This window comes from Phyllobates terribilis, unplaced genomic scaffold, assembly GCF_046119375.1.
Source record: "Phyllobates terribilis strain yellow unplaced genomic scaffold, ASM4611937v1 Scaffold_85__1_contigs__length_6476398, whole genome shotgun sequence".
Classification (NCBI taxonomy): Eukaryota; Metazoa; Chordata; class Amphibia; order Anura; family Dendrobatidae; genus Phyllobates; species Phyllobates terribilis.
This window is the reverse complement of record NW_027362845.1, coordinates 5,115,236-5,238,216: the sequence shown is the minus strand read 5'-3', so window position 1 is coordinate 5,238,216 and position 122,981 is coordinate 5,115,236. Positions and strand designations below refer to the sequence as shown.

At 44.9% G+C, this 122,981-nt stretch overlaps 2 protein-coding genes across 2 annotated transcripts; one reads left to right on the top strand and one right to left on the bottom strand.

Moving 5' to 3' along the window:
* Nucleotides 1-10,402: 10,402 nt before the first annotated feature.
* LOC141197638 (uncharacterized) lies at nucleotides 10,403-98,143 on the bottom strand. Its single transcript, XM_073662721.1, is given in 13 exon segments — nucleotides 10,403-15,178; nucleotides 27,677-28,503; nucleotides 30,170-30,293; nucleotides 30,367-30,546; nucleotides 30,676-30,820; nucleotides 51,985-52,043; nucleotides 90,046-91,106; nucleotides 93,911-94,001; nucleotides 94,148-94,245; nucleotides 94,329-94,428; nucleotides 94,502-94,681; nucleotides 94,811-94,956; nucleotides 97,651-98,143. Coding segments are annotated over 12 exon segments (3,396 nt in total). The 5' UTR covers nucleotides 94,889-94,956; nucleotides 97,651-98,143; the 3' UTR covers nucleotides 10,403-14,725.
* Nucleotides 98,144-98,168: 25 nt separating this feature from the next.
* Nucleotides 98,169-114,557, top strand: LOC141197671 (uncharacterized). The gene is made up of 2 exons (XM_073662758.1): nucleotides 98,169-98,396; nucleotides 112,074-114,557. The coding sequence occupies exon 2, from the start codon at nucleotides 112,973-112,975 to the stop codon at nucleotides 114,107-114,109; it is 1,137 nt and encodes a 378-aa protein (XP_073518859.1). The 5' UTR covers nucleotides 98,169-98,396; nucleotides 112,074-112,972; the 3' UTR covers nucleotides 114,110-114,557.
* Nucleotides 114,558-122,981: the final 8,424 nt, after the last annotated feature.

Here is a 122,981-nt window from a genome sequence, read left to right as displayed (position 1 = left end):
GCTGAATGTTGGTTCCTGGGCAGTTCACTCTGCTAGTGTCCAGTTTGTTGCTCCTGTTATACCTCGGACTCGTGTCTCTGACTCTTCCACTAGCTGCTGTGGTCCTGGGGACTACCATTGAGTAGTACCCGATGTCTACCAGCAGCCCATCCTATCCTCTCCACCAGAGGCTCTAGTGAAGACCTGGTAGACACCTGGTTATGCCCCTCCAGGGTAAGCCCGGCCCGTGGCCCTGTGGGTCAACATCCACCAGCGTTACACCAAGTAACCGTGTGTACAATTACGGTGGCACAGCCTAATCATAGGTATAGGGAAACCTCCGCAGATGACCGCGCTGTTACTGAAAATCCCTATACAAAGATTAAGGCCACATTCACATGTTCAGTATTTGGTCAGTATTTTACAATAAAAATTTGTAAGCTAAAACCTATTCTTTATAGTTCATCTCTCTTTGCAAATCCCTTCACTGGCTCCCAATTGCTCAGCGTATCCAGTTCAATCTACTATCACTGACCTACAAAGCCATTCATAACCTTTCTCCTCCGTTCATCTCTGAACTAATCTCCGAATATATTCCCTCACGTAATCTCCGGTCCTCCCAAGACCTCCTTTTCTCCTCCACACTTACTCGTTCCTCACCCAATCGCCTCCAAGACTTCTCCCGAATATCCCCCATCTTCTGGAATTCTGTGCCTCGACACGTCCGATTATCTGCCACATTCGGATCCTTCAGATGGAACCTGAAGACCCATCTCTTCAAGAAATCTTACAACCTGCAATGACCACGCTGCTGCCTCACCACCACTAGAGCTGCTGCAACCCCCCAACCTACTGCCTCCTTCCCCACCATCCTATAAATGTAAGCCCGCAAGGGCAGGGTCCTCTTCCCTCTGTACCAGTCTATCATTGTTAGATCATTTACTGTAAGTGATATCTGTATTTTGTGTGTAACCCTTTCTCATGTACAGCACCTTGGAATCAATGGTGCTATATAAATAAATAATATTTCAGTCTGATTTTCCTGGATATTTAAGACCACTGAAGCGGACCCGTATACACATTAATCTACTTATCCCTCTTATTCTATTGTTTTTTATGCATATAAGAATTGTTCTTGGGTACACACTTAATATATGTTTGCATGTGTAACTTTAGGTACATATTCTATATATATGTGTACAGTTATTATATTTCACATTGCACTTTATTTTTCATGCACCTTATTCATAGACAACTAATTCTGTCATATGTGCTTTTGTGTATATATGTACATTTGTATTCTATATAGAGACAATTCTGAATGCATTTTATTTGTATAGGTATTTCATGTATGTACACTAATCATGTTTTCCATACATTTACACATTCACTCACAAAATTATAACCTTTCACATAACTTTAACACTTTTTTGTTTTACGATTCACTTTCTACACAACGTATGTGTTATTGTATATGTGTATATGGGAATTCTTGTATTTATAATTTTCATAACCTCTGTAAAACAATTGTTCTTAATTCATTATGTCTCCATGTATATATTTGTTGGTTTATTTACCATCCTTTTTCTGACCCCGGACCTTTCTTTATATTATCTGCACGTTCCTGGGACTGTGCGCAGGAGTCTTTCGGACCCACTGGCGGTGTCACTTGCATCTATCTGAGCCTGGAGCGGATCACGTGACTGGCTCCCGATCATGTGACTCATCATGAGGTCGTGAACACACTCACGTCATCTACACCAGCCCCTCGGATGACTTGGCCTCGGGGTTTTGGATTGGCTACATGGACCGCTCATGTTCCGGGTTCAATTTAATATATCACTGTCCCCACCTTCACACTAATCGAACATCCCGAGTAAGTCAGAAAGCAGCCGCAGCCCTGGCTTCCTGTTGATGTTCAATCAATTCAAAGATGGGGAGAGTGAAGCTGATTGGGCACAGGGCTCGTGTGATGTAACAAGCCTATGTGATCCCCGGGAACGTAAGTGCTGACACCACTGGAACAGCAGAGGCATGGAACGTGAGATTGAGTGCTTTTATTTATTTTTTTTAATTTAATTTGTTTTATTAAACAATTTTATAAACAATTACACATTGCATTTGGTAATAGAAAACATCCAGAGACATCACATCAACACAGATTTACATCTCTTACATCGATGAGAACACATTAAAATAAACTGGTCGGATGGGTTATCGCATGCATATAAATAATTTCTTTGCCCTGTGGATGTCGCATCTTCTGGATTTATATAAAAAGGAGAAAAAAAAGGGTATTTTCCTAATTAGGACACAATCCAAACTTTGAACCCTCAACCACAACTTATCAAACTTGTGCTGTCTTTATCCTTTCCCTGCTCAAATTGACTCTCATCATAATATATATGGATCTAAATGTCTGCCCCTATAAGCAACCTCTTTGTCACTTATAACTTGTAGTTTTCTATTTGTTCTCACATCCATTTCAAATTTACTCTCCCAGCTCAAACCCTTTGCCTAAGTAGAGACCGTAAGACATGAAGAATTCCAATAGTCCCATATTTTGGAAAATTTTAATGGACAACCTCTGTTTTGGTATACTATCTTTTCGAATGGGATGATGGAGTTAACCAGTGCGATCCAAGATGGCGATGTTGGCTGTGTATTGCCCATCCATCTCAGTGCCAAAAATAAGGCTTCTCTCAAAAAAATCTTACTATAATGATCCCAGGCATCATCCTCCATTACACCCAAAAGGCAAATCAATCAATCACATGGAATTGGGATGGATACTAAGGAAGATAATAAAGAGGTTACTTCCTGCCAGAAGGACCTAATAATGGAGCAATCCCAAATTAAATGAACAAAGTCAGCATCTATGATATGACATCGTAAACATTCTGAATAAGAGGAACGCCCCATTTGATATAGTCTGAGGGGTGTGAGGTATGACTGATGAGTAATATACAGCTGAATCAGCTTCTTATTGACGGGAGACAAAGGACAGGAACTCCAAAACTACCTCCTATTCCTCCTCCCCCATATTCGGAATTAGAAGTCTCCACTTATTTTTTGTAAAGGGTTCTGATCTAAGCCTGTTGATAGCAAGTATGTATACAAGCTGGATATAAGACCTTGTGGACCTTGAGATTTAAGTATTACTATTAAGGGAAATGAGGAAATAGTTTGATTTCTAAATTTTGTAAGTGAGATCTGAGCCCAGTTCTAAGTTATTGGTACCTGAAGAATTGAGATCTTGGAACCTTGAATTTATTTTGCACCTGTTCAAATGACATCAGACCCCACTAGCTTTCCAAAAGGGGGCAGATGGATGTTCCACTAATGTCGCAAAGTACGGATTCACCCATATAGGTATTTCAGCTATAACATGTGTAAAGTCAATTCTTTTCTTTGCCTGTTTCCATACCGTTCTCGCCAATGTATGTGTAACGGGTCTGGGAGGCGGAACCTCTGAGCTACTATACAAGGAGGCGGACCTTGTAAGGGAGCGGGTGGCAACCAGGGATGACGGGCAGGCAGTCACAGCAGGTGACCGGGACAGTCTCTGCGAGAACGGGCTGGAGGTCACGGCAAGTGACCGGGCAGTCTCTAGATGAACGGGCAGGGGGTCACGGCAAGTGATCGGGGCAGTCTCTGGAAGAACGGGCAGGGAGTTACGGCAAGTCTCTGGGTAAAGGGTAGGTACGACCTGTGATGGCAGAGCCTCCGGGTAGGCTAGCAGGCAGGTGGTAGATGTGTGCTCCCAGGTGAGCAAGCGAGAGTCTCTGGAATGGTAGGTGGTCACAACACGTGACGGCGAAGCCTCCAGGTAGGCTAGCAGGCAGGTAACAGGTGGGCGCTCCCAGGTGAGCGGGCAGGAGTCTCTGGAAAGGCAGATGGTCACAGCACGTGACGGCGGAGCCTCCAGGTAGGCAAGCAGGCAGGTAACTGATGTGCGCTCCCAGGTGAGCGGGCAAGCTGGTCCATAGACAGACTGACAGGAGTTGGAAGGCAGACCGTCGGACCTCAGGCTAGCAGGCAGGTAGCAGACGTGCGCTCCCGGGTGAGCGGGCAAGCTGGTCCTTAGACAGACTGACTGGAGTTGGAAGGCAGACCGTCGGACCTCAGGCTGGCAGGCAGGTGACTGGATCTCAGGCAGGACAAAGACAGCAAGCTGGCAGGAATCTGGCAGGTAACTGGCAACGGGACCTGAGGGCTGAAGCACAGGTGAGACACAGTGCAAACAACATTGCTCGGGCACCTCCATTTTGGAGGAGGTACCTTTTATATGGGAGGTCCTCCGGCAATTGGCCGGGGACTCCTTAGGACGGCGCGCGCGGTCCCTTTAAGAGAGGGGGAGCGCGCGCGCGCCCTAAGCACACTGCCGGGAAAGGAGCGCGCGCCGGAAGCAGCGGGGAGAGCGGCGCTGGAGGACGCCGTGCCAGGAGCGGGGAGGTGAGAGGCCCCGTTCTAGGCAGAGACGCCGATGCTACAGTACCCCCCCCTTTAGGCCCCCTCTTTTTTTGGCCAGAAAGAAATTTTTCAAGGAGAAGCGGGGCGTTGATGTTCTCCCTGGGTTCCCAAGTTCTCTCCTCAGGACCAAACCCCCTCCAATCTACCAGAAAAAAGGTTTTTCCTCTTACCCTCTTGGAGGCCAGAATACTCTCTACCTCAAAGATGTCATCAGCGGAAACCGGAGCAGGAGGGACACCTGGATTTTTGGAAAAAGAGTTAAAGACAACGGGTTTGAGGAGAGACACGTGGAAGGAGTTGGGGATCCGTAGGGTGGCCGGGAGTTTTAATTTGTAGGCCACAGGGTTAATTTGCCTGAGGACTTCGAAGGGACCGATGAATCGAGGACCCAACTTGTAGGAGGGTATTTTGAGCCGCACATGTTTGGATGAGAGCCAAACCTTGTCTCCCGGACGGAATTGGGGCGGATCCAGACGTCTCTTATCAGCATATCTTTTCATCCGCTCAGAGGAGAGAAGAAGAGCGGACCTGGTGCTCTCCCAAATAGTAGAAAATTCGCTGACTAGAGACTCCGCAGCAGGGTTGTCCACAGAAACGGAGACAGGAAGTGGAATCCGGGGATGTTGGCCACCAACTATAAAGAACGGGGATTTGGAAGAGGACTCGCTCTCATGGTTGTTATAAGAGAACTCGGCCCACGGTAGGAGATCCACCCAGTCCGAGTGGTGAGCATCCACGAAGTGCCGGAGGTAGCTGGACAAGATCTGATTGATCCGCTCCACTTGACCATTGGACTGAGGGTGGTAAGCGGAGGAGAAATCCAGGGTAATGTCCAGCAGCTTACAAGTGGCTCTCCAGAAACGAGAGGTGAACTGAACCCCACGATCCGACACGATGTGGAGGGGCAGACCATGGAGACGGAAGATGTGGCGGATAAAGTCTTTAGCCAACTCGGGTGCAGACGGAAGACCAGGCAGGGGAATAAAGTGGGCCATCTTAGAAAAACGGTCAGCGACAACCCAAATGACGGTACAACCGGCATAAACTGGAAGATCGGTGATAAAGTCCATAGCGATGTGTTGCCAAGGAGCAGCAGGTACGGGAAGGGGCAGGAGATGGCCGGCAGGTAGATGTCGGGGAACTTTGTTACGGGCACAGGATGAACAGGCCGCGACGAAGTCTACCACGTCCTTACGTAGGGTAGGCCACCAGTAATGCCGGGCAATAAGTTGAAAGGTCTTCTTTTGGCCAGCATGGCCAGCTAGTTTAGAAGAATGTCCCCAGCGAAGAACCCTCTCCCGATCTGGCACAGCTATGAACGTCTTACCGGGTGGAAGACGAGTTAGATCCAAGGGGGCCACATTCATCACCTTGGAGGAGTCGATGATGTGCGTAGGTTCCTCCTCTTGATCGGAGGACAGGAAGGACCGAGACAAGGCATCAGCTTTGACGTTCTTGTCCGCCGGACAGAAATGAAGAGTGAAGTCGAAGCGGGCAAAAAACAACAACCACCGGGCCTGGCGAGGATTGAGCCTCTGGGCATTTTGGAGATATGCCAGGTTTTTGTGATCCGTGTAGATAATTACCGGGTAAAGAGCCCCTTCAAGCAGATAGCGCCACTCTCCTAGTGCCAATTTGATGGCTAGCAATTCCCGGTCTCCAATGGAGTAGTTGCGCTCCGACGAGGAGAAGATTTTGGAGAAGAAGCCGCACGTTACCATTCTCCCGGTAGAAGACTTCTGGGTGAGCACCGCTCCGGCTCCGGAGGAGGAAGCATCAACCTCCAGGTAGAATTGTTTATTACAGTCCGGACGGTGCAGGACGGGAGCAGAGGCGAAGGCTTTTTTTAGGGAAAGGAAGGCCTCCTCGGCTTCAGGCGACCATATCCTGGGGTTAGCCCCCTTACGGGTAAGTGCAGATATGGGAGCAGTCCGAGACAAGAAGTGTGGGATGAAAAGACGATAATAATTAGCGAAGCCCAGGAATCGCTGTATCGCCTTCAAACCTTCAGGACGAGGCCATTTTAGAACGGAAGAGAGCTTCTCGGGATCCATTTGCAGACCTGTTTGGGAGATGACATAGCCCAAGAACGGAAGGGAGGTCTGATCGAAGAGGCACTTCTCGTATTTGGCGTAAAGGTGGTTCTGCCGAAGCCTAAGCAGGACCTGACGAACATCCCTCCGGTGTGTGGGGAGATCCGGAGAGAAGACCAAGATATCGTCCAGGTATACCACTACGCAGGAGTACAGGAGGTCACGGAAGATGTCATTGACTAGTTCCTGAAAGACCGCGGGAGCATTACAGAGACCGAAGGGCATCACAAGGTACTCGTAGTGACCGTCCCGGGTATTGAATGCCGTCTTCCACTCGTCTCCTTGACGGATACGGACCAGATTATACGCTCCTCGAAGATCCAGCTTGGAGAAGATCCTGGCGCCCTTGAGCCGGTCAAACAATTCGGAGATGAGTGGCAGGGGATATTTGTTTTTTACCGTGATGAGATTGAGTCCTCTGTAGTCAATACAGGGACGTAGCGAGCCGTCTTTCTTTTTGACAAAGAAGAATCCGGCTCCAGCCGGGGAGGTAGATTTTCGGATAAATCCCCTAGCCAGATTCTCTTCAATGTACTCAGACATGGCTCGGGTCTCGGCTGCAGATAACGGGTAGATACGCCCACGGGGAGGAGTGGTGCCAGGTACCAGGTCGATCGGGCAATCGTATGGCCTATGGGGTGGCAACGTCTCAGCTTCCTTCTTACCGAAGACATCCGCATAGGGCCAGTAGGGAGCCGGGAGACCAGGTAAGTTACCTGGAGTAGGCTGAGGGCGAAGTGGACGGACTGGAACCAGGCAGGTCCTATGGCAGTCAGGGCCCCATCGGAGTACTTCACCGGACCGCCAGTTCAATACGGGTTCATGTGTCTGGAGCCAAGGTAGACCTAGCAACAAGGAGTGAGAAAGTCCGGACAGCACATGGAATGAGATCTCCTCAGAGTGCAGCATTCCCACCTGTAGGGTTATAGGTTCGGTGACGAGCAGGATGGTCTCCGAGAGAAGTCTTCCATCCACGGAGGCAACTGACAATGGCTCAGCCAGGGACTTGGTGGGAATATGGTATCTCTCTACCAGAGACTGGGCGATGAGGTTTCCAGCAGCTCCAGAATCCAGATGGGCGAGTTCAAAGAGACGGTTTTCTCCCCAAGCAATAGAGACCGGTAAGGTCAGAGACGGAGAGGACTTACTTTTGTCTAGGACGACCTCTCCGAGTGGTCCTAGACACTGGCGTTTCCCGGCTTTTCCGGGCAGGAACGGATGAAGTGCTTCTTACTGCCACAATAGAAACAGCTTCCCTCGGCTCGGCGAGATTCTTGGCGAGAACCGACCATCTTGGTCTGGTCGACCTGCATAGGCTCAGGAGAGACGGAGGGAGCGACGGGTTGCTGAAAAGTAGGAGCTAGGCGTGGAAACCTCCTCTCACGGGTGACCTCATGGGCACGCTCCTGGAACCGCAGGTCAATCCGGGTGGCAAGAGTTATCAGGTCATCGAGGGTGGTAGGAATGTCCCGACCGGCAAGTTCATCTTTAATACGGCCGGACAGACCCTCCCAGAAGACGGAAACCAGAGCGTCATTATCCCAGGCCAGCTCCGAGGCAAGGGTACGGAACCGTATGGCATATTGGCCCACGGTGAGGCTTCCCTGACGGAGGCGTAGCAGTGACGATGCGGATGAGGTCTTCCGTCCGGGTTCGTCGAAGACTTTCCGGAAAGCCGTGAGAAAAGCAGGCAAGTTGGACACCAGGGGGTCTCCTCTCTCCCATAGAGGATTTAGCCAGGCCAGGGCCTCCCCGGTGAGATGGGACATGATGAATGCAATTTTGGCTCGGTCGGAGTTAAACTGGTGGGACAATAGTTCAAAGTGCAGGGTGCACTGATTTATGAAGCCCCGAGCCTGGGCGGAGTCGCCTCCGAAGCGAGGAGGTGCAGAAAGCCGGGGTCCGGGGTAGGATATCATGGTATTAGTGGGCAGCGGAGCTGCCGGATTGCGAGACATGGCACTGGCGGAGGTTGCTGGTGGAGCAGTCAGAGTGTCCAGGCGAGTATTGACATTCCGCAGGTGACTCCTGTTGGGACCTTTGACGGGACAGTTCATGACACAGGTCCGAGAGCGAGGGGGTTTGGGTGCCACCGGGTTCCATGGCCCGAGCAAACTGTAACGGGTCTGGGAGGCGGAACCTCTGAGCTACTATACAAGGGGGCGGACCTTGTAAGGGAGCGGGTGGCAACCAGGGATGACGGGCAGGCAGTCACAGCAGGTGACTGGGACAGTCTCTGCGAGAACGGGCTGGAGGTCACGGCAAGTGACCGGGCAGTCTCTAGATGAACGGGCAGGGGGTCACGGCAAGTGATCGGGGCAGTCTCTGGAAGAACGGGCAGGGAGTTACGGCAAGCGACCGGGGCAGTCTCTGGGTAAAGGGTAGGTACGACCTGTGATGGCAGAGCCTCCGGGTAGGCTAGCAGGCAGGTGGTAGATGTGTGCTCCCAGGTGAGCAAGCGAGAGTCTCTGGAATGGTAGGTGGTCACAACACGTGACGGCAAAGCCTCCAGGTAGGCTAGCAGGCAGGTAACAGGTGGGCGCTCCCAGGTGAGCGGGCAGGAGTCTCTGGAAAGGCAGATGGTCACAGCACGTGACGGCGGAGCCTCCAGGTAGGCAAGCAGGCAGGTAACTGATGTGCGCTCCCAGGTGAGCGGGCAAGCTGGTCCATAGACAGACTGACAGGAGTTGGAAGGCAGACCGTCGGACCTCAGGCTAGCAGGCAGGTAGCAGACGTGCGCTCCCGGGTGAGCGGGCAAGCTGGTCCTTAGACAGACTGACTGGAGTTGGAAGGCAGACCGTCGGACCTCAGGCTGGCAGGCAGGTGACTGGATCTCAGGCAGGACAAAGACAGCAAGCTGGCAGGAATCTGGCAGGTAACTGGCAACGGGACCTGAGGGCTGAAGCACAGGTGAGACACAGTGCAAACAACATTGCTCGGGCACCTCCATTTTGGAGGAGGTGCCTTTTATATGGGAGGTCCTCCGGCAATTGGCCGGGGACTCCTTAGGACGGCGCGCGCGGTCCCTTTAAGAGAGGGGGAGCGCGCGCGCGCGCGCCCTAAGCACACTGCCGGGGAAGGAGCGCGCGCCGGAAGCAGCGGGGAGAGCGGCGCTGGAGGACGCCGTGCCAGGAGCGGGGAGGTGAGAGGGACGGCGTCTCTGCCTAGAACGGGGCAGAGACGCCGATGCTACAGTATGTAGGGGTAACAACTTAATGGTAGTCGATTTATTAAATTCTAAAAAACCCAGTAAACAACCTGTGCCTAAAACATGTGGCAAGTGGTTCTCAGAATTCGGTAACTGGGAGTCAGGCATCCAACTACGCATCGCTTTTACTTGACCTGCTAAATAATATAGATGGAAGTCAGGCAGAGCTGCACCTCCCATATCTTTAGGCCTTTGAAGGGTAGATAACCTGAGTTTAGGTCTGGAGTTCCCCCAAATAAATGTGGACATCAAAGAGTTAAGAGATGTGAAGAATTTTTTAGGGACCGGTACTGCACTATGTTGTAATATATAATTAAATTTAGGGAGGAAGATCATCTTAATTAAGTTAATCCTTCCTGACACTTATAGAGGTAATCTCCCCCACAAGGAAAATTTACATTTAGCGTATTCTAATAAAGGGAGAGTATTACTCGCGAGGTCCTCTCTATCATTTCTAACAATCATAATTCCCAAGTATTTGAAACATGACACTACAGGTAAAGGAGATAACACTTCCAAATCAGTATTCAGAGTGGGCAACAGAGACATAACAGAAGACTTATCCCAATTTATAAAGAGACCCGAATATTTACTAAATTTATCAATAGTAGATATAACATATGGAAGAGTATCTTTAACCTTGTCCATAAAAATTATCATGTCATCTGCATATAAACCAATTTTATCAGTTCTGTCTGCAATTGTAATTCCACTAATATCTTCAGATGATCGTATTCTAATTGCCAATGCTTCAGTTGCCTGAGCGAATAGAGCCGGAGACAAAGGGCATCCCTGGCGGGTTCCCCTTTCCAATGAAAAAGATGTGGAGGATAAATTATTTATCACTATTTTAGCTTTGGGGGCCGCATACAATATTTGAATCCAGGCCCGAAATTTAGGGCCAAAACCAAATTTCTCTAGACAAGCAATTAAAAATGGCCACTCCAACAAGTCAAAAGCCTTGGTGGCATCCAGTGAAGCCAAGGCCCAATCATTTCCTGGTATCAGAGAGCTATATTGAGTTATTGATTGTACCCTTCTAATGTTAATAGAAGTATTTTTTCCTGGCATAAAGCCTGTTTGGTCTGGGTGGACAACTGATAGTATCACCTTATTAAGTCTCAAAGCTAGAATTTTTGTAAGAATTTTGTAATCCACATTTAATAGTGAAATAGGGCGATATGATCCACACATCAGAGGATCCTTCCCCTCCTTTTTAAGAACAATAATATTGGCATCATAAAAGGATTCAGGCAAGGAACCACGTTGCATCGCCTCTGAGAAAGTCTTTAAAAGGTGCGGCATCAAGACCTTTTGGTATCTATGGTAGAGTTCTAGTGGTAGGCCATCAGGACCCGGAGCTTTACTCAAAGCCATATCTGCCAGGGCTGCATTTATTTCATCTAAAGTGATATCTGGATCTAAAAGGGATTGCTGTGTGACACTTAATTTGGGAAAATCAAGATCTGCCAAATAAGTGAGACATTCCAATTTATTATGGGCACTTTGGGATTTATATAATGATTTATAAAAGTTATGAAAGCCACTTAGAATATCTTCTGCCGCAGTGACTATCTGGCCCCCTAATGTTCAAATCCTAAGAATAGCGCTAGAGTCTTTATGTTTGCGGACCATAAAGGCCAACAACTTACTTGATTGGTTCCCCAATTCAAAATATGATTGTCTAGTGAAGAATAGTTTACATTTAGATTTAGTGTCAACGTTTTGTGTATCCAACCTATAGGAGTGTAGCCAGTTTACTCTATTCACATCAGACAGGTCTGAAACATAAGTCTTTTCAGCTTCCTTTAACCTATGTTCAAACTCGGTATCAACCTGTGAAGTCGTTCTCTTGATGTAAGAGATAGCGGAGGAGAGGCATCCTCTAAGGTATGCCTTCAGTGTATCCCAAAAAATCTTAATGTTCCTTGGCAAAGGATGTACTTCCACCAAACAGTCTATTTGATCCGGTATTCTATCATCAGGACCAATTAATTTTAACCAAAAGGGATTAAGTGCCCATGTGGGTCTGTCTCGTACCTGGTCAAATTTAAGCGTTAGTATCACCAGACTATGGTCTGAGATCCCTTTTACCCCATGCTCAATACTATGTACCCACATTGCGGTATTACTAGAACTGAAAATATAATCTAATCGTGATAACATAGATTTGGTTGAGGAATGACATGTGTATTCTTTAGTTCCGGGGTGATGTAATCTCCACAAGTCTATCCAACCAATACTCTCCATATAGGTTGAAAACAAATTAGAAGATGGTGTTATTGTCGTTCTGGTGTTGTCACCAATTCTCAATCTATGTAAATTTTCGTCCATAATCAGGTTGAAATCCCCCATACACAATACCTGAGCATCCGGGTAGTTTAGTGCGAAGCTTACTGACTTTTGGACAACTATTAGACTAGCAAGAGGTGTGTTTCATATACATAGTATTACATACTCTCTGGAATCAATTATAGGATTTATAAAAACTAATCATCCCTCTGAATCTCTGCGGGCCTCCCTAACCTCCCAACTAATGGCCTTGTGGATTAAAAGCGAAACTCCTTTTGAATAGCTTGTATGGTAAGAGTGTATTGACCATTGCAGCCAGGGTTTATTTAGCCAACTAGCTGACTCTCTAGTGAGGTCTGTTTCGACTAAAGCCAGTATATGTGGCTGGTAATTTTTAATTTGCGAGAATACTTTAACCCTCTTCTTAAGGGATTTAAGACCTCTTATATTCCATGTCATACATTTCAGTTGTGATGCCATGTATCTAATATAAGAAAGATGAAAATAGTTATGAGAGGTAGAAACAAGAGGCCATTGAATTATTACTGCTCATAATCATTATTTCCCTTATGACGTATCTAATCATTTCCACCCAATTTAAATATTTATGGGGCTCACCAGGTTGATTTATCGCCTCTGTAAGAGCCAACAGATCATATTGCATGGAGACAAAGCAAAAAGAACTGATCACTTTGACAGCATTCAACTTGTAAACAACAATCCTAAACACAACCAAAACAAGAAGTAAACTTAAACATTTCTTATGCCGCTTCCTTTCCAGGAATACCAACACTGATCCCAGTGTGAGGTATTATGTTGTCTTTGATGATGCAAAGTCTGAACTCCCTCATATGTAAAAGGTGTATCAAATTACATCAAACCCAATATTCAATATAGGAACAGCGGCACAAAGGGTGTCGGTCACCCTTTTCCAGGCTCTGGGTGCAATTGGAGCCACTCCAACGCTTCCTCCGGGGTAGCAAAGAAAGTAGTAGAGTTTCCAGAAACAATTCGGAGATGAGCAGGATAAGCCATTGCATAGATAATTCCTTTGTCTTTAAAAGTTTCTTCTTTACATCCATAAATTGGGCTCTCTGTTTTTGTAGTTCCACAGAAAATTCAGGGAAAATAGAAATTGCAGAATTGTTGTATTTAATAGAGCCTTTTTGTTATGCTAATCTCAGGATGGTATCTCTGTCCTTAGAATTCAACAGTCTAGCAACAAGGGGTCTAGGAGGGGGAGGGGGGGGTTGCTGGAACTCTGTGGGCCCTTTCCACAGCAAAGACCGGGGAGTATTCATCTCCTAGGGTAGATTTTCCAAATAGATTTCAGGATGCTGACCCTCTGTTCGTTCTGGTAGGCCAATAATTTGTATATTATTTCTTCGCATTCGATTTTCTAGGTCATCAGCTTTTTGGCGCCAGGCGTTTATGGATCCAGCCACTTTGGTCAACTTACTAACAATAGGTGGCAGTTTATCTTTCAGTTCTGATACCCTTGTCCCAGCCTCAGTGACACGTTTCTTCATAGTTTGCATGTCTTGGCGGAGTAGGCCCAGATCTGAAAGAACCTCCTCTATCTTTCCGGTCAGAGAGTTCTTGCAAGTGGATATAGCTTCTAAAAGTTGGTCAGCAACTTGCTTCAAAGTCATTTCTTCGTGTCACTCCCTCTCCTCCTCATCAAATACATGACTCTTACGTTGATCCGTTGTTTTATTTGACAAGGATGTTGGCCCCTTCCTCAATCGAGAATTTTCCTGGGGGTCACCTCTGGCAAAGTCTTTCAATTTATCTGCTATACCAGAGTTTTTCCCTCGGATCATTTTGTAACGTTATAGGCAGAATATATTGTATTATGTTTACTCCAGTTGTATATTATGCAGATTTATTATGTAGAGGTCAGCGTCTGGACAATGCTGCCACCTGGTATCTTTACTGCAGCGGGGCCTCAGTAATATCTTTTATAAATTATATGCCGGTTTCAGTAGAAAACATATGTTCTTTCCAATAATAAAAGTTGGAGGAAATAGTGGTTTCTGGTTGCTTTGTATATTGTTTCAGTCACTCTGTGTACCATATATGAATGCAAGGGACTAAATATAGGCTGAGTGTCTCATGCCCCAGGGCTTACGCTTCCCCTTGCAGAGTTACGATGTGGCTGCTGTGTTTCCCTCCTTCAGATATTCCAATGGCCCCTAGACAGGCCGCGGGATCGGGGGTTGTCTGGTACACTCACCGCTGCACCTCTCCAGAAGCCCGTCGCTCCTCAGGCCTTTCAGAGGGAGACCGACTGCCAGCATATATTTTCAGTGGCGCCTGTGAGCTGCACCACGTGCAGAACCCTCAAGATGGCTGCCGCTCCTCAGAGAGTTTACTCTGTCGGGGTCCACAGAGCACGCCGGACCGGAGCCCTCTCTGTAGCAGTTCCTCAGAAGCCCAGCCGCTCCCCGCTTCTCCGGAGCTATGCTGCAGGGCACAGAAATGAAAATCAGGGTCTGGTGAGTATAGGATTATGAGCCGGATAGCGGGAGCTCAGATCTCCTGCGTCCTCTCAGCTCCTCAGCATCGCCACGCCCCGAGTGCTTTTATTTTTAATAAGGACAAACATGAGAAATGACAAGGGGTTGTCCTAGTAGTGCTCAACCTCTTTAACAAGAAAAAAATTTCAACTAAAACATTTCTAACATTCTGAACAAGAAAGAGGCTTCTTCCCTTTGTGAGTTCTCTGATGTTTATTAAGAGTTGATTTCCATGTAAAACATTTCCCACATTCTGAACAGGAAAAAGGCATCTCCTGTGTGTGAGTTCTCTGGTGCTTAACCAAATCTGATTTCTGGTTAAAACATTTCCCACATTCTAAACAGGAAAAAGGCTTCTCCCCTGTGTGAATTCTCTGGTGCTTAACCAGAGCTGATTTCTGGTTAAAACATTTCTCACATTCTGAACATGAAAAAGGCTTCTCCCCTGTGTGAGTTCTTTGGTGACTAACAAGATTCCATTTCAGGCTAAAACTTTTCCCACATTCGGAACAGGGAAAAGGTTTCTCCCCTGTGTGGCTTCTCTGGTGGATAACCAAATCTGATTTCTGGCTAAAACATTTCTCACATTCCAAACAGGAAAAAAGGCTTCTCCCCTGTGTGAATTCTCTGGTGCTTAACAAAACTTGATTTCTGTGTGAAATATTTCCCACATTCTGAACAGGAAAATGGCTTCTCCCCTGTGTGAAGTCTCTGGTGACCATCAAGATTAGATTTCTGGTTAGAATATTTCCCACACTTGGAACAAGAAAATCCATTCTCTGCTGCGTGAATTTTTTGATATTTAAAAAAAGACTTTTCAAGGGAAAAACTATCTCCATATTCTGAAAGTGAAAATGGCTTCTTTGCTTTAACATCAGTGTGTTTTTTAACGCTTATTTTGTGACTTTGACTTTCCTTAGTAGTCAGTAATGAATCAGAAGACAGGACCTGTTTCAAAGGATCAGATGATAGCTCTTTGCTGTGAAGGGATGATGGTAAATCTGGAGTAATGGCATTCATTTCAATTGTATCCTGTGGGATCTCAAGATCATCTGATTTAAAAATTGAAGATGTCAGCTGTCCCTCTGATCTCCTGGTACAGGCATCTGTCAAGAATAAAACAAATTATTAGTTTTGAATAAAATATCCTTGAATTTAATTTTTTTTAATTTCTACTTAAACTGTCCGTAAAAATGGAAAGTTATGTAAAATATTGAATTATTCACCAGGACAATGACAGTTCGCAGTCTAATAGTAAACTTAATAGCATGAACCAGTAAAGCGTTTTGTTCAACTGTTTGTTCATTCTGCCTCCGAAATATGGAATAAAAAGCCACAAAACAATGTTATGTAGGCAAAAATAATACCAATAAACACTTCTACTCATCTCACAAAAAGCAAGTCCCTACTCAGGTCCATCATCTGTCAGTGGAAAAACAGAGGTTTCCACATCATTAGTGGCTCCAAGGCTCTTGAAAAGCAACATGGCTTCCATAAACTAATCCAGCACTATCCGCTCTCCCAAAGTTAAATCTCCCCCTCGCTTCTGAGCCTTGCAGTGTGCCGAGACCACATTTAGCATCCATGTGTTTAGCATTACTATAGTGAGAAGACACCACTTAATTTACAGAGTGTGTCTCCTGGAGCACAATCTGGGCACTATGTGTTGGGGAATAAAATGGCAAATGTGCAATTTTCACTCTCCAACATCCATTGCGTGATAATTTCTGGAAAGTGGCTGTGGAGCCGAAATAGTCACTACTCCCATAGATAAATTCACTGTGTCCCATATCCTCTGGGATCTGCTCCTGCGACGTCTGCTTCTGTCACCAGGAGCCACCTTATTCATTCTGCAGGCAGCGCTGGTGATGGAGGAGATGTCAGAACCAGAAGCCCTGGACAGTGCAGGCTCTGTCCAGCCACTAAGATTAGGGTGCCTGGAACCAGTAGTACCATCCAGTCTGGCAGTATGGGTGTTTGTGCTGTCCAGCTGGAGTAATCTGCTCCCTACTTCAGCCAACTGGAGAGCACCGCACCCTACTAAAGGTGGAAGCATATTGACGGGAGCTGGCAGATGCAGCCTTGTTCTCCTCTGGTTCAGTCCTCTGTGCTCAGCTTGAGTATTTGTTTTCTGTTGTGACCGCGGCCTGTTTACTGACTACTTTTGTGTCTTCTGATTTTGTATTTTCTCTCCCCTCCTGGTTCTGGCCCGGCTACCTGACTATTCTTGTTCTCATCTCACACCACTGAACAGCAAGTAACACCGTGGCCCAAAGGTCTCTGTGTAAGTCCAGATCCATGTAGAGGGGTTAAAGGGTGATGAGCAAGGGAATCCCTGGGATCTGGAAAACAGAGTAGATAGTGCCAAGCCTGTTCGTGGTAGCCATCTTTTGAGCTGCCAGGTGACCACGAACAGTGCCCCAATACATTGTGTCTGCCAACTATTTCAGCAAGATCTGCATTCAGATAGTTAAATGTCGCTCCTTCCCTTCTTAACCTGCCATGTGCCCAGACAGTAGTGTATAACCGTATATAGGGTATTGTCAGATTCAAGAGAAGTTAGAAAATAATCTGTAAGGTCCATTTGTTTCATATTATCCTTTGTGAAGTTATCACCTCATAAAAGAGACACAAGTCAGATCTGAAAAATGGGCTGATTAGGAACACAAAATTGGCTGTGGGAAGTGATTAAATCAGAGTATTTTGGGCACTAACCGCTGTAGTCAAAAACTGTGGAGTATAGTCAATAACACATCTACTGAAATAATCAAAATCAACAGTCTTTATCAGTAAAAAATTAGTAACTAGTGGAGAAACCTCTCTGGGGTAATTAGAGTATGTGGCTCGGTGGCTCTTGGCAATCTAAACTATCGTAAGGGCCAATATTTTCTGTCAGCTGAGATTGAAGAAGAAATATTAGAAATTCAAAGAGAACTTTTTCTAATAGTGCAGAGATGAGGTGTCTTAAATTTAGATTTTGAGCATTTGGAAGAGGCAATGGAGACCAGACCTTCTTTTAAATACCAAAAGGGAGTTACAGACTCACAAAAGGGAGGGCGGTCGATCCCAAAACAATCAACCTATCATACAGAATAAACCTGTAAAAAAGACATAGAATAAAAAAAATATGTTACATCCTCAACAACAACGTATATATAAGGGAGAGCTCCAACACTAAACCGAAGTTGCATTCGTTTATGGTGGACCATGAGAGCTACTATGAGTCCTGACCAGAAGAGTAGAGAAAGTATTAGTGCTCCCCATTTCAGGAGAGATTGTGCAGTAATCTGAATTCCTTAGGATTGAAAACATAATGTAATTTATGACGTGGAGTGAATCCATGAAACCAGGGCTTGAAAGCTTGTTTGTAAGAACACCAACACAAGAGGTATTTGATGCCAATGTCTCCATTTGCAGTGTTTTTTTCCCTCTGGATATGTTTTTTTTGGGGCCTTTTCCCTTAGGCTTCCATATATTACATGAAAAACACCAAAAAAAACAGATGATAGAATGTTACAAAAACAAAATTGAGGATGGCGGTACTTTGGGAACATTTTACAGTGTGTGGGGGCCAAAAAAAGGGCAGCATACTATGTGGGCAATACGTTTTTCATAGTTGGGTCGTATGTATCTATCAGTGGAACAAAAACAAAACCATTGTGATTCTTATAAAGGTGGCAACACAAAAACACCCTAAATATAAGATTTTTAAAACAACCTCACAATTTGTGAATCTTAAGGGTAAATCGCTATCTAACCATTTGATTATAGCAGATACTATTAAGCTAAAGTATCTAAACAGACTTTCTTTCAAATCCATAAAGGGACACTTTTTCATGTTTGTCATGCCAGAACTGTTCAAGGATTAAAGGTAATAGTTTTCCCACCAATTAGAAGGGATACCTGTGGATATTGGTGTTTTTTTACCTGCTAAGGTATATGCCCACGATCAGGAAATAGCAGTGTTTTGGAAGTAGCGTATACTCGCTCCATCCAAAACACTGTTGTACTCATGCAGTTAAATCCGCATGTGTTCAGTGAACCATGTGGATTTAACACATCCAATACATTCTGTTGTGAAAATTTCTGTTGCGGAGATGAGCGTTTCTGCAACAGAAATTGACATGCTGATGCTTGTAAACCGGCGCCGTGGGTGAGCTTATGCAGCGTCAAATACATGTAGAACGCAGAGTTTTGGACGCAGCGCAGGTGAGCTGCATCCAAAACGCTGCTATTCCTGATCGTGGGCACATACCTTTACAGTTCTGGTGTGATTTACTCGATAAAGTGCCTTGTGGTAAAGTGGATGTTGGGCAAACAGAACTATTAATTAAAATCAGACTGAACGAACATCGCTCCTCTATTCGGCTCTATGAATCTTGGATGAAATCCACTGTGGCCCCTGCAAGAAAAAGAATGAAGAAGAGCAGAAGTTTCGTGAGACCACTGTGGCCAGACATTTCTCGGAGATGGTGATAAAAGTTCTGATCTCCAATGGTCGGTGTTAGAAGAAATGACCGCAGCAGATTCACAGTCACAACACAGTAAACTTCTACAGAGACGTGTCCTGAATTTACTCCCTGGAATCACTTTCTCCCAAAGGGTTAAATGACATCTGTAACTTCATGGTCTTTCTATGAAGCTTCTTCTCTGAACTTTATTCCTCTGTTCTCTGCTGTATTTATATTACTCTCCGGAATTAGGAATGTATTAAGTCCTATAGAAACTGCTGAGACACAATCATCTCTAATTCTGTGTTCCCAGGATTATTCTTGTGGGAATCGGCTGCGATATCTCCTGTGCAATATATTTCTAGTATTAACAGGTTAGAATCCTGTAAATCAATGGACGGTGGTGGTTGTTTGTTTCTTGTGTCATGTATTATCTTTATGGAACATATGTGTATTGGTTCTGACATTCGGGATCTTCTTGTAATGAGACAATCACTATATAAGGAACACCCAAGGGATAGGACGCCAGCTTTTAAAAGGCGTCCAACCCCGAAACATTGCAACAGGTGCGTTTTCCCACAACTTTCTTTCCATGATGTCTCTATGAAACGTTGCTTATGCCTACAGCTGATGTACAGCTCCCGGTCAGGCTGCACTCAGCGAGACATACGAGACGTCAGTAATTTAACCAAAATCACCGCTCCCACAGAGCGCAGCCTGACCGGGAGCGACCTCTGAAACTTCGTTCTATGATGAGGCTCCATAGCTTGTACTATAGAATCGGTGGACATCGTGGACTACATCGAAACTGCGGGGATAATAATAATAATAACTGGTGAATGAGGGACTGGCTCTTGTCTTTATTGAATTCTCTCTTTTTATGTCGTTCAGGTTGCCATTTGTGGACTATGTCGGAATCCTTGGACTACCTCGGACCAGCAAGGCTTTTTTTTAATTAATAAATTGGTGAACCAGGCAGTGTTTTTCGTGTGTTTTTTTTTTTTTTTAGCTTACTGGGTTAGTAATGGGGGTGTCGGATAGATGTCTCTCCAATACTAACCCCTGGGATTGAGGCCAGCTGACATAAACCCCCAAAAATATTATGCCAAATGCCAATGCACCAGGATAATCGGCAAGAGCCTGGCAAAGTGCTGGGAAGGGCCATCATATTCATGGACCTTCCTAGCCAGATAATATCAGCTCCCAGGTGTCTGTTTTACCTTGGCCGGTTATCAAAAATATGTTTCTAAATTCATTATTTATTTAATAGGTTTAAAAAAAAAAGGTTAAAGGGGTTTTCCCACGAACAAAAGCTCATTTAAAAAATTGTCTGTGTCTGACCTTGTACGGAGCATACCACATCTCCTGGGCGGGGGAGGAAGGAAAGACTATACAGACATTATAACAGGGGATCGCAGAGGATTCATTTTGGAAGGTAAAACATTTCACTGCCTGTTTTTAAACAATATTTTACCTCACAAAATGAATCCTCTGCGATCCCCTGCTGTAATGTCTGTATAGTCTTTTCCTTCCTCCCCCGCCCAGGAGATGTGGTATGCTCCATACACGGTCAGACACAGACAATTTTTTAAATGAACTTTCGCTTGTGGGAAAACCCCTTTAAATTCACATGAAAGGCACTAAATGTTACAACTCTATAATATTTAGGGCTGGGGGCCATTAATCTAAGCTCTCCCTCCTATAACAACCGCGCCCCCGGGTCTTCTATAAGATCCAATGCGGCCGGCCAGTCACAGTAATGCCAGTAGCCAACATGGCTACCACATTACCGTGTATGGCGGCCAATCCTTGTGTTTAGTGGCTGACAGCTGTGAAACATATGAGGCTCGAGCACCGGCGATACTCGATCCAGTAATGGAGAGATAATCACTACTATCTACATTACTGTGCTGGGGCTAGGAGATGAATAATGGCGTTGTGTGAGGACTTCTCTGGGCTTCTGTCCTTCATCCTGCAGTCGTCTGAATGGATCTAATGTGGACGGGAACCAGCTAAGCTGCATTGTCCTCAGCCGTTACCTCACTGTTCACACCACACAGAGACCCCAAAAGAGTCTCCGTGCTGAAGGGGTTAATGCCCCCTGTGCCCAGTAATGGGGGATCTCCACATACCTCCACCTGCAGAGCCGCCACCACATATATGGCTGCTCTGTGCGCACAGGAGCTGTGATGAGGTCACAGGAGGGGAGGAGTCAGGGGTCACATGATCAGGGGCCTCAGTGGATGCAGGACTCTGCTGTGCTGGTTGTCATGGTGCTGGATGAGCTGAAGTTTATGTGTGGGGTCAGGAGGGGTTTACAGTGTGGATGTAGCAGAGCCGCGTGTGTACGAGGTGTACGGAGCGGAGCCGCGTGTGTACGAGGTGTACGGAGCGGAGCCGCGTGTGTACGAGGTGTACGGAGCGGAGCCGCGTGTGTACGAGGTGTACGGAGCAGAGCCGTGTGTGTACGAGGTGTACGGAGCAGAGCCGCGTGTGTACGAGGTGTACGGAGCAGAGCCGCGTGTGTACGAGGTGTACGGAGCACAGCCGCGTGTGTACGAGGTGTGCGGAGCGGAGCCGCATGTGTACGAGGTGTACGGAGCGGAGCCGCGTGTGTACGAGGTGTACGGAGCGGAGCCGCGTGTGTACGAGGTGTGCGGAGCGGAGCCGCGTGTGTACGAGGTGTACAAAGCAGAGCCGCGTGTGTACGAGGTGTACGGAGCAGAGCCGCGTGTGTACGAGGTGTACGGAGCAGAGCCGCGTGTGTACGAGGTGTACGGAGCAGAGCCGCGTGTGTACGAGGTGTACGGAGCAGAGCCGCGTGTGTACGAGGTGTACGGAGCAGAGCTGCGTGTGTACGAGGTGTGCGGAGCAGAGCCGCGTGTGTACGAGGTGTGCGGAGCAGAGCCGCGTGTGTACGAGGTGTGCGGAGCAGAGCCACGTGTGCAAGAGGAGCTCTGGAGCGGAGCTGTGTGTGTATACCTGGATGGGGGACCATATATACCAACATGGGAATCATATATATCAGGATGGGGGATATTAGTATAGAATTGGGGTACATTAACCCTATAACAGTGTCAGCAGCAGACCTCCCCCATAACAGGGCATCATATGGTATATCTCAGAGGCACACAGACAATTAATGGATGACTCCACATATGTTCCTTTGCCGGATGATCCTACTAATAAATATAAAATTCAACTCCGTATGTTTTTCAGAAAAAGGTTGAAAAATACTGGTACTATATACTCAAAGTGCACAAATCCTTAACCTCACCTCCTGGCAGTCCGATAATCTCTGGGATTGGTTCTGTAATGGAACCACTGTCAAAATATCTCGACTGGCTGCTGAGACCATTGTTAACAAATATTCCACCATATCTAAAAGACTCTGGTGAATTCCTGAAGACTTTATATGACACTGAATGACAGGAGAATTTTATTTTAACATTGATAGAATTCCCCCCAAAAAAAGGCAATTGAATGTACATTAAAACCCCTCTCTAACATTGTCAGCAATAGTACGTCCCTGTGTCCTGAGCCTATTGGACTACTGCTATTACGCACCATGTGATCACGCACGCACACAAGCTGTGCAGGGCGATCGCTGCCGGTGCTGTGTGCCAGGAGCGGTGCCAACCCGCTCTTGGCACATTAACCCCCGAAATGCTGCGATTGAAGTCGATTACGGCATTCCAGGAGCAAGGGGAGGTAAGCACGTCCCTCTTATCTTCTCTCCGGCATCTCGCGCTGTCTGTGCTGGCTCCCGGTAGTTGCCATGGTGACTTGATGTCTGAGTCACCAGGCATCAGGAACGTACTTTGATCATGCGCAGTGCTCAATCAAAGTAACTTCTGCATGCAGGCTGAGAGCCTGTATAGCATAGAGATGCAGCTGCAGCATCTCTATGTTATACTAGTGATCAGCCTGCAAAAAAGTGAAAGTCCCATAGTGGGACAAAGTGTAAAAGAAAAAGAGTGTCAAAAAGTGGGGAAAAAATAAGTAAAAAAAAATTGTAAAAATATATATGAAAAAATAATCCAAAAATATATATATATACACTGTACCCTTAAATTAAATATTATTATGAAAAAAAGAAAAGCAACAATATAAGCACACGTATTTGGAATTGCCGCGTCCGGAACAACCTGAGCTATAAAACTGTCCCACAAGTTAACCCCTTTAGTGAACACGGGAAAAAAAATAAAATAAAATGAAGCAAAAAACAATGCTTTATCATCATTCCGCCAAACAAAAAATAGAATAAAGCGTGGTCAAAAAGACAAATGTAAATAAAAATGGTACCGCTGACAACTTCATCTTGTCCCACAAAAAAACAAGCTGCCATACAGCTCCATCAGGTGAAAAATAAAAAAGTTATAGCTCTCAGAATAAAGCGATGCAAAAAAAAATATTTTTCTATAAAATTATGTAAAGGCGCCAAAACATAAAAAAATATATATAAATGTAGTATCACTGTAAATGTACTGACCCGAAGAATAAAGCTACCTTATCAATCTTACCACACGCAGAACGGCATAAAAAAAAATCCTGAATTGTTGGTTTCTGTTTATTCTGCCTCCAAAAAATCGGAATAGAAAGTGAACAAAAAAGGTCATTTAATAAAAACGTCAACTCGTCCTGCAAAAAACAAGCCCTTACATGACTGTCAGCCGAAATATGGAAAAATGATTGCAAAAACTAGTCTTTGCAATAAAAGCTTCTTTTAGTGTGTGACCGCTGCCAAACATAAAAACCCGATATGAATCTGGTATCGCTGTAATCGCACCGACCCATAAAATAAAGTAGTCTAATTACTTAGACGACTAAATACCGCATGAGAAACAGCATAAAAAATAAACTTTAGGGTTGTACTTGGGTAAAGCTTATATTAGGGTTGGGATTTTTTCAAAAGTAAAGAAAAAAAAATGACGATATGTCGACTAGTGTTGTGCACAAGTGCTCGCTACTTGAGTTTGCATCGGGTGCTCGGGTATGCTCCGAGTATGGTGGGTGCTCGAGTGAGATGCTCCGCAGCTGTTATACAGCCAAAAAAACACGCGGGGATTGCCTGCCATGCACGAGTGATCCTTGCATGTTTTTTTTGGGTGTCCAATAACCGTGAAACATGCGGGGCAGGGACTCGAGCATATCACTTGAGCACCAGCGATACATGGTGCATACCCGATTACCCTATGCAAACTCAAGTAGCAAGCACTTGCACTCAAGACTAATGACAACTAATTCAATATGATGACCTAATGTTATCAAATTCTGTGTCATACCTCTGGGTTCAAAATGTTCACTATACCCCTTAATAAAAATCCATGAGGGGTGTAGTTTCCAAAATGGGGTCACTTTTGGGGGGTTTCCACTGTTTAGGCATATCAGTGGTTCCCCCAACACGACATGGCGCCTGCTCTTGATTTCAGCCAATTTTGCGTTCAAAAAGTCACACAGTGCTCCTTCCATACTGAACCCTGCCAAGTGCCCAAACACTGTATTTTCCCCACATATGGAGTATCGGCATACTCAGGAGAAATTGCACAACAGTGTTTGGGGTCCATTTTCTCCTCTTACCCTTGTAAAAATAAAAAAATTGTGGCTAAAAGATCATTTTTGTGGAAAAAGTTAGATTTTTTTATTTTCAAGGCTTTACGTTATAAACTTCGGTGAAGCACCTGGGGGTTCAGGGTGCTCACCACACATCTAGAGAAGTTCCCTGAGGTGTCTAGTTTTCAAAATGGGGTCAGTTATTTAGGCACATCAGTGGCTCCCAGGACGCGACATGGCGTCTGCTAATTATTCAAACAAATTTTACATTCAAAAAGTCAAATAGCGCTCCTTCCCTACCGAACCCTGCTGTGTGCCCAAACATTTTTTTTTCCCCACATATGGGGTATCTGCGTGCTCAGGAGAAATTGAACAACAAACTTTGGGGTCCATTTTTGCCTGTTACCGTTGCGAAAAAAAAAATAAATTGGAGTCTAAAGTAACATTTTTGCGAAAAAAGTTATATGTTCATATTTCTTCCACATTCCAAAAACTCTTGTGAGGCACCTGAAGGGTTAATAAACTTCTTGAATGTGGTTTTGAGCACCTTGAGGGGTGCAGTTTTTAGAATGGTGGCACTTTTGGGTATTTTCTGTCATAAAAGCCCCTTAAAGTCGCTTCAAAAATGATGTGGTCCCTAAAAAAAATGGTTTTGTAAATTTTGCTGCAAAAATGAGAAATCGCTGGTGAAATTTTAACCCTTATAACTTCTTAACAAAAAAAAGTAGACAGTATAAAGTAGACATGTGGGAAATGTTATGTCAAACAAAATAGTTAATAAATATCTCTCTCTAACTTAAGGCCATGATAATTCAAATTTTGAAAATTGCAAAAATTTTTGCCAAAATTCAATTTTTTCACAAATAAAGCAAGAAATTTTAACACTATCATGAAGTACAATATGTCACGAAAAAATAAATCTCAGAATCAGTGAGATCCGTTGAAGCGTTACAGAGCTATTACATCATAAAGTGACAGTGGTCAGAATTGTAAAAATTGGCCTGGTCATTAACGTGCAAACTGCCCTCGGGGGTAAAGGGGTTAAACAATGCAGGTGAAAATAAGGAATATAGTGACTTTGTAAGTGAAGCTTTGGGTTTTGTTTTATCCCATAAAACGTTTAAATTTCTGGACAAGTGGTTCCTTCAGCAGGTTGGAACCGCAATGGGTACCCCTGTGGCATGTGTTTTTGCCAACTTATTCTTGGCTTTTTTTGAAGATAAATATGTCACCACTACCTCAAACCCATATATTAGACCAGTGTTTCCCAAACCCCATCCTCACGGACCCCCACAGGTCATGTTTTCAGGATCTCCTTAGTATTGCACAGGTGAGAGAATTCCTGATGCCTTGATGATACTTCAATCACCTGTGTAATACTAAGGAGATCCTGAAAACATGACCTGTGGGGGGACGTGAGGATTGGGTTTGGGAAACACTGTATTAGACACATTCGTGCGTATCTCCAGTATGTAGATGATGTGTTTATTGGATGGGTGGGCACTAATGCAGGTTTTTTTTCTTTTGTTCCCTATCTGAATTAAAATTAATGTTCAAAACATGAAATTTGCTGCAAATTGTGGGGGAACTCATTAGAATATTTCAATATCAAAATAAACATACAGGAAGGAAAAATAGTTACAGAAATGTATAAAAAAAACACTGCAACAAATTTGCTGTTACATTATAACTGTGCACATCCACAGCACACAAAGAGATGGCTCCTTACAGTCAATTCCTGAGATTAAGAAAGATCAATAACAATGATGACACATTTTCCAGACAAGCAAATGAACTCAAAAATAAATTTTCTTAGTCGATGATATCCATTACCCCTACTAAATGAACAGACAGAGTCAGTAAAAAAAAATCAAAAAGATTTATTAAAACAGAAAGATAAGAAAAAGCAGAGTACCGTAGAGAGGTTAACTTTAACTGTCAAACACAAAGCAATGGATAAGGTGATCCATACAGCTATAAGACAAAACGGACACCTGATAGAAAGCGACAAAGAGCTAAACGAGAAGCCAATAATAAACTCCTATTTTCATGTAGAAGTAGTAAATTGGGAGATTTAATAGTCAGAAACAGAACTGAACACAATACAGGTAACTGGCTAGAGACCCTTCAGATGCGGCAGCTGCTCGTTCTGCCACCTGCAGATCAGATAAAAGCTTCTGCTTAGGACCATTGACCTGACATGTGAAGGACTTTGTGTCATGTAGAACTAAGCATGTGGTATACGTCATCTCCCCATGTAAATTCTATAACAAAGGTAAAACTATATGACCTTTTTCCGATTTAGAGAACATTATCGCTCTATAATCACTGGAAAGGGAGCTTCTCCACTTAGAAGACACATGCATGATTATCATAATGCTGATCCGAAGTGTTTTGCTGGAATAAAAAAGGTCAAGTTCCCTCCACAATTTGGAAATCTTCATGTGTTATTATTAAAACAAGAAGCAAGGTTGATTCTTAATTCTGCAGCCCAGGGTAAGGTAATAGGACCCCTAACACATCCCCCCACCTAGGTTGGTCAGGTATCACGTTCTGATGACCACTTCCATTAAAATTGTTACCTTTTTCCCCAAAAAATACCAGAACTTAAATATGTGGTGTACTTTAGGGCTGAGGCTTAATAGTGATTGCAATTTCAGAGTTAGAGTCCCTGGGTTACCGCAACAGAGAGGGGCCAGAAGACTGCGGTGCCTGGTTTCATGTACTTCTGCACTGGTTAAAAGTACTTCACCATCATATTCAAAAGTGCAGTTTTTTTCCTTGCTAGCAGTGCAAGGGTTAATCTGTTCAGTTGAAGCACCTGGAGCTTTCCTACCTGGATTGTCTCAGCTGTTCAGTGTTGGCCACTGCTATATAAACTCACCTGTGACACTTAGGTAATGCCAATGTTAGTTCTTACTGCCTGGTTCCGGAGTTGTCAGTAGTAGTGGATAACTGCTTTAAGAAGATACAATTTTCAGTTAAAACATTTCCAACATTCTGAACATGAAAAAGGCTTCTCCCCTGTGTGAGTTCTCTGATGTTTATTAAAAGTTGATTCCGTGTAAAACATTTCCCACATTAATTACATGAAAAAGGCCTCTTCACTGTGTGGGTTGTCTGGTGACTAAGAAGGCTTGTTTTCTTCACAAAACATTTTCCACATTCTGAACATGAAAATGGCTTCTCCCCTGTGTGAATTCTCTGGTGTCTATTAAGATGCGCTTTCAGTTTAAAACATTTTCCACATTCCAAACATGAAAATGGCTTCTCCCCTGTGTGACTTTTCTGGTGCGTAACAAGATCTGATTTATGGTTAAAACATTTCCCACATTCTGAACATGAAAATGGCTTCTCCCCTGTGTGAATTATTTGGTGACTTAAAAGATATGATTTTCTCACAAAACTTTTTCCACATTCTAAACAGGAAAATGGTTTCTCCCCTGTGTGAAGTCTCTGGTGTGTAACAAGACTTGATTTATGGTTAAAATATTTCCCACATTCTGAACAGGAAAAAGGCTTCTCCCCTGTGTGAGTTCTCTGGTGCTTAACGAAATCTGATTTCTGGTTAAAACATTTCCCACACTTGGAACATGCAAAGCTATTCTCTGTCGTATGAATTTTTTGATGTTTAAGAATACATTTTTTGAGGGGAAAATTATTTCCACATTCTGAATGTGAAAATGGCTTCTTTGCTTTAGGAGCAGTTTGTTTTTTAATGCTTATTTTGTGACTTTGATTTTCCTTAGTAGTCGGTAATGAATCAGAAGACAGGACATGTTTCAAATGATCAGATGACAGATCTTTGCTGTGAAGGGATGATGGTATATCTGGAGTAATGGCATTCACTTCAATTGTATCCTGTGGGATCTCAAGATCATCTGATTTAAAAATTGAAGATGTCAGCTGTCCCTCTGATCTCCTGGTACAGTCATCTGCCAAGAAAAAAACCAATTATTATTTTAGAATAAAATATCCTTGAATTGTATATTTTTGAACATTTCTACTTAAACTGTCTGTAAAAATGGCAAGTTATGTAAAATATTGAATTATTCATCAAGACAATGACAGTTCACAGTCTAATAGAAAACCTCATAGGATGAACCAGTAGAGCGAGGTGTTCAACTGTTTGTTCATTTTGCCTCCCAAATATGGAATAAAAAGCCATCAAACAATGTTATGTAGGCGAAAATAATACCAATAAAAACTTCTACTCATCTCAAAAAAAAACAAGCCCCCACTCAGGTCCATCATGTGTCAGTGGAAAACCAAAAGGTTTCTACACCATTAGTGGCTCAAAGGCTTTTGAAAGGTAACATGGCTTCCATAACCCAATCCAGCAATATCCGCTCTCCCAAATTGAAATCTCCCCCTCGCTTCTGAGCCTTGCAGTGCGCCCAAACCACATTTATCATCCATGTATTCGGCATTACTATAGTGAGAAGAACCCACTTAATTTACGGTGTGTGTCTCCTGGAGCACAATCTGGGCACTATGTGTTGGGTAATAAAATGGTATATTTGCAATTTTCTTTCTCCAACATCCACTGCGTGCTAATTTCAGGAAAGTGCCTGTGGAGTCAAAATAGTCACTACTCCTATAGATTAATTCACTGAGAGTTATAATTTCCAAAATGGAGTCACTTATGTGGATTTCTACTGCTCTCGTTTTCAGCAATTTTGTTATTTTAGGGCTTCTGCAAAAGGCATCTCCCATTTTCTCTGGGATCTGCTCCTGCGACATCTGCCTCTGTCACCTTATTCATTCTGCAGGCGGCGCTGGTAATGGAGGAGACATCAGAACCAGAAGCTCTGGGAGATCGAGGTTCTCTCCAGCCCTTGGCTCTGACCCGGCTACATGACTATTCTTCTTCCCATCTCACACCAAAGAACAGCAGGTAACACCATGGCCCAAGCCTAGGGGTGCAAGTCCAGATCTATGTAGAGGGGTAAAGGGTGATGGGCAAGGCAATCCCTATTTTGGACACTAACTAGTGGAGTCAAAAAGTGTGAGTATAGACAATGACACATCTATTGAAATGATCAAACTCAACAGTCTTCATCAGTAAATAGTAACTAGTGGTGAAACCTCTCAGGGGTAATTAGAGTATGGGGCTTGGTGGCTCTTAGCTATCTAAAGTATCGTAAGGGCATTTGGAAGAGAAAATGGAGACCTTTTTTTTTTTTTAAAGACTACCAGGGAGTTACAGACTCACATAAGTGAGGCAGGCCGATCCCACCACAATCAAACTATCACACAGAATTAAGCTGTAAAGAAAGATATGGAATAAAAAAATGTTACATCTCCAACAAAATTTTATGTATGGGGGGAGAACACCAACACTAAACCGGACTTTATTCATTTATGGTGGACCACTGGAGCTACTATGAGTCCTGACCAGAAGAAAAGAGAAAGTATTAGCGCCCCCATTTCAGGAGAGATTGTGCACTAATCTGAATTCCTTAGGATTGAAAACATAATGGAATTTATGACGTGGAGTGTTGTCCTCTTACTGGATAGATCTGGAGGAAACACATACAGGGACTGAATTCATTCTTTACATACAGATAATTATAGGCCGTGTGTATTTAGTCCTATTACCTGGTGATGTGAGGGGCTGGGGAACCTCCATCTTGATGTCCTTGTACAGATATTTGTGTTCTTCTATATACTCCCACTCCTCCATGGAGAAATAAACAGCGACATCCTGACACCTTATAGGAACCTGACACATACAATGATACCGTCATCCCCCAATCCCTTCATAGCGTTACTGTATAATGTCCCAGCAGTGTCACCTCTCCAGACAGCAGCTCAATCATCTTGTAGGTGAGTTCTAGGATCTTCTGGTCATTGATGTCCTTATGTATCAGGGAGTGTGGTGGAGGCCCCGTGATTGGGCTCAGGGGTCTTCCCCATCCCTCAGACACAGGGTCCTGACAGCGCTCACTAGAGGTCTTCTTCACTACTGTATAATCCTGATTATGGAGAGACACATTAATAAATCTCACTACAGACATTTCCAGAGTCCTCACCTCTCCAGTTCTGTCCATCTGTTATTCCCATAGATAAGAATGATGTAATGTGATGTCATCAGAATCTCTCACCTCTCCAGTAAGCCGGAAGAGGATCTCTAGGGTGAGGTGTAATATCCTCTCCGCCATCTTGTCTCTGTCCATCTCGATCTTTGATGGGAGAATCAGGAAAATTCTCTTACATAGAAGATATTCACTGAGAAGATCTGATATTGACCTGACAAGAAGAAAATGAGCCGATGGAACATCATAAAAATCCTGTGTAATATTACAATTACTGGAGATAATAAGGGAAACATGAGGAGATTTATTATTTTACAGTATTTAGTTTTCTGCTTTACATCTAGTAATAAAACCTATATATTTTAGGCCACAGACAACAAGTAGTTTCTTCCTCAGAGTCTGCAGCTGAACACGTTTCTCATAAACTCATCTTCCATAAAGCTAATTCTCGTCCCATTTACCGACACTGGAATCAGCATTAGTAATACTGCAGGAGATATTCATAACATGTAACATAAGAAATAACTACTTCATGAGGAGGACAACAGGTTCATCATCTACTACGGCTCTAGAAAAATATTCGGCCAGAGTCCATCATTGACTACATCTCCACCGGCCGTCTATATGAATGTTTCCCGTCTTCCCCGGACTGTAATCTTATGTCACGTTAGATCTCATGTCTGATTCACACACAGAAGTTTGATGCTTTTATATATAATTTCACAAGCCCCTACATATAATAAACTTGCACCCTTTAGTGCCTTTCATGTGGCACTAAAGGGTGTTTACCCTAATAAATAAATGAAAAAAAACCCACGTGGGGTCCCCCACTATTTTTCGCAACCAGGCAAGGTGAAGCAGACAGCTGCGGGCTGATATCAGGCTCAGAACGATCCTGGTTATTGACCCTATCCAGCCTGAAAATACGCACTTTGCCCACCTCTTCTCTATTGCCCTGGTGCGGTGGCAATTGGGGTAATGATAGTTGAGGTTGATGTCAGCTGTGAATTGTCAAAAAACACATTTGGCATCAAGCCCTGGGGTTAGTAATGGAGAAAAAAATACACAGACATAAAAAAAAATTATTTGAAGAAAGACTCCCCGACACTCTTCCTGGTTCACCAATTTATTTTTGAAAAAAAAAAAAAAAAAACAATGCAGGTCCGACGTAGTCCATGGCGTTCCCACGCTGATCCCTGAATCCAACATCCAAAGGCTATGGAGCCTTGTTCAGAGGACGACGCTCCATAGGCCGTAGCAGCAGCCACTCTGGGGCCCACTGCGTTCCACAAGACCTGGCGGCTCTGATGAGCAGTGACCTCAGTAACTACACCGCTCTTCAGAGTCACCGAGTCCTCAGTATAATGGCGCCATACAGTGTCCCACACTATAATGTGCCCCACAGTCTAATGGCCCCCCGATACAGTGCCCCACAGTGTAATGGCCCCCCGATACAGTGCTCCACACTATAATGTGCCCCACAGTATCATGACCCCATACAGTGCCCCAGTGTCTAATGGCCCCCCATACAGTGCCCCAGTGTCTAATGGCCCCCCATACAGTGCCCCCGTGTCTAATGCCCCCCCATACAGTGCCCCACTGTCTAATGCCCCCCCATACAGTGCCCCACAGTCTAATGGCCCCATATAATGCCCCACAGTATAATGCCCCCCCATATAGTGCAGCAACCCAGCATAATGGTCCCATATAGTGCACCACAGTATAATGGCCACATACAGTACCCACAGTATAATGGTCCCATATAGTGCATCCTGGTATATGGCCCGTGACATTACAAATATATGGGGGCACACAGGGGACATTACTAATATATGGGGACACACAGGGGACATTACTAATATATGGAGGCACACAGGGAACATTACTATTATATGGGGGCACACAGGGAACATTACTAATATATGGGGGCACACAGGCGACATTACTAATATATGGGGCACACAGGGGACAATAATATATGGGGGCACACAGGCAACATTATTAATATATGGGGGCACACAGGCTACATTACTAATATATGGGGGCTCACAGGGGACATTACTAATATATGGGGGCACACAGGCGACATTACTAATATATGGGGGCACACAGGGGGCAGTAATACTATTTCGGACACATAGAAGGAGTTCTGGCCGCTGCAGGTGAATAGGGGAATATTATCTTGTGGGGTCACAGGGGGAGAAGGGAGAATTATTACAGTGGCCGGTACAGAGGGGAGGACATTACTGTCTGGAGGCAAAGAGGAAACAGCAATCACTGGACAGACACAGATAGGAATCGCAGGTGTGAATAAGGACTATAGTGAGAGCGATAATAATGTGTACAGCGCTGTGGAGTATGGCGGCGATATAGAAGGAAGAGGAATAATCCACAGAGAATAGCGCAGAGTCTGCACAGACCTGCACCTGCTGAGCCGCACACCGGAACAGAAGGAGCCACCTGGGAAACAGGCAGGATAGACAGTAAAGCCAAGTCGGCTAAAGGACCTCTGCTGACGTCATACCCATGTGAGCATGCAATCTGATGATGTCACCAGAAGGGGCGGGGCCTCATGCTCCATTGTAGGAGGATTTTGTAGGTTTGGATCTGCCTGGGAAAGGAGGGGATCCTTTTATTTGCATGGGGCTGCGTGCTGGGGGTCTGTGTGGGGAAGGAGGAAGCGCTGTTACTTGCTTGGTGCTCGGGGTCCCGTGTCTTCCCCCTCCCCCTTTGCCGTGTCTCCCCCCCCCTTCTTTGCCATATTTCCACCCCTTCTTTGCCGTGTCTCCCCCCCCTTCTTTGCTGTGTCTACCCCCCTTCTCTGCCGTGTCTGCCCCCCTTGTTTGCCGAGTCTTCCCCCCCTTCTTTGCCGTGTCTCCCCCCCTTCTTTGCCGTGTCTTCCTCCCCTTCTTTTCTGTGTCTCTCCCCCCTTCTTTGCCGTGTCTCCCCCCCTTCTTTGCTGTGTCTTCCCCCCTCTTCTTTGCCGTGTCTTCCCCCCTCTTCTTTGCCGTGTCCCCCCCTTCTTTGCCGTGTCCCCCCCCCTTCTTTGCCGTGTCTCCCCCCCTTCTTTGCCATGTCTCCCCCCCTCTCTTTCTGTACTCTCTTGATGCTTTTCTATTGATTTTTTCTGCGCCATCCTAGGAGGCGTTATCTGTGTTATGGGGCCCACTCACGTTCCCTTACTTCTGACCAGTTGCCTTTTTTTTTCTAGGCTCTGATCAACCTCCACTGGCTTCTGCTCCAGGGGTGCAGGTAGTTTCCAGGTAGTCTCTCACAATAAGGCTTTTATCGCAACTACAGAGTGGGCCATTTATAGGGATACACCTAAATTAAATGGGAATGGTTGGTTATATCAACTTCATGTTGTGTTGGATTGTCAATGCAACCCTCTTCTCCCACTCTTGACACAATGATAGCAACACTGCAGAAGAAATGCTACCACAGGCTTCCAGTATCTGTTGTTTCAGATGCTGCACATCTCGTATCTTGATGGTATGGTGTGGTATATGGGGTACAAAGATAGTGGGACCATTCTTCATCAATGTAAACCTCAATGCCATTGGATATCTGAAATTGCTACTTGATGATGTGTTGCCCTCTTTATGCACTGAAGATGGCACGTTCCCTAAGTTTTTCCAACAAGATGGTGCACCACCACATTATGGGTGTCAGGTCCGAGCATTCCTAGATGAACAGTTTCCTAGAAAGTGGATTGGTCATCGTGGGCCAGTTGAATGGCCACCAAGGTCTCCTGATCTGACCCCCTTAGACTTATCTTTGGGGTCATCTGAGGGCAACTGTCTATGCTGTGAGGATACAATATGCAACGGATACTGGAAGCCTGTGCTAGCATTTCTTCTGCGCTGTTGCTAGCAGTGTGTCAAGAGTGGGAGAAGAGGGTTGCATTGACAATCCAACACAATGGGCAGCACTTTGAACACATTTTATAAGTGGTCATAAACTTGTAAAAAAAATTAAGGAAAGCCAAGCACACCATTGTTGTTCTTATGAAATTCTCAATAAGTTTTATGTGTCACATGACCCTCTTCCCATTAAAAAAAATAAAGTTGGATCCAAAATGGCCTACTTCAAAATGGCCACCATGGTCACCACCCATCTGGAACAGTTTTCCCCCTCCCATATACTAATGTGCCACAAACAGGAAGTTGATATCACCAACCATTCCCATCTAATTTAGGTGTATCCATATAAATGGCCCACCCTGTAGATTGCAAATTTTGTTCTGCCTATAGGGTGCCATGATACTCCAACCTACCCCACCCAGCTTGGGGTCAGTGGGTGATGGGGGTTGGAGAGTGGGATTTATCTCCCCTCAAGCAGTTTTCACAGTGTTTATTTTCCTGGGCTCCTGCCGGTGCTGGCATTGCTGCGGGCTCTCTTGCAGTCTCTTGTCTCCTATCCTTGCACTATTCCTTTCCTCTGCAAACATCCAGACAGAAGACCCAGGTGCCTTCTGTCGCCATTGCCATTTGGGGACACCGTGTGGTTTCACAGCTCCAGAATCTTTTCTGGTTAGCAATATGCGCCCTCCTGGGCCTATTTTCAGTTTTTCCAGGCACCCTGTCATCTTGCAGAGAGCCCCACAGGCAGCCTCCTGTGGTCATTTCAGCTTAGGGGGGGGGGGGCGTCTCTCCTTCAGGGAGATCTGGATGGCTCATATGGACACCACCGCCCTGATCCTGGTATATCTCGGGGTTACAAGATGGAATGCCCTCTAGTGGCCGGGTGTATACTCACGCTCTTGTGTCGGCTAATATATCCAAACAGAAAGGAATTTTATGGTAAATACAGAAAACACATTTTTCAACAATTTTTACAACTAAAGTGCTGTGGACTCGGGCACAAAAGGTTTTTGTTTTCATTGGCCCTAATGTACAACTTGGCTTTATTCTACGTATTGTTTAGTAAAGTTCATTGTTCTACATTTGTTTGTATAAATATATTTATATCTGTCTCCTTTTTGTTAGAATTATTTATACAAGTGTTTTAATAAAACAGTTTGAAAACGTCCGCGGGCAAAACATGGGGGGCGAAATGTACGGGGGCGAATATTCCTGGGGGCGAAATGTGCGAGGGCGAAATGTACCTGGGGTGAACAGATGGGGCGAACTGCTGGGGGCGAAACTTCCTATAACCGACTTAAATATGAGTGCCTGAGGAAAGGGTCTGAATACTTATAATAATGTGATATTTCAGTTTTCCTTTTTTAATATATTTGCAAAAATTTCTACATTTCTGTTTTCTTTCAGTCAAGATGGGGTGCAGAGTGGACTTTAATGAGAAAAAAATTAACTTTTTAGAATTTACCAACTGGCTGCAATGAAACAAAGAGTGAAAAATTTAAAGGGGTCTGAATACTTTCCGTACCCACTGTAAATACGATTCAGCAGAGGCAGGGGAACACCGTCGAAGGTCTGGAAGAGTTTTCTCAGACCCACTCATCTCACAGGCCTTGATGCGCGGAGTACTCTCACAATGAGGGATAATTTTTCGAAGATGCTGAAGGAGTAACTTGACAACCGTACCAACGTCCTCCGTTATTCCTCCGTGCCTTATAATTATAATTATTATCCAAGCTGGACACGTGGTATGAACTGGCTCTCTACGCCTTGGAGGTCCTGGCCTGCCCTGCCGCTAGCGTTTTTGTCACGCTTCCTAATAATGGGAACATTTTTTTTTACTGAGGCCCTCCTCTATGACTCTTCAAATGGGTATTGGGATGCGTTCAAATTTTTTTTCAGCTCTTGCAGTCACTGCATACGCAATAACTTTAGAGCAGAACCGCTCCTTTGTAATGGGAACATTTTGTTACTGAGGTCTTCCTCTATGTCTTTTCAAAGGGGTATTGGAGTGTGTCTTAATTTTTGGCAGCCCTTGAAGTCACTGCATTTGCCATAACAGTATAGGAGAACCGCTCCTTAATAATGGGAACAACAAAGCATAGGCAGATGCTGGCCCTCTAACATTAGTGAGGGCTGACTGCTGGCCCTTTAACAATAGTAAGGGCCGCCTGATGGCCCTATAAAAAATAGGCTTTGTGACTTTCAGAATCCCTCCTTCATAAATGAAACAGGATGTGTCTGATCATGTGTCACAAACCACAAGGCCAGATAAGGTAGTAAAATGTTAAAATGACTGAAGATATTCAAGGTAATCCCATGTCAATCACTGTGCACTGTTGGCAGGATTACAGAGATCTCCATGTACAGTGAAATTTGAAACTGCAGCTTGCAAAGGAGGGGGCCGACAAGCGTGAGAAATCCCCCAGCAACTGCAGGAGGCGGGCCCTTCCCCCCACGCCATGTGATTCTTTGTTCAAGAAACATAAATCAACAGCGAATTATGGGAAGACGATACATCCGAGTGATACACAAAATGGATTTTTGGAAACCTAAAAGAATGGAGAATCTCACCATTCCTTTCTTCACCGCCCAGCAAGCAAGGAAAGGGAGATATGCAGCACAGCCTTTCAGAAGCCCCTAGGACCACTTTGTTTGGTCTCCACGAGTAGCAGAAGCGATTCCTTAAGACCATCCAGTAAAGAGGTTTTGGGAGTCTCTTCGCTAAGAGCAACCAGGGGAGGAGATTTGGGCGTAGCCACAAAGCCGGATTGGGAGTCAGCCAGAGGGGTTAAGTACTCCAGGAACCCTGACATGACATGTGGGAAAAGTCCATCCACTAAGCGAGGGCACACAGCCTTCCATGTGGCAGCCCTCCCACACAAGCCAGGCCATTCCATCTAAACTGGTAATTGACTCAAGTTCTGCTTATACTTGTTGTACCATACTTTTGTACTTGGGCTGTTCTTTTATCTCGATCCACGAACCTTACGTCTGTTGTTCGGTCCAATGAACATGCTACCGGGCTGGTTTCTAGACAGATATAAGTCCGTTACAGAATATCAAATAGAAACTTGTGGCAGCTCTACCAGGCCGACAAGGCTCTACTTCACTGGAGTAGTGAAAGAGCCTCTCAGGGGCTTGAGCGAGTGTGGTGCCATGTCAGTGGCTGAGTGGAACACCTTTTCTCACTCCCTGGTGCCTCTCTGTACCCATGTGTACAGGGGGTGACTGTATAGAACTGTACCAATCTGACCTTAAGCATCCTTGAGGGGGGTGCAGAACGTCATGTAGGTGCAACGGGTAGATCCGTATGACGTGCTCCATCTGGCGTAGTGTGACATCAGGCGGGTGGCGGATCCATTATAAGTGGTGGCAACAGCGAGATTCTGTGGGGTCTCCCTGCTGCCGTTTCTTCACAATAACATTTACCAGTAAATGTATTTTTCACAGTTGAAAGCAATGCAAAAGTGCAAAAACGCTACGTGTGAACATAGCCAAAGGAGAGGAAGAGCATTTTTGTTTTTGGTTATTTATTTTACCTTATATACAAGTCATTACCCTGGAAAAGATGTTCTTTAACATTTTTCCCAAGAAAATCCATTTTGGCTTCGTTTTTGTATGTTTTATTGTGAGCCCGCAAAAGTGGCATTAATATTCTGACAAAATTGTTCACAGCAGTGACCTAGGAGTCAGAGATGCTTCCAGGGTCTTCCCCATGCTATTCTCATGTCATTTCAGCACTTTTTAGGCCCTCTGCAGACCTCCAGGAAGGGGGGAGGGGCGCCGGAAAAATGCTCAAGTTTCCCATAGACTTACATTGGGCTCGTTACTCGGACCGAAAGCTCGAGCATTCCAATTTGCTCGACCCGAGCATTTTAGTGCTCATTCATCACTAATCCGGACGTGTGAAAGAGGCCTAATTCTGTAACAGAGATAAAAATTCCCCATTTTTCCAAGCAGTGTGAGTCGGACATTCACTGATCAGCAAGTTATCACCTGTCTCTTGGATCGGTGATAACTTGTTTTCACTACACAAACTGTTTAAGGCCCATAAACACCCAATCCCTACAATCCTATGGTTGAAAGCTGTCTCATGACTATCATAAGGAGTGCTTAGCCAAATGTTCTTGTGCTCTCTATTAGAGAGCAGGTGTCGAGTTCCACTGGTGGCAGCTTATCTTCAGAGAGAACAAGAAGTTCAACTACTGGAATTCCAACGCGCCGGATCTTTCTCTCCCCTGACATCAATTATCAAGGAAGAGGCGGGAAGCCCCAATACCCGTCAGATTGTTGGCTGATTCTGCCAACTTTAGCTTTATCCCGAAGTGCCTAAGTGTAGCGCTGGCGTCCCTGCCCTCTGCTAGGCAGGGACGCTGCTCCCCTCACCGCTCTGCTCCGTGCCCGGCGTCCTCTCCCCGCTCTGCTGTCAGCGCGCGCTCCTTCCCGGCGTCCTCCTCCCGCTCTGCTCTCAGCGCGCGCTCCTTCCCGGCCCCTGTGCTTAGGGCGCGCGCGCGCGCGCTCCCCTCCTCTTAAAGGGGCCGCGCGCGCCGTCCTAAGGAGTCCCCGGCCAATGGCCGGAGGACTTCATCATATATAAGGCACCTCCTCCAAAATGGAGGTGCCCGAGCAATGTTGTTTGCACCTGTGTCTCACCTGTGCTTCAGCCCTCAGGTCCCGTTGCCAGTTTCCTGCCAGTTACCTGCCAGTTTTCTGCCAGTTACCTGCCTGATTCCTGCCTGAATACTTGTTACCTGTCTGCCAGTCTGAGGTCCGACGGTCTGCCTTACTACTCCTGTCAGTCTGTCTAAAGGACCAGCCTGCCCGCTCACCTGGGAGCGCTTCTCCGTTACCTGCCTGCTTGCCAGCCCGGAGGCTCCGTTGTCACGTGCTGTGACCATCAGCTACTTCAGACTCTTGTCCGCTCACCTGGGAGCGCTTCTCCGTTACCTGCCTGCTTGCCAGCCCGGAGGCTCCGTTGTCACGTGCTGTGACCATCAGCTACTTCAGAGACTCTTGCCCGCTCACCTGGGAGCGCTTCTCCGTTACCTGCCTGCTTGCCAGCCCGGAGGTTCCGCCGTCACGTGCCGTGACCACCTGTTATTCCAGAGACTCTCGCTTGCTCACCTGGGAGCACACATCTACCATCTGCCTGTTAGCCTACCCGGAGGCTCTGCCATCACAGGTCGTACCTACCCTTTACCCAGAGACTGCCCTGATCACTTGCCGTATCTCCCTGTCCGTTCATCCAGAGACTGCCGCCCGCTCCCTTACAAGGGCCGCCCCCTTGTATAGTAGCTCAGAGGTTCCGCCTCCCAGACCCGTTACAGTTTGCTCGGGCCATGGAACCCGGTGGCACCCAAGCTCCCTCGCTCTCGGACCTCTGTCTTGAACTGTCCCGTCAGAGGTCCCAACAGGAGTCCATCCTGGGTCACCTGCGGAATGTTAATACTCGCCTGAACACTCTGTCTGATCCACCAACAACCTCCGCCAGTGCCATATCTTGCAATCCGGCAGCTCCGCTGCCCACTAATACCATGGTATCCTACCCCGGACCCCGGCTTTCTGCACCTCCTCGCTTCGGAGGCGACTCCGTCCAGGCTCGGGGCTTCTTAAATCAGTGCACCCTGCATTTTGAACTTTTGTCCTACCAGTTTAACTCCGACCGGGCCAAAATTGCCTTCATCATGTCCCATCTCACCGGGGAGGCCCTGGCCTGGCTAAATCCTCTATGGGAGAGAGGAGACCCCCTGGTGTCCAACTTGCCTGCTTTTCTCACGGCTTTCCGGAAAGTCTTCGACGAACCCGGACGGAAGACCTCATCTGCATCATCGTTGCTACGCCTCCATCAGGGGAGTCTCACCGTGGGCCAATATGCCATACGGTTCCGTACCCTTGCCTCGGAGCTGACCTGGGATAACGACGCTCTGGTTTCCGTCTTCTGGGAGGGTCTGTCCGGCCGTATTAAAGATGAACTTGCCGGTCGGGACACTCCTACCACTCTCGATGACTTAATAACTCTTGCCACCCGGATTGACCTACGGTTCCAGGAGCGTGCCAGAGAGGTCACCCGTGAGAGGAGGTTACCACGTCTAGCTCCTACTTTTCAGAAACCCGTCACTCCTTCTGTCTCTAACCAGGTACACCCTCCTGAGCCTATGCAGGTCGACCAGACCAAGATGGTCAAGACCCGACAGGACTTACGCCGTGCCGAGGGGACCTGCTTCTACTGTGGCAGTAAGGAGCACCAGATCCGTGCCTGCCCGGAAAGGTCGGGAAACGCCTGTGTCTAGGTTCGCTCAGAGAGGTCCACCTAGACAAGAATAAATCCTCTCCATCCCTGCTGTTGTCAGTTTCAATCGTCTACGGGGAGAACCGTTATTTCGAACTAGCCCAACTGGACTCTGGAGCAGCCGGGAATCTTATTTCACAGTCCCTGGTAGAGAAATACCGCATCCCCACCAAACCTCTGGCTGTACCCTTGTCTGTGGCTGCCGTGGATGGGGGGCTCTTACCACGCCCCATCCAACTCATCACCGAATCCATTACTCTGCAGGTGGGAATGCTGCATTCTGAGAGTATCTCCTTTCATGTTCTGCCTGGACTCTCTCACGCCCTCTTGCTAGGTCTGCCTTGGCTCCAGAGACATGCACCCGTGCTTGACTGGCAAACCGGAGAAGTCCTTCGCTGGGGACAAGACTGTCATAAGACCTGCCTGGTTCCCGTCCATCCCGTCCGTCCCTCTCCTACCCCAGCTAATCTACCTGGACTTCCAATTCCTTATTGGTCTTATGCTGATGTCTTTAATAAAAAGGAGGCAGAGACATTACCCCCTCATAGACCATACGACTGTCCCATCGACCTGTTACCCGGTACTACTCCTCCCCGTGGGCGTATTTATCCTTTATCCGCTGCTGAGACCCGGTCGATGTCCGAATATATTGAGGAGAATCTGGCCAGGGGATTCATCCGGAAATCTACCTCCCCGGCGGGAGCAGGCTTCTTTTTCGTTAAAAAGAAGGACGGCTCTCTCCGTCCCTGTATAGACTATAGAGGCCTAAACCAGATCACGGTGAAGAATAAGTACCCCCTTCCGCTCATTCCAGAATTATTTGATCGTCTGAGGGGGGCTAGAATCTTCACCAAACTAGACCTCCGTGGGGCGTACAACCTGGTTCGTATCCGTCAAGGGGATGAATGGAAGACGGCATTCAACACCCGGGACGGCCACTATGAATACCTGGTAATGCCCTTTGGTCTCTGTAACGCTCCTGCCGTCTTTCAAGAGTTGGTCAATGACATCTTCCGGGACCTTCTCTACTCCTGCGTAGTGGTGTACCTGGACGACATCTTGGTCTTCTCTCCGGATCTCCAGACTCACCGGAGGGACGTTCGTCAGGTCATGCTCAGGCTCAGGCAGAATCACCTCTTCGCTAAATACGAGAAGTGCCTCTTTGAGCAGACCTCGCTTCCGTTTTTGGGCTACATTATTTCTCAGACCGGCCTACGAATGGATCCAGAGAAACTGTCTGCCATCGAGAAATGGCCTCGACCGGAGGGGCTGAAGGCCATTCAGCGGTTCCTGGGCTTCGCCAACTACTACCGCCTCTTCATACCACACTTCTCTTCCCGGACTGCCCCAATCTCCGCGCTCACCCGTAAGGGTACTAATCCCAAAGAGTGGCCGCCCGAAGCAGAAGAAGCCTTTCTTTCCTTAAAACAGGCCTTCTCTTCCGCCCCGGTGCTGCATCGCCCGGACGGCAACAAGCAGTTCTTCCTGGAAGTGGACGCCTCCTCCTCTGGAGCTGGAGCGGTACTTACTCAAAAATCTTCTTCCGGGAGGATGGTAACTTGCGGCTTCTTCTCTAAACTCTTCTCCTCCTCAGAGCGCAATTATTCCATAGGAGATCGAGAGTTATTGGCCATCAAACTGGCATTGGAGGAGTGGCGTTACCTGCTTGAGGGGGCTCTTCACCCGGTAATAATTTACACTGACCACAAGAACTTGGCTTATCTCCAGCATGCCCAGAGACTTAACCCGCGCCAAGCCCGGTGGTCCTTGTTTTTTGCTCGTTTTGATTTTGTCCTTCATTTTCGCCCGGCTGACAAAAACGTCAAGGCGGACGCCTTGTCTCGATCCTTTCTGGTATCTGATCTCGAGGAAGATCCGAAACACATCATCGATCCCGCCAGAGTAATGCAGGTGGCTCCCGTGAGTCTAAATCGTCTTCCTCCCGGAAAGACGTTCGTATCAGTACCTGATCGGGAGAAGATCCTTCACTGGGGTCACTCGTCTAAACTGGCTGGCCACGCTGGTCAGAAGAAGACCCTCCAGCTTATTTCCCGGCACTACTGGTGGCCTACCCTGCACAAGGATGTAATAGACTTTGTTTCTGCCTGTGTGTCCTGCGCCCGCAACAAGGTTCCGAGACATCTGCCAGCCGGTCGCCTCCTTCCGCTCCCAGTACCTGCTGCCCCCTGGCAGCATATTGCAATGGACTTCATAACTGACCTCCCACTCTCTGCCGGTTGTACGGTCATTTGGGTGGTCGCTGACCGCTTCTCCAAGATGGCTCATTTCGTTCCCCTGCCAGGCCTCCCGTCTGCACCCGAGCTAGCTAGAGACTTTATTCGTCACATCTTCCGTTTTCATGGCCTGCCCCTCCACATCGTGTCGGATCGTGGGGTACAGTTCACCTCACGCTTCTGGAGAGCCACTTGTAAACTACTAGACGTCTCCCTGGACTTCTCTTCCGCTTACCACCCACAGTCCAATGGTCAAGTGGAGCGGATCAATCAGAACCTGACCAGTTACCTCCGGCACTTCGTTAATGCCCACCATTCTGACTGGGTGGATCTCCTACCATGGGCCGAGTTCTCTTACAATAATCACGAGAGCGAATCCTCCTCCAAATCCCCGTTTTTTGTAGTCTTTGGTCAGCATCCTCGGATTCCTTTTCCTGTCTCCACCTCGGTGGACAACCCGGCTGCGGAATCTCTCGTTAGCAAATTTTCCTCCATTTGGGAGAGTACCCGATCCGCACTCCTTCAGTCTTCCGAGCGTATGAAAAGACACGCTAACAAAAAACGTCTGGACCCTCCTCAATTCCGTCCTGGGGATAAAGTCTGGCTCTCGTCCAAATATGTCCGGCTCAAGATCCCTTCCTATAAGTTAGGGCCTCGGTTCATCGGCCCACTGGAGGTCATCAGTCAGATCAACCCGGTGGCCTATAAATTGAAACTCCCGGTCAACTTACGGATCCCTAACTCCTTCCATGTATCTCTCCTCAAACCTGTGGTACTTAACTCTTTTTCCAAGTCTACAGGTACGCCTCCTGCTCCGGTTTCTGCTGAGGACGAGTTTGAGGTAGAGAACATTCTTGCCACCAAAAGGGTAAGAGGAAAGACCTTTTTTCTGGTAGATTGGAAGGGGTTTGGTCCTGAGGAGAGAACGTGGGAGCCCCGGGAGAACATCCATGCCCCTCTCATCCTAGCTAAATTTCTGTCTGGCCTAAAAAAGGGGGGGCCTAAAGGGGGGGGTACTGTAGCGCTGGCGTCCCTGCCCTCTGCTAGGCAGGGACGCTGCTCCCCTCACCACTCTGCTCCGTGCCCGGCGTCCTCTCCCCGCTCTGCTGTCAGCGCGCGCTCCTTCCCGGCGTCCTCCTCCCGCTCTGCTCTCAGCGCGCGCTCCTTCCCGGCCCCTGTGCTTAGGGCGCGCGCGCTCCCCTCCTCTTAAAGGGGCCGCGCGCGCCGTCCTAAGGAGTCCCCGGCCAATGGCCGGAGGACTTCATCATATATAAGGCACCTCCTCCAAAATGGAGGTGCCCGAGCAATGTTGTTTGCACCTGTGTCTCACCTGTGCTTCAGCCCTCAGGTCCCGTTGCCAGTTTCCTGCCAGTTACCTGCCAGTTTTCTGCCAGTTACCTGCCTGATTCCTGCCTGAATACTTGTTACCTGTCTGCCAGTCTGAGGTCCGACGGTCTGCCTTACTACTCCTGTCAGTCTGTCTAAAGGACCAGCCTGCCCGCTCACCTGGGAGCGCTTCTCCGTTACCTGCCTGCTTGCCAGCCCGGAGGCTCCGTTGTCACGTGCTGTGACCATCAGCTACTTCAGACTCTTGTCCGCTCACCTGGGAGCGCTTCTCCGTTACCTGCCTGCTTGCCAGCCCGGAGGCTCCGTTGTCACGTGCTGTGACCATCAGCTACTTCAGAGACTCTTGCCCGCTCACCTGGGAGCGCTTCTCCGTTACCTGCCTGCTTGCCAGCCCGGAGGTTCCGCCGTCACGTGCCGTGACCACCTGTTATTCCAGAGACTCTCGCTTGCTCACCTGGGAGCACACATCTACCATCTGCCTGTTAGCCTACCCGGAGGCTCTGCCATCACAGGTCGTACCTACCCTTTACCCAGAGACTGCCCTGATCACTTGCCGTATCTCCCTGTCCGTTCATCCAGAGACTGCCGCCCGCTCCCTTACAAGGGCCGCCCCCTTGTATAGTAGCTCAGAGGTTCCGCCTCCCAGACCCGTTACACTAAGCAAGAAGAAATACGAATATACGGCCAAAAAATATACTAAAAAATATCTTTATTGGAAAAATATATATATAGATAAATAATCACAACATCATTACAGGTTATGGTGGCACGACATATGTCAAAAGACATTACACAGAGATAAATAAAACATACTTAAAAACAACTACCAGGTGTCACCACAGAATACAGATATCGCATGCCTCATATATCATTATGGACTATAGCCATATCAATTAGGGTAATCATATCTGGAAACTGATGAATGGCTACCATAGTTATCACTAACACAACCAAGGGGTTATCCTTGACAAAGGCAGGAGCGCCGAAACGCGCGTCGGGGAGCCACACAGCGTGCAGTCTCGATCCCAATACAAAGGTGAATCATATCTCTGATGTGTTATTTCCTTCTTTTGTTATTTTCTTATAATTTATATATATAATGAAGGTGTATATCTTTAGGTGGTTGTGTTAGTGATAACTATGGTAGCCATTCATCAGTTTCCAGATATGATTACCCTAATTGATATGGCTATAGTCCATAATGATATATGAGGCATGCGATACCTGTATTCTGTGGTGACACCTGGTGGTTGTTTTTAAGTATGTTTTATTTATCTCTGTGTAATGTCTTTTGACATATGTCGTGCCACCATAACCTGTAATGATGTTGTGATTATTTATCTATATATATATTTTTCCAATAAAGATATTTTTTAGTATATTTTTTGGCCGTATATTCGTATTTCTTCTTGCTTAGGCACTTCGGGATATATGTTATTTATACGAATATATATATGTTATTTATACGAATGGCCCTAGATACATAGTCCTCTGAATAGGTTCTAATATGGAGATACTTGTTATCTCCTTTATATATGTGTATGGTAACCTATTTTTCGGTTCTAATCTTTCTCCCAACTTTAGCTTTATGTGTATGGAAGCCTTAGTGTAATCTGTATAAGGACTGATTCAGACGTCCATGCATCTCGGTCTGACCTCAGAATGCAATGCATGGACTTGCCAAGGCTCTGCCACCCAGAGTGTGACAGCCTCATAGAAATACATGAAGCCTCATGCTTGGGTCAGGAGACCCGAGGCCAGTACATGCATTGCATTCCGAGATGTGTATGGATGTCTGAATGAGCCATGATAGACAGTACTGTGTGCACACAAATCATGAACCTCAGTGCAGAAACTCTGAACTAGTCATCTCTGTAGTGAGAACGCTACAATGGACATCCTTATTCTGTTCTGTGTGCCAGAAATCTTGAACCTCAGTGCAGCAACTCCAATCTAGTCATCTCTGTAGTGAGACAAATCTCAATAAAAAAAAAAAAACAAGTTGAGCCTATAGTAAGTAAATAATTTGTAATAGCACACTATTTATTTACATACAGCCCCTGGCAAAAATTATGGAATCACCGGGCTCGGAGTATGTTCATTCAGTTGTTTAATGTTGTTGAAAAAAAGCAGATCACAGATATGGCACAAAACTAAAGTCATTTTAAATGGCAACTTTAGGGCTTTAAGAAACACTAAAAGAAATCAAGATAAAAAATGTGGTACTCAGTAAGGGTAATTTTTTTCACAGCAAGCAGAGGAAAAAATTATGGAATCACCCTGTAAATTTTCATTTCCAAAACTAACACCTACATCAAATTAGATCTGCTCATTAGTCTGCATCTAAAAAGGAGTGATCACACCTTGGAGAGCTGTTGCACCAAGTGGACTGACATGAATCATGGCTCCAACATGAGAGATGTCAATTGAAACAAATAAGAGGATTATCAAACTATTAAAAGAAGGTAAATCATCACGCAATGTTGCAAAAGATGTTGGTTGTTCACAGTCAGCTGTGTCTAAAATCTGGACCAAATACAAACAACATGGAAAGGTTGTTAAAGGCAAACATACTGGTAGACCAAGGAAGACATCAAAGCGTCAAGACCGGAAACTTAAAGCACTATGTCTCCAAAACAGGAAATGCACAACAAAACAAATGAGGAACGTGTGGGAGGAAACTGGAGTCAATGTCTGTGACCGAACTGTAAGAAACCGCCTAAAGGAAATAGGATTTACATAAAGAAAAGCTAAACAAAAGCCATCATTAACACCTAAACAGAAAAAAACAAGGTTACAATGGGCTAAGGAAAAGCAATCGTGGACTGTGGATGACTGGATGAAAGTCATATTCAGTGATGAATCGCGAATCTGCATTGGGCAAGGTGATGATGCTGGAACTTTTGTTTGGTGCCGTTCCAATGAGATTTATAAAGATGACTGCATGAAGAGAACATGCAAATTTCCACAGTCATTGATGATATGGGGCTGCATGTCAGGTAAAGGCACTGGGGAGATGGTTGTCATTACATCTTCAATAAATGCCCAAGTTTACATTGATATTTTGGATAGTTTTCTTATCCCGTCAATTGAAAGGATGTTTGGGGATGATGACATCATTTTTCAAGATGACAATGCATCCTAGAGCAAATACTGTGAAAACATTCCTTGAAAGAAGACACATAAGGTCAATGTCATGGCCTGCAAATAGTCCGGATCTCAATCCAATTGAAAATCTTTGGTGAAAGTTGAAGAAAATGGTCCATGACAAGGCTCCAACTTGCAAAGCTGATCTGGCAACAGCAATCAGAGAAAGTTGGAGCCAGATTGATGAAGAGTACTGTTTGTCACTCATTAAGTCCATGCCTCAGAGACTGGAAGCTGTTATTAAAGCCAGAGGTGATGCAACAAAATACTAGTGATGTATTTGAGTATTCTTTTGTGTGTTTGTTTTTCATGATTCCATAATTTTTTCCCTCTACTTGGTGTGAAAAAAATTACCCTTACTGAGTACCACATTTTTTATCTTGATTTCTTTTAGTGTTTCTTAAAGCCCTAAAGTTGCCATTTGAAATTTCTTTAGTTTTGTGCCATGTCTGTGATCGGCTTTTTTTCAACAACACTAAACAACTGAATGAACATCCTCCGAGCCCGGTGATTCCACCATTTTTGCCAGGGGTTGTAGTTACATAGGATGATAAAAGACCTAGGTCCATCAAGTCCAACCTTTATCCAAGAATTTAACATTTTTGTCACTAAATACGGTATATGCTTAATTTTTTTTATCTTGTGTTTTCTCACTGGACTGGCCATAGTGTGAACGTGTTCTTACACTTTCCACATATATCAATTTACACTTCAGCTCATTTACTTGGTTTTCTGTAGTGAGTCAGCTAGAATAGAGTTGTTGCACGGAGGACGTCCTTATACTCCCGTAACCCTGTACATTTCTGTACTAACTTACATTGTTTTTCTGTTGTAAATTCTGATGATTGTCGGCTGCGCTCCGTTACGCTTTTCCCTGTAAAGCTCCGTCCACTATTAAAAACGGTGGTGCTGTCGGTCAGCACTGGTCTACATTCGTAAAAAGTTGAATTTTGGACAAACTGAACAATCAGCACTGAGTGTAATTATTTGTATAATAAAATTGCTAGTTTTATTTATCACAAAATAATAAATTTTGCTAATTTTTTTGGCTGAATCGAAATACATTAAAAATATAAAATGGTATTAGGCGGTGTGCCCACTATGCGTTTTTTAAGTGTTTCCACAGCGGCAAGGCCTGCCATGTTCCCCAATGATAATCCGCATGTGCTGTGCACATGCTGCGGAAATTTCCGCTGCGGATTATCATTGTGGAAAAAAACGCAGCACTACCAATTAATTTGCGGAAGCGTTGCGTTTTTGCCGCCATTGACTTGCATGGGAACGCTTGGATTCCGCATCACTGGATCTGTACATGAGCATTCCATGCGTTTCAATGTGCGGATGGTACCCGGGTCTGGAGAAGAGGAGACTCTCCTCCGGACTCGGGTACCATAGAACCTGTAAAAAAAAAAGAATAAAATAAAAAAAAAATATTATACTTACCTTCTGATGGCCCCCGGTGTGCTTGTCTTGGCTTGCCGGCAGATCGCGGTGGACTGAAGGACCTGCGCTGATGTCATTTAGTGATGTGACAGCAGGTCCTTCAGTGTAGAGCTGCCGGCAAGCCGAGACGCATGGAATCAAGACTCCGGGGGCCATCGGAAGGTAAGTATAGATTTATTTTTTAACATTCTTTACGGTCACACTATATAAATCCATGCCATTTGCATGTATAATCCGCATGTACAATTTGCATGTACAATCCGCATGTACAATCTGCATGTATTTTTTCTGCCAGGGAGATGCAGAAACGCTCAGGAAAAAATCCTTAGCATTTCTGCATCGTGGGCACACAGCCTTAAAAATGAATGTACAACTTTGGATGTTGACTTACTTGAAAAATCTATTTACTTCAAATAAAGACACCAAGAAATCAACGGCTGGGATTTAGCCTTCTTATATAAAGCAGGCTAAATCCAAGTGGGAGGAAGGGCCTGGTCCTTTAGCCTGCTAGGTCTAGTATTACAACACTCACAGGGACCTGGTCCTTTAGCCGACTGGGATTTAGCTTTCTCATAGAGAGCAGGCTAAATCCAAGTGGGCAGAAGGACCTGGTCCATTAGGCCATTATAGTATTAACCGCTTCACAACGCATGATGCAGTTACATCATATATCATAAAAATATAACAAAAAATATATATATACAGTACAGACCAAAAGTTTGGACACACCTTCTCATTTAAAGGTTTTTCTGTATTTTCATGAATATGAAAATTGTACATTCACACTGAAGGCATCAAAACTATGAATTACCACATGTGGAATTATATACTTGCCAAAAAAGGTGTGAAACAACTGAAAATATGTCTTATATTCTAGGTTCTTCAAAGTAGCCACCTTTTGCTTTGATGACTGCTTTGCACACTCTAGGCATTCTCTTGATGAGCTTCAAGAGGTAGTGACAGGAAATGGTTTTCACTTCACAGGTGTGCCCTGTCAGGTTTATTAAATTGGATTTCTTGCCTTATAAATGGGGTTGGGACCATCAGTTGTGTTGTGCAGAAGTCTGGTGGATACAGAGCTGATAGTCCTACTGAATAGACTGTTAGAATTTGTATTATGGCAAGAAAAAAGCAGATAAGTAAAGAAAAACGAGTGGCCATCATTACTTTAAGAAATGAAGATCAGTCAGTGCGATAAATTGGGAAAAGTTTGAAAGTGTCCCCAAGTGCAGTTGCAAAAACCATCAAGCGCTACAAAGAAACTGTCTCACATGAAGACGGCCCCAGGAAAGGAAGACCAAGAGTCACCTCGGCTTCTGAGGATAAGTTTATCCGAGTCACCAGCCTCAGAAATCGCAGGTTAACAGCAGCTCAGATTAGAGACCAGGTCAATGCCACACAGAGTTCAAGCAGCAGACACGTGTCTTCAACAACTGTTAAGAGGAGACTTTGTGCAGCAGGCCTTCATGGTAAAATAGCTGCTAGGAAACCACTGCTAAGGACAGGAAACAAGCAGAAGAGACTTGTTTGGGCTAAAGAACACAAAGAATGGACATTAGACCAGTGGAAATCTGTGCTTTGGTCTGATGAGTCCAAATTTGAGATCTTTGGTTCCAACCACCGTGTCTTTGTGCGACACAGAAAAGGTGAACGGAAGGACTCTACATGCCTGGTTCCCACCGTGAAGCATGGAGGAGGAGGTGTGATGGTGTGGGGGTGCTTTGCTGGTGACACTATTGGGGATTTGTTCAAAATTTAAGGCATACTGAGCCAGCATGGTTACCAAAGCATCTTGCAGCGGCATGCTATTCCATCCAGTTTGCATTTAGTTGGACCATCATTTATTTTTCAACAGGACAATGACCCAAAACACACCTCCAGGCTGTGTAAGGGCTATTTGACCAAGAAGGAGAGTGATGGGGTGCTACGCCAGATGACCTGGCCACCACAGTCACCAGACCTGAACCCAATCGAGAGATGGTTTGGGGTGAGGTGGACCGCAGAGTGAAGGCAAAAGGGCCAACAAGTGCTAAGCATCTCTGGGAACTCCTTAAAGATTGTTGGAAGACTATTTCCGGTGACTACCTCTTGAAGCTCATCACGAGAAAGCTAACAGTGTGCAAAGCAGTCATCAAAGCAAAAGGTAGCTACTTTGAAGAACCTAGAATATAAGACATATTTTCAGTTCTTTCACACTTTTTTGTTAAGTATATAATTCCACATGTGGTAATTCATAGTTTTGATGCCTTCAGTGTGAATGTACAATTTTCATAGTCATGAAAATACAGAAAAATCTTTAAATGAGAAGGTGTGTCCAAACTTTTGGTCTGTACTGTATATCCCTTTTGCTCCATTAAAAAAAAATACACAAATTTGGAATTCACGTGTTCAGAAAGGTCTGATCAATCAAAATATAATCTGATTGGTAAACGGCGTAACGAGAAAAAAATCAAAACGCCAGAATTACGTTTTTTGGTCGCTGCAACATTGCAATAAAATGGAATAAGAGGTGATCAAAACATCGGATCTACCCCAAAATGGTATCAGTAAAAACGCCCCAACAAAATAAATAAAACCCTCAACGGCGATGTGGATGGAAAATCAAAACGTTATGGGAAGGAAAAAAATGGAAAATCGCCCGAGGGTTAAAACACTACAAGCATGGAAAATATCTGTGGTCGAATGATCTACAAAATGATCACCAGAAAATGAGACGGGACGCGGATGAGATCAGCGCAGGAGACTGTACAGACGGCAACCAGGGGGAATCCTGCGTATAAACGTCACCTGTATATATATATCTGTAATCAGACATCACATCTAGTCTGCGGCTCAATATTACTGTGAAATATAACATTACTGGATTCATATAGATCTACAGACAATAAGTGTCCACTGTCTACTGGGAGTCAGCATCTTATATACAGCAGGAGAAGTACAAGGCTGGTAAAGGACGAGGTCCCACTGCGCATGCGCAAATAGCGACTGTGTGTGAGAAAGCGAAAGCCCAGTGCACAGAAGGAGCCGAGCCAATAGCAACGGGGTCTCCACATACCTCCACCTGCAGAGCCGCCACCACATATATGGCTGCTCTGTGCGCACAGGAGCTGTGATGAGGTCACAGGAGGGGAGGAGTCAGGGGTCACATGATCAGGGGCCTCAGTGGATGCAGGACTCTGCTGTGCTGGTTGTCATGGTGCTGGATGAGCTGAAGTTTATGTGTGGGGTCAGGAGGGGTTTACAGTGTGGATGTAGCAGAGCCGTGTGTGTACGAGGTGTACGGAGCAGAGCCGCGTGTGTACGAGGTGTACGGAGCAGAGCCGCGTGTGTACGAGGTGTACGGAGCGGAGCCGTGTGTGTACGAGGTGTACGGAGCAGAGCCGCGCGTGTACGAGGCGTGCGGAGCGGAGCCGCGCGTGTACGAGGCGTGCGGAGCCGCGCGTGTACGAGGCGTGCGGAGCGGAGCCGGGCGTGTACGAGGCGTGCGGAGCGGAGCCGGGCGTGTACGAGGCGTGCGGAGCGGAGCCGGGCGTGTACGAGGCGTGCGGAGCGGAGCCGCGCGTGTACGAAGCGTGCGGAGCGGAGCCGCGCGTGTACGAGGCGAGCGGAGCCGCGCGTGTACGAGGCATACGGAGCGGAGCCGCGCGTGTACGAGGCGTACGGAGCGGAGCCGCGCGTGTACGAGGCGTACGGAGCGGAGCCGGGCGTGTACGAGGCGTACGGAGCGGAGCCGCGCGTGTACGAGGCGTACGGAGCGGAGCCGCGCGTGTACGAGGCGTGCGGAGCCGGGCGTGTACGAGGCGTACGGAGCGAAGCCGGGCGTGTACGAGGCGTGCGGAGCGGAGCCGGGCGTGTACGAGGCGTGCGGAGCGGAGCCGCGCTTGTACGAGGCGTGCGGAGCGGAGCCGCGCGTGTACGAGGCGTGCGGAGCGGAGCCGGGCGTGTACGAGGCGTGCGGAGCGGAGCCGGGCGTGTACGAGGCGTGCGGAGCGGATGCTGCCCCTCTCCAGGAGCGATCACAGCAGCACGGCATACTTTCTTGTACTACACAGACTGTCCTGACAGAACACAGCTCATCAGGACATGGCCCCGACCTCCAGCGACAGCCGGACAGTCCCATTGGATCTGGGACGGTTGGGAGGTTTCTGTATATAAGTTGTGTGTGATAATTGTAGAATTATTAATGTCTTAGCATAAAAGGATGTACCTGAGTGTTTGTGCCGGGGTCCACATGCATGGAGGGGGTTGAGGCGGTGCTGGCTGTATTATGCAGACGGCATCTGCCTGTAACAGTAGTAACCAGAAACTACTAGAAACTCTGCACCAAAATGAAGCAAATCCTTATTCTGGGAACTTCGTCTTGTACATAACACCCCCGGATCCGGTACAAGCCGGGCAGATGTTCTCATTCATGTCATTTTCTGCTTAAGGTTCTGCGGTTTTCTGGCCAACTATAAAAAAGAAAAAGCGTAAAACAATATTTGTTGCTGCTGCATTGACATAAGTACAATCTTTCATTATATATAAATCTATTACACGTCGGGTCAATGCTGTAAAGGACAGTAAAGTGTCATGGTTGTGGTTTTTGGGTCTCTCCACTTCTCTCCCAAAAATGCAATCAGAAACTTGTAACTACTGATCTCTCCACAAGAAAAAGCCGACAACTCCATCAATGGGATCACTTTATAAAATTAGGTCTTCGCAAGATGAAAATGGTCTCACAAACCATATATTTTTTTAAATGTTCATAAAAAAACCCAAACAAACATAAATAATAACCTTACTTTGATTTTTTTCCCCATTTTTCAATACTTTATGTGGTAAATTGAATGTTGTCATTCCAAACAACAACTAGTCCCACAAAACACAAGCCCACCATCTATGTGAATGAAAAAACAAAGTTATATTTTTTGGGAAAAAGGGGAAGAAAAAAACAAAAAATTGGTCTTGTCAGAATAATGTAATTGCTTTAGATATATATATATATTTTTTTAAAATTGAATAATTTTACCCCAAAATTGTGATTTCTTATAATATTATCATTCTTCATGCGAGATTAATCATTAGTCTGTAAATAAATCCAAACATCTGGAAGATGTAGAACAATATATCTGTGATTCTCTTCTGCCAAGATAAGCGCCTCCTTTCTGTCCTTTCTGTGATTGAGAAAACGCTTGAAAGATTCAGAAAGTCCGATGAGTTTTTGGAGCTTATTGTAAAGGGCCTTAATGACGACCTGGGAAAGAAACCACCAGAAACAAAGGATCCAACCAGTTAAGTTCTAATGATCCCATCTGATAAAATGATCAGCTTTATTTCCATGGGATTGTTCTGTAGAAGAGATGGGACCTGCAGCATTTTGATCCTGAACTTCACTATGTATAGATGTAGCAAAGCTTAATGTGACAATTCACACAGCGCAGTGATACCTTGTCTCAGAAGGTTAGCTCTCATAACTAGTGTTGAGCATTCCGATACTGTAATATCGGGTATCGGACGATATTCGCGGTATCGGAATTCCGATACTTAATTCCGATACTTTTACAATATCGGATACCGGAATCGGAAGTTCCCATAATGCCTGCGCTCTGCAGTGTCTGTGAAGGATGACAAGTTGGATGGCAGCGCGATCCAGCCTGTCATCAGAATACCATCCCAGCGGGGGAGAATTCTCCTGATTGTTTAAAAGCCGGCGGGCGGTATAAAGCCGCCGGCTTTTAAACAATCACACAGCCCCATACTGCTTCCCCGCAGCCTCCCACCCCGATCCTCCGCTCCCCTCGCCACCTCCCATCCCGATCGTAAGTTAGGACCGGGCGGGGAGCGCAGCTCCAAGGAGCGGGGAGTGAAGGACCCGGGCGGGGAAGCCGGCAGTGAAAAGACTTCACCGCCGGCTTTCCCGTTCTGTGCTGCGCTTTCCCGCCGGTTATTTCAAATGAACAGCTGAGGTATCAGCTGATGCCGATCAGCTGTTCATTTGAATTAGCCGCGGTGCCCTCAGAGGGTTCATGTGAGTTCACGCTTGACTGCATGAACTCACATGAACTTTCCCACGGCCGCACAGGTCAGCCTCACCTCCCAGACGATCAGACCGTCATGATTAGTGTGTGTGCGGGGTGTGTGCGCGATGTTTGTGCGGGTGTGCGCGGTGTCTGTGCGATGTGTGCGGGTGTGTGCGGGTGTGTGCGTGCAGGCAGACATAGGCCGATGTGACACTACTACTCCCATCGGCCTATGTCTGTCCCCCGTCCACTCCTGCCAGCAGGATCAGCTCGATGGGAGCAGTAGTTCCCATCAGACTGATCCTGCTATTTAAATTGCCCTACTGTGTCCCCAATAAATTTTAAATACATGTCATTGGTGGCCAGTGGTTACCTAAAAGAAATTAGTTCATACATTACCTGTCCCCGCCGATCGCCACCTAAAATAAAGTAAAAAATAAAAAACTACACCTATACTCACCAAGACACCTAATTCCCCGAAGCCATCGATCTCCTGTAATAAAATATAAAATAATAAACCACAACCTTATCCTTACCCCTCCGTAGCAGTCCACGAGTGTCCCACGAAGATCTCCAATTCAGAGCAGCCACATAGAATGTGACCGCTCTGAACCGCTGCCGCCGCTAGAATGACGGGGCCGTAAGGGTTCACCGGAGTTCAGGCAGCGCTGCTCCGGTTAGCTCCTTTACGGCCCTGCTGTATCGTGAGAAATTCCCACGGTACAGCAGTGCCGTAAAGGAGGTCTCCGGAGCTGCGCTGCCTGAATGCACTCCGGTGACCTCAGTCAGTGGCTCCCGCTGCCGGGAGCGGACGTGTTCCCGGCAGCGTGAGCTTACAGCAGCCATGCACAGCTGTCACCATCTCCAGATGTGACAGCTGTGCATGGGAGATCAGCGCAGGAACGTGGACAGGTAACTATTATTTTTAGTAAACTAAGAATTAAATAAAATTGTGTGTTTTATTTCAAATAAATTATTTTTTTCTGGGTGTAGTGTGTTTTTTCTTTTTAACACTTTGTAGGTTAGTAATGGGGGTGTCTTATAGACGCCCATCATTACTAACCTGGGCTTCATGGCAGCTGGCGCTGACATGAACCCCACCACTATTACCCCCTGCCACCGCACCAGGGCAGCGTGGAAGAGCGAGGCTAAGTGCCAGAGTTGGCGCATCCTATGGATGCGCCATTTCTGGGGCGGCTGACGACTGGTGTTTCTAGCCTGGGAGGGGGCCAATATTCATGGCACCCTTCCTGGGCTATTAATATCAGCCCCCAGCTGTCTGCCTAGCCTTTGCTAGCTATTAAAATAGGGGGGACCCCACGTCATTTTTTTTGGGGGGGTCCCCCATTTTAATAGCTAGTAAAGGCTAGGTATTCAGCTGGGGGCTGATATTAGTAGCCTGGGAAGCTCCGTGGGTTTTACCCCCTTCCCAGGCTTCAAACATCTGCCCCAGCCGTCTGCTTAACCTCCGCTAGAGACTAAAATTATGGGGGATCCCACGCCATTTTTTTTTTAAATAAATCCATTATTTTAACACTAAATGACATTTGAGGAGTTAATAAAGATGCAGTCCCTAAATTATTATTTATTTTTTAATTAATTTTTCCCAAAACTTTTGACGTGAGCTTCGCCATATTTTTGTATGCCAGCCAGGTACAGCATCCAGCTTCTATGAACGCGCCATTTTCCGGGGCGGCTGCGGACTGCAATTTTCAGCGGGGGGCAGAAAGCTTGGGCCTCCCTGCGCTGCAGATTCCATCCCCCAGCTGCCTAGTTGTACCTGGCTGGACACAAAAATAGGGAGAAGCTCCACGTTTTTTTTTTTTTAATTATTTCATGAAATTCATGGAATAATTAAGAAAAAAAGGGCTTCCCTATATTGTTGTGTCCAACCAGGTACAAATAGGCAGCTGGTGGTTGGGGGCAGCCCGTTCCTGCCTGCTGTACCTGGCTGGACCCAAATATAGTGCAAAGCCCCACGTCAATTTTTTTTTAATTATTTCAGGAAATTCATGAAATAATTAAAAAAAAATTATGTGGGGCTTCGCCCTATATTTGTGTCCAGTCAGGTACAGCAGGCAGGAACGGGCTGCCCCCAACCACCAGCTGCCTATTTGTACCTAGCCGGACACAACAATATAGGGAAGCCCTTTTTTTCTTAATTATTCCATGAATTTCATGAAATAATTAAAAAAAAAAATACGTGGGGCTTCGCCCTATTTTTGTGTCCAGCCAGGTACAACAAGGCAGCTGGGGGCTGGAATCCGCAGCGCAGGGAGGCCCAAGCTTTCTGGGCCCCACCCGCTGCAAATTGCAGTCCGCAGCCGCCCCGGAAAATGGCGCGTTCATAGAAGCGCCATCTTCTGGCGCTGTACCCAACTCATCCAGGGCCCTGGTGCGGTGGCTCACTGGGTAATAAAGGGGTTAAGGCCAGCTTGGCATTATCAGCTGGCCCTAAGCCCGAAATTCATGGGGTCACGCCAATATTAGACATGACCACCATGAATTTCTAGTAAAGTATTTAAAAAAACACAACACCCAGAAAAAAGTCCTTTAATTGAAATAAACACACAATTCTTTATTGTTCTAAATTAAACCATACTTACAGTCACGCCCATTCCAGCTGAAGCCAACGATCTCCTGCAATAAAAGTAAAATAATAAAGCAACCTCATCCTTACCTTTCCATGGTTCCCAGGACAGCTTCAGCTCTGCTACATCGAGATGACAGGCTGGACCGCAGCAGAACGCTGCCATCCAGCCTGTCATCCCGCAGACACTGAGAAGCGCAGGCATGCTTGCGCTCCTCAGTGTCTCGCTGTGACGGCATCCAGATGAGCCGAGGTCATGTCCAATGAACTCAGCTCACCTCATGCACGTCACTGACAGCGTGGGAAAATTCTCCTGCACTCAGCGCTTCAGCGTGAGAATTTTCCCACGCTGTCAGTGACGTGCATGAGGTGCGCCGAGTTCATTGGACATGACCTCACCTCATACACGTCACTGACAGCGTGGGAAAATTCTCACGCTGAAGCACTGAGTGCAGGAGAATTCTCCCACGCTGTCAGTGACGTACATGAGGTGAGCCGAGTTCATTGTCGGCTCATCTGGATGCCGTCACAGCCAGACACTGAGGAGTGGAAGTATGCCTGCGCTTCTCAGTGTCTGCGGGATGACAGGCTGGATGGCAGCGTTCTGCTGCGGTCCAGCCTGTCATCTCGATGTAGCAGAGCTGGAGCCGTCGTGGGAGCCATGGAAAGGTAAGGATGAGGTTGCTTTATTATTTTTCTTTTATTGCAGGAGATCGTTGGCTTCAGCTGGAATGGGCGTGATGGTAAGTATGGTTTAATTTAGAACAATAAAGAATTGTGTGTTTATTTCAATTAAAGGACTTTTTTCTGGGTGTTTGTGTTTTTTTTAAATACTTTACTAGAAATTCATGGTGGTCATGTCTAATATTGGCGTGACCCCATGAATTTCGGGCTTAGGGCCAGCTGATAATGCCAAGCTGGCCTTAACCCCTTTATTACCCAGTGAGCCACCGCACCAGGGCCCTGGATGAGTTGGGTACAGCGCCAGAAGATGGCGCTTCTATGAACGCGCCATTTTCCGGGGCGGCTGCGGACTGCAATTTGCAGCGGGTGGGGCCCAGAAAGCTTGGGCCTCCCTGCGCTGCAGATTCCAGCCCCCAGCTGCCTAGTTGTACCTGGCTGGACACAAAAATAGGGCGAAGCTCCACGTTTTTTTTTTTTAAATTCATGAAATTCATGGAATAATTAAGAAAAAAAGGGCTTCCCTATATTGTTGTGTCCGGCTAGGTACAAATAGGCAGCTGGTGGTTGGGGGCAGCCCGTTCCTGCCTGCTGTACCTGACTGGACACAAATATAGGGCGAAGCCCCACGTCAATTTTTTTTAATTATTTCATGAATTTCCTGAAATGATTTAAAAAAAATTGACGTGGGGCTTCGCACTATATTTGTGTCCAGCCAGGTACAGCAGGCAGGAACGGGCTGCCCCCAACCACCAGCTGCCTATTTGTACCTGGTTGGACACAACAATATAGGGAAGCCCTTTTTTTCTTAATTATTTCATGAATTTCATGAAATAATTTAAAAAAAAAAATACGTGAAGCTTCTCCCTATTTTTGTGTCCAGCCAGGTACAACTAGGCAGCTGGGGGATGGAATCTGCAGCGCAGGGAGGCCCAAGCTTTCTGCCCCCCCCCCCCCCCCCGCCCCCCCCCCGCTGAAAATTGCAGTCCGCAGCCACCCCGGAAAATGGCGCGTTCATAGAAGCTGGATGCTGTACCTGGCTGGCATACAAAAATATGGCGAAGCCCACGTCAAAAGTTTTGGGAAAAATTAATTAAAAAATAAATAATAATTTAGGGACTGCATCTTTATTAACTCCTCAAATGTCATTTAGTGTTAAAATAAAGGATTTATTTTAAAAAAAATTGACGTGGGGCTTCGCCCTATATTTGTGTCCAGCCAGGTACAGCAGGCAGGAACAGGCTGCCCCCAACCACCAGCTGCCTATTTGTACCTGGCCGGACACAACAATATAGGGAAGCCCTTTTTTAAAAAAATTATTTCATGAAATAATTAAAAAAAAATTGACGTGGGGCTTCGCACTATATTTGTGTCCAGCCAGGTACAGCAGGCAGGAATGGGCTGCCCCCAACCACCAGCTGCCTATTTGTACCTGGTTGGACACAACAATATAGGGAAGCCCTTTTTTTCTTAATTATTCCATGAATTTCATGAAATAATTTAAAAAAAAAATGCGTGGGGCTTCGCCCTATTTTTGTGCCCAGCCAGATACAACTAGGCAGCTGGGGGCTGGAATCCGCAGCGCAGGGAGACCCAAGCTTTCTGGGCCACCCCCGCTGCAAATTGCAGTCCGCAGCCGCCCCAGAAAATGGCGCGTTCATAGAAGCGCCATCTTCTGGCGCTGTACCCAACTCATCCAGGGCCCTGGTGCGGTGGCTCACTGGGTAATAAAGGGGTTAAGGCCAGCTTGGCATTATCAGCTGGCCCTAAGCCCGAAATTCATGGGGTCACGCCAATATTAGACATGACCACCATGAATTTCTAGTAAAGTATTTAAAAAAACACAACACCCAGAAAAAAGTCCTTTAATTGAAATAAACACACAATTCTTTATTGTTCTAAATTAAACCATACTTACCATCACGCCCATTCCAGCTGAAGCCAACGATCTCCTGCAATAAAAGTAAAATAATAAAGCAACATCATCCTTACCTTTCCATGGTTCCCACGACAGCTTCAGCTCTGCTACATCGAGATGACAGGCTGGACCGCAGCAGAACGCTGCCATCCATCCTGTCATCCCGCAGACACTGAGAAGCGCAGGCATACTTCCACTCCTCAGTGTCTGGCTGTGACGGCATCCAGATGAGCCGAGGTCATGTCCAATGAACTCAGCTCACCTCATGTACGTCACTGACAGCGTGGGAAAATTCTCCTGCACTCAGCACTTCAGCGTGAGAATTTTCCCACGCTGTCAGTGACGTGCATGAGGTGAGCTGAGTTCATTGGACATGACCTCACCTCATGTATGTCACTGACAGCGTGGGAGAATTCTCACGCTGAAGCGCTGAGTGCAGGAGAATTTTCCCACGCTGTCAGTGACGTGCATGAGGTGAGCTGAGTTCATTGGACATGAACTCGGCTCATCTGGATGACGTCACAGAGAGACACTGAGGAGCGCAAGCATGCCTGCGCTTCTCAGTGTCTGCGGGATGACAGGCTGGATGGCAGCGTTCTGCTGCGGTCCAGCCTGTCATCTCGATGTAGCAGAGCTGAAGCTGTCGTGGGAACCATGGAAAGGTAAGGATGAGGTTGCTTTATTATTTTACTTTTATTGCAGGAGATCGTTGGCTTCAGCTGGAATGGGCGTGATGGTAAGTATGGTTTAATTTAGAACAATAAAGAATTGTGTCTTTATTTCAATTAAAGGACTTTATTCTGGGTGTTTGTGTTTTCTTTTAACTTTGACTATGGGGTTAGTAATGGGGGTGTCTTATAGACGCCTCTCCATTACTAACCTGGGCTTGATGTCAGCTGGCATTATAAGCTGACATCAACCCCAACCCTATTACCCCCTGCCACCGCACCAGGGCAGCGTGGAAGAGCGAGGCTAAGTGCCAGAATTGGCGCATCCTATGGATGCGCCATTTCTGGGGCGGCTGACGGCTGGTGTTTCTAGCCTGGGAGGGGGCCAATATTCATGGCACCCTTCCTGGGCTATTAATATCAGCCCCCAGCTGTCTGCCTAGCCTGTGCTAGCTATTAAATTAGGGGGGACCCCACGTTATTTTTTTGGGGGGGGTTCCCCCATTTTAATAGCTAGTAAAGGCTAGGTATTCAGCTGGGGGCTGATATTAGTAGCCTGGGAAGCTCCGTGGGTATTACCCCCTTCCCAGGCTTCAAACATTTGCCCCAGCCGTCTGCTTAACCTCCGCTAGAGCCTAAAATTAAGGGGAACCCCACGCCAATTTTTTTTTAAATAAATCCTTTATTTTAACACTAAATGACAAGTACAGTAATCAACACTGTCACTGTACTTCATATATATGTGACTGACATGTTTCTATCTATCTAATCTATGTGTGATTCTCTATTCTTTCTATTCTAAATTGTCGGGTACAGATGCTGAATTGCCGGCCGGCTTTCTTAAAGAGACGGTGCATGAAAACACTATTATTTTTTTAAATAAATCCTTTACACTAAATGACAAGTACAGTAAGCAACACTGTCACTGTACTTCATATATATGTGACTGACATGTTTCTATCTATCTAATCTATGTGTGAAGCTCTATTCTGTCTGTTATAAATTGTCGGGTACCGCTGCTGAATTGCCGGCCGGCTTTTTTAAAGAGACGGTGCACGAAAACACTAATATTTTTTTTAATAAATCCTTTACACTAAATGACAAGTACAGTAAGAAACACTGTCACTGTACTTCATATATATGTGACTGACATGTTTCTATCTATCTAATCTATGTGTGATTCTCTATTCTTTCTATTCTAAATTGTCGGGTACAGATGCTGAATTGCCGGCCGGCTTTCTTAAAGAGACGGTGCATGAAAACACTATTATTTTTTTAAATAAATCCTTTACACTAAATGACAAGTACAGTAAGCAACACTGTCACTGTACTTCTTATATATGTGGCTGACATGTTTCTATCTATCTAATCTATGTGTGAAGCTCTATTCTGTCTGTTATAAATTGTCGGGTACCGCTGCTGAATTGCCGGCCGGCTTTTTTAAATTGACGGTGCACGAAAACACTAATATTTTTTTTAATAAATCCTTTACACTAAATGACAAGTACAGTAAGCAACACTGTCACTGTACTTCATATATATGTGACTGACATATTTCTATCTATCTAATCTATGTGTGAAGCTCTATTCTTTCTGTTGTAAATTGTCGGGTACCGGTGTATGCCGCTGATGAATTGCCGGCTTTTCATGTCATTCTACATTATTCTTAGTTGTTTTCCTTCATGTAGAATTAACCTACAAGGAAAGAAAGGGTTTATTTTCATTCCGATATTTGTGTCCCATTGACTTGCATTGGTTTCCGGTATCGGAATCGGCGATATCCGATACTTTTTGGGTATCGGCCCGATCCAATCCGATACGATATTTCCTGATATCGGAAAGGTATCGCTCAACACTACTCATAACAGAATTAACATCACTTATAGTGGAACTAAACTTACAATTTATTTTCAGAATTGTGAAAATTATGGCAATTTGCAAATCACTTCATTAGTTTCTTTGGCGTCATATCCATAAAATGATCATATTAACCCCTTTACAACCCAAGGTGGTTTGCACATTAATGACCAGGCCAATTTTTACAATTCTGACCACTGTCACTTTATGAGGTAATTACTCTGGAACACTTCAACGGATCCCCCTGATTCTGAGATTGTTTTTTTCGTGACATATTGTACTTCATGATTGTGGTAAAATTTCTTCGATATCACTTGCGTTTATTTGTGAAAAAAAACGGAAATTTGGCGGAAATTTTGAAAATTTTGCAATTTTTATTCCCGTAAATCAGAGAGATATGAAACACAAAATAGTTAATGAATAACATTTCCCACATGTCTACTTTCTCATTTTTACAACAAAATTTACAAAACCATTTTTTTTAGGGATCACATCACATTTGAAGTGACTTTGAGGGGCCTTTATGACAGAAAATACCCAAAAGTGACACCATTCTAAAAACTGCACCCCTCAAGGTGCTCAAAACCACATTCAAGAACTTTATTAACCCTTCAGGTGCTTCACACCAATTAATTGAACGTGAAAGGAAAAAAGGAACATTTAACTTTTTTTCACTAACATTTTTTTTTTTTTTTATTCACAAGGGTACTAGGAGAAATTGGACCCCAAAAGTTGTTGTGCAATTTCTACTGAGTACGCAGATATCTCATATGTGGGGGTAAGCCATTGTTTGGGCGCACGGCAGGGCTCGAAAGGGAAGGAGCGCCAATTGACGTTTTCAATGTAAAACTTGCTGGAATTGCCAGCGGACCCCATGTCGCGTTTGGAGAGCCCCTGATGTGACTAAACAGTGGAAACCCCCCACAAGTGACCCCATTTTGGAAACTAGACTCCTTAAAGAACTTATTTAGATGTGTAGTGAGCACTTTGAACCCCCAGGTATTTTGCAAAAGTTTATGATGTAGAGCCAAAATCATTTTTTTTCCACAAAAACGATATTTTAGCCACAATATTTTTATTTTCACGAGGGTAGTAGTAGAAATTGGACTCCAAAAGTTGTTGTGCAATTTCTACTGAGTACGCCGATACCTCATATTTGTGGGTAAACCATTGTTTGGGCACACGGCAGGGCTCGGAAGGGAAGGAGCGCCAATTGACGATTTCAATTTAAAACTTGCTGGAATTGACAGCGGACCACATGTCGCGTTTGGAGAGCCCCTGATGTGCCTAAACAGTGGAAACCCCCCAAAAGTGACCCCATTTTGGAAATTAGACCCCTTAAGGAACTTATTTAGATGTGTGGTGAGCACTTTGAACCCCCAAGTGTTTTGCAAAAGTTTATGATGTAGAGCCAAAATAATTTTTTTCCACAAAAACGATCTTTTAGCCACAATATTTTTATTTTCACAAGGGCACTAGGACAAATTGGACATCAAAAGATGTTCTCCAATTTCTCTTGAGTATGCTGATACCTCATATGTGGGGGTAAACCATTGTTTGGGCACACGGCAGGGCTCGGAAGGGAAGGAGCGCCAATTGACGTTTTCAACTCGCTGGAATTGCCAGCGGACCCCATGTTGCATTTGGAGAGCCCCTGATGTGCCTAAACAGTGGAAACCCCCCACAAATGACCCCATTTTGGAAACTAGACCCCTCAGGGAACTTATTTAGATGTGTGGTGAGCACTTTGAACCCCCAAGTGTTTTGCAAAGGTTTAAGACGTAGAGGCGTGAAAAAAAAATAAAAAATTTTTTCCACAAAAACGATCTTTTAGCCGCAATATTTTTATTTTCACGAGAGTACTAGGAGAAATTGGACTCTAAAAGTTGTTGTGCAATTTCTACTGAGTATGCTGATACCTCATATGTGGGGGTAAACCATTGTTTGGGCACACGGCAGGGCTCAGAAGGGAAGGAGCGCCAATTGACGTTTTCAATGTAAAACTTGCTGGAATTGACAGCAGACCCCATGTTGCGTTTGGAGAGCCCCTGATGTGCCTAAGCAGTGGAAACCCCCCACAAGTGACCCCATTTTGGAAACTAGACCCCTTAAGGAACTTATTTAGATGTGTGGTGAGCACTTTGAACCCCCAAGTGTTTTGCAAAAGTTTATGATGTAGAGCCAAAATCATTTTTTTTCCACAAAAACGATCTTTTAGCCACAATATTTTTATTTTCACAAGGGCACTAGGAGAAATTGGACATCAAAAGTTGTACTCCAATTTCTCCTGAGTATGCTGATACCTCATATGTGGGGGTAAACCATTGTTTGGGCACACGGCAGGGCTCGGAAGGGAAGGAGCGCCAATTGACGTTTTCAATGTAAAACTCGCTGGAATTGCCAGCGGACCCCATGTTGCGTTTGGAGAGCCCCTGATGTGCCTAAACAGTGGAAACCGCCCACAAATGACCCCATTTTGGAAACTAGACCCCTCAGGAAACTTATTTAGATGTGTGGTGAGCACTTTGAACCCCCAAGTGTTTTGCAAAGGTTTATGACGTAGAGGCGTGAAAAAAATAAAAAAATTTTCCACAAAAATGATCTTTTAGCCGCAATATTTTTATTTTCACGAGGGTACTAGGAGAAATTGGACTCCAAAAGTTGTTGTGCAATTTCTACTGAGTATGCTGATACCTCATATGTGGGGGTAAACCATTGTTTGGGCGCTCGGCAGGGCTCGGAAGGGAAGGAGTGACGCTTTTGAATGCAGACTTTGATGGAATGGTCTGCGGGCGTCATGTCATGTTCTCAGAACCCCTGATGTGCCTAAACAGTAGAAATGCCCAACAAGTGCCCCCTTTTTGGAAACTAGACCCCCCAATGAATTTATCTAGATATGTGGTGAGCCCATTGAACCCCCAGGTGCGTCACAGAAAATTATAATGTTGACTTGTGAAAATAAAAAAAAAACATTTTTTCCACAAAAATGCAAAAAAAAATATTTTCACAAGAGTACCAGGAGAAATTGCCCCTGATGTGCCTAAACAGTGGAAATGCCCATCAAGTGCCCCCTTTTTGGTAGTGGTAGTTGATTTTTGAATGTTATCATGTAGTGTTATACGTCAGTTGTGTAGGACAACCTGACGAACACTACACAACTGAAGTATGACAACCTGATGAACACTACGTCAGCTGTGTAGTGTTCGTCAGGTTGTCATACGTCAGAAATTAATTCAATAGTCCATCGAAGTATGGTACCTTTTGAAGCAGTCTTTCATACACAGGCCAGGTTTGTCAGGGCAGGTGTCACATTGATAAATGGTGTCCTTGCGTATTCCACTTTTATAACACACTCGGCACCTCTTTTGTGACTTTGCTTTCTTTCCGCTGTGAGGGATCTGCCCTGGGAAATGCTGGCCTGGTACAATTCTCGGTCCTTCAATTCCAGAAGTACTGGGGCCCGCTCCGTCACCACTGCCAAATATCAGGGCCTTGATAACTGTTTCCTGAAACTGAAGATACGACGCAGAAGTCTGGCCAGCACATCGTGACAGAAGGAAAGCGTTGTGCATTGCCATCTGTACAATGTGCACGGCCAGCTTCTTGTACCACACTCTGGCCTTTCTCAAAGCACTGTACGGCTGGAGGACTTGATCGGAGAGATCAACTCCCCCCATGTACTTGTTGTACCCCACTACACAGTCTGGTTTGGCGACCTGTGTAGTGGAACCTCGTACAGTGCTGAGGGTGCTGCCATCACCATGTATGGTGGTCAAGAAAAGGACATCCCTCTTGTCCTTGTACTTGACGATCAACAGGTGGTCGCTACATTGGGCTCTGCTCTCACCCCTTCTGAGCAGCTGCCCAATTAGCGTCTTTGGGAGGCCTTTCTGATTTTTGCGGACAGTACCGCAGGCTGCAGTACGTCGCGCAGACAGGGACTTGAAGAGCGGGATACTTGTATAAAAGTTATCCACGTAGAGGTGATAACCTTTATCAAGCGGTGGGTGCACCAAGTCCCACACAATTTTCCCACTCACTCCCAGAACAGGGGGGCATTCAGGGGGTTCAATCCGGGAGTCCTTCCCTTCATAAACTTGTGAGTGTATCCTGAGGTACTCTCACAAAGTTTATACAGCTTGATCCCGTACCTTGCCCTCTTACTGGGCAGGTACTGCCGGAATCCAAGCCGCCCCTTAAAAGAAATTAAGGACTCATCCACACAGATGTCCCTTTGGGGCACGTACACTTCACCACACTTGTTGAAGTGTTCGATGACCGGCCGAACTTTGAAAAGACGATCAAAGTTCGGGTCATCGCGTGCAGGACACCTTGCATTATCTTGGTAATGCAAGAACTTGTAGATGGCCTGAAAGCGTGTCCGGGGCATGACCATTCGGAACACTGGAGTGTTATACAAAACGTCAACACTCCAGTATTGCCGAAGCTCGGGCTTCTTCAAGATCCCCATAAGAAGGACCAGGCTCCAAAACTTCATCATTTCTACTGCGTCTACAGGAGACCAGTTAGAAAATGATGAAGAGGGGTTTTGTTCTAAAAATTGATGAGCGTATAAATTAGTTTGGCCCACCATGAGGTTTATATGAAAAAGTCTATTTCTGTGAGGCCGGTGGTGTCAAACTTGATTCCTGATTCCGCCACGAAATCAGGAATCAGCGGCTCATAATTTTCGGGGGGTGAAGTCCATATAGGCTCAGTAGTGGGGGGCTCTGGAACATCTGTCCTGCGACGACGGCGGGGCGGGCCAGCAGAACCTGAGGAAGAGGAGGAAGAAGAGAAGGAGGAAGACGACGAGGAGTCGGAAAAGCAAAGAAATGTGGGATCCTCATCCTCGCTGTCAGTGTCGGAGGCAAGAATAGCGTATGCCTCCTCCGCTGAATACTGAGTTTGGGATGAGCAGGACATTGTTTGTTATGTATGTGGTGCGTGTGTGTCAATACTTTATTGAGAGTGTGTGTGTGTCAGTACTTTATTTAGAGTGTGTGGAAAAAGGAAATACTGTATGTGGTGCAAACAGCGAGCACGAGTGTGGATTGGTGAACTATGTCACCGATCAATACTCGGCAGCTGCTGGATGTGCGCACAGATGTGTGGGGAATGGGAAGAGGGGAATTGGGTTGGATGAGGGCAAATCAGAGATTACTTACCAAAGTCCTCTCTGTTCTTCTTTCAGGACCGGGAGCCCGGCACTGGTGACCGGGAGCCCGGCGCTGGTGACCGGGAGCCCGGAGCAGGAGACCAGGAGCCCGGAGCAGGAGACCAGGAGCCCGGAGCAGGAAACCAGGAGCCCGGAGCAGGAGACCAGGAGCCCGGTGCTGGTGACCGGGAGCCCGGCGCTGGTGACCGGGAGCCCGGCGCAGGAGACTGGGAGCCCGGAGCAGGAGACCGGGAGCCCGGAGCAGGAGACCAGGACCCCGGAGCAGGAGCCCGGAGCAGGAGACCGGGAGCCCGGAGCAGGAGACCAGGAGGCCGGAGCAGGAGACCAGGAGCCCGGAGCAGGAGACTGGTACTGGAGCTCGAGATCAGAACCAAAAGAATTAACAGGGACACTGGGGTGAGGCGGATTGGGGTGGGAAGTGGGGTAAAAAGACAGGGGAGTGGGAAGAGGGGTAAAAAGACAGGGGAGTGGGAAGAGGGGGATTGGGGTGGATGAGGGGAGATCAGAGATGGACTTACCAAAGAGTCAGCAGGACTGGAACAGAAGACCCAGAGCAGGAGACCGGAGCAGGAGCCCGGGAGCCCGGCGCTGGTGACCAGGAGCCCGAAGCTGGTGACCGGGAGCGGAGCTGGAGACTCGGACTAGAGCTGGAGACCGGTGCAGGACGCAGAAAAAAAAGGTAAGGGGGGATTGGGGTGGATGAGGGGAGAACAGACTTACCAAAGTCTTCTCTGCAGGATCAGCAGCAGGATCAGCAGCAGGATCAGCAGCAGGCTCTGGAGCAGGAACCACAGCAGGTCAGGAGCAGAAGATCCAGGACGCTGGAGCAGAAGATTCAGGAGCAGCGGCAGCAGCAGCAGCGACTGGAATGGGTGAGAAGATGGTCTTGTGGTGTCACAGAATATTCTGTGGCACTACAAGGCCCAGCACAGACACATCAGATGTGACCACTCTGTAGAAATCCTCACCAAGTGTGAGGGTCTGCAGGGTGGTCACAGGGTGATGATGGGGTGGAGACAGGTGGAGGTAATTTGATTGGAGCAATCATTGATGACATTGATTGCTCCAATCAGAGTTCCTGAATACAGGTGACCAGGCGGTCACAGGGAGGTGTCACCTCTCTGTGACCCCCTGTGGTGCATGCTGTGCCCCAGCCATCTGATTGGTGACACTGATTGCACCAATCAGACATGGCTGTATTCAGGTACTCTGATTGGAGCGATCAATGTCATTATCGATTGCTCCAATCACAGCAGTCTGGTGGCTTGAATCACATTACAGGGGGTCATGGGGCGGTGACAGGCAGGTCACAAGCCGGTCACCACCCCATGACCGCCCTGTCACCGCGCGGTCGCGCTACGATCGGTGCGATCGATGTGATCGGCGATCGCACCGATCATAGCAGTCTGGGGCCAGGGCTGGGGTGTCCTAGCAACAGCCTAGGATCGGTGCTCTTAGGAGCACCGATCCTAGGCTGCAGATCACTGTTTCCGGCTATCACATTGCCGGAAACAGTGAGAAATGCTGTGATTGGCTGTTCAGATTTGAACAGCCAATCACAGCGATAGCTGGTGCGGGGGGGGCGGCGACACCACCCGGGATGATGACGCCATCTACCAAGAGGTAAGATGGCACTGTAACATTAATGCTGTCACCGCGACTTAAGTCGTGGTGCCGCATTAAAGATATGACGTACTAATACGGGTCTGGCTCTTAAGTCCCAGGGCACAGACGCGTATTAGTACGTCTAATGTTGTTAAGGGGTTAAAACTGTATTTTCTCCATCACACGGATCACACATGCGTTTTCAGAAAATACTGCCATTTCTGACCTCCATTAAAGGTTTGTTGCAGTGTGTCAGTGATGCAATTGACACCAGATTGCTGTTCAAAATAGTTGCCTACAGGCCAGGTATTTAAAACTGTCTTTTCTCTGTCACACGGATCACATATACAGTACAGACTAAAAGTTTGGACACACCTTCTCATTTAAAGATTTTTCTGTATTTTCATGACTATGAAAATTGTACATTCACACTGAAGGCATCAAAACTATGAAATAACACATGTGGAATTATATGCTTAACAAAAAAGTGTGAAACAACTGAAAATATGTCTTATATTCTAGGTTCTTCAAAGTAGCCACCTTTTGCTTTGATGACTGCTTTGCACACTCTTGATGAGCTTCAAGAGGTAGTCACCGGAAATGGTTTTCACTTCATAGGTGTGTCCTGTCAGGTTTAATAAGTGGGATTTCTTGCCTTATAAATGGGGTTGGGACCATCAGTTGTGTTGTGCAGAAGTCTGGTGGATACACAGCTGATAGTCCTACTGAATAGACTGTTAGAATTTGTATTATGACAAGAAAAAAGCAGCTAAGTAAAGAAAAACGAGTGGCCATCATTACTTTAAGAAATGAAGGTCAGTCAGTCCGAAAAATTGGGAAAACTTTGAATGTGTCCCCAAGTGCAGTTGCAAAAACCATCAAGCGCTACAAAGAAACTAGCTCACATGAGGACCGCCCCAGGAAAGGAAGACCAAGAGTCACCTCTGCTTCTGAGGATAAGTTTATCCAAGTCACCAGCCTCAGAAATCGCAGGTTAACAGCAGCTCAGATTAGAGACCAGGTCAATGCCACACAGAGTTCTAGCAGCAGACACATCTCTTCAACAACTGTTAAGAGGAGACTTTGTGCAGCAGGCCTTCATGGTAAAATAGCTGCTAGGAAACCACTGCTAAGGACAGGCAACAAGCAGAAGAGACTTGTTTGGGCTAAAGAACACAAGGAATGGACATTAGACCAGTGGAAATCTGTGCTTTGGTCTGATGAGTCCAAATTTGAGATCTTTGGTTCCAACCACCGTGTCTTTGTGCGACGCAGAAAAGGTGAACGGATGGACTCTACATGCCTGGTTCCCACCGTGAAGCATGGAGGAGGAGGTGTGATGGTGTGGGGGTGCTGGTGACATTGTTGGGGATTTATTCAAAATTGAAGGCATACTGAACCAGCATGGCTACCACAGTATCTTGCAGCGGCATGCTATTCCATCCGGTTTGCGTTTAGTTGGACCATCATTTATTTTTCAACAGGACAATGACCCCAAACACACCTCCAGGCTGTGTAAGGGCTATTTGACCAAGGAGGAGAGTGATGGGCTGCTACGCCAGATGACCTGGCCTCCACAGTCGCCAGACCTGAACCCAATCGAGATGGTTTGGGGTGAGCTGGACCTCAGAGTGAAGGCAAAAGGGCCAACAAGTGCTAAGCATCTCTGGGAACTCCTTCAAGATTGTTGGAAGACCATTTCCGGTGACTACCACTTGAAGCTCATCAAGAGAATGCCAAGAGCGTGCAAAGCAGTCATCAAAGCAAAAGGTGGCTACTTTGAAGAACCTAGAATATAAGACATATTTTCAGTTGTTTCACACTTTTTTGTTAAGTATATAATTCCACATGTGTTATTTCATAGTTTTGATGCTTTCAGTGCGAATGTACAATTTTCATAGTCAAGAAAATACAGAAAAATCTTTAAATGAGAAGGTGTGTCCAAACTTTTGGTCTGTACTGTAAGTTCGCTCCAAATTCAGTCATTTGTTGTGAACGTGGAAGATATTGTCCTCCATTTAAAATGGGCAAGGGACGGGGAACTGGACATGATGGTGATGAAGGTACATTCAGAGGCCGAGGCCGTGGGCAAGCTGAAATTGTTCCACAACAAACTACCCACATCTTCTCGTTCGACCTTCCTGTCCCAATTAATAGGGGACCGCAGAACACCACTATTGAACAGAGAGCGGTGTGAAAAGGTTATTGGTTGCATAGCAGATAATGCTTCCAGTCACTTAGCCACCACCACCACCTTGTCTTCCACACGGTCAAGTGTCAATAGCTGTGAGTCTGGACTGCATATTCCTCACCCTGAACCTCCTTCGTCCCACCATTCAGAGTGCCCAGAGACAACTGATCCCACGCTTGGACACTCCGAAGAGCTGTTCACTTTCCCATTTATAGATTCGGGCCTCTCGCCCGATCCAATTGAAGCGGGGCAAGAGGAGATGTAGCAATGCCCAAATATTTGAGCAGCCACAGTCACACGAAGGCGACGGTGGGAAAGTATCACAAGAGGTGGACGATGATAAGACACAATTGCCAGAAAGTCAGGAGGAGGACCAGAGTGCGTAAGTGGAAGACGAGGTGGTGGATGATACAGTAACTGACCCAACCTGGCAGGAAGACATGCAGAGCGAGGACAGCAGCACACAGGGGTAGGGAGGCAGAGCACCCCAACAGGCAGGAAGAAGCAGTGTGTTGGCCGCAGAAAAAGGCAGGCAACCATTCCCCGTAACACCAACACGAAGGAAGTTGCCAGTACAACTGTTAGGTCTTCCCGAGTCTGGTTGTTTTTTAAAGACTCTGCCGATAACCCCAAAAATACAATTTGCACCACCTACCAGGCCAGCATCAGCAGGGGTGGCAAAACGACCAGCCTGACCACCACCAGCATGATCAGGCACATGGCAGCAAAGCACCCGACTTTGTGGGCCGAACCCCAGGGTCCAGGAACAGTGTCTGCGGGTGGCACCATTGCTTCTTCCGCTGTTGTACATGAAAGCCAATCCCCTGTCCATGGTGCATGCGAAGATGCTTCCTGCCCTGCACCTGTCGTTGCACACTCTCAAGTAGCAGCATCAGGGAGCACATCCTTGTCCCAGCGCAGCGTTCAGTTGTCCATACCCCAGTCCTTGGAATGCAAGCGCAAATACGCAACCAACGCCCCACAGGGCACAGTACTAAATTTCCACATTTCACGACTGCCTGCACTCGAAATATCGTGGAGACGGAAGCATTCCGCAACCTGATGGCGGCGGCCGTCCCTTGTACTCTGTCCCCAGCCGCCACTATTTCTCCTGGTGTGCCGTCCCCGCATTACACAAGCACGTGTCCCAAAACATTAGCTGTGCCCTCAACAACTCAGTTACCGGGAAAGTCCACCTAGCCATGGACATGCTGAAGAGTTGTGGACAGCTCTGAAAGAGCAGGCAGATCTGTGGCTCACACCGCTGAATCTACAGCCAGGCATGGTCGTGTGTGACAATGGCCGGAACCTAGTGGCGGCTCTGAGGCGAGGCGAGCTCACACATGTACCATGCCTGGCCCATGTGCTTAACCTCGTTGTTCAGCGGTTTCTCAAATCCTATCCGGAGCTGCCAGATCTGCTTGGCAAAGTACGCCGCCTATATGCCCATTTTAGAAAGTCACCTACAGCTTCCGCCGCCCTTGTCGTGTTTCAGCAGTGTTTGTAGGTTCCGGCTCACAGACGGATATGTCATGTCCCCACTTGTTGGAACTCTACACTGCAGATGTTGGGAAGGATTTGTGAGCAGAAGATGGCAGTTGTTGAGTACCAGCATCAACAAGGCCGTCGGTATTCAGTTCAGACTCCACACATAAGACCTCAGGAGTGGACATGGATGTCAGACATATATATCATCCTCCAAAACTTTGAGGACTCCACCAAGATGGTGAGTGGCGATGACGCCATAATTAGGGTCACCATCCCGCTTCTCTGTCTTCTGAAATTCTCTCTGCTCACAATCAAAGAGGATGCATTGCAGGCGGAGCACGATGAGATGGAGCAAGGAACCATACAGGGTGATTACACACAACCCAGCCTCATCTCATCCCAACGTGGATTGGGTGACAATGAGGAAGAGGAGGAGGAGGAAGAACAGGATCTAGTTTCATGCGCTGTAGACGGTACTACCTGCACAACTGTCATACCGTCTGTTCAGTGTGGATGGCCAGAGGACAGAGGAGGAGGAGAGCATGGTCAGTCATCCTCTTGATGAGGACACGGAAGTCTTGCCTGTTAGCAGTCTGGCACGCATAGCTGAGTTTATGTTACGCTGCCTTTCCCAAAATTTTGTGTGACAGTCATTACTGGTTGGTGACACTTCTAGACCCACGCTACAAGGAGAACTTCATATGTCTTATTCCTGTGGCGGACAGGTCTACAAAAATGGGGCAGTACCAGAAGGCCCTTGTTGCGGAACTATTAAAAAAATTCCCATCTGAAAACGCTGGCGGCAGAGGTCACAGTTTGTTGTACAACCAAGGAGTACAGGCGAGAGAGGCACAAATGCAATCCAGCAGAGGCAGGTGAACACTGTCAAAGTTCTGGGACAGTTTTCTGAGACCCTCCCATCGCACAGGCCCTGAGGTGCGGGGTACTCTCACAAGGAGTGCAAAGTTTGGTAAGATGCTGAGGGAGTACTTTGCCAACCGTACCAACGTACTCCGTGATTCCTCTGTGCCTTTTAATTATTGGGTATCCAAGCTGGATACGTGGAATGAACTGGCTCTCTATGCCTTGGAGGTTCTGGGCTGCCTTGCCGCGAGCGTTTTTATCAGAGCGGGTTTTTAGTGCCGCTGATGGAATTATAACTGATAAGCGCATCTGCCTATCAACTGAAAATGCTGACAGGCTGACTCTTATAAAAATGAACAAGGGCTGGATTGGGCCAGACTTCTCAACACCACCGAATGATAGCAGCGTAACATAAACTCAAATCCAGTGTCTTTTTTTGGGAGGTGTATTCCCATGCACCTCTTCACACCCACACATGGGTATACGCTTCCTGATTTTGGCTATTTGCTCTTGTCCTCCTCCTTATCCTAATCCTCATCCTCCACCACCATATCACCAGAGTGACCGTGGTCCATAATGCAACACCCACATAATTTTTTTAAAGGGTGTTTATGATGCCCTTAAAAAAAAAATTATACAGTATGTTCATGTATACCCCCCAGGGGTAAATGCTTGTCAGCCCATACACTTAGTGCATGGGCATTACAAGTATAGGAGACCCACTCCTTTCTAATGGGAACATTTTTTTATGAGGCCCTCTAAGTCTCTTCCAAGGGGAATTGGAGTGTCTCCCAATTTTTGGCAGCCCTTGCATTCACTGCATAGGCCAACACTATGGGAGACCCTCTCTTTTCTAATGGGAATTTGTCGTTACTGTGGCCCTGCTCTATGTGTCTTTAAATTCTTAATGGTGTTTTTCTTGTTTTTCTTAAATTTGGTCAGCCGTTGGACTCACTGCATACCCTATAACTGTATGACAGACCCTCTCCTTTCTAATGGGAACATGTCGTACTTGTTACTGTGGCCCTGCTCTATGTGTCTTTAAATTCTTAGTGGGGCTTTTCCCAAATTTTGGCAGCCCTTCCAAGGGCCCTGGCAGCCCTTGGGAATTACCACTATAGGAGACCCGCTCCTTTATAATGGGAACATTTTTTTTACCTCCTCTATGTCTCTTCAAAGGAGTATTGAGTTGTGTCCAAATTTTTGGCAGCCCTTGCAGTCACTGCATACGCAATAACAGTATAGGAGACCCAATTGTTAATAATGGGAACAACAAAGCATAGCCGGCTGATGGCTCGCTAGCGAGGGCCGACTGCTGGCCTTTTAAGAATAGTAAGGGCCGTCTGATGGGCCTGTAAAAATAGGCTTTATGACTTTCAGGGTCCCTCCATCATAAATAAAACAGGATGTGTCTGATGATGTGTCACACACCACATGGCCAAATAAGGTTGTAAAATGTTAAAATGACATTTCCCGGTGAATGCATTTGTCTTAAAAAATAACGTAAAAAAGCCCCAAAACAATAGGATCTTTCTTTAGTATAAAAAACAGCGTCGCCAATTTAACCTCAATGTAATCACATTGTTCAGCTCCTGCACCTCCTCCTCCATCTCCGAAATGACCACATCAGTCACAAGCTGGCAGCACTGCCTTGGCCAAGCGGCAACAGGCTGTGCTGAATATAACATGCTTAATGGTTAGGTGAGAAACCGCCCAGCGCTGCAGAGTTGTTGAAAGCTGTAACACAACAGCCTGATCTGTGGCTCTCACTGCTGAACATACAGCCAGGCATGGTCATGTGTGACAATGGGCGGAACATGTTGACAGAGAAATGACAGCCAGAGTAGATACGGTTTCCCTCTATGCCGGTCCTTTCACTGAGTTAAAGAATATGGCTGTGGTGAAATACAACTCCCACTGAGAAGCTGTTTCAGGTTGAAAAACATTGTGCCCACCAGAGGATTTGATGCTGAGGGCTCACCTTTCTCCCCCGCTCAAGAGCCCCATAGCAGCTGCAAAGTTAGCGCTATCATAAACTCTCCTGAGGTAGAAGCCAGGACACACCAGAGGATTCTGGCTGGCTGCATACTTGCGCTTGCATTCCAAGTAACAGAAAACTAAGCAGATGGTGGTCTCTATCATCATCATGGCCTCACCTCAGCACTATGAACTTTCCTGAAGGAGAAGCCAGGGCCCACCGAAGGAGTCTCCGGTTTTCTGGTGGGCCCATCCATCCCTGCCGTGAAGCAGCCCTGGCTAAGAAAAGTGTGGGGGAAGGTTCCCGGACACTCTATGGCTGCTTTTTTAATGTGGATCGGACGTGCTTATGCATGTTATTTCTCAAACCGCATTGCAGATCAGGCCATTGCCCAACTCTGTAGTCATGAAATTAAATGCGCAAAGAAAGATGTTTGTGTGTCAAAGCACCACCGACAAGTGTGAGTTGATGTTGGACGTGCTGCCATTGCTTCTGCAACAAGCTGCATTAGAGGACTTCCTGGGAGAAATGACACCCAGAGTAGATACGGTTTCCCTCTATGCCAGTCCTTTCACCGAGCTAAATACAACACAGCAAAAAAAGCCGTGGACTGGCTCCGTACCGTTCCTGGCCACATTCACCTGTCCATGTGTTTTGTGGTTAGGTTGTTAAGTGCACTACTGGGGAGGGCATGGGTAATGTTGTGGAACCCATGCTTGTGGAAAGCGGAGACGATACTAGGAGGAATAGTGGCGGCTGGAGACCGAGTATGGACACCCGGCTGCCGCCGGCATGAGGTTATGAAAAGCTTCCGCCTCCACGAGCCTAAAAGGCCACATTTCAAGTGAAAGCAGCTTTAGAGGACGTCCTGGGAGAAATGACAGCTGGGTAGATATGGTTTCCCAAGTCCTTTCACCAAGCTAAAGAATATGGCTGTGGTGAAATACAACTCAGCAAAAAAAGCTGTGGACTGGCTCCGTACCGTCCCTGGCCACATTCACCTGTCCACGTGTTTGTGGTTAGGTGGTCCTTCCCAGTAAGTGCACTGGGGAGGGCAATTTTAATGTTTTGGGACCGGTGCTTGTGGAAGGCGGAGACGATACCGGGAGAAATAGTGGCGGCTGGGGACCGAGTATGGACACCCGGCCGCCGCCGTCATGAGGTTATGAAAAGCTTCCGCCTCCATGAACCCAAAAGGCCACATTTCAAGTGAAAGCAGCTTTAGTGGACTTCCTGGGAGAAATGACAGCTGGGTAGATATGGTTTCCCAAGTCCTTTCACCAAGTTACAGAATATGGCTGTGGTGAAATACAACTCAGAAAAAAAAGTTGTGGACTGGCACCGTACCGTCCCTGGCCACATTTACATGTCCATGTGTTCCTTCCCAGTAAGTGCACTGGGGTAATGTTGTGGGACCCGTGCTTGTGGAAGGCAAAGATGATACCAGGAAAAATAGTGGTGGCTGGGGACCGAGTATGGATACTCATAAAATTGTGGACAGCTTCCACCTCCACGAGCCTAAAAGGCCACATTTCAAGTGCAAGCAGCTGTCAAAAATTTGGCAGTATAGTATTGCAACCTGTGGGAGGGTGGGTGGCTGGCTGCATACTTGCGCTTGCATTCCAAGGAATGGGGTAGGGACAACTGAACGCTGCACTGGGACAAGGACGTGGACTGTGATTGTTGCAAGTCTGCAATGACAGGTGCATGGCGGGAGGTATCTTCGCATGCGCCAAGGATCACTTATGATGCGCACACTTTTAGGCAGTGACCTGGGAGTCAGAAATGCTTCCAGAGGTCTTCCCCATGCTGTTCTCGTGTCTTTTCAGCACTGTATGCATGTGTCTGATGATGTGTCACACACCACATGGCCAGATAAGGTTGTAAAATGTTAAAATTATATTTCCCAGTGAATGCTTTTGTCTTGGTTGAAAGCAATGCAAAAGTGCAAAAACATATCAAAAGCACTACGTGTGAACATAGCCCAAGGTGTGGAGGAGTATTTTTGGTTTTGGTTATTTATTTTGCCTTATATACAAGTCATTACCCTGGAAAGGATGTTCCTTAACATATTTCCCAGGAAAATCCATTTTGGTTTTGTTTTTGTATGTTTTATTGTGAGTCCATAAAACTGGCGTAATACTCTAACAACATTGTTGACAGCAGTGACCTGGGAGTCAGAAATGTTTCCAGGGGTCTTCCCTATGCTGTTCCCATGTCATTTGAGCACTGTTCCCGTCGATTTGGGCAATTTTTAGACCCTCTGCAGACTGCCGGGGGGAGCCACCTGGAAAATACTCGAGTTTCCCATAGACTTACATTGTTCTTGTTGCTCGTGTCAAGCACCCGAGTATTCCAATTTGCTCGACCCGAGCAACGAGTACCCGAGCATTTTAGTGCTCGCTCATCACTACTGGTTAAGTATGAAGAATATTTAGGTTTAAGAGTCCTCAGTGGTTGATACCTTTTAATGGCTAACTGAAAAGATGGTAACAAATTGCAAGCATAGTATAACAGAATTTGAAGAGTCACATATTTATACCCAGCAAGACACAGAAATAATGCAATAGATGAGACAAATGACGTAAAGCAGAAGTATTACTATAGGAGAGGGATAAACAGTTGTGGCCATAAATATTAGAATAGTTCATAGATAAGGAGTGTGAAAGTTTTATTATCTTGTGATTGAGGTCTGGTCCAGGGTTGTGATGACCCCACAAGTCTGAGGAGCACATTCCTTAATTGATGTAGAATGACATAAATCAATGCAACACATTCATTCCAGCTCTGAAGGTGTCAAAGGCCATGATGACTCTATATTCCCAAACTTTTCTGTCTCTCTGAGACTTGAAATTACCTTTTAATACGAGTAATTTCATGTCCTTGATGCTAAGTTCTAAGTTTTTGCCCTGTCTCCCCTACAGACCCACAGCTGGATATTTGGTACATATAATTAAGCACACCACATTAGATGTGATGCAGCTGAAAAGTACCTGGGATCTTGTGGTCCTGATGTGAGTTGGGTATCTTCATCTTGTCTGTGGTCATTATAAATGGACAGGTTTTACATTTTTTCTGGTTGCAGGGAAAGGTTCCTGTAGCTGGTGGAGATGACAGGGAGCTTCTGACAATGATGCTTCTTAGATTTGGGGGCTGCCTGAAACACAGAAGTGGGGGGTCTGGAAATATGGATTGTAATCAGGCATCTTTTTGTAGTAAATGTTGTAGTTTCCGTGCAGCTCCCCTTAGCGCCTCCAGATTTAGGATTGTAGGTGACTACTAGAGGCACCCGGTTGCTTTCTTGTTTGGTTTTGTAATGTAGGAGATGATTCCTTGATATTGTGTTGGCTCTTGTAATCTGGTTCTCAACTGTTCTTGGATGGTAGCCCTGATTCAAAAAGGTCTTTCTGAGGCCATCAAGGTGTTTGTCTCTATCCATAGGGTTGGAACATATCTGGTTGTATCTGATGGCTTGGCTGTAGACAATAGAGTTTTTTATGTGTTTTGGATGGAAACTGTCCCATTTAAGGTATAATGGACAGTCGATTGGCTTCCGGTACAGGGATGTCTCTATTTCATTGTTCTGTAGCTTGATGGCGGTGTCCAAAAAGTTAATTTCAGTGCAGGAGTAGTTGAGTGTTAGATTGATGGTGGGATGAAATTGATTAAAGTGTTCATGGTGCTGTTCCTCGGATTCCGTCCAGATGATTAAAATATTGTCAATGTAACCATAGTAGGCCAGAGGCTTGGCCATGAAGAGATTTGTGTACTGTGGAACCATTTTACTTCCCATCGCTGTACCATTTTCCTGTAGATATATGTTGTTATCAAATTCAAATAATTGTGGGTGAGGATGAATTTTGTAGGTTTCACCACAAAATAAGCATCAATTCCTGTATTTACCATGAAGATTTTGCAGGCATTTAATCCCTCCTGGTGTGGGATATTAGAGTACAAAGATTCCACATTCATGGTAGCCAAGATGGTTCCTTCTGGAAGAGGACCTATTGCTGCTAGTTTATTCAGGTCCGTTGTGTCCTGAATGCAGCTGGGTGTATTATTTAACAGGGGTTTAAGAACACCCTCTACGCATCCAGAAACTTGCTCATTAACGGTGCCCACACCACCCACATAGATGACGGAAGTGGTGGGACACATAGATAAGGTGACAAATATTACATGCAGTGCAGAGGAACAGCGATGGGCACCAGGATGGCGCCCGCTTATGCAAATTTGGTGATGAGAATCATGGAGGAGGACCTTATCTATGTGTCCCACCACTTCCGTCATGTATGTGGGTGGTGGAGATACATAGATGATGTCCTCCTCCTATGGTCCGATTCCTTGGAGGAACTGTTGGATTTTCATGTCTTTCTTAATGATCTGATTGAGGGCATTGGGTTTACTTTGGTGCATTCGGATAGAGAGATACAATTTATTAATGTATTGATTAAATATAATAACAATAGATTGAGTACAGAACTATTTGTTAAGCCTACGGATAGAAATAATTTATTGAAATATGATAGTCACCATCCACGCAAAATGGTTGAGTCGCTTCCCTATAGCCAGATGTTGAGAGTTAGGAGGTTGTAAGTGAGGATAGTATGTTGGAGGCTTCTTTGGATTCAATGATTGATAAATTTAAGGTGAGGAATTACCCATGCAAACTCCTAGATAAATGGAAGGATAAAGTGAAGGGAGTGGACCGCAATTGCCTGCTGAATAAACCAGTGAAAAAACATGGAAATTTGAATAGAATACCGATGGTAACGTCTTTTTGTGAGGAAAGTAAGATGGTGGCTAATATTGTTAAACGCCATTGGCCAATGCTAAATAAATGTCTACCCGAAATCAAAGAATTTCAATTGCCTCCCCTGATGTCTTACAAACATGCCAAAAACATCAAGGATGGGTTGATTCGGGCAGATATTGGCTCCCGAAGGGAGACAGTTCAGAGTACATTAACAGGACAACGGAGGACAGGTTGTTTCCCTTGCCTTAATTGTATTAATTGTTCTTTTTTACAGAAAGGTAATCAGTTTCAGCTTTCCAATGATGGGGAGACTTACTCTATAAATCACTTTCTAACATGCTCATCAAATTATGTTATTTATCTATTGCAGTGCCACTGTAATCTTTTTTACGTTGGGGAGACTACACTAGATTTTAGAATTAGACTCAATCAGCATAGATATACGATTCGGAAAAAAAAAGACTTGACCTACCTGTTCCAAAACATTTTACTGAGATCCAACACTCAGAGAAACATTTGAAATGTAGAATTATTGATCACATACCACCCTTGAGACGGGGTGGAGATAGGGTCCGTTTATTGAAAATCAGAGAATTGTAATGGATTAAGAGACTTAGAACTTTAAACCTAATGGATTAAATGTTGATTATAAGTTGAATGTAACTGTTTAGGGATGCTTGCTTGCCCATTTCCTCCTTGTGATTGTTTCTTAGTCATACATGATGTGGTTATTTTTTAGAATTCTTATTAATACCTATATTTTTTTCCTTATTTTTCTTTATAGATCTACCACCACTGTCTTATGTTTGAGAACATGATTCATCCCTATCAAAATTGATTGTTTTAATCTAAAATTGCGCAATGTTTTGTATACGAATATGATGATAAAAGATATGAATTGGGCTCCATGTGATAAATCCTTTATTTACAATATACTGAGGGGTTGCTACACAATTATCTATGGGAGTATATGGACCAGTAGTTCGCCTGTGTTATGGGGGGTTGAGACTGGTGCCCTTATGGGTACCTGTCTCCCATCCCAGTAAGGCCACTGGGTTGCCATCCCCAGCTAATGAGGGGCGTTCCCATGCCTCTCAGGCATAAATATCAGTAACTCCTACCTTTAAATGAGTGTAAGACTCTGTCACAATGAGCACTGTAGTGCTGTGTCCCCTACAGCTGTATAATGTATATATATGCCTATTGCGCTCTGATGTAGCAAGATGTGGGCGAGCTGCCCTTAATAAACATGGATGCCCAGGCTATGAGTCTGCCTTTAACCGCAGAGTGGGACGTGTCTGCGCCTTCTCGCGTATGCGTGGTCAGTTTTGTATGGGTTTCAATCACGGCGCCGGCATTTCCGGTCTTTGGAACGCAATTGCCCTCCAGAACCATTATATTCCTTCCGGACATGCGCAATAGAGATAGCGGGGACGCCGAGATTTCGGCGCTTCTCATGTTTACATTATGGGGTGAGTCATGTGGCTTTTTAAATATGTACAGCTGGTGATCAATTACTAGTGGAAATGGTTTTTATAATGATGATCTGAACTTTTTTTGTCTCTTTAGCACTTATGCACTTTATATATTGCACATATTATATGAATCATGATAAATGATGTATTGATGGTATTTGTATCATGTCTAAAATGTATATGCTATATTAATTACTACTAATCAATTTGTGTGATTAAGCAGGCTTAAATACTCTGCACATTGTACTTTCACATTGCTTGAGAAAGGTCCACATCTTTGGACCGAAAACGTTGCTACAGCCACATGGGCTATTAAAAGACAATTTTTTCATCATCCGTTTGTGTGCTGCCTCCATTCTCTTTTTGGATATCTATCTATCCATCCATATATCCATCTAGATATCTATCTATATATCTATCTATCCATCCATATATCTATCTATTATCTATCAGTCTATCGGTAGATGGATAGTTATATAGATAGATACGTAATAGATATATAGATGATAGATAGACTGCTAGATAGATAATAGATTAATAGATAAATGGATAATAGATACATAGTTTACAGGGGGACCCCAGAAAAAAAATTGAGGTAGGCTCCCCCTGTAAAATCTAACCAGTAAAGGCTAAACAGACAGCTGTGGGCTGATATTAATAGCCAGGGAAGGGGCGATGGATACTAGCCCCCTTCGAGGCTAATAACATCAGCTCTCAGCTGCCCCAGAAAAGGTGCATCCATAAGATGCGCCAAATCTGGCGCTTAGCCTCCCCTGTTCCCACTGCCGTGTAGCGGTGGCAAGTGGGGTAATAGGGTTGGCGTTCATGCCAGCCTTGTATTGGCAGTAAAGTGGTACCTCGGCACTCCTATGTATGGTGCACAAGTAGGTTCCAATCCCTTGTAAACTGTAGAAAAAGACTTTTCACTCGTAGTGAATCAAAGAATATTATGAATATATTTATTTAAAGTGCTGCAATCCAACAAGTGAAGACGTTTCAGTCAAGAGACCTTCATCAGTACAACAGATTGCACAAAATAAACCTTATAAACTAACGCTGTGGATAAGCAGTGAGCACTGCAATGGCGGGAACGTGCTTCAGCAGCGTTGCAGCTTCCAGCTCACCAACTGGTGTGCGATGTCACCACTAGTGTTGAGCGAGTATGTTCTGTTCCGAGTATGCTCGGGCCGAGCTCTGAGTATTTACAACTGCTCGGTGATGTGTTTGAATCGCTCCCGTGTGCATGATTTGCAACTGTTTGACAGCTTTATTACATGTGAGGAATGTGTAAGAAATAGACATTCCTCACATGTAGTAAAACTGTCAAACAGTTGCAAATCATGCACACGGGAGCGATTCAAACACATCACCGAGCAACTGTAAATACTCGGATCTCGGTCCGAGCATACTTGGCGAAAGGGTTAATAGAACATACTCGCTCAACACTAGTCACCACGCATTGGAACTCAACCTTGCATATATGGAGAAGGATTTGTGAGCCGCAGAGGGCAGTTGCTGAGCACCAGCTTCAACACGCCTGTCGATATTCAGGTCAGCCTCCGCACATAAGAGCTGATGAGTGAACATGGATGTCTGACATGTGTGCCATCCTCCAAAACTTTGAGGACTCCACCAAGATGGTGAGCGGCGATGATGCCATAATTAGCATCACCATCCCGCTTCTCTGTCTACTGAAACACTCGCTGCTCACAATTAAAAAGGAGGCATTGCAGGCGGAGCATGATGAGATGGAGCAAGGAACTGTGCAGGGTGATGCCACACAACCAGCCTCATCTCAATGCAGATTGGGTGATAATGAGGAGGAAAAGGAGGAGGAACAAGAACTGGTTTCTTGCGCTACAGATGGTAATACCCACACAACATTCATATAGTCTGTTCAGCGTGGATGGCCTGAGGAGAGGGAGAACGAGGAGGAGGACCAGGAGGAGGAGGAGAACATGGTCAGGACAGTGAAGTCTTGCCTGTTGGCAGTCTGGCACACATGGCTGAGTTTATGTTCCACTGCCTTTCCCTTGACCCTTTACGTTGTATGCATTTTGGATGACAGTAATTACAGGTTGGCCACACTTCAAGACCCATGCTACAAGGAGAACTTTCTAACTCTCCTTCCTGTGGCGGAGAGGTGTAATAAAATGTTGCAGTACTAAAAGGCCCTTGTTGAGGAATTATTAAAAAAATTCCTATCTGAAAATGATGGGGGCAAAGGTCACAGAACGTTGGACATCCAAGGAGTACAAGAGAGAGACACACAAATCCAATCCAGCAGAGGCAGGGGAACAATGTCAAAGGGGTGGGACAGTTTTATCAGACCCTCCCAGCGCCCAGGTCCTGATGCGCGGGGTACTCTGACAAAGGAGGGAACATTTTTGGAAGATGCTGAAGGAGTACCTTGCCGACCGTACCAACCTACTCCGTGATTCCTCTGTGCCTTATAATTATTGGGTATCCAAGCTGGACACGTGGCATGAACTGGCTCTCTACGCCTTGGAGGTCTTGGCCTGCCCTGCCGCTAACGTTTTGTCAGACCGGGTTTTTAGTGCCGCCGGGGGCATTATAACTGATAGGCGCATCTGTTTGTCAACTGAAAATGCTGACAGGCTGCCTCTTATAAAAATGAACAAAAGCTGGATTGGGCCGGACTTCTCAACACCACCGGATGATAGCAACGGAACATAAACTCAAATCCAGTGTTTTTTTTGGGGTCTACTCCCATGCACCTCTACACACCCAGACATGGGTATTCGCTTCCTGATTTTGTCCATTTTCTGTTGCCCTCCTCCTTCTCCACCACCATATCACCAGGTTGAACGTGATGCAACATCCACATAATTTTTCTTAAGGGTGTTGTTTATGATGCCCATAGGAACAATTTTTTTAATGAAGACCTCCTCTACGTCTCTTTAAAGGGGTATTTGAGTGCATCCAATTTTTGGCAGCCCTTGCAGTCACAGCATTGGCATTACCACTATAGCAGACCCACTCCTTAATAATGGGAACAACAAAGCATAGCCGGCTGATGGCCCTCTAACAATAGTGAAACACGACTGCGGGCCCTCTAACAATAGTAAAGGCCGGCTGAAGGCCTTGTAAAAATAGGCTTTGTGAATTTCACAATCCCTCCTTCATAAATGAAACAGGATGTGTCTGATCATGTCTCACACACAACATGACCAGATAAGGTAGTAAAATGTTAAAATTACATTTACCGGTGAATATATTTTTCACCGTTGAAGGCAAAAAGTGAAAAACGCATCAAAAACAGTACATGTAAACATAGCCCAAGGTATCGAGGAGCATTTTAGTTTTTGGTTATTTACACCGCGTGCAGAATTATTAGGCAAATGCGTATTTTGATCACTTTGATACTTTTTATACATGTTATCCTACTCCAAGCTGCATAGGCTTGAGAGCCAACTACAAATTAAGTAAATCTGGTGATGTGCATCTCTGTAATGAGGAGGGGTGTTGTCTAATGACATTAACACCTTATATAAGGTGTGCTTAATTATTAGGCAACTTCCTTTCCTTTGGCAAAATGGGTCAGAAAAGAGATTTGACAGGCTCTGAAAAGTCAAAAATTGTGAGATATCTTGCAGAGGGATGCAGCAGTCTTGAAATTTCCAAACTTTTGAAGCGTGATCACCGAACAATCAAGCGTTTCATGGCAAATAGCCAATAGGGTCGCAAGAAGCGTGTTGGCCAAAAAATAAATAACTGCCCATGAATTGAGGAAAATCAAGCGTGAAGCTGCCAAGATGCCATTCGCCACCAGTTTTGCCATATTTCAGAGCTGCAACGTTACTGGAGTATCAAAAAGCACAAGGTGTGTGATACTCAGGGACATGGCCAAGGTAAAGAAGGCTGAAAAACGACCACCTTTGAACAAGAAACATAAGATAAAACATCAAGAATGGGCCAAGAAATATCTTAAGACTGATTTTTCAAAGGTTTTATGGACTGATGAAATGAGAGTGAATCTTGATGGGCCAGATGGATGGGCCAGAGGCTGGATCAATAAAGGGCAGAGAGCTCCACTCCGACTCAGACGCCAGCAAGGTGGAGGTGAGGTACTGGTATGGGCTGGTATCATCAAAGATGAACTTGTGGGACATTTTCGGGTTGAGGATGGAGTGAAGCTCAACTCCCAGACCTACTGCCAGTTTCTGGAAGACAACTTCTTCAAGCAGTGGTACAGGAAGAAGTCGGTATCGTTCAAGAAAAACATGATTTTCATGCAGGACAATGCTCCATCACATGCATCCAACTACTCCACAGCGTGGCTGGCCAGTAAAGGTCTAAAAGAAGAAAAAATAATGACATGGCCCCCTTGTTCACCTGATGTGAACCCCATAGAGAACCTGTGGTCCATCATAAAATGTGAAATCTACAGGGAGGGAAAACAGCACACCTCTCGGAACAGTGTCTGGGAGGCTGTGGTGGCTGCTGCACGCAATGTTGATCGAAAACAGATCAAGCAACTGACAGAATCTATGGATGGAAGGCTGTTGAGTGTCATCATAAAGAAAGGTGGCTATATTGATCACTAATTTTTTTGTTTTTTGCATGTCAGAAATGTTTATTTCTAAATTTTGTGCACTGGTATTGGTTTACCTGATGAAAATAAACAAGTGAGATGGGATTATATTTGGTTTTTATTAAGTTGCCTAATAATTCTGCACAGTAATAGTTACCTGCACAAACAGATATCCTCCTAAGATAGCCAAATCTAAAAAAAAAACCACTCCAACTTCCAAAAATATTAAGCTTGGATATTTATGAGTCTTTTGGGTTGATTGAGAACATAGTTGTTGATCAATAATAAAAATAATCCTCTAAAATACAACTTGCCTAATAATTCTGCACACAGTGTATTTTGCCTTATATACAAGTCATTACCCTAGAAAGAATGTTCCTTTACATTTTTTCCAGGAAAATCCATTTTGGCTTAATTTTTGTATGTTTTATTGTGAGTCTGTAAAAGTGGCATAATACTCTGACAACACTGTTAACAGCAGTGGCCCGGGAGTCAGGGATGCTCATGCTGTTCCCATATCATTTGAGCACTGTTCCCATCGATTTGTCCAATTTTTAGGCCCCCTCCACACCTCTGGGGGAGGTTGGGGGTCTGCCGGAAAAATACTCGAGTTACATTGACTTACATTGGGCTCGTTGCTCGGGTCCAGGGCCGGCTCCAGGTTTTTCTGGGCCCCGGGCGAAAGAGTCTCAGTGGGCCCTTTTAACACATACACGATTCATGATGCACAGATACGGCGGAGAAATTATATATATAGTACACAGGGCCCAGCCTGCCACCTCATCCTTCACATATGCAGACATGCGCACGCACACACGGTACGCAGACGCGCACGCACACACGGTACGCAGACGCGCAGACACGCACGGTACGCAGACATGCACGCACGCACAGTACACAGACATGCACACACGGTACGCAGACACACGGTACGCAGACACACGGTACGCAGACACGCGCACACACGGTACGCAGACACGCGCACACACGGTACGCAGACACGCGCACACACGGTACGCAGACACGCGCACACGGTATGCAGACACGCGCACACACGGTACGCAGACACGCGCACACACACATGCACACACGGTACGCAGACACGCGCACGCACACACGGTACGCAGACACACGCACGCACACACGGTACGCAGATACACGCACGCACACACGGTACACAGATATGTACACATACAGACAAACACATATTTTTACACAAATTCTTAAAGACATATATAAAACAGACAAATATATATACACAGTCATACACACTGACATTCACATAGATGCACTCACACAGACCCATTACAAGTATTTTTAATATGGGGATTGGGGAAGCCTCACTCACCTGTCCCCGGTCCAGTGTCCTGTCCAGCAGCTCCTCAGGTATGGTGCAGTGCAGGGCCCCCGGCGTGTCACAGACTTCATGGCCCTGGACCATCAGAGGGGCCCACTTGCGGTCGGGTCCGGGCAGCTCCCCCCCATCTGTGCAGGACCTCCGCTCCGACGGTGTTTGATGGCACTCCCCCAGACATGGCTGCGCGCTGTGCAACTGTGTCTGCTAGTAATGATGCGGCAGGGGCGACACACAAGCAAAATTAAAGGTGCAGTGCCGTCGACCCTGCCGTGTCATTACTAGCAGACACAGCCTGACAGCGCGCGGCCATTTCTGGGACTGGGGGAGTGCCGGCAATCAAGCAGCGCCTGCGTCACTGAACAGGTGCCAAAGATGCGGCCATGGCCCCGACAGTGAGTGGGCGGGTGGGTGTGTGGGCCCGGCCCCGACAGTGAGTGGGCGGGTGGGTGTGTGGGCCCGGCCCCCACAGTGAGTGGGCGGGCGGGTGTGTGAGCCCGGCCCCCACAGTGAGTGGGCGGGCGGGTGTGTGAGCCCGGCCCCGACAGTGAGTGGGCGGGTGGGTGTGTGGGCCCGGCCCCGACAGTGAGTGGGCGGGTGGGTGTGTGGGCCCGGCCCCGACAGTGAGTGGGCGGGTGGGTGTGTGAGCCCGGCCCCGACAGTGAGTGGGCGGCTGGGCCCCTCTGATTTTCCAGGGCCCCGGCACTTGCCCGGGTACGCCGGGTGCTGACGCCGGCCCTGCTCGGGTCGAGCGCCCAAGCATTATGATTTGCCCGACCCGAGCAATGAGCACCTGACCATTTTATTGCTCGCTCATCAATAGGTTCTATACATCCCAACCCCCCTTCTTTTTTAATCCTCTTGTTCATTCACTCTTCTCCGTGGCACGCCAACATCAATTTTGATACTTTGTTTCTGTGACTTCTAGTCCGACTTACTTACTGATATTTTTACATCATGCTATATTTATTTTTGGATGAAACTTATCACTACAAACGTGCATTTTATTATGATTTTGTCAACTTCATTCATCTTATAAACAATATGTAATTATATATTTTGAAATTTTTATAATTTCTTCTTAAATTATTTACAATGTTAAACTGCCCAAGATGAACTTTCACATATCATGTGTTCTTTTTTGGCTCCACATTTTTTCAAATTCACCAGTGTATATACTGTATATGGCTGAGTTCTGTCACTTGGCATATGTTTATTTGTCATGAGTCGCTAGTATGCTACTTCAAAACGCTTAGACAATAAAAAAATATATATATTATTCTAGTGTGGAACTGATTTACTGTTATCTACTAGCAGCACGGATTTTCCACTTTTCTTTCCTTTCCACATACTACTGGTTTGGGCCAGATCCTGGACCATCTGGGTCAAATTTGCCACGTGATCACAGAGTGTACGAACTGGATCCATTGGTGGGAAAAAAAAAGTATCGGCCAGACGCAATGTCACTCATGGACAGGCAGTGAGGCACGGTAGTCAAACATTCTAAGGTCAGATACCAAGAAAGCACATAGAAAACTAAAGTGAAAAGGCAAAGGTGAAGTCAAGTCATGATCTGAGGTCAGAATACCAGGAAGATAGTGGATCAGAGCAAATAGGCTAGACAAAGAAATTGTCAGAACTACGTTCAAGGTCAGACAGCAAAGGATAAACAATCAGAGCATAGAAATACAAGACAAACCACTGAGCAGATGGTAAGTCTGGCAGAGGTCTGAGAATGACAGCTCAGCTAAGTAACTGGGTAATCACCTGGAACAGGGAACACCTGAAAGGAGCTCAGCACCTCTCAGACTCAGATTGGACAGCTGAGCTGTCCATCAAAGCACCGACAGCTGAGCACACCCCTGCACCAGAATGGATGACTGAGGTGTCAGTCACAGCGTCCAAGACACTCTGAGCAGAGGAATCGTGACACTCTGATGTTTATTAAGCTGATGTTTATTAAGAGTTGATTATAGTGTAAAACATTTTCCACATTAAGAACATGAAAAAGGCTTCTCTCCTGCGTGACTGCTCTGGTGACTAAGAAGAGAGGATCTCTTCACAAAACATTTTCCACATTCTGAACAGGAAAAAGGCTTCTCCCCTGTGTGGGTTCTATGGTGGTTAACCAAACCTGATTTCTGGTTAAAACATTTCCCACATTCTGAACAGGAAAAAGGCTTCTCCCCTGTGTGGGTTCTCTGGTGCTTAATCAAATCTGATTTCTGGTTAAAACATTTCCCACATTCTGAACATGAATACGGCTTCTCCCCTGTGTGAGTTCTTTGGTGTAAAATAAGATTCCATTTATGGTTAAAATATTTCCCACATTCTGAACAGGAAAAAGTCTTCTCCCCTGTGTGGTTTCTCTGGTGACTAACAAAAATAGATTTCCGGTTAAAACATTTCCCACATTCTGAACAAGAAAATGGCTTCTCTCCTGTGTGAATTCTCTGGTGAATAACAAGATCTGATTTCTGTTTAAAACATTTCCCACATTCTGAACAGGAAAAAGGCTTCTCACATGTGTGACTTCTCTGGTGACTAACTAAATATGATTTCCATAAAAAACATTTTCCACATTCTGAACAAGAAAATGGCTTCGCAACTGTGTGGGTTCTCAGGTGACTAACAAGATCTGATTTCTGGTTAAGACTTTTCCTACACTTGGAAAAAGAAAATCTATTCTCTTCTGTGTGGATTTTTTGATGTTTAAGAAAAGATTTTTCAAGGGGAAAACTATTTCCATATTCTGAATGTGATAATGGCTTCTTTGCTTTAGGAGCAGTTAGTTTTTTAATGCTTATTCTGTGACTTTGATTTTCCTTAGTAGTTGGTAATGAATCAGAAGACAGGACCTGTTTCATAGGATCAGATGACAGATCTTTGCTGTGAAGGGATGATGGTATATCTGGAATAATGGCATTCACTTCAATTGTATCCTGTGTGATCTCAAGATCATCTGATTTAAAAATTGAAGATGTCAGCTGTCCCTCTGATCTCCTGGTACAGTCATCTGCCAAGAATAAAACCAATTATTACTTTTGAATAAAATATCCTTGAGTTTTATATTTTTGAGCATTTCTACTTAAACTGTCTGTAAAAATTGCAAGTTATGTAGAAAACTGAATTATTCACCAAGACAATGACAGTTCACAGTCTAATAGAAAACCTCATAGCATGAACCAGTGGAGTGTGGTGTCCAACTGATTGTTCATTCTGCCTCCCAAATATGGAATAAAAAGCCACCAAACAATGTTATGTAGGCGAAAATAATACCAATAAAAACTTCTACTCATCTCACAAAAAACAAGTCCCCACTCAGGTCCATCATCTGTCAATGGAAAAACAGAGGTTTCCACATTATTAGTGGCTCAAAGGCTCTTGAAAAGCAACATGGCTTCCATAAACCAATCCAGCAAAATCCGCTCTCCCAAAGTTAGATCTCCCCTCACTTCTGAGCCTTGCAGTGTGTCCAAACCACATTTATCATCCATGTATTTGGCATTACTATAGTGAGAAGAACCCACTTAATTTACGGTGTATGTCTCCTGGAGCACAATCTGGGCACAATGTGTTGGGTAATAAAATGGCAAATGTGCAATTTTCACTCTCTAACATCCACTGCGTGCTAATTTACAGAAAGAGAATGTGGAGTCAAAATAGTCACTACTCCTATAGATTAGTTCACTGATGGTTACAATTTCCAAAATGGAGTCACCTTGTGGGGATTTCTACTGCTCTAGTTTTCTGACATTTTGTCATATTAGGGCTTCTGTAAATGGTGTGTCCCATCTCCTTTGGGAACTACTCCTGCAACGTCTGCTTCTGTAACCAGGAGCCGCCTTATTCATTCTGCAGGCGGCGATGGTGATGGAAGAGACGTCGGAACCAGAAGCCCTGGGCGGTGCAGGCTCTGGTCAAGGTGCCTGGGACCTGTAGTACCATCCAGTCTGGCAGTATGGGTGTGTGCTGTCCAGCTGGAGTAATCTGCTCCCTGCTTCAGCCAATTTGGAAAGCACAGCACCCTACTAAAGCTGGAAGCATATTGCCGGAATCTGCCAGATCCAGCCTTGTTCTCCTCTGGTTCAGTCCTCTGTGCTCAGCTCCCGGCTTGTGTATTTGCTTCCTATTGTGACCCCGGCCCGTTTACTGACTACTCTTGTGTCTTCTAATTTTGTATTTTCTCTGCCCTCCTGGTTCTGACCCGGCTACCAGACTATTCTTCTTCCCATCTCACAGCACAGAACAGCCTGTAAAGTTAGACCTTGGGCATTTGGAAGAGACAATGGAGACCTTCTTTTAAAGAGTTGCAGACTCACATAAGTGAGGCAGGACAATCCCACCCCAAATTATACAAAACGAGAAACTGTAAACAAATAGAATAAAAAAAAATATGCTACATCTCCAATAAGAACTTATGTATGAGGGGAGAGCTCCAACACTAAATGGGAGTTAAACTCATTTATGGTGGACCATTGGAGCTACTATGAGTCCTGACTATAAGAGTAGAGAAACTATTAGCGCCTCCATTTCAGGAGAGATTGTGCAGTAATCTGTATTCCTTAGGATTGAAAGCATAATGTAATTTATGACGTTGAGCAAATTCATGAAACCAGGGCTGGAGCCATGCCAGCACATCTCCTGCAGACGTGAATAAATGTATATTACAGCCATCAGCCACGCACAGCTTAGAGATATATCATGGCACAGGTGTAATGTTTTCTGTATAGTTTATCACAATCCTGTTTGAAGTTAGTTGGTTTTAAAAGAAACTGAAAAGTCAGGATAAAGGGAAACTCTGCTGTTATTGTACAGAAATTCACACTTGGCCTCACTGCACATTTAATGTTGTCGATCATAAAAGTGACGTTTGGCCAGAAAGACTGGACCTGGTCTTGTAGGGACCATATGAGGACATTCAGCAGCACAGAAGGGAGAGAAGGTAGATTCATCCAATAAGATATCAGGGTTCTAGGAAGCCAACAGCATCATTACCCTCCACTTTCTCTTAGAGGCCATTATAATTTTTCTTCAAGTGATTTTCTAACGTAGATCACACGGTCTTGATTGAAAATAAAGGCAAAATAGTCTAACATCAAACGCAAAACAACCCTTTTTCCTAAAAGATAATCTTTAATAATCACAACATGACACATACAACATGAAAAAAGTGCCCATAAAAAAGTGACTTAGTGCAGGTAGTTTTTTTTTAGATCCAGTCATCCTGCAGAGAGCTCTCTCTCTGCAAAGTGATTTATGCATTTAAGGTTTTTTCAAATTGAAACCTCACACTAATATATTGCATATCCAGTGGCAAAAAAAATCTGTTTATCGCCTCTGGCGGGGGTGTGGGGGAAGGGACCGCATAGGGTTAGTATCTAAAAAAAAACTATCTCCACTAAGTCACTTTTTTATGGGCACTTTTTTCATGTTGTATGTGTCATGTTGTGATTATTAAAGATTATCTTTTAGGAAAAAGGGTTGTTTTGCGTTAGACGATTTTCTAACATGTCAGCATATTCTACATACGCTGTCATTTGGCTTTGTATTTTACTTACAGATGTGGGCAGGTAACGGTCAGCATCTTCTAATCCCAGGGGGTAGGTGGATCCTCCAGGTTGTAAGTTCTGTAGAAAAGGGCTTTCCCAATTCACAAAGTAATTTGAACATTTTCGGATGGAGGAGAATGTTGTGGTCTAGCGGTAAAATGGTGATCACACGATTGTGATACAACTGGACTACACCACCGATAAAGCAGCCACAGCCGGTGACTGAGAAAAATCTGTGACTTCTCTGTATTCAGTGGTTACTACTCACCTGGGTAGTCATATGTAGGAATCTCCTCTTTACACCGCTCATCACCCCTCACATATGTCTCTGTAGTATTAATATGGGTCAGATCTTCACCCTGAAACAAATATTGTAAAAGTCACAGACAGAAGGAGAAGTCCGATCTATGATCAGCTCTAATCCATCTCCAAAGTTCTCACACAAGACCTTCACAACCATTTATACATTATAGGTGAGATCTCATGATACCTTCTCTCCATGTACCTGATGATCCTGAGGAACATTGGGGTCTTCTTGTTTACAGTCCTGTGGAAGAAGAGGACGGGGACATCTCTCTGGTGTTGTCCTCTTACTGGATACATCTGGAGGAAACACATACAGGGACTGAATTCATTCTTTACATACAGATAATTACAGATCGTGTGTATTTAATCTTGTCTATTACCATCCATCATGACGTCCTTGTACAGATCTTTGTGTCCTTCTAAATACTCCCACTCCTCCATGGAGAAATAGACAGCGACATCCTGACACCTTATAGGAACCTGACACATACAATGATACCGTCATCCCCCGATCCCTTCATAGCGTTACTGTATAATTTCCCAGCAGTGTCACCTCTCCAGTCAGCAGCTCAATCATCTTGTAGGTGAGTTCTAGGATCTTCTGGTCATTGATGTCCTCATGTACCAGGGGGTGAGGTGGATATCCTGTGTTTGGACTCAGGGATCTTCCCCATCCCTCAGACACAGGGACCTGACAGTGCTCACTAGAGGTCTTCTTCACTACTGTGTAATCCTGGTTATGGAGAGACACATTAATAAATCTCACTCCAGACATTTCCAGAGTCCTCACCTCTCCAGTTCTGTCCATCTGTTATTCCCATAGATAAGAATGATGTAATGTGACGTCATCAGAATCTCTCACCTCTCCAGTAAGTCGGAAGAGGATCTCTAGGGTGAGGTGTAATATTTTCTCTGCCATCTTGTCTCTGTCCATATCCATCTTTGGTAAATCATGAAAATTCTCTTCTATAGAAGATCTTCACTGAGAGGATCTGATATTGTAGAGACCTGAATGAGAAGAAGATGAGCCGATGTAACATCATAAAAACCCTGTGTAATAATACATTACTGGAGACAATGAGGAGATTTATTATTTTACAGTATTTAGTTTTCTTCTTTACACTTAGTAATAAAACCTATATATTTTTGGCCACAGAAGACCGGCAGTTTCTTCCTCGGAATCTGCAGCTGAATAAGTTTCTCACGAGATGGTGGTTTGATGGTTATTACGAGATGGTTGTTTGTTCTCGGCCCGACCCTTTCACAACTCCTGTCTCCTAGTTTAATCGCAAGAGAAACACATAACGAGAACCTGGCTTACACCTCTGGGTTTTCACAAATGCAGCATTGATAAATGTCCACCATGTAAATATGCCGAACACAAGAAATAGATTTAATCACATTAAATAAAACATTTCATTACACAATGCATCACCTGCAGCAGTGAATTTGTAGTATATTGTATTCAGTGTCTGGAGTGTAATGTCAGATATGTCGGCTGCACCTCCCGTAAATAAGGCAGAGAATTAATGAGCACATAGGAGACCCCACTAATCCCGCGGCCATTAACCCCTCCAATGTTTCCACACATTTCCTAAGAGAACACAACGGTGACTTTAAGAACTTTCAGTTTTGTGGCATTGAAAGGGTAAATCGTTCAGGTGGAGGGGAGATAGCGGAGGAGCATTGCTGAACCGTGAAGCTTCCTGGACACTGAGGGTAAATCCATCATACCGGAGGGTATAAAGAGAAGGACGGATCTGATCTTACATTACCAGACCGGTGAAGGGGCCATATTGTGATGACTGTAAGATGATTATGTTTCAGCGTTGTCTTTCTTTGTATCACATCTATTACATCTATTAATGCCGCCATTCATCCTGTGCACAGGAGCGGCTGCTCCAGAGACATTTACAGTGGTGTTCAAAAGTCCTGCATAGGTATAGGATAAATTGATTTTTCAAGTTTTAAACGTTTTCTGTCGAATATCTTCGATGCTAATATGACATATTATATATGGTTTTGTTCAGAATACAATTTTGCATTCTCTCCCTGTAATATTTTTAGCTTTTGAAGCAGTTTTGCCTGAAATTATTGCAACAATATGGGAATTGAAAGCACAACTAAATATTGTACAGCTTCAGATTCAAAATTAGCCAATCACAGATGAGGTTCTTGTGACCAATCATAACCTGGATATGGCAGCCAATCACATTCCATTACATTGCATCACATCCGCTGCTTTGTTTGTTTTATCTGTTGGTCTATCTAGTGAATCATACTGTAGAGCTTTATGATGGGAGCCTTCAGATTTTTGTCAGCGGAGGATCGTGTGCGAGTTGTGGTGCTACATGAAGAGGGTTATACTGGCCCCCAGATCGCAAGGAAGGTCGGCTGTAATCAGAGTACAGTCGTAAGAATTTTGCAGAAACATAAGCAGCTTGGAATTACCCAGGACAGGCCCAGATCTAGTCAGCCCAGAAAGTCAACTAAAAGGGAGGATAGAGTACTGATAAGAACATCCCTTGCCAATCGAAAGCTCACCTCTGCTCAGCTTCTGCGAGAATGGCAAGAAAAGTGCAATATTGAGGTATCAACATCAACTGTTAGGAAGAGATGTTTGAAAGCAGGATTGAGAGGGTGCAAGGCCCGAAAGAAGCCATTGATGACAGCCATAAAAAGACAAAGGCAAGAACTGTGGGCGTTGAAATATTCAAAATGGAGGAAGGAGGAGTGGGAAAAAGTGCTATTTAGTGATGAAAGCACTTTTTGCATTTTAGGAAATGATGGCAAGTCTTATGTGAGAAGGTTTCCACATGAAGAGTACAAGCCAGAGTGTTTGAGCTTCTCTGTGAAACATCCGATGAAAGTAATGGTCTGGGGCTGTATGGATGCCAATGGTGTTGGAAGGCTTCATATTGTGGAGGGTATGGTTAATGCAAAAAAATACATAGACATCCTTAATAAGAAAATGCTGCCTTCTGCTCAACACCTGTTTTCAGGGGATTATATCTTCCAGGATGATAATGCTCCTTGTCACAGAGCTAAGACAGTAACGGAATGGAAAAAAAAGAACAAGGTGGCTACTATTGACTGGCCAGCCTAGTCCCCGGACCTCAATCCAATTGAAAATTTGTGGCACAAGGTATCAATAGAGATATCTAAAAAACAGCCAAGGACCAAGAGAGAGTTGATTGAGTCTCTGATACAGGCCTGGAACCACATCATCACTCTTGAACATCTGCAGAAGCTTGTTCACTCAATGCCACAGAGATGCAAGTTGGTGCTCAAGAGCAAAGGCTGGCCAATAAAGTATTAGAAGCTAAAGATGCACTCAAAAGGCCCTTTTCAGGACTCTGAATTAAATAAAATATAATAAATCTTAAAAAGTAAAATTTAAGTCTGTGTGAACTTGCATTGGAAGTTAATGAACTTAGAAACCTGTTCACCATTCTACACACTGTACTGGTGTAGGTATGGTTATGCTGTAAAAAAATTTATCAAAAATGCGCATACCATAACAATTTATACACTTCGGACATTCAAAAATGAGTATGGCATACAATGAGGGATTACAAAAACATATATGTTCCACCAGTTTCACTGTAGAGATGCAGAAGTATGAAATATATATAGTTTTCTTCACGCCTATGCAGGACTTTTGAACACCACTTGTATATCCTGCTTGGGTTTCATTCTTACCTTTGGTTCTGGGTAAGAAGTATCAATCCGAAACGCGTCACCTCCACCTTAATTCTCTCTGGATTCTTTCCTCCAATGTTCTGATGACGTCCAATCATTATTGTGACATAAGGTTATAAAATGAAGGAATAAAAGTTTTATGTTATTTGAGGTCCTGGATCGTCCCCTATGTGTGGACGGTTATCACTACTATCTACATTACTGTGCTGGAACTAGGAGAGAAATAATGGCGTTGTGTGAGGACTTCTCTGGGCTTCTGTCCTTCATCCTGCAGTCGTCTGAATGGATCTAATGTGGACGGGAACCAGCTAAGCCGCATTCTGTCCACAGCTGTTACCTCACTGTTCACACCACACAGAGACCCCAAAAGAGTCTCCGTGCTGAAGGGGTTAATGCCCCCTGCGCCCAGTAATGGTGGATCTCCACATACCTCCACCTGCAGAGCCGCCACCATATATATGGCCGTTCTTTGCGCACAGGACCTGTGATGAGGTCACAGGAGGGGAGGAGTCAGGGGTCACATGATCAGGGGCCTCAGTGGATGCACAGTGTGAGCTGTGCGGCTCCTGTACAGTGATATCCGGAGTGAAGACGCTACATGGAGACGTCTCCGCAGTCAGTGACATTTCCGGCATTATTTGCCCCTCACTACTGGCACGATTACCCCGCGCCGCCTTTTCTACAGTTTTATGTGAGGATGTAACGTGGGATTTTCTCTGCTTGGAGACAAATAGACGACACATGAGGTGATTATCACCAGTTACCTTGATAGACTATATTCAGAAGAGTCCGGCTAATGCTTCGTTCACATCAGCGGATTATAAATCGCTCTGATTTTCATCCCGAATAATTGGACAAGTATCATGCGAGTGTGAGATCTTTTTCTCGCCTGCATCCATATACAATGCGTTATTAACATCGTCTTTTACTGACTATAATCCTCTATGTAGCTTAAAGCTGGTTTACAAAATGAAGAAAAGAATCTTATATACAGATATCGATAGAAAGATATTAGAGATATGATAGATAACAGATAGATGTCCTGCAGATATATCATTTCACAACCCCCTATATATTATAAATTTGCATCCTTTAGAGCCTTTCATCTGGAACTAAAGGGAGTTGAGCCTTGTTTAACCTAATAAATAATTTAAAAAAAACAACATGGGGTCCCCCTATTTTTTTGTAACCAGCAAAGGTAAAGGAGACAGCTGAGAGCTGATATTATCAAGTTGGGAAGGTCCCTGGTTATTGGGCCCTCCCCAGCCTAAAAATACCAGCTCATAGCCACCCCAGAAGTGGCCCATCACATGAGATGCCCCAATTATGGATTTTTGCCTTTGCTCTTCCCTATTGCCCAGATGCATTGACAATTGATGTAAAGTATCTTGGGGTTAATGTCAGCTGTGGACTGTCAAAACTCACAGCTGGCATCAAACCCTGGTGATAGTAATGGAGAGGTGTCTATCAGACAACCCCATTACTGACCCAGTAATCAAAAATAAAAACACCCATGAAAAAATACTTAATTTGAATAAACACTCCCCAACACTTTTCCTGGTTCACTAATTTATTAACCCCCCCCCCAAAAAAGCATGCAGGTGGTCCAACGTAGTCCACCGAATCCGATGATGATGGGCATTTCCGCCATATATGTAATACAGACCAGTCTGCACCACCACACCGCCAGCACAAGTCCGAAGATGCTACGTAGCATAGTGTGACAATGGTACCATCTAGATAGAATCTTATCGTTTTTCTCCTGAGCACGGCAAGTAATAGATACTTTGTGGGAGAGTATGAATGTTTTTTGCCTATCCTTCTCTGAAATTTGACGACACAATTCCTTCTCACAACCCTAGTAAAGGGTAGAGGGTCATTGCTGGTATCCATTTGTGTTGCTTTGTGTATGCAAGATAGAAGTTTAGTACAAGGACCTACTTGAGTGATTAAGGGTTCAAACAGAGTGAGTTCATCCTTTATACTAGAAATATGTTAGAATTTATAAATGACCTGAGCTGGAAATAAGCCAGGCAGGATAGACTCCTAATTGGAAAGGAGCCGCGAAGTTCTATAAAGGAAGGAAAAGAGCCTGATCCCATGAGAATGTGTCTCAATCTAACCCCATGAGAATGTGTCTCAATCTAACCCCATAAGATCAGTCCCAGATTAGAAATGAGTCTGTATCTTAAGCAGAGGGAAAATCTGGGTTCCCAAACATTGGCATTAATGGACCCAACCTACGTGGTATAGACAATGAGATTAAGACTTGATCCCATGTTTTCAAAAAGTGTTGAGTGGGTATTGGTAATTGTTTAGTTTGTACATGTATTTAGTCAGTCAATCCAAGGTAGAGATGTGAGTATCCACGGATAGAGGTCCCCTTCCAGTTTCACTCATTGCTTATGTTCAACAGACGTGAACAAGTCCACTGCTCTCATAAGAATCAAAAAGATTGATGGTAATTTTTTTAGGTCAGGCATACTAGTACCCCCCTTTATTTTTTGGAACATCACAATATTTTAAAACGAATCCTAGACCTCAACATTCCCCATACAACCTAATAGCGTTGTTGAGATGTGTGAAAAAGGTCTGAGGAACACAGACAGGAACTGTCTGGAATATATAAAGAAGTTTTGGCAAAAAGTCCATTTTATCACATAAATACAACCAAACCAGGACAAGGGTTTGAAGTTAATTCATTAAAATTTGAAGAGTTTGTTCAAAGACAGTGATATAATTTAAACTACACAGATCATCCATGTTGCCTGGAATTTGTGTACTGAGGTGCTTAGGTGTGTCTTTCTGCCACTTAAAGGAAAAGTTAAAAATTAGCTGTTGTCTTATGTTATCGCTTCTGATTTAGAGTAGTTGACTTTAAAATCGCTTACTTGGCCAAATTCTTCAAATTCCTTTAGTATAGAAGGAAATTAGATAATTGGGTTTGAAAATAGAGCAACAAGGCATCTGCGTATAGAGCTAGTTTACAGTGATGTGAGCCTATAGTAACTCCACTAATATGTGGATTTTTTTCTAATGCTACCGTGAAATGTTCCATCACCAATGTGTATAGGAGAGGTGATAAGGGACACTCTTGCTTTGTCTCATTTTTAATAGAAAATGTGTCATACAGAAGGCCGTTTACCCTATCGCTTTAGGGTCAGTGTAGAAGGATAGAATTTTAGGTAACAAGAAAGAGCCCAACCCAATTTTTCGTAAGGTCCTCTTCAAGAAAGTCCAATGCATTCTGTCAAACACTTTTTCAGCATCCACAGAAACAAGGCACATTCGGATCCCCTGGTTTTTTTGCATGTGAAACTAACAATGTTTTATCTGTATTATCACGCACTTCTCTACCCTTAACGAAGCCAACCTGATCGTTGCTAACAATTGAAGGTAGGTAGTGGGAGAGCCATGGTGCAATTATATTAGAGAATATTTTGATGTATATATTAATGAAATTGGATGAACATTAGGGCAGGCGTTTAGTTCTTTTCCAGGCTTTGATAAAACTGTTATGTGAGCCTCAAGTGATTGGGGGGCAAAGGGGGAGTCTTCTGAGATATTATTGAACACTAATGGTAATAACAGAGGTGCAAACATGTTATAAAGTCTATTATTGAATCCATCTGCCCCAGGGCTCTTCCCGATAGGACAGGCTATTAAATCATTCCCTATCTGTTGTTCAGTGAAAGCTTTGTCTAGTACATCCTGCTCAGGGGTCTGTAAGGAAGGAAGGGCAGTGTACTTAATATATTTGTCAATTTTTGTTTCAAGAAAATTAGGTGGCATGTGATGGTGTTTTCCATGAATATTATGAAGTGAGCTATAACAGCAATGAAATGCGTCAGCTATGTAAGTGGGGTTATGAATTTATGGCAGTGGGGCTCTTTTTGTTTTGGATACATACAGCTCTGGCAAAAATTAAGAGACCACTGCAAAATTTTCAGTTTCTCTGATTTTTCTCTTTATAGGTATATTTTTGAGTAAAATGTACATTGTTGTTTTAATCTATAAACTACTGACATGTCTCCAAAATTCAAAGCTAAAAATTTGTATTTATTTGCAGCAAATGATAAAGTGTCAAAATACTAAAAAAGAAACACAGTGCTTTCAGACCTCAAATTACTCATGTTTTAAATGTGAAATCAATATTTGGTGGACTAACCATGATTTTTAATCACAGCTTTCATTCGTCTTGCCATGCTTTCCACCAGTCTTTCCATGCTTTCCAATAGAAAACTGTTCAGTGGTCTCTTAATTTTTGCCGGAGCCGTATGTCCTTTGCATCCGTAGATGTAACTTCCTTGTCAATGAGAGACCACATTTATCTGTGAATTCATACGAGTACCTTCGCATGCGATCTTGGCATTTTGTATACGTTTGATCTATTAAAGACCTTCGCTCCTTTCTTTTTTTCAATCAGATCATTTTTATTTAACAAAAGAAACAATTACCAACATTTTGTTTTTGCCATACAAATTTTGTGACAAAAAAAATAAAAAGAAAGAAAAAAGAAGTAAACAATACAAGAACCGGTTTACAATTATATAAATCCCAATATCGCTCTATAGTACAATGTTTTGGAATAGTAATTTTACATTTGTACATAAATATCTGAATACTTCCTGACGGCTTTTTTTCCCCTATTGGGACATCAAAACAAAAATAATCTATCTAAGAAAGGGCAATTGTGTGGACTGAGACAATTATTATTTGCTAACACCTTATGTATAAGGATATAAATTCCTGGTTTACTGCAGGGATATGTACAAATGGTCCAGTATAGTATTTCTGAAGCAATACCTGGGGTAATTAACCATTGCTCCCATATGTGTATGAATTTCTTGAGCGTTCCTTTAATATAAGCTCCACTTTCCAAGCATAGAGTGTTATTTATCCTGGATTTTAGTTCTGTTATCGTTGGGGGAGAATTGTCTATCCAATGTAGTGCCAACAACTATCTGGCTTGGAATAATATTCTTGAGCTACCTACAGCCATATGGGAGTCTGGATCTACGTCCTCTCCCAGGAGTCCTAGGATACAGATTTTAGGTTCAAACTGAAGTTGTATCCCAAATACAGATAGTACAAGAATGATCACCCCCTTCCAGTAGTCACCAATATTTACACATTTCCACGTCATATGCATCAGGTGGGCGTCCTTTTGAGCACATCTAGGACATGTGTCATTCGTTTGTATTTCAATTTTAAATAAAATACTTGGGGATATATATACCCTATGAATGAGAAGAATTCGAGACAATCTTTGTGACTCTGATAATGAAAGTTTCGGTGTCAAATCCAGTATTTCCCCCATTGCTCCTCAGATAAGGGACCCACATCCTCCTCCCATTTTTTCTTAACTATCAAAGGATATTTATCCAAATGTAGGGCCAGTAACTGCCTATAAAAAATGGATATTAGACCTTTTGTATCCAACGATGTAGTAATGGTATCTATTGGGTGATATCTATAAATCAGTATGGTGTTTATTTTAGTTGTGTACTATATGCAAGATGTATTTGCAGATATTGATAAAACACTGTATGCGGAAAGTTAAAATTTGCCTTTATTTGTTCAAACATCTTGAATAATCCATCCCTCAAGAGTTGTGACACCAAACATATACCCATAGCCTCCCACTCACTAACATTTTTTAGTTTATGTAGCTCTGGTAAGTTATAGTTGTGCCATAAAGAAGTATAGTTTGGGTACTTTCCAATTCCCAGAATATTTTTACCCCTATCCCACGTCTTATATATTAACTTTAGTGTACAACATTTTAAGTCATTTTCTCGAGGAGGCCCCATAGCTAGTACTGAGAATGGAAGCTTCCACTTGGTTCCTTCCATAAGTAGGTGCCCTGAAATTACACAATATTTGCAAGTACCCCAGCCAAGAAACTACTTTAGCTCCCTTCTAGCGTTAAGGAGGTCTACATATACCAGGAAGGAAGCAGATCATTTATGTTGTTTGTCAAGGAGATCAATCCGCTCAAGCAAATGGGAGACTTTAGCTGTTCTCTCCTTTTTTTTAGCCTTTATCTATGTTTTATTATTATCCCTCTGAGGACGCATGTGAGTGCTTCCCATTTAAATGGTAAGGCAGTTTCATCATGCTCATATATTTGAAGGAGTCTATATTCTCAAGAAGGTCTGAGACACAGAGTGAGTCCTTCAGTAGATTATCATTTAGGTTCCAACATCTGAAGCCTTGGTGGAGTCAGGTATAGTCAGATTACAATACACAGGAGCATGCTCTGACCATACAGTAGTTCCTACCTGAGATGTAGGTTGCCATGTGGGCAAGTGACGGCTAATTAAGAAAAGGACTATATGGCTATGCATATTGTGTAAAGGAGAATAATAGGTATAATCCTTTACGTCTGGATGTAGTATCCTCCATACATCGACCGGTTGAGATCGGAGCACGTTTAGCAAAGCTTTTGTTTGTGTTTTAGATTTGTGACACCAGCCCAGGGACGCGTCTAAAGAAGGGTCCAAGACAAAATTAATGTCACCTCCAATGATGATAAGGTCCTCCGCAAAATATTTTAATTTGTTTAAGTAATGACGGCATGTCTTAATTTGGTCACAATTAGGGAGATAGAAGTTTTCCAAAGTCAAAATTTTGGAGTAGACGGAGATCTTAACAAACACGAACCTCCTCTCCGTGTCAGACAGTGTTTCTACAATAGTATGCAGCAGTGATCTGTGGCGGCCTATACTCAGCACCTTAGACTTCAAAACAGCATTTTTCTGGGACGCCAAGATGAATAATATCTATTAGTAAACTGAGGTACAGTATATGATCGCCTTTAAAGCGTGACTCCTGAAGAAAGAGAAAATGTACGTGCTGTTTATGCCTACAATAAAACACTTGTGCTCCTTTCTCTGGAACATTAAGTCCTCTGACATTTAATGAACAAGTTTTGAGTTGTGCCATATTATATGAAAAAAAGGGGTAATGGAAGAGAGAAAGGTTAAGAAAAAAGAGGAAGTATAGACGGTAGATAGTAACGTCTACCGCTCAGTGTCTAAGAAGTATAGATTATGAATATATCAAAACAGTAGGAAATTGCGAAACAAGCAGATCCCAATGCAAGTCCCTAACTGGGGGTTGTCTTTACAGGCGTAAGTCAAACGTTCAGTTCTAGGATTCCTATTAGGTGGAACCATGGAATATAAAGCAAGTAATGTAATACAGCCTGATATTACAGTAGTATCATGTGAACTCAACTTATATGCTGGTCTAAGATCTTATATGAACTTAGCCTATGTAACATCATAAAAATCCTGTGTAAGAATACAATTACTGGAGATAATAAAGGGAAACATATGAGGAGATTTATTATTTTACAGTATTTCGTTTTCCTTTTTACATCTAGTAATAAAACCTATATATTTTAGGCTACAGACAACAAGCAGTTTCTTCATTGGAGTCTGCAGCTGAACACGTTTCTCATAGACTCATCTTCCATAAAGCTAATTCTCTTCTTATTTACCGACACTGGAATCGGCATTAGCAATACAGCAGGAGATATTCATTACACGTAACATGAGAAATAACTACTTCATGAGGACGACATTCATCTTCTACTACGGCTCTAGAAACATATTTAGCCAGAGTGCTTCACTGACTACATCTCCACCAGTCGTCTATATGAATGTTTCCCATCTTCCCTGGACTGTAATCTTCTATCACATTAGATCTCATGTTTGATTCACACACAGAAGTTTGAGGATTTGACACATGGTAAGGTTTTTAATATTACACAGAGTAGGACTATCCTGAATGGGTTCACCTTGCCATGGTGGGATAGCTTTCATGCTATTTTTGATCAAAAACAGACCGCCAGGGGGAGCCGCCTGAAAAATGCTCGAGTTTCCCATAGACTTACATTGGGCTCGTTGCTCGGGTCGAGCACCCGAGTATTCCAATATGCTCAACCCGAGCATCGAGCACCATAGCATTTTAGTGCTCGCCCATCACTAGTTCTGAGTTTAAATCCCTGATGCAGAAAAAATAAACTTTTGTTTTTTAAATGATGTTGGATAGCACACAAACTTCACTGATGCTTGGCTTTGATATCTGACTTTTCTCACACATCAGAATAAGAATCACAATTACTAAGTATTATCATGGTTAATATCATAAGCCAAGAAAAACCTGTAGGGACACTGAACTTTTTATTATTAATTATTATTATTATTACTATTATTATTACTATTATCCTTTCAAACAAAAACTATGTGACACAGATGCCTTACCATTAAACTGTAGGTTCATTATTTGATTATTTAGGTAGTGATATATAATTATAATATAATTATAATAATTACATAGCAAAATTAAATTGGGAGTTTGCAGCCAGTTCTTGGGTGGATGGAAAGAAAAATTGACAAAAAAGAAATGTTATCATTAGACCCCTTTAAGAAATTATGCAAATGAACAGTCACTTGGAAATAGATATGTAGTAAATTAGTACCTCCCAATTTACTTTGGCTATGTAATTTACCATGCAAATACACAGCGTGTCTGAAACTCTTAACACGTCAGGATGACAATCAAAATGTCAGATATTAAAAGTAAAACACCCCTGTAGTTTGTGTGCTAAATAGGGATAGTTAAAAAAAAACATAATATAACAATAACAATATTTCTATTGGGATTTGAACTGTGGCACTTTAGTTTCAGAGGCTGATGCCTTACTATTGAGCTATCCAGGCAAGTGATAGTAACTGGCAGCTTTTCTTGTCTTATGAGATCAACCGTGAAAATACTCAGGTTGACTAAAAGTCATTGTAATTCTGATGCTGATGTTTGAAGAAAGTCACACATCAGACTCACACATCAAAATCAAACATCATTTGAATTTGTCTTGCTTGCAGTCTGTGCATAAGTCCCAATGAGTTTCAATCAGATTTGCACTGAAAAGCATATAACCAGATGGAACTCCTAGGTTTCTTCAACTGAGTTAATAGCTCAGTGGTTAGTGCACTGGTGTCTTGATACAGAATTTTAGGTTCAAGTCCCATCAGCGAACAGTGACTTTTTTTTGTTTATTGTTATTATTACTACAGTTGTAAAAGTCACTTATCAAAATCACTTTTCAGAAACACTTGTCAGACAGGGTATTTAGCCTCAAACTGACATCATTATGATGTTTGATTTTGATATCTGATCATGTCCTAAAATGGACACTGTACTCCTGTGACTGTGTTAACCCCTCTAGTTGCTGGATGCTTCTGGAGCACAACACTTCCTGTCTCATGTGCTTGTGTTACTGCTAATAGTTGCTGAATGCTTTTAAAGCAACAGCACTACTTCTGCATGTCACACTCTGCAACAGCACTACTTCTGCATGTCACAACGGGAATTGCAGAAAATGACCTTGGTGGATGACGTTCAGGCCTTCCTAACGGTGTTTGAAAGGGTCACTGAGAGGAAAAACTTGCGCAAGAGCAGTGGGCTGAGATATTGGCGCCATACTTGACGGGAGAGCCCCAGAAGGTGTACTATGATTTAGCTTTGCAGGACGCCAAAGGGTATGGCAAGCTAAAAACTGAGATTCTCGCCCACTTGGGGGTGACAATGACTATCAGGGCGCAGTGGGTTCACCGCTGGGGTAATCACCGGGACAAACCACCTTGCTTCCAAATGTTTGACCTGTTGCACCTGGTCCAGAAGTTGCTGGTACCGGATTCCCCTACACTTGCGCAGATGGTAGAGAGGGTGGTGATGGACCGGTTTGTGCACTCCCTGCCAAGGTCCATACAGGCTTGGGTTGCCCAGGGTGATCCCTGGAATGCAGATGACCTGGTTGGACTGGTCAAGAGATACCAGGGGGTTGAAGGTTCCTTGGGAAAGCAGCCCACTCCATACTGGGGTTCCCAACAGGGGGCGGAGACTCAAATGGGGGTGGGCCATCCAAGGTCCAAAGGGGCGGAGGAGGTGGTGCCTAAGGTCCCTACAGGTGATGTCGTTTACTGGAGGTGCCATGGCCCAGGCCATATAGCCGCCCATTGTCCGCTGAGTCGATAGACTGCAGCATATGACGCCATTGTTCATATTAAGCTTATCCGACCTGCAGTGTGAAATGTCAACCCAGCGAGGGGCCACAAGCATGTTCTGTGAAGGTGAACAGACAGGAGGTAACGGCACTGCTAGAATCCGGGAGTCTGGTGACCCTTATGATGGCCACCCTTCCTCTTCAAATGATCCCGGGGAAAAAAAATTGGCGTTCGGTGCATTCATGGTAATGCTAAGGACTAGCCCATGGCCAGAGTAGACACTGAAATGGCTCACGGTACTGAGTCCCACAAGGTCGGCGTCGTTCAGGACTTGTTGCACCCTATTACTATAGGCTGGGACTTTTGTTTGTTTTGGGATGCGTGGGGGAAGAGTTCTGGGTTCGCTGGCTCAGATAAGAAACCAGTTAACCCTGAGGAGGTATCACCACACCCAGATTCAGACAGGTTTCCCTTTTGTGTCCTTATTGGGGATAAGGAGGTAGTGCCCCCCGAGTCTGCCATTCCGGAGTTAGGGGTGACCAGTGAGAATTTTGGGTTTGCCCAACATAGGGACCTAACTCTGAAGGAAGCCTTTAATAATGTCACTGTTATAAATGGGGTTACACAGGAGCCGGGGGTTGACACAAGGTTTCCCCATTTTATGATGAGTGGGGAGTCGTACCGGGTCAAGAAAGTGAGGGAGGAGCGAGTGGAGCAGTTAATAGTGCCGGGCCCCTATAGACAGAAGGTGTTGGACATGGCCCATTGACATGTCTTGGGGAGATATCTGGGAGTGGAAAAAACGCAGGAATAGATTGTGCAGAGGTTCTATTGGCCCGGATGTAAGTATTGCAAGTCTTGCCCTACACGCCAGTTAACCACCTCTCACTTTCGAAGTCCCCTTGTGCCTTTGCCCATTATTGTAGAGCATTCAAGAGAATTGCTATGGAAATTGGTTGGTTCCATGATTGAATCTGCTCGTGGGCAACATCAAAATACACTGCTCAAAAAAATAAAGGGAAAACTCAAATAACACATCCTAGATCTGAATGAATGAAATATTCTCATTGAATACTTTGTTCTGTACAAAGTTGAATGTGCTGACAACAAAATCACACAAAAATCATCAGTGAAATCAAATTTATTAACCAATGGAGGCCTGGATTTGGAGCCACCCCCAAAATTAAAGTGGAAAAACACACTACAGGCTGATCCAACTTTGATGTAATGTCGTTAAAACAAGTCAAAATGAGGCTCAGTATTGTGTGTGGCCTCCACGTGCCTGTTTGACCTCCCTACAACGCCTGGGCATGCTCCTGATGAGGTTGTGGATGGTCTGCTGTGGGATCTCCTCCCAGACCTGGACTAAAGCATCCGCCAACTCCTGGACAGTCTGTGGTGCAATGTGACGTTGGTGGAAATTTGCTCACTGAGTTCCTTTGGAGCTTGTGAATCCAGTCTGGAAATCCACTCACTTTCCATTTTGAGGATACATCTAATGAGATCACCTCCTCTCACATTGGGTTTAACCACCTCAATGATGCAAAAGGAGATGTCTCTGGTTTCACCTCAATGTACACTGTTCATGTGTCTCACTAATGAGGTGTCCCGGCCATGGCGTATTTCGCCCAAATGCCCCCCCCCACAATCCTCTTGGTCGTGCATACATAATCTAGGGGGCAGTTGCATGTGGCCACATATACAAGTCCTGAGGTTTTACAGTTGGAATAATCCCTCTGGAAAAAGGCTTCAACCGAAGATGAACTCGAGAAAGATTTATATGGTCTCATCCAATTACATGTACAACTTTCTCCACAACTAAAGAAACCACAGATTCTTCTACCTAGCCAAGTTTTTATAGAAACTATGCACTAAACGGTCCATAATTGACCAACCCTTTATGAAAGATATTGTGGGAGTAGATCCCACAGCACCCTCAGGTCAGGGTCGACCACAAGTACATACTAGTGTTTTCTGAGGATATTAAAGATAAGGTCACTCTGATTGTGACAAGTTCCTACTACTTGTGTTATCCCATATTTTTCTTGGTCTCTTGGTTAGGCATGGAGGAGTGTCTGTCTCTCCTGTTTTTCTGCAAACAATTGTGCTTAATCCAAAATGTACTGTGGGTACCTTTTTCATTGAATCTGGTGTTCATGTCTATTGCCTGTATATTAATATCTGTGACATTAGAGCAGTTTCTACTCAACTGTAAAAATTGGCCCTTGGATATTGCTTGTTTTTTTTTAGTAATTTAATAGTTTATTAGTGCTCATAGGTTAATGGTAAATGAGTGTCCCTAGGGTCCCATCCCGTTCTTTCTTGAGTAAGGCAAGTGGTAATAATTAATCTCTGATATAAATCTAAGGCCCACTCTATGTATATTGAGTTCCCTGACAAATTCAAGAAATTGCTCACTCGTCTCTGACCAGATGATAAAAATGTTGTCAATATATCTATATCATACCCCAATATATGGATGCCACCACTTATGATCATCCTTGAATATTATGGTTTCCTCCTATGAGCCCAGGAATAGGTTAGCATACGAGGGGGCACAGGGGGCTCGCCATCGCAGTACCCCTGAACTGGTGGAAGTACTTCCTGTCAAAAAGAAATATGTTATGAGTAAGAGTGAGTTTTAGAAGATCCTCCATGAAGTCATTATGTCTGCTACACTCTATTGATCTCGATTTCAAGAAACGTCTTACTCCTCTGATATCATCCTCATGCGGTATATTACTGTACAAAGCCTCGATATCTAGTAAGGCCTGCTCCCCTACATGCAAGTATACATGCTCGAGGGTCTACATGTAGGGGAGCAGGCAAAGGGAAAACCATTTTCCAGAGGGATAATTCCAACTGCAGGACCTCAGGCGGTACTGTGGAAATATTATACTGTGTGAGGGGGGATGGTGCTAGTGTAGGAATATAATATACACCTGTTTAAATGGAATGTGTTCATTCCCTTATAATCTTAACATATTTCATGTTCATCCCATGTGCAAGATACACAAGAAATCCATAATATCTCTCCATATGTTTGGACCTGTAAGTTTTTATGTTCATTCTTTTTATTTATTCCTGATCTTCATTCTTTTTAGTATGTCCCGGAACATTAAACTTTGTGGGGGGCATCATACATCCTGCATAAGGGGCATAATGGGGGCATTACACTGTGTGGGGGGCATCATACATCCTGCATAAGGGGCATAATGGGGGCATTACACTGTGTGGGGGCATCAAACATCCTACATAAGGGGCATAATGGGGGCATTACACTGTGTGGGGGCATCATACATACTGCATAAGGGGCATAATGGGGGCATCATACATACTACATAAGGGGCATAACACTGTGTGGGGGCATCATACATACTGCATAAGGGGCATAATGGGGGCATTACACTGTGTGGGGGCATCATACATACGGCATAAGGGGCATAATGGGGGCATTACACTGTGGGGGCATCATACATCCTGCATAAGGGGCATAATGGGGGCATTACACTGTATTGGGGCATCATACATCCTGCATAAGGGTCATTCCACATCAAGTGGACCAGTTTTAAAAGTCGTCCCCACTCAACCTTCTCCGATTTTGTTGAAAATTTATAAGGATGTACATGTATGTTTGAAAAGAGGTTCTGTAAATTTTTAGGGCCAGATCTCAAATACATTGGGCACTGTTGACCTTTCACTGGAGGTTCCACCAAGCCTGCGGCTTCAGCTAAGAGGATTTTGCAAACTTTGCCACATAGCCATTAGAGTTCTATACTGGCTATGATGCTGAAATTTGGCATACTAGCTCAACTTTTGCTGCTAAACAAGATAAAATTATTACCGGCTATGACAAAACAATATTTCGGCCGCAATTTTGTGTCAAAGTAGCTTGTAAAACGCGTCGTATAAAATTTATGCCAAGCTTTGCCCATATATAACTCAAGACCAAAAACCAATAGTAACTGGTGCTTTGCCCTGTACACCAAACATCTACATGACTTTGCATTGCTGTAATATCACGGCCAAACCATGTGTATTTGTGGAAATATTCACACCCACATATGATGAAAAACTTAAAAAAAACGAATTTTACCTATTTTTAGATCAAATTTCTCAAAAAGGGTACCCCTAAAATATATTAATTCTGATATCATTAGAAAGAGCACATTTTTCTCTATAAGGATCATTGTTTTTTTTTTGGAGTCTCTCAGTTTAAGAAAAGAAAAATGCCACTGAACATGGTGTTAATGCATTGATTTTGTGTTTGATTTTCAGATTCTTATCACGTTACAGAGTTGTATTGTTGCTAGCAATGTCTATTATAATCAAAAACCTATAAACCTTTTTGTTTATGAAGTTATTGACTATTGTTACATTTTAATGCATATATTATTTATTTTTTAGCGATGGAGAATGAAATTGATGAAGAATCGGCCCAGTGCTCTATCGGCCTTGCGAACAATTCGAAGTGCCACCTTAAGACATTCACCCATAGCAAGGATGAGTTGAAATTGTTTACAAGCTTTGGATTGGATGAACAGAAATTGCTGTGTCGACGAGTGGGACTAAATTTTGACGAACATTCACAAATCTGTTTACACCATGAAGCTTCATTCTTGACCAAATATGAGCATTTGCAAAAATCGTGTTGCAATCCTTTTGGGAAGAAAGGTCATAACACCAAAAAGAATTTGAACGAATTTACAAAGAATGATGTGAAGCCTGGTCAGAAGATGTGTGCATCATGTCGAAAAGAATTTGCTAACAGGAAAAAATCAGCTGATCCAGTTTCCTCTGAATCAGATCCAGATGGAATGGAATGTTCTCCTGAAAGTCTAAATTCAAGCTTAACATCCATTGGCATCTCTCCTCTGAAATATCCACGGGTAAGCCAGCGGGATTCACTTGGATATGCAAGGAGAAAGATAAGCCAGGTACAAAATGCATTTTCTAGCAAGATTGCTTCAATTGGAGGGCTTGAGCCGAAAGACATTGAGCAAACAAAAACAGCACAGTGCAAAATGTGTCTGGATTACAATCACCTTTTGGCAGATTTGAAGCAAAAGCTGCAGGTGTCCAGTCGGGCAGAAAAGGTCCAAATCTTGACATTGGCACTTAAAAGTTGGTCCATTAAGGCTATATCAGACGAATTCGGTGTCTCTGAACGAATGGTCAAACAAGCTTGAAAGCTTAAATGTGAACATGTGATCTTAGCCTTACCTAGAATCAAGTGTGGCAAGAAAGTTTCTGAGGAAGTGAAGAAAAAGGTGCAGGCATTTTTTGAGGATGATGAATTCAGTCGAATGTGCCCTGGTAAAAAAGACTATGTATCAGTGCGAATAGCAGGAGAAAAAAAGCAGATGCAAAAGCGACTATTACTGAGCAATATGAGGGAAATGTTTGTTGCCTATCAGGATCGGAATGGCCCTGAAATTGGATTTTCCAAGTTTTGTGAGCTTCGGCCAAAGTGGTGCATAACCGTTGGATCTGCTGGAACACATTCCGTTTGTGTGTGTACCATTCACCAAAATGTCAAACTAAGGCTTGCAGCATGCCCAATCAATGATGACTACAAAGAGCTCATATGCAAAATGGTCTGTGGAATTGAATCCAAGGACTGTATGCTTGGCCGTTGTGATAAATGCCTGGGTCCTGAAGTTTTAAAAGAATTTCTAGTCAATGTGTTTGTCAACAGTGACCCTGAAGATATTATTGAGTTCAAACAATGGATTCACACTGATCGAGACAGGCCTGATACCAAACAACTGACTATAGAAGATTTCATTGAAGAATTGGTTTTGAAAATTTCTAAACTTTGTAGCCATCACTACATCGCCAAGCATCAAAGTAGCTATTTGAAATCGTTGAAGGAAAATCTGAGACCTGGAGAGCTTGTGATCCTTATGGACTTTGCTGAAAATTACTCATTTATTGTTCAAGATGCCATTCAAGGTTTCCACTGGGAAAATAGTCAAGCTACAGTACACACATTTGTAATTTACTTCAAGGAGTTAAATGGTGAAGCTGCGCAGAACATCAGCTTGTGCATAATCAGTGATTGCTCACGACATGACACAGTTGCAGTCCACACTTTCTTAACAGTAATTGTGGAGTATCTCAAGACTCTCATCTATGGGATTCGTCATATCCACTACTTCAGCGATGGATCTGCAGCCCAGTACAAAAATTTCAAAAATTTTCTCAACTTGTGCCACCACAATGCTGATTTCAATATCAGCGCTGAATGGAATTTTTTTGGTACCAGTCATGGAAAGTCGCCCTGTGATGGGATAAGAGGGACAGCAAAGAGGTTGGCAGCTCGTGCCAGTCTTCCACGCCCAACTGAAAACCAAATACTGACCCCTGTGGATTTATTCAACTTTTGCAACGAGCAACTGCATGGAATCAATTTTTTTTTTTGTTCCAAAAGAAAAAATTGACGAAATACGGGTAGTTCAAGAGGAAAGGTTCAAAGATGGACATACAATTGCTGGAACAAGAGAAAATCACCAGTTTGTGCCAATTGATGACAAAAAGATTCGCATTTCAAGGGTGTCAAATGACCCATCATCTTTCATTGCCCATGTAGATAGATCTGTCAGATCAGAAATGCCTTTTGTGCCAATTGCAAACCTCCAGCCAGGGCAATACATTGCCTGCATTTACGATAGGAACTGGTGGATTGGAAATATTTCTGAAATTTCAGACGACGACCATGATGCATTAATAAATTTTATGCATCCTCAAGGACCAGCTAGCTTCTTTCACTGGCCTGTGAGAAATGATACATGCTGGATTCCCGAGCAGTCAATCATTGCAATAATTCCAGCACCAGCTGCAACAGCAATGGGCCGACAATACAGCTTCTCTGATCCGATTATGTTGCAAATTCAGCAGCAATTCCAGACCACTTAGACCGAACATTATGGCTTGGGAACCAACAAAAGATACCCAATATTAGGCTTGGGATCCTAGGCAAAGACACCCACCCTCAGGCTTCGGAACCTGCGATAAAGAGACCGCCCGCGGCTGGCCTTGCACGGCTATCGGCCATGGCTCCTAGGCGATGGGGCTGCCAATTCTCGAAAGACAGCATTGTTACAAATCTTAATAGGATTATAATACCAATTCTTAGGGAATTGGTTGTGGTATAACCACCATGGATGAACGCAAGGGTTTGAATAGTGCAGTTACCATTCATTGCTTATTAATAAATAACACCATGTTCAGCGGCATTTTTCTTTTCTTAAACTGAGAGACTCCAAAAAAAACAAAAACAATGATCCTTGTAGAGAAAAATGTGCTCTTTCTAATGATATCAGAATTAATATATTTTAGGGGTACCCTTTTTGAGAGATTTGACCTAAAAAAAGGTAAAATTCGGTTTTTTAAAGTTTTTCATCATATGTGGGTGTGAATATTTCCACAAATACATATGATTTGACCGTGATATTGCAGCAATGCAAAGTCATGTAGATGTTTGGTGTACAGGGCAAAGCACCAGTGTTACTATTGGTTTTTGGTCTTGAGTTATATATGGGCAAAGTTTGGCATAAATTTTATGCGACGCGTTTTACAAGCTACTTTGACACAAAATTGCGGCCGAAATATTGTTTTGTCATAGCCAGTAATAATTTTATCGTGTTTAGCAGCAAAAGTTGAGCTAGTATGGCAAATTTCAGCATCATAGCCAGTATAGAACTCTAATGGCTATGTGCCAAAGTTTGCAAAATCCTCTTAGCTGAAGCCGCAGGCTTGGTGGAACCTCCAGTGAAAGGTCAACAGTGCCCAATGTATTTGAGAACTGGCCCTAAAAATTTACAGAACCTCTTTTCAAACATACATGTACATCCTTATAAATTTTCGGCAAAATCGGAGAAGTTCGAGTGGGGACCACTGGTCCACTTGACATGGAATGACTCATAAGGGGCATAATGGGGGCATTACACTGTGTGGGGCATCATACATACTGCATAAGGGGCATAATGAGGGCATTACACTGTGTGGGGGATCATACATCCTGCATAAGGGGCATAATGGGGGCATTAAACTGTGTGGGGGCATCATACATCCTTCATAAGGGGCATAATGGGGGCATTACACTGTGCTGGGGTATCAAACATCCCGCATAAGGGGCATAATGGGGGCATTACACTGTGTGGGGCATCATACATACTGCATAAGGGGCATAATGGGGGCATTACACTGTGTGGGGCATCATACATACTGCATAAGGGGCATAATGGGGGCATTACACTGTGTGCGGCATCATACATACTGCATAAGGGGCATAATCGGGGCATTACACTGTGTGGGGGCATCATACATCCTGCATAAGGGACCAGGCAATGTGAACTGAGGTCTAAGATGGTAGACATGCAAGAAATAGGAGCATGTTCACACTAGCAAAAAAGAAACAAAACCTACAAAAGACAAAAATATATCTCATACCCTACCATCATTATATATAAATGTAAAGCAAAGTTGCATAATAAATATAGGGTACTTAGTGAACTATTTTTGATCAAAAAAAGTATACAAGCCGTCCCACCAGCGGCAAGGTGACCCTAAATTGGGACGGTACCTATACTGCCTATATTAAAAACCTTACTGTATATCAAAGTTGAAGTAATGCATATAAAAGGGTAGACAAATAGGACCGGGTCCCAACTCCAGACCACCCAGGCCCGTGGTAAGCTACATATATACCAGTCAGCTCAACAAAGGGGATGCCACACCCTTAAATTGCACAGAATGCAAACAAGACAAAAAAACAGGCAATGTGAACTGAGGTCTAAGATGGTAGACATCCAAGAAATAGGAGCATGTTCACACTAGCAAAAAAGAAACAAAACCTACAAAAGACAAAAATATATCTCATACCCTACCATCATTATATATAAATGTAAAGCAAAGTTGCATAATAAATATAGGGTACTTAATGAACTATTTTTGATCAAAAAAAGTATACAGGCCGTCCCACCAGCGGCAAGGTGACCCTAAATTGGGACGGTACCTATACTGCCTATATTAAAAACCTTACTGTATATCAAAGTTGAAGTAATGCATATAAAAGGGTAGACAAATAGGACCGGGTCCCAACTCCAGACCACCCAGGCCCGTGGTAAGCTACATATATACCAGTCAGCTCAACAAAGGGGATGCCACACCCTTAAATTGCACAGAATGCAAACAAGACAAAAAACCAGGCAATGTGAACTGAGGTCTAAGATGGTAGACATGCAAGAAATAGGAGCATGTTCACACTAGCAAAAAAGAAACAAAACCTACAAAAGACAAAAATATATCTCATACCCTACCATCATTATATATAAATGTAAAGCAAAGTTGCATAATAAATATAGGGTACTTAGTGAACTATTTTTGATCAAAAAAAGTATACAAGCCGTCCCACCAGCGGCAAGGTGACCCTAAATTGGGACGGTACCTATACTGCCTATATTAAAAACCTTACTGTATATCAAAGTTGAAGTAATGGTGGGACGGCTTGTATACTTTTTTTGATCAAAAATAGTTCACTAAGTACCCTATATTTATTATGCAACTTTGCTTTACATTTATATATAATGATGGTAGGGTATGAGATATATTATTGTCTTTTGTAGGTTTTGTTTCTTTTTTGCTAGTGTGAACATGCTCCTATTTCTTGCATGTCTACCATCTTAGACCTCAGTTCACATTGCCTGGTTTTTTGTCTTGTTTGCATTCTGTGCAATTTAAGGGTGTGGCATCCCCTTTGTTGAGCTGACTGGTATATATGTAGCTTACCACGGGCCTGGGTGGTCTGGAGTTGGGACCCGGTCCTATTTGTCTACCCTTTTATATGCATTACTTCAACTTTGATATACAGTAAGGTTTTTAATATAGGCAGTATAGGTACCGTCCCAATTTAGGGTCACCTTGCCGCTGGTGGGACGGCTTGTATACTTTTTTTGATCAAAAATAGTTCACTAAGTACCCTATATTTATTATGCAACTTTGCTTTACATTTATATATAATGATGGTAGGGTATGAGATATATTTTTGTCTTTTGTCTTTTGTAGGTTTTGTTTCTTTTTTGCTAGTGTGAACATGCTCCTATTTCTTGCATGTCTACCATCTTAGACCTCAGTTCACATTGCCTGGTTTTTTGTCTTGTTTGCATTCTGTGCAATTTAAGGGTGTGGCATCCCCTTTGTTGAGCTGACTGGTATATATGTAGCTTACCACGGGCCTGGGTGGTCTGGAGTTGGGACCCGGTCCTATTTGTCTACCCTTTTATATGCATTACTTCAACTTTGATATACAGTAAGGTTTTTAATATAGGCAGTATAGGTACCGTCCCAATTTAGGGTCACCTTGCCGCTGGTGGGACGGCTTGTATACTTTTTTTGATCAAAAATAGTTCACTAAGTACCCTATATTTATTATGCAACTTTGCTTTACATTTATATATAATGATGGTAGGGTATGAGATATATTTTTGTCTTTTGTCTTTTGTAGGTTTTGTTTCTTTTTTGCTAGTGTGAACATGCTCCTATTTCTTGCATGTCTACCATCTTAGACCTCAGTTCACATTGCCTGTTTTTTTGTATTCTGTGCAATTTAAGGGTGTGGCATCCCCTTTGTTGAGCGGACTGGTATATATGTAGCTTACCACGGGCCTGGGTGGTCTGGAGTTGGGACCCGGTCCTATTTGTCTACCCTTTTATATGCATTACTTCAACTTTGATATACAGTAAGGTTTTTAATATAGGCAGTATAGGTACCGTCCCAATTTAGGGTCACCTTGCCGCTGGTGGGACGGCTTGTATACTTTTTTTGATCAAAAATAGTTCACTAAGTACCCTATATTTATTATGCAACTTTGCTTTACATTTATATATAATGATGGTAGGGTATGAGATATATTTTTGTCTTTTGTCTTTTGTAGGTTTTGATCCTGCATAAGGGGCATAATGGGGGCATTACACTGTGTGGGGGCATCATACATCCAGCATAAGGGGCATAATGGGGGCATTACACTGTGTGGGGGGCATAATACATACTGCATAAGAGCCATAATGGGGGCATTACACTGTGTGGGGGCATCTTACATACTGCATAAGGGGCATTACACTATGTGGGGGCATCATACATCCTGCATAAGGGGCATAATGTGGGCATTACACTGTGTTGGGGCATCATACATCCCGCATAAGGGGCATAATGGGGGCATTACACTGTGTGGCGCATCATACATACTGCATAAGGGGCATCATACATCCCGCATAAGGGGCATAATGGGGGCATTACACTGTGTGGGGGCATCATACATCCCGCATAAGGGGCATAATGGGGGCATTACACTGTGTGGGGGCATCATACATACTGCATAAGGGGCATAATGGGGGCATTACACTGTGGGGGTATCATACACCCTGCATAAGGGGCATAATGGGGGCATTACACTGTGTGGGGGCATCATACATCCTGCATAAGTGGCATAATGGGGGCATTACACTGTGGGGGGCATCATACATCCTGCATAAGGGGCATAATGAGGGCATTACACTGTGTGGGGGCATCATACATCCTACATGAGGGGCATAATGGGGGCATTACACTGTGGGGGTATCATACACCCTGCATAAGGGGCATAATGGGGGCATTCCACTGTGTGGGGGCACCATACATACTGCATAAGGGGCATAATGGGGGCATTACACTGTGGGGGCAGTAAAGGGGTCCTGTACTATGAGAACAATACGTTTCCTCCCTTCCTGTCTCCATAGTTGGGTCGTATGTATCTATTACAGGAAACAGAACAAAAACCTTATGATTCTTATAAAGGGGCAACACAAGACCCCAAAAGAGTCTCGGTGCTGAAGGGGTTAATGCCCCCTGCGCCCAGTAATGGGGTCTCCACATACCTCCACCTGCACAGCCGCCACCACATATATGGCTGCTCTGTGTGTACAGGAGCTGTGATGAGGTCACAGGAGGGGAGGAGTCAGGTGTCACATGATCAGGGGCCTCAGTGGATGCAGGACTCTGCTGTGCTGGTTGTCATGGTGCTGGATGAGCTGAAGTTTATGTGTGGGGTCAGGAGGGGTTTACAGGGGGGATGTAGCAGAGCCGCGTGTGTACGAGGTGTACGGAGCAGAGCCGCGCGTGTACGAGGCGTACGGAGCGGAGCCGCGTGTGTACGAGGTGTACGGAGCAGAGCCGCGTGTGTACGAGGCGTACGGAGCGGAGCCGCGTGTGTACGAGGCGTACGGAGCGGAGCCGCGTGTGTACGAGGCGTACGGAGCAGAGCCGCGTGTGTACGAGGCGTACGGAGCAGAGCCGCGTGTGTACGAGGCGTACGGAGCAGAGCCGCGTGTGTACGAGGCGTACGGAGCAGAGCCGCGTGTGTACGAGGTGTACGGAGCAGAGCCGCGTGTGTACGAGGTGTACGGAGCGGAGCCGCGTGTGTACGAGGTGTACGGAGCAGAGCCGCGTGTGTACGAGGCGTACGGAGCAGAGCCGCGTGTGTACGAGGTGTACGGAGCAGAGCCGCGTGTGTACGAGGTGTGCGGAGCGGAGCCGCGTGTGTACGAGGAGTACGGAGCGGAGCCGCGTGTGTACGAGGTGTACGGAGCGGAGCCGCGTGTGTACGAGGTGTACGGAGCGGAGCCGCGTGTGTACGAGGTGTACGGAGCGGAGCCGCGTGTGTACGAGGAGTACGGAGCGGAGCCGCGTGTGTACGAGGCGTACGGAGCAGAGCCGTGTGTGTACGAGGCGTACGGAGCGGAGCCGTGTGTGTACGAGGCGTACGGAGCGGAGCCGCGCGTGTACGAGGTGTACGGAGTGGAGCCGCGCATGTTCGAGGTGTAGGGAACGGAGCCGTGCTGAAGGGGTTAATGCCCCCTGCGCCCAGTAATGGGGTCTCCACATACCTCCACCTGCAGAGCCGCCACCACATATATGGCTGCTCTGTGCGCACAGGAGCTGTGATGAGGTCACAGGAGGGGAGGAGTCAGGGGTCACATGATCAGGGGCCTCAGTGGATGCAGGACTCTGCTGTGCTGGTTGTCATGGTGCTGGATGAGCTGAAGTTTATGTGTGGGGTCAGGAGGGGTTTACAGTGTGGATGTAGCAGAGCCGCGTGTGTACGAGGCGTACGGAGCAGAGCCGCGCGTGTACGAGGCGTACTGAGCGGAGCCGCGCGTGTACGAGGCGTACTGAGCGGAGCCGCGCGTGTACGAGGCGTACTGAGCGGAGCCGCGCGTGTACGAGGCGTACGGAGCGGAGCCGCGCGTGTACGAGGTTTGCGGAGTAGAGAACTGCGGAGCAGAGACGCACGTGTACGAGTTGTAGGGAGCAGAGCCGCGTGTTTACGAGGTGTACAGAGCGGAGCCGTGTGTACAAGGTGTACGTAGCGGAGCTGTGTGTACGGAGCGGAGTCAGGTGTGTACGAGGTGTACGGAGCGGCCAAAAGCAAAGACCTCGAGGTGTAAAGAACATACGACCCCCTAAAATGACCCCATTTCGGACACTGTACCCACGAGGGAAGTCCTCTGAGGGGGTAATGGTTCTTATGTTCTTATCCCACAGGTGTCTCACTGATTTCTTTACCTCTCGTTTGTGTGTAAATAATATTACATTTGCTCAGAGCCGCAGCGAGGGGTTCAGCCAGGGGTGGACACACCACCGATGCACCCGGGCCCAGAGGTGAAGGGGGGCCCATGCAGGAAGGGGCGTAGTGCTCAGGCAGTAGACCACGCAGCTGCTATGGGGCCCCTTGACTGAGGGCTGATGCTGCTTAACCCCGTCCACTCCCACCCGTAATGATTTTTGAAACTCAGGGCAGAGTGTGGGCATTGAAAAATGGGGCATGTCATGCAGGAGAGAGGCCGCTGGCCAATGAACGCTGCCCCATCAGACTGATGAGAGCGCTCATTGGCTGCTGTGTCTGTCCTCCTGCAGGGACTTACAAGGGGTCTTCTGCCTCCTGCGGTTCCTTTCCTAGCAGCATTTCCTCAAAGAGTAGAGGGTGGGGGAGGAGAGTCCACAGCATTGGACAGCACGCAGGGGCAGGAAGCTGAAATCAGGCCTGTCTGCTGTGTCCCCTCCTCCACAGTGCGTTCTGCAGCCCTCTCCAGAAGACCGTGATATCATGAAAGATTAGTATATGAGTGTATGTATATGTGCGGGGCTGCCGCCAGGAATTTCAGGCCCCATACTGGCAAAAAAATTTCGGGCCCCTTGAGACTCCGCCCAGGCTCCACCCCAGCTCCACCTCCACTCCTCAAACCTTCCACAGTCACACCGCCCACTCTTGGAAAAACTCCACTTCTGCACCACATCCTTATCAATCACACATTAAGGGTATGTGCCCACGCTCAGGAGGCGCCTGCAGCACCGAAGCTGCGGGATAGCCGTGCGGCTTCTGCCCTCAATTTATGCAATTGAGTGGCACGATTTTTTTTTTGCACATGTGGAGTTTTCTCATAGATGTTAGTCTGTGGAGAAAGTCCACATGTGGACCCGCAAGAGAAATTGACATGCTGCAGGTCTGAAAGACGTACTGCATGTCAGTTTCCGTGGGTGATCCATAGGTGCACAGAGTCGCATAGTGGACATGGGATTTCTAGAAATCCTATCCACTATGCTGTAACACCAGACTGCTGCAGGTTTGATGCTGCATAAGCATGCAGTGTCAAACACACAGCGGCTCCTGACCATGTGCACATACCCGAACAGTTCCCATAGAACACCATATCACATACATAGCAGCAGCTTTTGTTTTGGCCAAAAGATTTTGTAAGCCGCCGCCACGACAAGGTAGACTCTTCTGGCAGGGCCCTACTCTACTCTAACCTATTAAACATTTCTTAAAATATCCAGTACTCTATTTAGGTATATTTTTCTTTAAGGGAATATGTCACATACATTTTTTCAAATAATATCACATACAAAGGGACAAAAACCGTCACACCATGGCCGGACTGCATATTACCACCACATAGTGACCAAATAATACCACATACAAAGAATACCGACACACGATGACTACACCACATATCACCACAAAGTGACCAAATAGTACTACATACAAGGAGCAAATACCACCACACCATGGCCGGACCACATTTTACCACCACAAAGTGACCGAACAACACCACATACAAGGAACAAGTACCACCACACCATGACCAGACCACATATTACCACCAGATAATGACCAAATAATACTACATACAAGGAACATAGAATTAAACCTCATACTCTTGTTCATGCATATTTGTATCCCACCCTGTATATAAACTGTTTATTGCAGGAAATTT

Coding starts and splice junctions, on each gene's coding strand:
- LOC141197671 (XM_073662758.1), top strand. CDS start 112,973: ATGTGCCCTGGTAAAAAAGACTATGTATCAGTGCGAATAGCAGGAGAA.